The 125,195-nt window shown below is 42.3% G+C and overlaps 3 protein-coding genes across 3 annotated transcripts; 1 reads left to right on the top strand and 2 right to left on the bottom strand.

Annotated features, from left to right (window-relative positions):
* Positions 1 to 13,187: 13,187 nt before the first annotated feature.
* On the bottom strand, positions 13,188 to 18,449 carry mchr2b (melanin concentrating hormone receptor 2b; the record flags this gene model as incomplete). The annotated part of the gene is made up of 2 exons (XM_084469377.1): positions 13,188 to 13,827; positions 18,046 to 18,449. The coding sequence occupies 2 exons, from the start codon at positions 18,447 to 18,449 to the stop codon at positions 13,188 to 13,190; spliced, it is 1,044 nt and encodes a 347-aa protein (XP_084325503.1).
* Positions 18,450 to 37,000: 18,551 nt separating this feature from the next.
* ctnna1 (catenin (cadherin-associated protein), alpha 1) lies at positions 37,001 to 118,403 on the top strand. The gene is made up of 18 exons (XM_084469892.1): positions 37,001 to 37,283; positions 38,772 to 38,889; positions 39,634 to 39,829; positions 46,401 to 46,567; positions 47,890 to 48,009; positions 51,990 to 52,256; positions 57,061 to 57,264; positions 80,235 to 80,315; positions 80,603 to 80,755; positions 87,737 to 87,829; positions 88,371 to 88,527; positions 89,242 to 89,442; positions 91,811 to 91,962; positions 95,285 to 95,395; positions 97,714 to 97,895; positions 103,382 to 103,487; positions 115,232 to 115,366; positions 116,294 to 118,403. The coding sequence occupies exons 2-18, from the start codon at positions 38,785 to 38,787 to the stop codon at positions 116,600 to 116,602; spliced, it is 2,739 nt and encodes a 912-aa protein (XP_084326018.1). The 5' UTR covers positions 37,001 to 37,283; positions 38,772 to 38,784; the 3' UTR covers positions 116,603 to 118,403.
* On the bottom strand, positions 73,804 to 76,087 carry lrrtm2 (leucine rich repeat transmembrane neuronal 2; the record flags this gene model as incomplete). The annotated part of the gene is made up of 2 exons (XM_084469055.1): positions 73,804 to 75,449; positions 76,084 to 76,087. 2 exons carry the CDS (start codon positions 76,085 to 76,087, stop codon positions 73,804 to 73,806), a joined length of 1,650 nt encoding a protein of 549 aa, XP_084325181.1.
* Positions 118,404 to 125,195: the final 6,792 nt, after the last annotated feature.

Here is a 125,195-nt window from a genome sequence, read left to right as displayed (position 1 = left end):
TGTCTGGTGTGTGTGTGTGTGTGTGTGTGTGTGTGTGTGTGTGTGTGTGTGTGTGTGTGTGTGTGTGTGTGTGTGTGTGTGTGTGTGTGTGTGTGTGTGTGTGTGTGTGTGTGTGTGTGTGTGTGTGTGTGTGTGTGTGTAAGAGTGTGTGTGTGTGTGTGTGTAAGAGTGTGTACAGGCTATATGTTAGGCTATATCGTGTACAAGCAGCAACACTGAAGCTTGGAAGCTTTTGGCTGGAGATGAAACTACACTATTTATCCCCCCATTCCTGCCATCATTTTTAAAAACGCGCCCTTAATGTAATTCGAAGGGTGCGGCTCTGATGTCACTGCTGGGTACTATTCCACTTAATGATATTGTTCAACAGATTGATCCGCAAACCGAAACCAACCACGGCAGTGTAAAGTTCAGGGCCAGGTATAGTGCTATAAGCCTCCTATCTCTTTAAGCCGGTGTTTCATTTCCCAGCAGAAAGAGCATTTTTCTATTGACTCGGCAGAAAGGTGATTTATGATCCTCCGCCCTCGGGAAATAAGTCTTCATTCTGTCAATTTTTATTCCTTTTTGAGTTTGCTGCGAGAACAGACCATTACATCCACCCACATCCACCGTCCCCTCCCCCCATACCTGGGTGGTGGGTGTAATGGGGGGGGGGGGGGTATGGGAGGATGTGAGATGGTGGGTGGGGGGATGTGCGAGGATGTGATGGTGGCTGGGGGACGTGGATGAAATTATGTGTCTGGGGGGCGGGGGGGGAGGGATGCGGGGATAATGAGCGCTTGATTTACACTCGGTCTGGTCTGAGAGAGAGAGGGCTTGTTTTGGTTCTCAAGGATCCGTTGGCTGCTGCTCCTCCATGCAGTCATGAACTCAACCCTGGCACAGTGATGCCCTCCTGCAACCCCATCTGAGATTCTCATTGGATGAAGTTTAACAGGTCGCAAACTCACCCACCCGCTCACGATGCGATATGAGGAGTGGGATCACTGGTGCACATGTTCCCTACTCCCCCATGAAGACCTAGTGAACATTAGACGGTACACTAGTTAGAGAGCAGCAGCCCAGGGGCGGTTCTAGGTACTGACTTTTGGGGGGGAATATCATAGATGTGACTTCCGGCATTCCGGGGGGGGGGGGGGGGGGGGGGGGTCTCGTCTCCCGTCTCTATTTATCCAACACATTGTATATTTTTAACAGTCTGCTGGTTTATTGTCAGAAAATAACATAACTTTTGTAACAGTTTAACCTCAGTTAAACTCATAACACCAATATGAGTATTTCATCCCAGAGGAAAGGAATAATAAACAAATGTTGGCTAGTTATTATGAATGTAACAGAAGAAAGCAAGTCAGGTGTGCTTGTGCTGCATTTTTGGTTTGTCAAACAGGAGCGAACGATATCACTCTCCTTCAACCAATCAGATCGCTTGAAAAAAAGCTTTCTTTCGGCCAATCAGATCGGTAATTTTTCAGATCAGCTCGCCCAAAGAAAATATTTTTTTTGACCAATCACATCACCCCCAGGTTCAATATATATATATACATATATATATCTGATTGAAGAGATCTGATTGGACGATTTCTTTTTAATTCAATCAATCAGAATTTCTTTTGACCAATCAGATCACTTGAAAAATTAAATAAATATACACATATATGGAACCTTGGGGTGTTAGGTTCCATATACAGTATATGTATATATAGAGATGGATATGGAACCTACCTCTCCAGGTTCCATATATCTGTATAGGTTTCTATATATAGATGTATGAAACCTGGGGCCTTTAGGGGGGATTTGCACACTAATTACGTGACAGAATTCTGTCTGCATGACATGTGGGCCTATCGATCAGACACAACCGTCACACTGGCACGGGTCATCATCCTGGGATATAGTGCGAAAATGTTATTTTTTGTATTATTATTATTTTGTATATATTTGTATATAAGTATTAGTATATATTAGTGTAGTAATAGGATTTGTGCACTAGCATAAGTCAAGCTTTGCTTGACTTATGGGGCCTTTAGGTCAAGCTTTGCTTGACTTATGATCTACACTTGTGATCACTAATGTCTTTTTTTAAATCTGCTTTGCTGCGGTCACGTTTCCTGTTTGCAGTTTGTTTCAAGACAATTATTTATTTGTATGTTCCTGTATTGGGCTTTGTTGTGAATGAACGGTGTTGTTAATCAACAAAGCCTCCTATTGTTTCAAGAAGATGCACATTTTTCTAATAACAGTACTGCCAAGTGTAAAATTAGCACAGTATAGTGGAGTCACAGTGTAGCCCCCCACCCACCCCCCCTTGGGGTCACACTTTACAGTTTGTATGCCTGCACTTCAAGTGTACAATCAAACCTAAGTGATGTAACATGTAGATGTTGTCTATTAAACACCACAATAGAAGCTTAAAAGACAAAGAATTTACACATCCACAGGAGCGATTAACTAGTAGAGGAGTGTATATATATATATATATATATATATATATATATATATATATATATATGACTCTGTCTGGGGTGTCTTTCTCTATATATATATATATATATATATATACACCCCAGACAGAGTCATATATATATATATATATATGACTCTGCCTGGGGTGTCTTTCTCTGTCAATGAAAGGATCCTCTTTTTGTTTGGTCTTTCTCATTTATTTATTTATTCATTCTCATTTTAGGGTGGAAACCATCTATCGCTAAACGGTTTGAAAAGCATCCATTCAGTGATCTCTGCCGTCATGTCTGCGTCAACTCTCCATCACATGACTCAGCTTCTCGCCTTTTCATGTGGTGTGTTAAATACAGCGCTGTTTTGACACAGCAGGCCGTGTGTGTGTGTGTGTGTGTGTGTGTGTGACACTGTGTGTGTCTGTGTGTGTCTGTGTGCCGTGCACAAGAGTCTGTTTGCTAATGTAAATATAGTAGAGGGTAAAAAAAAAGTGCTGTATCAGATTGCTAATTGCAATTAAAGCTAGCAAGAGCACCGTGAAGGGACACAAATTATAGACAGCAGCGCAGTGAATGCAATCAAACTGGCTTTCATTAGACACCCGCATTGAAATCAGCTAATGATGTCTGAGATTAATAGATAATGTAATATGATATAATAAGATCATAAAAAGAACACAAACAAACAGAAAACCAGACAAAATGTCGTAGTAGGGGCCTTGTGAGGCACGAGGGTTTGAGTCCAAGCTCCTGTCATGTGTGTGTGTGTATGTGTGTGTGTGTGTGTGTGTGTGTGTGTGTGTGTGTGTGTGTGTGTTCCAGGGTGAGTGTGTGTGTGAAGGATTCTGTTTTCACTCTCCGCTCGCATGACTGTCTTCTGATTGACTGTCCTCCAAACTCCCAAGGATATGCAGATAAACAAATATCTGTGTAGCGTCTCTGTGTGTGTATGAGTGTGTGGTGGTAACACAAAGTTTACCAGAGGAGCATTATATACTTCCCTGCACACTTCCTGTGTGTGTGTGTGTGTGTGTGTGTGTGTGTGTGTGTGTGTGTGTGTGTGTGTGTGTGTGTGTGTGTGTGTGTGTGTGTGTGTGTGTGTGTGTGTGAATGATGTGTGGATGAATGCAAATGTGCATGTGCCCGGGCTGAGCTCTTTATGCAATAGTCATCCATTAGTGTGTGTGTGTGTATGTGTGTGTGTGTGTGTGTGTGTGTGTGTGTGTGTGATATCCAGTGGACTGCTGTGCCATCGTCCTGGCTCCCTGCCCATTGCGAGCCTTGGTAGCTCGTATTTCTGCACGGCACCAAAGGGCTTGTCACAGATGAACACCAAACACTATGTGGTTGTCAAAAAGAGCTGTGTGGAGACCAGTCAGAATATAAACAACATAACATTGAATAATAATAATGATGACAAAATCATCTGAATAACAACAAAAATAAGCAGATGATAACCAGGGTATCGCATAGCGCCTTGCTGTGGCTCCAAGAATGTTGGAGGGAGTATAGATTTATGAACACAATTAAGATCAACGAAGAAGGTAAAATATTATAGCCTACTCTGTGTCTTAAAAAAGACAATACAGACACACTGGGACAGATATGTATAAAGTATTGAATGGATATAATATACACATTAAATGCGATGAAATATGATGCACTTGAAACATGGAGGTGTTCAGATGCCCACACTGCAATCTGATTCTCCGTCGGCAGCTCCATGTTAAAGTAGTAGTAGTAGTAGTAGTAGTAGCCAGCAGTGCCTCTACTTCCTCCGCAAGCTCAAGAGAGCAAAAGCCCCCATACCCATCCTGAACACATTCTACCAGGGCACCATTGAAAGCATCCTGTCCAGCTGCATCAGTCAGTGCGTTTACATGACACTCAAGAAAGTCGATTTATTGGCTTAGTCCAACTATGATTGGATTACCAAGATGCATGTATACACCTTAGTCGAGCTATACTCGAATCGAATTGGCTTACTCATAGTCGAGTTAAGACCTTGCGATTCATAGTCGAGCTAAGCGTGCATGTAGCCAATCGAATTGGCTTATGCGTTGATTTGCGTTCTGCGCATGCTCGAGACCTTTTCCCGGGGCCGTGAGCCGTAAGTAGAAGGAGACGATAGTCTTGTTGTTGTTGTTGTTGTTGTTGTTGTTGTTGTTGTCGCCGCCGTCGGATAAGGGATAACGAGAAACGGCGATTTATTTAAAAAGGTGGAGCAGAAGATGAAGGAAGCCGGTGAATGTAGTTACCCCTAAGAATTGTGTCCCGGCCGCGGGAGCGCGCATGGCATGCATTCATTAAAGGTGGAAGCACACGGACGCTACGCTTCCATTTCACCCAAGGCTGAATTAAAAGTAGGCCTACATGTTTTCTAAATGTGGGTCATCAACGAGGTTGTGAAGTAGTAACTTCGGGCACATCTGTCAAAATATATTTTTTTTTCTCCCGACGTGTTTACGATTTTTATTCATTCCTTGCGATGCGGCGGGGAATGCCGTATACGGACGGGCGGCGGAGGGGCTGCTCCGGTGGGAGAAAGATGTTTTCAGTTTTCAGCAGACAGCTGTCAACTAACTTTGGGTCGGCGATTTATTTAAAAAGCTGGCGCAGAAGATGGAGGAAGCCGGTGTCGTGCCAATGTAGTTACCCCCTATAAGGAGTGTATCATCATCAACGTGCATTCAGTACACACTACACTTCGATTTAACCCAAGGCTGAATTAAAAGTCCATGTTTTTCTAAATGTTGCTCATCAACGAGGTTGTAAAATAACTACGATCTTTATTCATTCATTGCGCCGCGGCCGAACTGATGGGGGTATTCTCTGATATTATGAATCTTACAGACTGCGTCGGGTTCTCCGACTCTCTGGTACTTCCACAACAAGTAAAGACTCCTAGTCGGGTTTATCTCGCCCATGGGCAAAAGGAATTGGGGGAAATTAACTTTGGCTTTGACTCTCTGAAGTCCAGATTGAAACGCGACATGGAGGAGAAAGCGATGTTTCAGCAGACAGCTGTCAGGTCACTTCGGGTCCATATCATTTCTATGTCGGCATACGACCGAGAGGTCAGAACAATGGAGCGTCGGAGAAGTGATATAGACCCGAAGTGAACTGACAGCTGTCTGCTGAAACATCGCTTTCTCGAATGAGTTTGTTGTTGCTGGTGACGTAAAGAGGTCAAGCGAGGGCACAGCGCCACCTATCGTACCGGGGCATGACACGCTTCGGCCAATGAATCAATTTACTCACCGCCATGTATACGCGGACAATTGCAGTTGTCCAATTGAAGAGCATAATCGAGCTATGGCTTTAATCGAATTAAGCTGTGCATGTAAACGTACTGACTGTGTGGGGTGGTAGCTGCACTGTATACAGCAGGAAAGCACTGCAACGCATAGTAAACACAGCTGGTAAGATCATTGGTGCCCCACTCCCTTCCTTGCAGGACACATACACCACCCGCCTCACCCGGAAAGCCACCTCGATTGTGAGCGACACCAGCCATCCCGCACACAGTCTGTTCAGCCTCCTACCCTCTGGAAGAAGGTATAGGAGCCTCCGCTGTCGTACCACCAGACTCAGTAATAGCTTCATACACCAAGCTGTCAGGACGCTAAATTCTCTCCCCTCACTCTCCCCAGCCATATCCTCCAGACTGATAGGAAGCTGAAACCACCCCCCCCCCCCCTAAAAAAAAAACACTCAGGACGCAACAAACTGTCTCTTGCACTTTTATTACTTTTAGTATCACCACTTACCAAACAGATTGAAATTGGCTGCTATGTACTATCTTTACTGAATTGGCTGCTATCCACTGTCTTATTGTTCTACTTGCACTGTTAATGTCACAAATACATCTTAGAGAATGTTTTTGCTGCCATTACCAAATTGACTATAACCTAGCTGATACAGAAACTGCTACTGCTACTCCTAGTCATACATAGTAGATTACAGAGTACACTAGAGTACACTGCATATTAAATTTTTTATATCTTATTTTATTGGCTATCTTTTAGCATTTGTAAATGTCCTATATATGTGGAATTGAATGTTTACTTAGTATTAGGATATGTCTTGTTTTATCTGTTGACATTTTGCTTATTTAGACTGATTCCAAATCGTGGATTCCGCCAGTTATGTTTGATGCAAGGACGCTGTGATTTCAGGCAAGCTCCAAAGTTCATGGCTGTTCCCTGTCTAATGACTCTGATTGGATGATAGAGTAATTGAATGAGTTCCTGAGGTTCTCAGGAAGGAATGATTGAATCAGAGCCCTATCCAATTAATGGCAAAGGGGGAATATTGCTCACAGCTGAAAAACCCAGACACGTCGTGATGCTCTCTCTCTTGGGCTGCACTTCGTTCTAAAGAACAGTTTCCTGGATAAAGATAATTATTCTTAATGTTAATGGAGTGTAGAATTTGCACCACGTTTATCACAGACACAAACGCCACAGCCTTGACTGAATACCTAGAAAGATTCGGCCTTGGTAAGCTGTAATTCAGCATGAATGTGAGCCACAGACTTTCAGGCCCCGGAATGTACACACATGTCTACATTTACCAAGGCGTGCATCTAAAAAGAAGGGCCATTTTAACGCGTGTTAAAATGGCCTTGTTAGCCTTGTGGATACGATCTGTCTCTGTGAATTGAACATTCATCCGCATTGAAGCCAATCAGATGATCGCGGTGTTTCTGGTTTTGCGGCGAATCACAAATACTGTAGATAAGAGATAAGGGGAGACGTCCATCGTATGACATATGATAACATAACGACGCTGCTTGGTTAGAGAGGGAAGTTTGTCCTTGTTCAGCTCTTGTGTTAAGGGTGCACTGAAAGGGATGGTCTGCAGCAAAAAGACCGCCCCCATACTGTGTTTGTGAGCCTTGAGTTTCCAGAGAAACGTTATATAAAGTTCCCTGATGGGGAGGCAGTTGGTGGTGCTAATGGGTGGGGGATCCTGTCTCTGCAAGACAAACCCCCCACACCTGCCGTGCGGGTTCTGGCCGCTAACCGAAGTCAAAATTGATGTTCTGATTGGGTTCTGAAATGGCCCAGGGGTTGTCATATGAAATCAGGATGATGCATTCTGGGAGATGCAGCTGAGATCCATGATGAGAATGACCCTTCCCCTCCTGTAGAAACTATCTGTATATCTCTCCTTCTCTCTCCGTCTCCACCTGACTCTCTCCCTTCTCTCCCTCTGTGTCTCCCACCTCTTTCCCTTTCTCAAGTTATTTCTCTCTGAACACTCTCCCGCTCTCTCCTTCTGTCTCCGTCCCCAGCTCTCCCTTCTGTCCTGTCCTCTCTTTCTCTCCCCAGCTCTCCCTTCTGTCCTGTCCTCTCTTTCTCTCCCCAGCTCTCCCTTCTGTCCTGTCCTCTCTTTCTCTCCCCAGCTCTCCCTTCTGTCCTGTCCTCTCTTTCTCTCCCCAGCTCTCCCTTCTGTCCTGTCCTCTCTTTCTCTCCCCAGCTCTCTCTTCCCCACACTGCCCTGCTCCTAGTTTTCTAGCTCTCTCCCCTATGTCCCTCTCAAACACAAGTGCTGCCACTTCTGCTGTGCTTCAATTAAAGGTGTGTAGGAAGACAAACCCCCCCCCCCCCCCCCTAATTGTATATTGCAGTCAAAACCCAATTTCGATTTCAATACATGGGGGGTGTGTGCCTGTGTGTGGGCATGTGGGCGTGTGTGTGTGTGTGTGTGTGCGCATATGTTTGTGTTAGCATGCGTTTGTCTGTGTGTGCCTGTGCGCGTGCGAGTGTGTGCATATGTGTGTGTGCGTGCATGTGTTTGTGTGTGCATGCGTTTGTCTGTGTGTGCCTGTGCGTGTGCGTGTGTGTGTGTGTGTGTAAACATGCAAGCGTGGGTCTGTGTGAATGTGCACATGCTTGTGTGTGTGTGTGTGTGTGTGTGCGTTTGTCTGTGTATGCCTGCGCGTGCGAGTGTGTGCATGTGCACATGCTTGTGTGTGTGTGTGTGTGTGTGTGTGTGTGTGTGTGTGTGTGTGTGCCTGTGTGTGTGTGTGTGTGCGTGCGTGCGTGTGCGCGTGCCCGTGCATTTGTTATGAAAGATCCCAGCGACGGACTTGCATCGCTATCCATCACTCACTTCATTAGCAGTGCTCCGAGGCAGACGGGACAAGTGGGGAAGCGATGATACCAAAGTGCCCCGCAGGCTGTATGTTAGGCCTTCTGATCAATATTCAATCTTAGTTATTTCACCTCGCATTACACTGGGCTGGTCAATGACTGGAAACCATCGCTCTGCTCATTGAGACCCGGGATCGCTTAATCAGTGTGAGTAACTTCAGCGCGGTCGATAGCCGCATGTTAGCTAATGTGCTCGGAGGATACATACAGTGAGTCCTCTGCGATGTATAACACATTAAGAGTGCTTCTTGGGAACACGCCACCCTATCAATGGGGAGGGGGCGGGGCTTCTGAATGCGGTTGTCTTTAATGTGTTTGTTGGATGGATGGATGGGTGGGTGGGTGGGTGGGTGGGTGGGCTGGGCCGTTAGCAGGCAGGCTCTGACATATGCATGGATGGATGGAAGGATGGACAGAGGGAAGGCTGGATAATTGCCCGAAGATCACCCTTGATTACAACACTTATTGGATTATATCCAATGTGACACGTTAATACGTCTATTACGATTAATCTACACCTGCACCTAACTTGACACGCTACATTAATAAATTATTATTTTATTACGTGATTAATAAATATTCCTTTCTCTGTTGGATACAAAAACAGTGTCAATTGTTGAATCAAACTTGTTTGAGCTAAAGGTAAACGTATAATTATGTCTCATCCCAGTTCCTGAGAGAGAACGAGAGTGTGTGTCCTATAGGAACGTAGAGATGGGTATGTGGGAGTGTGTGTGGACGATGGCTGGTTTAAGCAGCCTCACCTGGCCGCGGCTGATTGGACTCTGGGGATGGGTGAGGCTGCACACCTGTTGCAGTAATTGAGTAATCAACAAAGAGCACCATTGTAATGTGCGGCCCCTACCGAGGTGCCGTCTAGCACTGGCCTTGCTGGCAAGGTAAATACACGCCCTAAACACTGACATAATAGTCATTAAAGTAATTTACCTGTATTTTTTATGACTTATTATTCATGAAAAAGCATAAAAGCATGACCAATTTGTGTTTACGATTTTTAAATATAGATATTTTTATAAATTAATCTAAATACAATCCACACTGAACAGACGCTATCGGCCCGCGAGCGATGGAAGGAACTCCACAAAACAACCATGTTTATCATTGCCTCCCTGGTTTCCTGGTCTGGGTGCATGGGCCGGCATGAGATCTGGATTTACAAGCCTGCTTTGTAAAGGCGCTTTGATTCATCTCCTATGGGCCTGGGGGAAGGTGTTTGTATGCACAAGGACGGTCATTATGTCTCACTGGTGAAACGGCCTCACCTTGCCGTCAATATTACGTACTTCGATGCCTGAGTATCTTTCCCCACCCCCTTTGTTTTCAACTCCGTAGAGCCTATTTAACAAAGTATCCTTATTTAGCCTTCTATCTGTATGTTAGCATGATATGAATGGGTTTATTATTCTAGTTGTTACACAATGATTCCTCTCACTTTCAAATAGTTTTTTGGGAATGCTCAGTGTTCATAGTGTGCCCGATGCAATGCTCCAAAACAACTTTACTTGAAATGTTTGAACTCAACAAAGAATCTTTACGTCTGTTTTCGAATGATTACCATAAATAAAAATGAAGTGTTGCATTCTTCTCTTGCATGGCTCCAACATCATACTTTAAAGTGGGACTTTGGTTGAGAGTAATTGGCCCAAAATGGGTATGAGATTACATTTTAGACACAAAGAATGATGATATTATGACGTTTCACGGCGTCAAGATAATAAGTTGTGAAGCCTGTGCTTGTTATGGAATTCAACATGATGGAAACTAAAGTATAACTAATGGGCGTCACTGAACCAGGATCTGCTTCCAGTTCACCTGATAAAACAGAATGCATCACCGGCATTATCATATACGTCCAAAGAGATGAACTGCATCAACAGAATTCGAACACCGTGAAGCTCAAATGGCTTCCTCACCTACATCATCAACATTCTCTATACTGACCCTAGAGCTGTGTTTGTTTGGACAGAAAAGTGATTTGAAGACATATATGCAGCTTGTATGGAGAAGCCTTTATTTATTTAGATTTATGGATATGGAAACTGCTGTAGACTGGAGCCTAACCAAACAGTCTGTGCATGTGAAGCTTAGCTCCCTATCCTTATTACTTTGGAAATGGAGAACATATGATGTAATATGCATACGTCATACACTTACAGTTATTTTATATTCCAACACTATGCAAATGGAAACTAAGATGTTTAAGTAACGCAACTCTAATATTTATAATATCTATTTTATGATTTGGCCATCACATTTAAACTTTACTTTGGAGTATCTTTCTATGAAAATGACCCCAATCCTCAGAACTAGTTCATTTGGAAATAAGTTGTTTTTCCAACTAGACTCGTGCCTTCATTGTAGATATTATTGGAAGTGTGTTTTTAAAAGTTTGCTTAAGTGATCCGCCACCATGATTCATTTGATTTAACTATTTCCACAAGCCCAAAATTGAGTTATACTAAGAATCTTTTCATCTCTAAAACACAGGGCCTTACCAGAACACATTTGGCTTTCATTAAATGTATCTCTTATGCTTGGCTTCAGGAGGAATGGAAGGTCATCATTCACTTTAACTTTCATTTAAGCCAACTCCAAAAGTGGTGATGTTCTTTAGAACCAGAAATTGACCAGGGATCAGGTGGTGGAAAGGGGTCTATAGCTTTAACTTTTCATCATGTTGATATTTCAAGTGCAATTAGCCTTGTTATGTACAAACCCACTTTGATTACAGAAGAGACATTTCAGAAGTCCATCATCAACCATTTATTGCATGAATTGATAATACACTTTAGTTTGGTACAGATCCACTCTTTTAGAGGCCTCCCTGCCGCAGGGTCGAAAGCATAGCAAGGTCAGATACAGAATACCAAAATGTGATAACAGGCAGCACTATACATCAACAGCAGATGTCTCTTGTGTAGGAGGTAACATTGAATACAGAGCTGAACCAAAGCAGGTGGTGTGTGTGTGTGTGTGTGTGTGTGTGTGTGTGTGTGTGTGTGTGTGTGTGTGTGTGTGTGTGTGTGTGTGTGTGTGTGTGTGTGTGTGTGTGTGTGTGTGTGTGTGTGTGTGTGTGTGTATTGCGTTAGCAGTCAGCTGATAGGCAGCACATGACTAGAGTGTCCTACCAGAGATAGCTACGCAAAATGCTTTACTGATAGACAAATATGGGTTTTGTTGCTGGATTAAGAGTGTGGTTTCAGGTTTTCCAACATTGAGAGTGCTTCATTAAATTTGATGTTGTTTTTCCTTACTCTACAGTCCATCTGGGGTTAGGCCCTTCTCACAAAGTTATGTCTTCAGACTTTCAAACAAAACCTTTCACTATATCCACAAGATACACATTCCATTCATGCAGACATAAGGACCACTGCTACATGCACCTTTCAAATGAATTGTCTGAATATCAAGGAACATCACTACACAGAGGTATATAATTTGGGGTAGGACATTTGCGTAATACTATTAATCAAAAACAAAAAAATTAATTTAAGAGACTAAACCAACGACCCACAGGTGTGCATTAGCGGATGAAAGCGATAAGCAGCATCTCCAGGTGATTTCAGATGTTTATTTTCTGTGTCTGCATGTACTTTCTGATATACATCCTCATATATTGTTGTCCATGTTGTTCTAACCTGTAGTGGTATATCACTGATCGGGTGGCAATGGTAGATTACCGATTAGGTTACTGAGCATTTCACCAAAATCATTCAATAACCTTTCTGATATTGGAAATAAACACATATGCAGTTGTTTTTTTTCTTGGTCGTTGATCATATACATACATTGTTTACAAAAACGTTAAACCCTGCAAGGTAAGTGCTACTTTTAACAAACTATGTGGCAGCGTATGGCTTCAATGCAGCAGATTGAGTGTAATATGATAAAGATACATGCACAGGAAACATCCAGTGGATATCAACACAAAACCTTTTTCTGTAAGAAGATTTACATTTAAGAGTGAAGCCTCTGAAGTTATAAAGGTTTTTGTGAATCGTTGATACAGATCAATGGTACAGAAAATGTCTGTGTCTCCCGTGTTGTCATAAAACAGCTCAGTCATAGAACCAACGCATGACACACAATTAAAAAAGAAAAGAAAATCCCATCGGTTCAGACACACATTATGTACAACATAAACAAACACCAAATCAAGGCGTGATCCCATATAACATATTCCACTCCATTACTAGTTTAATTAAAATGAATAGTCGTATCAGTTTGACAACATGTTGATCCTCTCAGTGATACAACAATAAACAGCTTTTGCTTTGTTCCTGAACTGGCAGTGTATTTTCCGGGACCAAAACACCATTGGGTCAACGGCGGAGCTGTGAAACCTCACCCGGTCCCACCCAGACAAAACAAGGCTAAAGAACCGAACCGTATAAAAAACGAGAACAAGGCAGGAAGGCGGAAGAGTGTGAAGAGAGGAAGAGAAAAGAGCCCGAGAGTGATCGACAAAGCCCTCTTAGTGAAGCACCCCCTCACACACAGCAGCATCATCGTCCCTGCCAGGCCCCCCCCCCCCCCAGAGTCACGCTCAGATGGGGGAGCAGCGGTAGCTGGGCTCAGTGGCCAGGCTGGACCCGTCGGGCCGAACCGACGTGGTCTTGGATGAGTGCAGGGAGCTGAGCAGCGGGTTGCGGCGGCACAAGCGCTCGCGGTAGTTCTGCGCGAAGATGAGCAGCATGAGCGGGTTGATGCAGCTGTGCGAGTAGCTGAGGCAGATGCTGATGTTGTAGGCGTAGACGAAGGCGGTGGTGGGCGTGTTGTTGCTCAGGTTCACCACCTGGATGACGTGGTAGGGCGACCAGCACACCAGGAAGAGGGCGATGACCATCAGCACCGTCTTGGTGGCCCGCTTGGCCCACACCGACTGCTTGCGCTTGACCCGTCGGATGGAGCTGAACACGTGGTACAGCGTGAGGGAGTAGAAGGTGCTGATGATGACCAGTGGGATGATGAAGCCCAGGATGGACTGGTACAGGGTGTACCAGTACATGTCCTGCGGGCCGTCCAGGTACATCATGCACATCTCCAGGTCCCGCTTGCCCACCACCTTGGCGTACATCATGACGGGCACGGTGAGCAGGAAGCTGCCCAGCCACACCAGCAGGTTGATGATGATGGTCCACTGGATGGTGCGCTTGTCCGAAGTGGGGTGCACGATGGCGATGTACCTGGGGAGGAGGACAGCAGGGAAGGCGTCATGACAAGAGCGTTCCTCGCGTGGCACTTTGAAGACAGATCAGCCGCGGGGGAAAAGCAATCGTGGTCCCAAGGGTGAAGAATGGGGGGGAAAACAGTTTAGGGGGTTTTCTTTGACGTGAAGGTGTGAGAACACAATGAAAGCTTTGAGTGCAGATTGAATGAACATCGGGTTGGCCAAGATGAAGGGTAAGAGGGCGAAGGCTCATGCAAAAAACACCATGCTGGCCAGTCATCTCTTGTTCTCTATCGCTCTCTCTCTCGCTCTAACACTCTAGTCTATGACATGTCGGCTTGACATGTTTGCTTTGTGCCAGCTCAAAGGGTACACTCTGTTTGAAGCCTTAGTGGTAACTATGGCGATGCAGTCATATTCTACGGACACACATCATACGAAGCAAAACGCGTAGAAACATACCAATCAAGCCATGCAGTATACAGTTATCTGGTTGAAATGGCTGCAAGTTATGACAAAGAAACCTCTATCTACTATTGCCAGGCCTTATGGCGTCTGGATTAAAAGGCCTTTTGTGGGTAATTAACCCCTATGACCTGCATTTGAGCCGTCTAATTTGATTGATGTGAAAAACAACTTAGCAAGAGCTCAAATGTCCGGCCACATGTTTGTGTTTGTCAAAATGTAAAGATCAAATTTGGTCTCTGTGGGCTGTTGCCTTTGTGTTATTCCCATCTGTAATTGACAGAGAAACTGAAAACCAAGCTCTCAAGAGAGTGTGATGGAAAAATCCACATGCTGTTGCCTTTTTAGGAACTAGAACTTTTATGAACTTTTTTATAGGCTTTGTTTCACCCTGCTTTTCCTCAGTGTCGTCTAAAATGTTAACCTTTGTGCTTGGTGTAATGGGAAAAATCTGTTTTCACATTATGTGTCACTAGCTGCTTTCACATATGGACGTACAACCGTCTATTCTCCCGACGGGCCGTATATGTGAATGACATATCCTGACGTTGGACCTCCTGAAAAAAGACTGTCGGCATTTCACACCAGTTGAGTGGGCGTGTTGATGACGCTTCGGTCTACGTTTGCATGTCATTGAGTGGCACCCGCACCCTAATCGATAATCAGCCTGTTGCCTTTTGTTCGCTGAATGGTTTAAAAAATATTTTAATGTGGCACTGCTTTTCAGAGTCATTCGAGGTGAGCGTTAAATTATAGGTCTTATCATAATCCTCAAAGTACACATCATACAATAAATTACAATACATGAGTTCACAGCTGCACATGTATATAGAAAATGTTTATTTTATTATTGTTACACCTTTCCTGCTGTCGGCTCCCAGACCGTAGTCGAGGAGCACAGGGGAGACGTTCCCTCCAGGGCCGATGTTCTCTCGGGGGTAACACCCTTCACTTTGACAGCAGTGGGTCTGCTTATAGGTTTGAATATGGTCGGAATGAAGCGGCCACCGATTCTTAACAGGCTGGGTACTTTATTCTTAGTTTCACTAACTTTACAGTACATGTTTGCAGACACAACCGGACTCGTTCATTACTTTACATGAACAAGTTTAAACTTTAAACTGACACACGCTACCGCTTGCTCTGCTCGCTTGTCCACTCACACACACTGCCATTCTCGTGCACACACATGCGCTAACTCTCGTAACAATTCTTATTGACAGTTAGCTGAACATTATAGGGTCCCGTCCTTCCACTCCCTGTTTTCTCAGTTAAACACAGAAATCAACTACATTTGTCCCAGTGTTTGTTAGATGTGAAGCCAAAAAAGACGCTCTCTTCCTCCGGTAACGCAGTCGTTCGCAAAGCCTTTCTTGTTTGTTTCTTCTATTTGTCTCTAACTCATGCTCCAATATTTCATTGATCGATGCGGATGTTGTGCAACAGAAGATATGATTCATCACTGCAGCAACATTTAAGATGATCGCAATGAGTTCTGCCCGTTCTGCCTCCGTGCTGTCTGCGGTCAAACCAAAACAAACCGAGACCCGTCATATCCCGCCCCTTGCAAGCCTGCCCCCCTAAACCAGCCAGAGATTCTACTGATGACTGAGCGATGTCCACATATCGGGCATCAAGTGTGAATAAGTGTGAATGATCCTCACGGTCGAACCTCCTGATCCACAAATGTGGAGAAAAGACGGAGGACATTTGTGAAAACGGCTTCTGTCTGTTGGGATGTGCCTGTTTTTCGTGACACCTTCGGTAATGTGTTAGAAGCTGCCTTTTGTTGGTATGGGCCTGTTCTATGACATCCTGAGGAGGTTCATCGATAGATTACCATCTGGTTAACAAAGGGTTTAGGTTTATTGGGGGGCACAGCTGCCCTCAGAATCCCAACAGAAACCGTATAAGAAGTCGTCGCATTTGTCAATGTGTTGGTCTTTAGCCTGGCGGAGCTCTTTGAGCGACAGGCTGATTTCCCATCCAGCGGTCTCCCTGTGTGCCTCTTGGAATGGCACATCTCTCTGGGAGACTCATGCGGAGTCTCCCAGAGAGATGCAGGGAGGTCTCCCATCTAGGCCTCGGATGATTGTATGATAGGCCTCGGATCATTGTTTGTTTGTTTTATGGATTTTATGTTATTGTACCATTATTATCCAAATATAACCATCATTCTCTACAAGTATTGTGTGCTTTTTGCATTTAGAAATATCATCTGTCCTAGACGCAATATCTGTTAAAGGAAATTGCCACAACAAGTGTGAGTCTCTTCTTCTGCCTCAACCTACCGCGTCATACAGAAATGCCCCGGACAGATAGACATCAGTTGATACAGTGTGACTGTTCTTTGCAGCAATGGCAGGATGTTGAGCCATATCACAACATGCTAATCGGTTATTTAGCGTCCCCCCCCCCGGGGTTCACCTGAAGAGCCGGAAACTAGGGCAGCCATTCGATTGGTTCAAGACTTATCATGGACCTGATCAGGACGACCTATGGTGTATGGTGTGTGTGTGTGTGTGTGTGTGTGTGTGTGTGTGTGTGTGTGTGTGTGTGTGTGTGTGTGTGTGTGTGTGTGTGTGTGTGTGTGTGTGTGTGTGTGTGTGTCCGGCAGGCACTCGTGTGTGTGAGACACACACGAGTGCCTGCCGGAAGCTAGACACAAACATAAACACTAGTGTACACTTCACTTTTTTGATTTATACACTTGGTGAAATTATGTGATAAAACTAATAACACAATAAGCAGACATGGCTTTACAGTAGATGGCCCTGCCATTAAAATGGTTACATACCGCGACTTCCTGACTTATGGCTGCACAGCTATTGCAAATTAACTCAAATTCATTTTGACTTCCAACAGAGCATCAACTTGTCCATCCCAGTTACACAAACACACTGAGAGGTTACCAGGGACATGGAGCATCTGTGTCTGATCTCTGGAATCTGCAGCACGAGACCCAGAGTCACGGATAAATACCATCCCAAACATTGGCAATCGCTTTTGAGTGTATCATTAGAGTGGATCGTCGCTCTTCCCATGCATGACTAACACTTCCCTCGTTAGTATTGTGTATGCTCATATCGAGGATGACCACCGCTAGCAAAAACAAATCAGCCCTCAAAGGATATCTTTGTTGAACCCAACATATTTGTCTGTGTGTAGGCGTTCTCTTTCTAATAATACTGTTGAATTAATCGATTGCATAGCTGAGATAATGAAGGCATTCATATTTGTCTTATCTTTGCCATCACACATGAAATTCCTGTGTATTTAATCATCAAATTTATCAAAATGAGCACCACACACCAACATTCCGTTTTCCAAGGTAGCAGTGGAGGCAACATTAATTAACCTGATTGAGTTGTTTCCCAACACATCTTCCTAGAAAACTGTAGTTTTCACAAGTAGTCTATTGTAACATAACATGGCGGTTATACACAATGGACATGTCCCGTGATTTCTTGTGATTCCTTTTTTTCTTTGCACTCTCTGTGGATGTTTCACAGTTAATCGTTGTTTGTTTAGCCTACAGTGTATCCCTTGCGTTCTTCTTTGCCCAGATCTGATAAGGGGGCATCCTATTAGGCCCAGCATCCTCTGCCAAGGTGTTATTTTTATTTATTTATATATATATATATGCTATTATTCAAAATACCAATAAGAGCAGCGTGTTGTAAAACATTCAACCAGGCTTACACTGAACTTCCATTATAATTGTTATTGCGTTGAAGTTAAAGACATGGGAGTCTGGGAAGGAACCTACCTGTCAATACACAGGACTGTCACCACTCCAACTGTGGTGAACTGATTGCTGACATCCACCACCACCACTGCTTTGCACATGAAGTTTCCAAAAACCCACTGTCTGTCCCGGACCAGCTGGTGGATATTGAAGGGCATCACAAGCAAGAAAAGCAAATCAGCAATTGCTAAATTCAACACGTAGATGTCTGACACCATTTTCTTTTTACACGTGGCCACGGCATAGATCACCAGTCCGTTTGCTATCACTCCAACTGTACAGAGGATCCCATAAATGGTTGGAAAAATGTGCATAAAAGTAGTGATGTCGGTGTAGCTGTCGGGGGTAGTGGAGGCGTCCGCACAGGAAATGTTCGTAAACTTGCCCGTTTCATTATTATTACAAAATATGTCCGTTGCATTCATCTTTGGGTTGTTGTTGTTTTTTCCTCCCAAAGTTGTCCTGCGTAGTTAAAGGGTAAGTAAAAGTGCAGAGGGGGGAAATGTTCACCAAAAAAAGTATGGACACTTCCAATGCTTAAAATGAGCAAAAGAGCAGTAGGCCTACAGCTGCAGGTTTCCACTTCAAACACAGGCCAGGTAAACTTTGTTACCTAGTTGAAGAATTTCTCCCGGGAAAATCACCAAATGAAAGGAGCGCAGGAGGTAACATGCGGCGCATATCAGACTACTTGCACGCACCCAGTGACGGCTCTGGACTGAAGATCCGCGCGTAATCATGCGCTCCTGCTGCTGCTCCAATAACAAGAGCCAGTCCCGAGCAGTGTCGGCAGTACAATAGTTTCCTCCCTGGTAGGAATGGGCATGTCGGTCACTTGATTTCCCTTTTTTTCCCCCACTGAACTTCGATGACTTTCACTGCGAATGGGTGCTATATATATGAGAAGATGTACGTGACGTGCGTGACGTGCGAGTTCAATAGAGGTTATGTTTATTTTATTTTATGCATGATTGCTTCCGTTTTGCGCTGACCTTTATTCCTCGAGGCATAATGAAAATCCCACTCTTAATTAACGGATATCCCAGATTATTAGCTTTTATTATACGACCCGAGACCGACTTAGAGTGGTATTTCTTTATTTTATAGTTATTTTTACTTTTAATTTCAAATAGCAGCTTTTATTATGGTCTTCCCTTTCTTTATCGGTTGCTTTCTTTCTTTCTTAATTTCCATTTCAATAAGCAGCCTTATTCTAAGACGACACACGGTATTTGCTTTCTTTTTTTTTTTTTTCTCATTACTTTACTTTATTTCCAATGAGAATCCTTATTTATCAATATGTGAGGGAACTGTGAAAACCACAGATATATCTTACACAGCACATGGGCTGCCTATATGCCCCATATTAGGCTACGAATCAGTTTATAACCATTTTATCAATGGAAATGTTGACAGTCATCCATGTTGGATATGAACTGTCTCATGTCCTCATAACACGTGTGTTATAATGAACGAGGCTGCACACACACACACACACACACACACACACACACACTCACTCACTCACTCACTCACTCACTCACTCACTCACTCACTCACTCACTCACTCACTCACTCACTCACTCACTCACTCACTCACTCACTCACTCACACGCACGCAGCACGCAAGGCTCACAATGGCGGCAAACAAAATGCTTACTTTGAGCCACACAACTAAATGATCCAAATCAGAGTGGGAGAGAACAAACAGACCAACAATGGCTCGCTCTATCTGCCTCAGAGTTAATAATATCACATGTCTCTGATCTCATATGAATGTTTCTGTTCATGAAAGATATAAATCTGTGCTCGGGGGCCCATGCCAATGTCAATCGCTCTTGGTCTGCTCAGTGTACAGTTCCTACCCGTCAGGGAGTCCGGACACTAACTGAGATTGTTAAAAGTCCATTTTGAAAAACAAAGCCTGTTATTGTATGAGCGATTGTGTACATAATGATGGTATTAATAATGATGAATATTATTTTAATTATTGGCAACGCTTTAGATTCAATGTACAGTGTAGGCCAAAGTGCAATCTTACAGCAGGTACTACATAGCAATACTACTGGGAACTAGATGCAAAGTTATGGAACAAGGGGTAACTATTCAGAATCCCAATAAGAGAATTGTGTTGTCAAACATTCAACCACGCTTACACTGAACTTCCTTTGTTTCAGATGAATTCAGAATAACTGTCATTGCATTGAAGTTAGGACATTGATAATTAATTAGTAGTTTGTTACTGTGAACTACTGGGTGCCTATTCTACTACTTTAGGATAAGTATAACCATAAGAGCAAAAATCTGGATTTTTTTTTAGCGAAGATGAAGTGCTCATGCGATTTTGGAAAAAGGTCCATTCAAAGGTCCAGGGAAAACTGCCTCAGCTGCTGGTCACCTCACCAGCAAACTTCCCCCTTTGTTACATTTAGCTACAGGGTAGGTAGCCTACAATATATATACAAACGATCTAATACGGTTAGGGTTAGACTGGAACCTTTATTTAAAGAAACTTTGGAAGGTTTATTTATTTCTCACTATGCAAAAAAGTGGAGTGTAGGCCTATAACATGAATGTAACTAGGATGGGCTCCTGGAACGAGACTGTAACGAAAGTGTAACGAGTCAGGAACAAGGGTGTAACGAGACTGTAACGAGAGTGTAACAAGACTGTAACGAGAATGTAACGAGACTGTACGAGACTGTAACGAGAGTGTACGAGAGTGTAATGAGACTGTACGAGACTAACGAGAGTGTAACGAGACTGTAACAAAAGTGTAACGAGACAGGAACGAGGGTGTAACGAGACAGGAACGAGAGAGTAACGAGACAAGAACAAGAGTGCAACGAGAGAGTAACAAGAGTGTAACGAGAGTGTAATGAGACAGGAACGAGAGTGTAACGAGACAGGAACGAGAGTGTAACAAGCCAGGAACAAGAGTGTAACAAGAGTGTAACGAGACTAACGAGAGTGTAACGAGAGTGTAACGAGACTGTAACTAGACTATAATGAGACTGTGACGAGAGTGTAACGAGACAGGAACGAGAGTGTAACACAGTGTGCTTTCTGAAAATCGGTGGTGTCAGGGTTGTCTTGCTCGGACAGGTGAAAAGGGAATTACAGTAATCAACGCAGGAAGAAAAAACTCATCAATATTTTGATTGTGACAATGAAATATATCCCACAAGATAAACCATTGATCTTTTGATACATCTCAAACCATATTTTCTCTAACATTATGTTGGAAAGAATTTTGATCAAAATCACAAATGTTTTGCGTCATCACAGAGGATTATGAAAAGATAGGATTCTTGAGGGAAACAATTACCATAAGTAAATTAAGATACAACCAGACATAGGTTCACACGATTAGATAGATATCAATGATCGTTCAACACATGGATGAATAGCCCTGTGTCATGCAATGTCATGCAATTGCACTGAAACATGACTTTGTTATCTATTTCTTCAATCTTCAGTTATTTATTTCAATAATGTCCTTCTGTGGCATGAAAAGAAACCTAGATGCCCAGATGTCTTTGATGTTTAATAGGCCTCGTCAAACACATTATTTTGGTTTACGGAATTACCTGAATCAAAACAGTTGTTCTATCGCCTTGGTGGAAAATGTACGTCATCAATCTTGAATGTGATAATTTTCGGGAAATAATCCATGATCGAAACCGCCGTTGAGTCTCTTTGGGTTGTCGCGAGTAACGTGATGATACAGATCTTGTGCTAGTCATTTGATTTCACAGTATCCTTAGTTCCAGGAACCCAAAGCAGACAGCAGAAGAAGTCCTTCATCAAACTTCATAGTACTAAGCCTCCAGCCCACCCAGTTTGTAAATTAAACTAAAATTCATGGACTGTCAAAAGAGGGGCTTCTCAATACATTCTAAGAAGCAACCATGACCTGAAATAATTTTTGAGGGCCATTATTATTTTAAACCCTCCAGAAGTGCAAAATATATGAATGTAGGCCTACGAAGAATATTGGATTTGTGTCACCCTCTATTCCATTGAAACATTACCTTGGCTCTATCTGATCTCCTTTCCAAATCATTTTTTTTTCAGTGTTAATGTTGTCTTTGTGATTTCTTCCTTTGTAAAGCACTATGAATCACTTTGTGATTCATACCCTAACCCTAACCCTGTGCTATACGAATACATTGGCTTTGCCTTGCCTTGTCTTGCATTGTCTTTGTTTTTTGGTGGTGAATTTTGCTGTATTTATTTGGACACACATTTGAACAAGTTCACTGAATAAAATCTAACAATTCTTATTTCTTGGCGACTAGACTTGCCTAAAAGCTTCAGTAATACAATTTTATATTATTACTACTGGTACAATAAAATGGCCTGCATGATAAGAAAAGTTTTGTCTATAACATTTGCGTATAATTCAGGCAGCAACTTCTCTGATTGTAATTCATCTTTTCATTTATCCACGTATTCATAATGTTACCATGATGACACTTAAATGCCAGGTTAGATTCAGATTCAGATTCAACTTTATTGTCATTGTGCAGAGAACAAGTACAGAGACGGAAATGAAATGTGGTAGGAGATCTAAACAGGTTACTATTTAACTATAGAAACAGTTTTTGTTTTTGGGGTTGTATTTAACATACTTTCGAGATGAACTTGTTTGAATGGAATATTTAGGATTTATGATTGTAAAAAACATACACGGTTAGATACTTTATCGTTCAATGTGCTTTGTAGACCACACAAGGATACGCTGCTCAAATCTCCTGTCTTGTCCCGTCCGCTTACTGTTGTTCTTCTCCCCAAGCGTGTCTAGATTTGCTCCATATGTCTCTCTCTCTCTCTCTCTCTCTCTCTCTCTCTCTCTCTCTCTCTCTCTCTCTCTCTCTCTCTCTCTCTACCACCCGGTAGGAGAAGCCTGAGTCTTCGGAGGCATGCGTCAACAAACCGTTAACCCCCCAAAAACAAACGTTGACAGCATCATATTTCGTCCCGGTGTGTGTGGGGGGGAGGGGGGGGGGGGTATGATGGACGAGTGGCCACCGTGCCTCTCCGTGGGATTCCTCAGCTCTCAGTGGCAGATGATGGTTCACGCCGAGTGTACAGCGGTGCACTTTCACCGCCTGCTGGCATCCTAACACCCCCCCCCCCCCCCACCCACCCCAACCACTTATGAAAACCCTTCACCCCCTGGGCTCATTTATACTAACCTCCTAAAAATGACTTTGAAAAAAAGTTTCTGCTATTCAGGAAAAGGCAACATGGTCGTGGACACTGTTTAATCTTTTATAGCAGACGTGTCTCTCTTGTTGTCCGATTTTTAATACGTGACCTTATATAGTTATATTACTTGTTTGCGTCATGAATTATAGGGGAAATATTCGACATGAGAGGTGAGCTTCACCCTGACCTAATGGGCAGGATGATCTGCAGTCTCGCAAAGCATTAATCTGCTGTGGATTTGAAGAACAGCAACTGATTCAACACTCAAGTCTTGCAATTGAACTCACCATATGTCTCTGTCTATGTGTACATATACATACACACACAGATATATATTTATATGTATATGTCGACCAATGTGTGTATGTTGTTGTTTTTGCTGTTGCTAATCATTTGTATGATTTATATTTGTTGTAGTCTGATGATGCTGAGGGCATCAACACACCATCTCTGAACTATCAATATCCAAAAGTCCTGTACGGCGTCAATGTTGGTGTTGTTGTTGATCCCCATTCCCTCTTGTCCTGGGGTATTATGGTCTCCCTGCTGAACCCCAAGCTAAGCCACGGTTGATTGGACCCCAGGTCCCTCCAAGTCCATTATTTTTCCGTTGTTGAGCCAGAATTGGATAGAGCAATAAAGCCCTGTTCCTTTTTAAATGCATTCCACAAATCTTTCAACTTCGTGTTACAACAAAATGGAGGGCAGATTCATGTATGCTTTCACAAACATGCTTGTATGACATATGATTTAGAGACAACAAATATGGCTACAGTCTTATAACAGTGAGTGTTACACGGTTCAAGACTTGATAATGAGTGTGGATGTCTAGTTGGCACTGACCCAACATCTGAATATGCATGTGTTTCCACCTACTGGTGAAATGTCATTACTACACTGTACATACTCATCTCACGCCTTCATCCGGCTTTACTGCTCTGATGACTGCAGCAAAATGTACCCTAAGCCAGATAGAACGCAAGACTGTATACATTTTTGATGTTTATAATCTCTTCCCATATTTGTATAATAGATTGCGGCGAAACATTTCTTTGCCTGCCTCAGGCTGCACTGATTTATTCCTGTGGTGCACTCCCGCGCGCGCGCGTGCGCGCGTGTGTGTGTGTGTGTGTGTAGTCTATTTTCAGTGCAAAATTCGCATAATGCAAAAAAAGTGTTCCAGATATAATCAACTTCAAATTCAACCTCTCTGCCCAACCTTTGATATTTCAGTAGCAGGGTCAAAAAAGGTTATGTTTCCCCCTCTTGTGGTTTAATGGAATATTACATTGGAATGTTCCGTGCAGCTTTGCCACGGTGTTCGTGATGCTGTACGAAGACGTGTAGAGCAGTCGCCCTCGCACTTAAGTTCACCTCCATCCGTGCAACAATCTTTTTGTGTTTAAGGAGACAATACGAGAATAGAGAGATAAATCGATCCTTGCATTCACGGGGCTGCCTTATTACTCTGGGATTGCAGTGTATTGCTGATTGAGCGTTCAGGTCCAGGCACAACCGAGATTGCCTCAGCCCGGGCCACTGATTGACTACCAGTCTCGTGATGCAGGTAAAAATAGCTGCGTTCTCAACAGAGTAGATCTAATTTAGCAGGCCAGAATCTCCCCAAAGATGTTTGATGAGTGAAAGTGAGTCCTTGATTGAGGACTCAGCTGTCCTCTGGAATCATTAATCCAGTTTTTTAAATATAGAAAAGTGGTAGTGGTAGTTGGTACATGCTGACTAGATATATATTATAATTTGGTTTGTTTGTCTTTCCATCACTCAATCAATAAATCAAGCAAATGATCTATCTATCTATCTATCTATCTATCTATCTATCTATCTATCTATCTATCTATCTATCTATCTAGATAGATAGATAGATAGATAGATAGATAGATAGATAGATAGATAGGTAAACTCTATCTGTCTGTCTGTCTGTCTATCTGTCTGTCTGTCTGTCTGTGGTGGGATATACAGTGTGCATGTGTTGTATTGTGTGGTACTAGCTGGGTTCTGGATTTCGCATGTGGTACAGTGTGTACCCTAGCCACTAGTCCTAGCCACTAGTTCTCACCCCTAGCACCAAGCTGCCAGCAACCAGCCACTAGCCACTTGCCATTAGCTAATAGCCCCTAGCCACAATGCGACATGGCTGACTATGAGTAATGGCTCCCGGTCTCATGGAGAGGCATGTGAAGAAATAGAAAAATAGAAGAATTTAGAATTTCAAGAATAGAATTTCATTTAATTTACAACTAGTGGCAGTGCTTCCAGAGAAACACTCCTCTCAGATACTGATCACACACTATAAAATGATAGCATACAGTAGCAGTGAGTCAAGCACAGGGGAGTGCTGAGGCTTGGCTGGCTGTAATGCGAACAGGGACGTGCCAGGCTGGGGGCGGGGGGGTAGGGGGGTTAGAGGTGCTCAAGGATCTTTGCCAAACACTGAATGCAGCTGTATTTCATTGTGCTAATTGCTAAGCTGATATATTGGAGAAGGACGAGGAGGGGGGCCAACTGCGAAGGTTTTGTTACCTGGACCTAAGGTTAGAGTTGAATAGATTTGAATTATGGGGAGCCAGAGCAGGGTGTGTGTATGTGTGGTCATCATAGGCTAGGTCACTTGACTGGTCTTGGGCAGACAGTGCGGTCCAAGTGCAAGCCTATCTGTGGAACCTTGGAATTTAATTTCCATTGCTATGATGTGCTGGGCGGTGCTGTTGAATGCAATGATTTAATGCCTCTATCACTTTTTCCTTCCCACCCATACTCTATTTCAACATAGCAGTGTGTGTGTGTGTGTGTGTGTGTGTGTGTGTGTGTGTGTGTGTGTGTGTGTGTGTGTGTGTGTGTGTGTGTGTGTGTGTGTGTAGCAGGGTTATCTTGTGTGGCATCGCATGGGTCGTTTCATACGATATGATATTTATCAAAGTCAGTGAAGCATTATGATGAAAAGCTTAGCTTAGCACCAGAACAGTGTCTATGCAAACCATATTTTAATAAAATAAGAAAGAGGAATATGTTTGAATTTTTTTTTATTGTTTTATTGTCGGTTACTTGTTTCTCTGAAAAACAGAAACCAGCCGGAATCGTTTAGCATGCTGAGCGGTTGACCAGAGACCCTCTAAGAACCCACTGTCCTGTTTTTCATCTCGCTTTGACGTTTTTGAAACAACCATTTTCGTTTATTTTTCATTTATCCAATGAGGAAACCGATCGAGCCAGCGCTTCCCACAAACAAACGCCAGATAATTCACCCCGTTGCCATCAACAGCTAATGAAGGAGAAAATGAGCCAAAGTTGCATCTACAGCACATCCTAATCGGACTCAACTGCTCTAGATGGAAAAATATAATACATAACAGAGCAGGGAATATACAAAATAAAGGAGAAGCAGGATTTTATTTCTGCGTTTAGGAAGATTTTGGATTTTCTTTGACACAGTGGTTTTGAAATGTATTTTTTCGATGCACGCTTCATACATTTATTAACCACAGAAAAATATGCTATCCCAGACAGCATGTCTGACACTATAGCTATGTCCTGTGTTACCTCGGCCTGACCTGCAGAATGCATGCAGCTCATTGCCTATGCATTACCACCTGCAGGTTCGAGCACACACAGTAGAATTTGCAGCCACCTTGCAAATGGACCACTGGGCACACATTCATTACTGCGGCAGCACAATAGTCAGTGCTTCAGAATAGCAGCAATGTTCCTTTTGATGTGTAAGAATTGCTTTCTTAGGCTCTGAAATTTGTTGTAATTGTTGAGAGGTTGGACTTATGTTAATTTCAAATTACCCATTTGCAGGCAAAAAACTAAAAGCAAAGGCACACACACACAGACACCCACACCAACACGTGCACACGCATATGCATACGCACACGCACACACGCACACATGCACACACACACACACACACACTCTCTCTCTCCCTCTGTTTCTTTTAAACCATGCCAGGTTTTTCGGTACTTGTAATTGTCCTAAATATAAGCATGCAGAGAGACAGAGAGAGAGGGCTGATTTTGTTGTTTAGTCAGTGAGCATTGCTTTATATTTATTACTTCAATCTTTTATGCTGTTATACTAGTCCACGTCCCAAGAATTTCCCATAAAAGTAGCCTATAGCAACACAGCTCAGCTACTGCTGTCATTACTCCCATGAGCAAGGCGACTAATTAAATCCCTTATACCATGCACCATAAGATTTGCTGCACAATAGCAACCAGCTAAAAGCCCTAAGTGTAAAATGTCCGACAACGTAAATGAATAATCAATTGAAGCTTACCTCATGGCTCCGTCTGACTGCATTGCAGTGCGTCTAATGACAGCTCCATTCGGTGCTTTGGTTTCCATCTATTACAGCCTAACAAAAACGGTTCTGTGGTGCAACAGATCACAAAGTGCTCTAAGCCCCAATTTGAATCCTGCCTAGCCTCTTATGTATCACACCAAGTATGGCCACGTGAGATGTATTACATTTTAAGTGACTAAACATGCTGCATTAATAGTCATCAGCACCACACTGTAACAAACCAAGTGCTGTTAGTCAAAATAATACCTTGTTTTTTAAAATTTTTATTCAATATATTGCCCTAAGGATTTTCCCCCGATGGATTTTCTGTGATATTTATGGTGTTATGAATTACATACACAAGACAGAAACTCTATTCAACCAGTCCCTGCCATGCCTCGTGAGGGTTCCTGATCTGGTAAATACACAACACAATCAGAGAGAGACGAGGCATCGCAATCAAAGGACCGGGGTTCAAGACACTCCCTGTCTCCGCTTCAGGGTGAACATGAACTGCGGCCAAAGCCGTGGTTCAACGTGTGTCCCATCCGGAGGTCCTGTGCTGAGTTCACAGATGAGAGATTGAACGGCGGATTGGGGTCGGGGGTTGGGTTTGCTTATGTCAAAGCATTTTCTCTCTGCAGTCAAAGTTCTTGCATTGTTTGGACTCGGGCAACCTCACCATCACCGCCTCCAACCGTCCTCCGCTCTGACTCCTTCTCACTCTCTAGCCATGCAATACTCCTGTTAATACTGCACACAGCCGACCCCTGTGGATTTGTGTTACAACACCAGCGAAAGTAACTTGCCTCTCAGCCAATGGATAAATTGAACGTGTCTTAAAGCATGAAACAAGGAGTTATTACATCGATTGCCCGCGAAGATCATTTTAATCAGACGTGACTTGTTTTTTTTTTTTACATTGATTTTAAGGGAAATTATGGTTTGTCAGAGGGAACACACAGGTCTTTCATGGATGGAATTGTGCTGTCTGACATCATTGTAGAGGCATTGTTCGCTCTTTTGTCGGTTTCATAAGGAAATGTCAACGGTTCAGCCAGCTCAGCCCTGTGATTATTTTCCCGCCACCATGTAGTGTCGTGTACTCTGAACATAGGCACATAGTGAATGCACCCCGACAGGGTTGAATCCATTCTTCCCGGACAGGCAGCTCTGTCTTTCATTGGAGGCAATTTGAGCAATTCTTAATGTTATTAAATGACTTTCAAATCGAAAAGGACTAAATGAAAGAATGTCATTTGCATCACACCTCATTATTGAACTGATTATGCCACCGTGCAGCTGTCGACGACGTTGTTTGGCATTCCTGCTGAAATACTCACCTCAATTATATGTGAGCTTCGAATTTGCAAACTTTCCAAAGTAATGTTGCCGCAATGCCATACCAATATCTAGTGCACTTGTCTCGTGGAGGACTGTGGTTTGTTTTTTGGATTTCTTCTTATTCCTTAAACAAGTAATCATTTCAAACCGAGCCGATGTGATGAATATTTTTGTTTTGCTCATCTTCCCCTGTGTTCCTTGGTAATGTCCATCTGCGTCAGAGCCACTTACTCATCCCCCCACAACCAGGGACAGGCCTACATACGCCTCCTCATATCAGGACTGTCAACATGCTTAAACATTGTGACATTTCGACGTTTCTTATGTAAAATGTCATCAAACTAAATGTCATGAGATGTGAAAAGAACCGAACAGACACTTGTGGTTGATTTGATCAGTATATAGGTTAAATATTTTCTCATGGGATTCATTCAGCCATTGGCCGAGGGAGTTGGCTGGTTTATGTAAACAAGTGTTGGTGCTATAAGCAGGAGAACCATGACTGCAGCGCTGCGCTATATTTGTCCAATCACATTCACAGTCTTCAGATTCCCCTGTCAGAGGAGAGCCAACAGTGTTCTGAGATGTCTAAGATTGGTTTACATCCAGCATTCTCCTTCATCCTGCTCTGCCTAGAATGTGGAAATTTAGATTTTCTTCCCCTAGGATTCTTGGATGGTTCCCAAGACTGGGGAGCCAGGGAAGAAGATAGAAGGTAAAAAATGCATGGGATTGAAACACATGACCACGTAATCTCGATGATAGACATTAGTGAATCCCAGGTGATTCGCACTTTGACAGTTTTATATCAAATCCATAAATCTCTATTGACAGCACTTTTTAAGTGGATTCATCCCGATGATTGAGGAGAGGTTCTTTTGGCAGATGCCGCACGGCTCTCTACACCCGTAGACTAAGGCGATGGAGGGCACTTAATGCGGTCTAATCTCACAATATTCACCATTTCATGTCACTCCTGGAAGCTGTTACCAAACTGATCTTCCAACAGCCAGCCCCACCGCAGCCATAGGCTCAGTTGTTTTGCAGGCTATATTTTAGCACTGCTGCTAAAATCACCCCTTCAAATATGATGTTTTGTTATTTACGCTAATAGACATTTACAGAAGACTTCACATTGCGTTTGCTGTATTTAATAGATAATTTCACTTTGACTGGGATTTCCGTTATATACTCACATCCTCTGTGGTATGGAAAATGATGCTGTGCATTTCTGCCTGCATGAAACTGCAAAAAAGACACAATCAACCCATAACCACAGATGTGGATAGTCTATTTTGTGTGTCTGTCAACTGCCACGAATGACGGCTCAATGTTTTCATGCAATCCTCCAAGAGCAGAGATGCTTTTACCACTATCGGGTGATGCTGGACATCTACACGGTGCCTCAATCTCTTTTCCGATTATTTTCTGAAAGCGGATCAGGTGAAAGAGCTGACAAGCTCTCAAGATGGAAACCAATATTAAACCATGAGCACGATACTGGTGACTTTCCTTTTTACCAGGAGTTCCTACTTCGGAAAGAATCAATGTCAGCCCAATGGAGCATTGCTTCTCCTCACTGCGCTCTCTTTGATGTGTTGAGTTTTATGCTCTCAATGACCTGTGCGTTGCACTGTATCAAAGATACAGAAATGGTTGGCTTCACTGAGGAAAAACTTTACCTTCTCCTTTACAGCTTCTATTTGGGGGTGTTTTTTTTTTTATTCCTCGTCCCAAAAACCCTTCTGGCGATGGAACTTCTTTTTTTAAATTTAATACATGCAAATAATTTAGTGTGTGGATTATTCAGGAAACTAGTAGACAGACAGACAAATGTATAAAAGGAGGAAGGGGTTTGGGTGTGTTACTTGTGCTCGGGAGGAGAATCAGTGAAAAGCCCTTGTCCTGCATAACAAGACATCATTTGCCTTACTGTTAGCAGTGTGTGTGGGAGGATGAATTGCCATACTTCTGCTGTTGTATGCAATAGAAAGTGACTCAAGCACACGTTGCTGAAGTTGGTCTGACGAATTCTATAACATTTTCTAACAGTGTATTATTTTTTTATTTGTGGGGGTTGGTATGTGGGGGTGGTATATTGTATGACCTTCATATCATTTAAAGAAGATGGCACTGGCATTTCATTAGAAATAAAAGCCAAATAACATTGTCCTGTCTTTTTTATTTGTAAACTGTTATTGGGTTTTACAATCAAATTAACAGGTACACTCAAAGGCGAAATAAGTATACATTAAGCAAACAATGTTTACAAATGGCATTGCGATTATTGAAAGCATAGCATACAAACATAGTTGAAGGCACACATTGTCCAGTCTTGATCAAATGGTAGAGCCTGACATTAACACCGAGCTTAGGCTCAGACTCCCACTGGGCCCTCTCCTGCTAACAATGCATTCAATGGCATTTCCGCTCAGCATGAATAAATGCCACTGGCTTTTATTTAGATACAGTTTTCTGTATCTGTATATGAAAGGTAGAAACAAAATGAGGTACAAAATAGAGTAGTGCAGAGAGGAATTGGTGAAACATCAATAAAGAATATCGGCCACATTTTAGTAATAACCTTTGTTGTTTCAAAGTCACTTTAAGAAATGTCAGGGCTCTGACCATAATACTCACAGATGTTGTGTTGTGTTTGCCAAAATTCCCAGAGACCAGAGACCATTTTCAGTTCCTTTCAGTTAATGAAACTAACAGAAGATTTCAACATTTGTTGAAAAAAGTAATGGGAGGAGCTTACCACAATTGTACGCATCTCTCCCATGGATTACACAGACCTAATCACTGACTGATGACATCACAGCGTCATTAATATTGAAAGGTCATTTCCGTGTCTTGTCTATCACATGCAGTTTTCAATTTCCAATTTCCCACAAGAATGGTCAGATCATTCTCACTATTTATCCAGGCTGCCTATCAGTGGTTGAAAATTGTTCTGGAAATTAGCCCACTCCTTTTCTTCACATCCTCCTCTATTATCTTTGGTTCTAGAGAAGCAGTCCACACTGCACATGTTGGAAACTGTGGCTATTTTCCAAAACGGTCACAGTAAGCCACATCAAGAAAGCTTTTGACTGTGGTAAACTGTTATAGCAGCACAGTTTGGACATTACTTATTTAGGTGTAATGGAGGTTCAGAGAGCTTTCAACCTCAATTACACAAAAAAAAAGAAAATATACAGCATAATAATATTTTGCCGCACTTCAACTTCTGGACACCTGGGTGTCAGCATTACTTAGTCACAATACTGATTTCCCCTCTCATAATATACAGTTTGATAACATGCTTTTACTAAATGGTTTAGCCACAACATGTTATCCTGACTGATTTAATCTTTTTGAAGGGCTTGGCATCCAACACACAAACTGTATGCATAAAATCACCCATTCCCTTATTTTTGTCAAGGCTTTCTTGGTGAATTGTAAATGTGAACCCTTTACTAGGGGTGCTATCAATGGCCTTAATTAGTAAAAGTAACCTTCAGAATGTTTTTCAGCATTTATTTCCACACTAATTGTCCTTGCAATATCATTAATGCTCACTGAAATATGCTCAATTCTGAGCTTTCTTATGATAGCATTTCTGAAAACACTGAAAGTGAAATGCAACCATATGTAAAGAGGGATTTAAGAACTTGCTAAAGATTGTGGTCTCTTAGATATTGGGTGATTACAACAATGGTGGGGCGTACATGCATTACAAGTTTAAAATACATTAAGTTATATATTTTTATTCTCACAAACGAATAACAATAAAGGTCTAAAAATTAGATAATGAAATGCCCAAAGAAATATGGAAGGCACTAAAACCACACATGACTAAATCATATTGAAGGGTTTCTACGCAATCGTCAACATTTTCATAGCGAGGAAGAAATTGGGGCATCAGTTCCCTGGAGAAGATTGAGGAAAGAGGAATAGGGAGTGAGCGCACACTTTGAATGTTTAGTTGCTTGGAAATGACAGCCAGTCAGTCAGTCCTTGCTCTTAACAATTACTATTATTGTGTGCAATGCATGCTTATGTATGTCCGTCTTAAAACATGTAGAGCAGATATTGTCTGAAATTAGATAAATGCATTGCTGGCTAATAGAAATAGTCTGTATTTAGTAAAAAAAAATGTCATCCAGTCATCCATCCTATTCAGCAGAGACTCAAGTGAAATTCTGCTGAAATACTGACTCAAAGATGACTCACAGGGTCTGTGTGTAACTGTTCTCTCTACTTCTCTACTTCTTCTCTACTTCTCTCTCACAGATACTCACAAAGCCCCCCTTCTTGTGTTCATTCCTGCATGTGTAACACAGATAAGGGCTGCACAACATGAGATCGTGTAAATGCACTCACATCCTGCCCTTCAAGCCAGTAGGTGGAGCTCAGCAGACTTGTTAACAAGTGGTGTCCAGCCGCAGTCCTGGAGTCTAGAGAGAAACTAGATGGGCTAGTCGGTGGTCCAATCATAAAGCATACTAAGGCCATGACGGTGATGGTTAAGAAAAGTGACATCAGCCTGTGTCAACTCTCCTCCCTGCGTCTTACAATTTGTACATTAGATCAGTGGTAGCTTCTGTTCCTTCTGTTAAGAATGACGTTAAGCCACCAACACCTTTGTTACCCTTCCACATGTGATTCAACCGCTGTTTATAAATAAATAGATATTATGAATTTGAGTTGAAATGTGTTGAGCCCTATACATGTGTGATGTTTCTAAATAGCTGAGAACAAAGAAGGATTCTGAACACAAAGGGAAAAACAGGAACTGTCACTGTTTCCTAGTTCCTTACTTTAACAAACCCCATTTAACTCTTACATTATGTAGTATTATTATAATATGTTATATTGTATTGGATTGTATTCTGCTCTCTCTATTGTGCTCCATTATTTTCTATTCTATCCTATCATAATCTATCCTTCTGCTCTATTATATTCTCTCCTATGCCATTGTTTTTCATGTTGAACCATAATGAGGAGAGAACGGTTGCACTTGAGGTTAATAACCAGGGTCGGCATTCAGATTTCTGTTATGTACACCGCTGTGGAATGGTGGCATGGTGGGCTAACAGGTAAAAGAAAAATAGCCAATAGAATGTAGATGAAGCCCTATTAGATGTGGTATAACACAGCACTGTAGACATGGGTGGTTGTGTGTGTGTGGTTGTGTGTGTGTGTGTGTGTGTGTGTGTGTGTGTGTGTGTGTGTGTGTGTGTGTGTGTGTGTGTGTGTGTGTGTGTTTGTTTTCATTGGGACTGCAGTGTCTCTTATTGCCCTGGAGAAAGAATGGTGAGACTGCAGTATTCTGTTTTTACTGTTACTTTACTATTGAGTCATTTCACCATAAAGTCCCTGATTGTATTCCTATAAAGTCACTGTCACTCCATATTCAGCACCGCATTGTATATAAGAGTGTATAGTGAACATATGAACACCTCAGTTCTAAAAAAAACTATACATGTTATAAACCGCAAATGTGTATTGCCCTTTGTTTCAATTTCTAATAATAGCTTTCAAAATTAAAAAACTAAAAGATTTGTGTACTCTGAATAAATTGTTTATTGAATTTAAAGGTCAATGTTTTTGTGTTTCTTTTTTATAAAAGAAGCTTTGATTAATGTAACCTTGTGATTACAAAGAGGAAGCTGGAACACCGCCAATGGCTTTTCATTGACGTGATTCGCTGCGATTCCCCAACCACAGCCAATTTACATGTGCTCAATTATACATTCAGTGTGTGATAAACATGTGCATTTCCTCATTATGAAAAGGAATTATTTATGGCACGCTGTCCTCCTATCATTTGCAGGTCCAACAGGTACAAGTGATGGCGCTCAAGGACACCTGAACATGTCCTCTCCACAAGCTGTCTTTCGGAAGAGTCACTCTACGACAAAGCATTGATAACACACAACCCATTTTGACTCTAAAATTAACATCACAAACAAGGTTGAGGACTAATATAGCCGATAGGCTATGCAAAATATATTTTTAAACTTGCATAATCCTTTCCTTATTTTCCTTTACTTATTTCCCTTCTGGGATTAAGAAGCACATCTTATCTTATCTTAAGTAGGCATTAAGCTGATTTGAGTAACTATTTGCCCAAATGACTAAGGAGCAAGAATAGTGGCCAGGCAGGAATCTCAGAGCCAAGTTCTTATGCAATTATTCCCTTTCAGAATTAAATTTGAGACTGAATACGTTTCGATTTATTGTTACATGTTTGTGTTCCATTGCCTCCAGAACTATGCCTTCACTTATACCATTTGGTGGACCCTTTTATCACCAGCATCCACAAATACCACCAGCGCATACATTCCTATCATTGTTGGCCCCATCGGGACCGCTGATGTGATATTGCCTTGCTATACCAGATGCCCCAGACAGGGATACAAACCCCTAACCTTGGCAGTATTATTGCCTTGCTCTACCAGTTGAGCTAGACAGGGATTCAAACCCCTAACCCTGTCAGTGTTATTGCCTAGCTCTACCAGTTGAGCTAGACAGGGATTCAAACCCCTAACCTTGGCAGTGATAATGCCTTGCTATGCGAGTTGAGCAAAACAGGGATTCAAACCCCTAACCTTGGCAGTGTTATTGCATTGCTCTACCAATTGAGCTAAACAGGATGAGTCAATGTGTTTACTGTTCTCTTATAGAATGTATGGGGTCACAACCCAGCTAGGCCGATGGCCAACATTAGCCTATTTGCGGGTCTATGCATCTTTAGAACCTGGCTGGTGATTAGAAAATGGTTTTGTTCGAAAGGTTCTGGAGTTTCAGTCACACCCACGTCCACCCTGTGCGCTACATCCACCATCATTGTATTAAAACGAATCATCTCCGCTGTCCACACATCTCTGCTTTCTGATGTGTGCCACAGCTCTCTCTGTGATTCCCATTGTGTATGCAATGTAATTGGTATTACAACTGCTCTGCCTGTAATGCTTTGTCACATTTCACTATTTATTAGAGCTGTGAATAGACTGATCATTTGCCAACGGACAGGTTTATTGAGCAAACATAATGATGGGAATATGCAAAAGGTTCTGCCTCTGAAAAATCACGCAACCACCAGTAACTGTTCAAATCACGTTGCATGGAGATGAAGGAAAAGTGTCTGAATGTCCATGCTGTAGAAAAAAAGATGATGTATTTGCAACTAAACAAAAAGATAATCAAAGCAATTTTTTTGTCTCATGAATATTAGGCCTATGTATGTATGTAGATACATGTGAGTGTGTGTATGTCTGTCTGTGTGTTTACATCTGTATTCAAACTTTTGCATGACTGCCCTCGTTTAAACGTTTATGACTCTCCCATCGTTAGCCTCACACAAAAACCATTTGCTCTAGGGCATGTTCATCACATTTCCCATTTATATTCATTGCTCACACAGCTGCAACAAATTATTGAACAAAAGTGTGATTACAGCATATTGATTAAGTGGTTCATATTGCCTGCCCTGACCTTTTAAACAGGTGACCCATGTACTGATGGCAGCAACAAATGTGGTTCCATTATTATAGCCAACATGACATACAGAACACACTCCTGACTACTGGAGGAACCTACACAAGGAAACCTGTCGTTTTTATGGCCTGTTTATTGTTTAACACGTTTCTTCATTTTGAGCTATTTTATCAATTAAACCAGAAGATAAATCTAAACGGTGGTTTAAGTTAACATTGCCTTCAGTGGTAGAGAAGCATTTTCCATCAAAGCTGAATAAATGAGATTCCCTTTTAGATTAATAGCTCACAATTACCTAATTTATATTTTGACAAAGGGACGAATGTAAATATCAGTGAAGGAACACTTTGGGTAAGTGTGCTATAGCCTAGGTTTATGGCCTAATCTGGTAATGTAACCTTGTAGGCCTATCTCTTCCACAGATCATACAGCCATTTGTATCTTTCAACGGTAATTGAATCACACAGTCTACAAATCGGCTTAAACCCCCTACCAATGAGGAATAAACAAATAGCCCTTATTTGGGCACGACTTGTTGTATCGCACTGTGGGAGCACCACGCCCAAAACACCTACAATTTCCCATGTTACTGGCTTGGCTCTCAATCCAGGAAACTGCTCATCGCCCCCACCCACTCCACCTCTTCTCGTCCATTGTTGAGTTGGGACATCGAAACTGAATTGACCGAAACTCTTTAGAGGATTTGACTCGACCGAAAAAAGTGTGTGCTGTTTGTTTTTTGGCTACTTTTAAACTCGGTTACTTCTTGTAAAAACGAGAAGCGGGGACGCGGAGTGAAGCAGCAGGGGAATAAAGAAGGGAGGAAAAGTTTTGAGGCCAGGGAGGAATTCTCGCATTCCCACTCCACCATTTTGAACTTTTAAACTCGTCCTCCAGTGGGTTGTTTGGGGTGAGTTTTTCCCAAGTTGTCTCTGCTGTGGTAAACTACGCAGTTTGTATTTCGTCTAGTTGCTCTAATCACCATTGTGTGTGGCGAACGGTGTCCGTTGTAGACTTAATCCCGTTACATAAAAGAGGAAGCTGTCCCGTTGTCCGGCGCTGTCGTTAGCCGTGTTAGCACCTGGATGCTACAACAGCTAGCCGTGAAGCGACTCCTAACCAATATGGATCAACCCCACGTTTCTCTTTTAACATGATTACCGTTTATGGTGTACATTAGCCCTCATGGAGCTGGTTATGTCGCCGTGGGAACTGTCGGTTGTCTCCTGTTTGACTTGGGTCAAGTTGGTAAAAGTTGGGATGGTTTAGGCTTCAGCCACCCACTGCTCGCCCAGTAACGTTTCTCTAGCTCAGGTGTTGTGGAAGAGCCCCAGCCCCTCTGGGTCTGGATTATGTCTCTAGATTAACACATACAGCTCATCTGATGATGATAATAATAGTAATCTGCACTATCAGGTCAAACTTGAATTGATGCACCGCGACATTTAATTATACATGTAATGTGGAAAAAAAAAACGAGGGGATTATGAACGTCTGTCCGTTTACGTTGCACATTCAGCTTTAATAGACCCAGTTAAAAGCTTCCAGTTAGTTTGAGCTGGACTATATTAAGACGTGGTTGGAAGTCCTAAATGTTAGGTTATGGCTGTGTAAGTATAAAGCTCGGGGCTGGTGGTTTCTGCCCGACGCAACAGTTGGCACACCCTCTTTACCCATTTTTAAACTGGGCTGTGTGTTTCTGCTCTCATGTTTTCCTTTTGAGAATGACAATTGTAAATTCCATCTCGATATCTTCCAATCAAACTTTAGTTGAAGAAATGTATTTCTTCAACATATCGAAAAACGGAATAAGTTTGTATATAGGCAGTGTACGGAAAGTTGAGGGCAGCATTCAGATATTATTCTTGCATTAAACTTGAATGTGTATTGACTAGACGGAATGGGTATGGTATTCACTAGCAACACCGTTGTTTACAACTCAGCCGACAGCTAAATATGCCCGAACCTCAAGGACTGCTGATCATCCTGTCTTATCAATCTTTATCGCTAATCGATAGCTGCAGTCATTGCGTGAAATGGACAATCGAGCATGGGCCGTGGTCAAGCACGGTCCACTTTTAGCAGTCATTCAATCAATCAGATACTAGGAACGATTATAATCTCTGACCCTTCACAGAGTAGGTTAATGCTTAAAATACCCCGATTTGGAAGTGGTGAGTTTTTTTCTTTCTTCTGTCAACCGGCTAGTTGGGAAGGAACATTTTTGACCCCAGCGCAGCAATCCTGTTTATTGTGACAGTTATGCTTCTTTGTTGTTTGGAACCAATACATTTGTGTTGGCTTCTGTCCGATCCATGCTCTTGTTTCTGAACATAAGGCAACAATCACCTGTTGTATCATGTCTTAACGGCTTGCATTTGTTTTCTATCAATTCCAGCATCTGTGAGAAAATGTCTACCATCGACACTGCCAACATCAAATTTAAATGGGACCCAAAGAGCCTAGAGATCCGTACTCTGGCCGTGGAGAGGCTGTTGGAGCCGCTTGTGACCCAGGTAAACATAATTGTCCAGCAGCATGATTCTGTTTTACATCACGTATAATGCTTTTTTTTATCATCTTTAACTGCTAACTCATATCATATTCATATCATACTCATATCAATACCATGAGATGAGTAAGCAAACCTATATTGAGATACACTGATTTTCTTTCTCATATAATATATATGATGATATATATGTTGGCCCAAATATATCAATATTTGGGCCAACATCTTGATCTTGATCTTGACAAATTCCACTTTCCTGCTTGGCATCAATAAACAACACTACTCACCACATAAAACAAACGCCATGGACAACACTGTTATTATCACAACAATGTATAAATGGGACCGCTGGCCTGTGAACTAGCAGTAAATCCCAACTGGCAAACAAATTGCTGTGTTAAACAGTGCATTTGAACTTGGTCACAATAAACCCCCCCCACAAATTGAAAAAGTAATTAAATCATCAATGAGGGTTAACAAATCAAGACAATTGTCTTGGTACAGCCCATTATCACATTAATAAAGGCTCTGCTCCTTTGTGTTTCACCCAATAAGTCTGTATACATGCGGAGGCAGGGTTATATAAAAATAGGATGGCCTGTAAGTCACGCAACTTGATGTTTGCACAGAACTTGCTTCAGCTGCAGGTAATACTGAACGAACCAACAGGTTTCCCACTAGTCAATATTCATTTGACATTAGTCCGTTTTCCTCAAGTGTTTGTATCTGCTTTTCTCGCCGGCCGCAGGTGACCACTCTGGTCAACTCCAGCAACAAAGGTCCCTCCAACAAGAAGAAGGGACGCTCCAAGAAGGCCCATGTGCTGGCAGCCTCGGTGGAGACGGCTACCCTCAATTTCCTGGAGAAGGGAGAGAAAATCGCTAAGGAAAGCCAGTTCCTAAAGGAGGAGCTGACGGCGGCTGTAGAGGATGTCCGCAAGCAAGGCAAGTAGAAGAGAAGAGCGATTGGTTGGTTTCCCGGCCCATGCAGAACGTCTGCTGTGATATGGAGGTGTTAAATAATGCACTATGTACATGCTGTTCGCCCCGGTAGGAACTGTCTTAAATAAGAACACTTCAAAGGTCTGTAAATTAACTCTAGATGTCATGTGCTTTGCTGTGAAGGGACAGGGGGAAGTGTTTAATACGAAGCTTTGCACTAAGACTACCCTACACGTCAGCAGGAGCCCATCTTAACTAGGTTCCCCTCTAGGATGCGTGTGCCCCCTCTCTTAGCTCGATGCGTGTTCGCCCACAGGCATCTTGCTCTTGTGCATCAGTAATAATATTATTTAAGTCCTGGTTAATCCCACAACCCCTCTACAGTCTTGGAATTTTATGTTTCTCCCTATATGTAGAAAGAAAAGAAAGACGCAGGTTAATTGAAGGGGGTAACCCTTTCAAGTGGTTGAGAACTTCATTTTGCTTCTGCTTTTTGTCTTGATGAATCTTTAAGAGCCTGTATATAGATGCGTGCTGAATGAGCCCTTCTTCCTGGGATACTTATTGTGTGTGTGTGCCTTTCAACATCTTGGTTTTTAGTTGCGCATAGTGATGGGTGGTTTACTTGTTTGTCGTACATTGCTGGATTAGTAAATCCCTTTTGAAATGCTAATTCTTTTTTTAAACGGTGAAATGCTTATTGCCAGACATATTGAAGTGCAATTTTATAGTGGTTGCATTTTTCCACGTCTATATTTGTGACCATTACTGCATTAAGGGAGGCGTAAAGACATTGTGCAGATTTCCGATTATTTCCGGTGTAGTTGAATGGGTACACCCACCCGTCTAGTGCGACTCAATAGGCGTGTATTCCATGCTACATTTAATTGTATACCTTCCACTAGTTGGGAATCAGGAATCTGCCATTAAATCACGTCCAGTGAATTCCCCATTGCCCTTGCATCAGCAGCTCTTTTTGTCGAATTCCCCCAACTTTTGCCCGGTTGTTCATTGTCGGACCGGGTTCTCATGTTGTCTTCTGACATGCCTGTAGTGCACTGTGTATCGGGAACAAGGCTTTTGGCGGGCCATGATGCGAGCATCTGAACATGGTCTCCAGACCCAGAAGCGACATCTGGGTCTAGGGTGATGTGTTGGGGAGAAGAAGTGTCAGGAAAGCACTAGACGTGCACTCAATGCCAGTTATCGAACTGTACTTTCAGTATGTCATCTGTGGGCACCTATTCAGCCCCTACTGGAAGCCAGTGCCTTGGACTGGCTGTCCGTTATGCCATGCTGCTCAGTGGAGCGTGCTCGGACTGATAATTTGGCCATTGAGCTGGGCAAAACCCTCTCCTGAAATCTGAAAACATTTTTCTACCCAGCTGTGGCATACCAGCTGTTTTAGATGGCAGATAAACTGCCTGAAACAATCATTTGTGGAAGCCTGTGTATGCAATGCATTCTAATATGGAATACAGACCGTAATTCATGTTGTGATTGGTAAGAAGGTATAGTTGGAATGGACGAGACCCAATTCAAAAACCGAATACCACTTTGTGTTTAACAATGTGAAGTTATATATATTTCCTTGCATAAATGTTTTGTTTGGGCCATAAAAGAAAATAGCCTGTTGGAAAGGCTTTTGGCAGGTCTAAAAATAATGCATGCGTCTCCTAAATGATTTTGATGGAGATTAATTTGTTACATGCACTGGCTAACACCACTGTGTTTGGGGATTTTAGCACAGCTTAAATATTTTTGAAGCCCAGACACTTCAGTGCTACTGGGTCATACCGTGCCATGCATTCTTTTGTCACTTGAGATGGTGGTGTAAGTATTGCTGATCTGGCCACTGAAGAAAATCCACCAAAGAGCAGCTGCTGTAAGAAAGCATAGGGCCCATTAAGGCAAGAAGATGATGCTCCCATGTGAAAAAGCATATAGACATAGATATGGATGGATGGATGGACGGACGGATAGATATAGGTCTATTTGAATATGCTGTCTGCTTACTTGCCCATGTCGTTGCCCCTTTTTCGTCTCCTTCCCTGGCAGTGACATTGTCCTATGTGCTATACATTTTTATATTTTCATCCTTCACTCAATGGTATTCAGGTAAGCGCTAGAATGAGGGGGGTTTATTAAAGGAGCACTGATCGCTATCTGCCCCCTGGAAATAGCCTTATTGATCTGGCTCACTGGGGGGAATAACACCCTGAAGAAGAGAACGGCGTCAGATCCATGTGTGATCATTTGCACCAGCTGTATTTGTTCTCCGTCAGGGAGCCAAGTGGTGGTCAAACTCTCTTAAGATCTATAGTCGTCCGATTTAAATATATATTTATTTTCTCTTTTTATAGTTATTGCTTGCTTCCACAAGCGTTCAGTGTGAACTTTCTTTTCATTTTATGGTGACATCGCTTGGTTCCCTGAGTGCTTTTCAAAGATTCAGTACTATGCACTTATTGCTATTCTTAGAAGGCTTGTATTGCTAAAGAACGGACTGGAAGAAGATCATCAGTACCAGTCAAAAGTTGCACCTTAAAATTGTGAAACAAATTGTGTTTTTGTCAAATTTTAACAGACCAAACCTAGGATACTATACTAAACATTGTAATGACCTGGTTTCAAAGAAACGTTCTGTATTTCACTTCTTTAGTTGCAATTTAGAACATAAGCATATGATCTACAGGGAACTTAATGGTGACCTTGTAGGAGCACAATGGTGTTTTTCTCAACTCTGATCTGTGTATGTGCTCTTGAAATCTGTAGAGCTAGAATCGTTAATATGAAGAATGAATATATCCAAGCAACATGATTCAGATGTCACTTGTTGCTTATCGCTTTATTAGCGTTGGTCACCATTTATTTTCCTCTTTTGGTTCTCTGCAGTAGTGACCGTCTATAGGGGACCGAGCTGTCGAAGGACACAAATGGATTGATGTATGTTGGGTGGGGGGGGGGGGGGGGGGGGTCACTGTTGAGTTCATAATGGCAGGATATAAACTCAATTTGTGGGCCCAGTCAACTGTGAAAGCCCATCCAAAGTAGGACAAAGTGTAGACTGGACGAACCAGACAGCCTTTGTCATCGGGTCGACCCCCTTTCCCCCCTCTCAACCACACAACATGGCTGTGTGTCAATATTTGTGACCACACTGGGCATCTGTGAGCTTTGTGCTGGTGTCCTCTCTGCATGCGAGACCCACAGTGAACCCATCAGGCCAGCATGAATGAGTCAGCCTGCCTTTTCCTCCTCCACATCCTTCACTCCATACCGGAGACTTTCTAATGCAATTAACTTGGAAGCCACCGTCGAGGCTCTTGGGCATTTGGCTATTAGTTCCTGTGGCGCTTTCAGAGTTACAAGAGTCGAGGAGAGGAATCCGGAGATAAAGGGGGACATTGCATTTTCTCCCTCGCTCTCTCAATGTAGTTGAGATGCACTCCTGGGTCTGGCTTATAAGCCCACAACGTGGCTAAATGTTTCGTGTTGCTTCTCGCCTTGGAGTGGCGTGTCATGGGAAATTATTTGTCATTTGCAGATGGCTGAATGAGTGGAAGGACACTTGGTGGGTGTTCAGACAACACTAGGGAAAAGTCACTGCAAGCCAAGTCGGGTTCACATCCATTTAAACTTGTGCACTGATGTAAATCTTGCAAGGTGTGGGGTCACGAGTGGTGATGATGGGTAACGGTATTACGGTGAGCACGTTTAGTGTGCTGCTGTCGGTAAAATAAGAAAGTTGACACATGCCGCTTATGAAAATCCAGTTTTTCCCTTCAATGTTTTAATTTAGCTTGTAAAAAGATGGCGGTTGCTACAATGCACTTTAGGAAACGACCAGGTAAACGTCACCTGTTTGTGATGTATTGGCTCACGGCCATGATGGCTCTTGAGGTAAATGCCTCTTTACTTGGTACAACGTCAGGTTTGTTTAATTATGCTCTGTGGCAGATGGAGGAGGCTTGGAGGTTTGGATGATGAAGCAAATTAACAATGACTATCAAATATAACGGGGACTATATCTGTATTGACTGCTGCGGAAAAAAAGGGGCTACAAACGCATTGATTTCAGTTAAACGCTGCTATTGAGCCACACAATGCACAGTTTTGAGCCAATGCATGCAAATCAGCAAGTAATCTGCATGCATGAACGCTGTGCACCGTGAGCTTGCCATAATATTGTGGCAATATCACCCCACCCCCCCCATATAAGTGAATCACTTTGTGACCCATTGCAACAATATTTTGGTTTTGAGCATTAGATATCTCTAGGAAAAAATAAAACCTCATTAGTAATGCATATACTGTTATGGTCACCCAGGAGGCATTCATTATTCATTTCTTCCAGCTTGAACTGTTTCAATTTATTACGATTTAGAGAATTGGATCACTTTAATGTAATGCAGTTTTATACGATTAGAATATTCACTCACTTTAATGCTCCCTTTAAGTCTAAGAAGACACCAAATAAGTTATTCTTTAATCAATATCAGTACTACTTAGTAAAACATTGTTATGTGAACATGTGACATAGCTGTCTGATCACTTTTAAAAGGGGAAAAGGAAGTAGAAAGAAAATTATTTCCGCAGCTTGTAATTGACCCATGTCTAAATAATTTGTTTTAGCGAATAGATTATGTATTTCAATAATGTACAGGAACTCTTATAGACAATTAACATAAATTGGCATTTAATCCTGGTGTATTCAAACTCATTTGTAAATAAACTGGATATGGTGTGGGGCAGCATGTAAGCGGTCGTTATTCAATATGGTTATGGTCGTTATGCTTTCTAGATGTGGGTCTGGATTTCCAGGCTGTGAGAATGTGTCAGTGTGCTAGGGCTTTGACTTTTCCCCAAAAATCATATTCAAAGTTTGTTTGTTTATTAATATTATTATTCAAATATGTATTATTATAAAACAGGTGGTTTAAATCAAGCGATCTGATTGGTTCTAATTGTTGTATAATGGGCATATACATAACTGCTATGACGTCCAATCAGTTTGGAGAGTTCCATATCACGCCGTGCCTAACTTTAACTGTTTATTTATTTATAAAAGCAATAGCATAATTCACTAGAGCCTAAAAATATGTTGATTGATGGAGAGGGTGGAAATGTTGTAAAGCATTATGCACACAGTGAGTGAACTCGATAATAGGCTAAATTGCTGGCGAAGGGTTCGAATTATCTTTTCATCTTTAAGGGGGTCTCTCTATCTCATAAAAAGTTTGCGCACATAGCCTTGCATGCGCAAAAGCGCCTGTATTCGTAACCTCTTTAAGTTCTACCTTAACATTTTGCATGTTTTAAAATGTTCTTTGCTACGAATGATTTTATTTATTTTACAATTCAAAATTTAACAAAACCAGTATCATTAAGGAAATGATACTGGGAAACGAATAAACCATTATAAGCAACAAGTGAACTTAATAAGCGATCGCAATACTTTTTGCAACCACCGCCTCTTTCCGTTGACATTTAGTTTTCACCTTAAATATGCGACAGATGTAATTAAGGCAACCTGGTCTCACAGGAATCCGTGAAATGAGTCGGTCTACATCCCATTTACAAAAAATAATGCCCATAAAAGGTTCGAATATTAAGGGCTGCCTAATATTAGTTTGAATATTATTTAAAAAAAATAATATTCAAATTATATTTGAATAACAAAGTTCGGAGTCAAAGCCCTACTGTGTGTGGCAAAGGCTTTGTACGAGGCAGAGTTAAAACGTGTTACAAGTTGAAATGTTGAACCTTCCACAGCTGACAAGTGGTGGAAGTCAACATTTCCTCATTTGGAGTGTCATAACTTAGTCATAACTTGGCATGTAAAAGCACACGTAATGAACACCGACGAAAACATCAAGACATATTTCATTCTTCCTGCGTTTTATTTGAAGTGTTTTTGGGTTAAAATAGATTGCCGTATTTTTGAGTAGAACAATGTCCGCTCAATGATATTGTGACCGCTTTTTAATGGATATGTTCTCTCCCCTAGATAGCCATTTCCTTCCCGCACGGCACAGTGGGCTAAATGGAGACTTTCACACACAGCACACAGCACACTAGCACACACAGAATTGTTATGGCTGAGACTGCAGGGCACCTGCGGATATTTGACTGGATGCAGGCGTCTTTGATGGGTATTGGGTAATTTTTCCTCGGGCGAGACAAACCTGTGGAGGGCACTATGCAAGGAGAATGAGTAATTTGTAACAAGCTCCAGCATCCTCTTCTGAATGATTCCTTTTCTTTATTTTGCCAACACAGCCGTTCGACAGAGCTCTGCGTGCCCCTCGAGACTCTCGCAGGGTTCCGGGTCATAATAGTGATCCTAGTCTGGGCACCTCTTACATAATGTTTTGTTTGAAGCAGCGGGAAACACCTTTTCTGTTTTTTTACCGGCGCAATGAATTTCGCAGTTATAATACAATCAGTTCTGAATCGCAAAATTCTGTGCCAATATTTGATGCAAATTCCAGCTCCTAACCGTTGACCTGGGAACGTCATTTCTACTGAACAAACCAAATCTTAGATGCGTTTTCCTGTTTGTCATCCCCAGGGGAGTCGATGAAGTTGGCCTCTGGAGAGTTTGCAGAGGACCCCTGTTCTTCAATGAAGAGGGGCAACATGGTCCGTGCCGCACGGGCCCTCCTTTCAGCTGTCACTCACCTGCTGGTGCTGGCCGACATGTCTGATGTCTACAAACTGCTTCTGCAACTCAAACTGGTAAACCATCCATACTTCCGGTAGCACAGGCTTCCACTTTGCTGCAAGTCTCGGCCATGGTTCTCTCCATGGCCGTGGTCTGTCCTTGTCGAAATGGCAAAATATACAACAATGATTTTTTTTTGAGCATTGACGTTTTAAAATAATGAGCTACTTTGATCACTGGGTTTTGAGAGGGCACCAATACATCCGGTCCATTTAGATCCTCAGCATGAGTGGTAGATGTTTGAAAAGGAATGTGTAGGTGTTTGAAAGAACCAGCATGATAAACTGCTATACTCTAATGGGAGGAATGCAGGCTGACGCAATTTAAAGCTATAAATGCGGTGTTTCTTCTGCTTACTGAAACAAATTTTGATGACCACCACTACTCTAAATCATGCTATGCATTTATTTAGAAGATAATACATGACGAGAGATCAGATTTCTTTGGAATTTAAAAGGACATTTGTAAACTGACATCCGAATACAATGTTCATCTTAGTGCAATTTTCATTTCATTGAGTGTTGATTATTGTAAAAAAGGGATTTTTAATTTAAGTGTTATTTTGGCTCATTGCTAAAAACTAGCACACAAAGCTGTTATTAATTGTTAAATTGTCTAATTAGAACCATACAAAAATGTTCTATCTAAGAACAGAACGGCATAATTTGTTTATTTTGTCATGCATTAAGAACGACATGGAACACTATCCATGTTAATTACCTTTATCCTAAATGTTTTATATATAACTTATCATATCATTCAGTCATTACTGGCTTCAGATCAGTTGCTAGGGTTAGGGTTGCAAATCAATGACTCACACAGATGACTAATTTATTTGATTAATAAATGCAAAGGAAAACCTATCCCCAAAATGTATACAGTTGATTGATTGTGTACATGCTATATACTATATATTTGGTGAAAACAACATTACTGTGTTTGTTGTTTGTGTGGTTCTCCAATTGCTCACGTAGCTGAATTGAAGCACTTCCTTCTATGCCCAAGTCATAGCACGGAGCCCAGTCCTTTATCTTATCATAATTCTTTTTATAAAGCAGCCTACTTCATTATCTTCCATCTGTCAGCAAGTGGAACAAGAACACATGCCACTGGTCCTGATCTGGCTAATGTCCAGATGACTTTCACATGCTCAAAATGAAGTGGCATGTAGACTGGCACTATCACCGTGTGGAGTGTTGGAATATTTTATGAAAACATATTTTAAATGCAAAAAAACTTTGATTCTTAATTTTGTGTGAAAGCACAATGTGAAAGAGGATGAATTTTCTGGTGGACAAAGAAGACTTGTTCAATAACCTTGTGGTTCTTGTTTTAGGTTGAGGAGAACCTGATGAAGGTACGTAATGCCGGAACTGAGCAGGACCTGGGCATCCAGTACAAGGCCCTGAAACCAGAGGTGGACAAGCTCAACATCATGGCCGCCAAGAGACAGCAGGTAAAGTTAGGAAGAATGGAATCAAAAATGCTTGTTATATTTCATAATTTATGCTCTGAAGCGCGCACGAGGACGCCTTTGCATGGCTAGGACTCATCAGGTAGCCTCCTCGCGTTATCACCTGCAGTTTGTATTGCACACACCCAGTCAGAGCCCTGGGGGAAACGGCAAGCAATGGATAGTGTGCCCATGCTTTGGTTAAAAGATTAGATGTTGTAAGCATGAACAATCTCCTTATTACCTCAAGGTAGGGAGGAGGGGCAAGGGAAATGGTGCAGGGACAGGATACACAGGCTGAATGAGCATGGCTGACAAAACCCATTGTCGTGGAGATCAAAACCCATTGCAGTTTTCTTTTTTTGTGAGCGTTAGTCATGAGTGAAGTATATTTCATGATTATATTTCCAAATGAAGCAACTGCATAATGGGATAAGCATCGCCTCCCTGTACAGATGCAGATTTTTATGCCTCGGTTTTTGTAACTGTCTAATATAAAAGAGGGGGTAATTAGTGCTGAGACTTGAATTAGATTTACTGTTTACCTTTCTCATTATTGTGAAGATTGTAACAGAATCAAGGTGTCTAAGAATATACAATCTTTTGAGTCTTACTCACTGATTCAATATAAGAGCTTCGTATAAGTGGTTGTTGCTCAAGTCTCCTTGCTTGGGTACTAGCAACTAAGTGAAAAATATATACGTCTAATTAATGATGACTTTTTTTTTTTTTTTTTAAAGGAATTGTTCAAAAGCTTTGTTGTCTGCCAGATCATAATAGTTTCAGAGTTTACAAAAATAATGCATTCAACCCTACTCTTATGCATTGTATTTCCCCTACTAATTGCCATTCTTGCTGCTTATCAGCAATATGGTGTTCGGTTAGAAATAAAGACCTTTTTATTCTCAACAGTGAGAATAGAAATACCATGTTCCAGTGGGGACTGCACCCATTTATGGAGACTGCATTAGAGCTATTATATAGTTGGGCCTCTAAGGGCCTTGCATAAAATATTCAACAGAAGTTTAATATTAAATATTGGATAAAGGGAATGTATATCACATTTTGTCTGGGCTTTGGAAATGCTTTCACTTAGTAAATGATGTACACAAAGTAGTGCCAGAGACGGGAGGGTAGCGTGTACACGGACATTGTGCATAGTAAGGTTTATGAAATGAACGTGGTTTAACATTTTAAAAGTTTTAGTTAGCTGTTGAAATACTATGGTCCTTTCCAAAGCTAAGCCGTTATTGTCAAAAGCCGCTCTAGAATATATGGCCCACTCGGCTGTTTGAATAAAATGCATATACAAATGAATAAATTGTGACTGCTATGTTTAAGACTTGGTTGCTAATGGGATTGTTAATGTGTGGTGTTTGGTATAAATATTTATATTGGGTTACTTTTAATCTTATTTTCTCAGCACAAAGTGGATAATGGGAAATTGTGAACTCATCTGGTTTTAAAAACATTCACTAAGGCACTGTTGACACTGGAAAAAAAGAGCTGTTCAGCTTCTTGAAATTGAATAGCTAAACTGTGCCATGTTTTCTTGTTCCACTGAACTGTAGCCTGCAATATCCATTCTTCTCCTTTTTATATCATGTCCTAGTTTCAATATTGTGTTCCAACAGAATGTTTGTTCACACTAAAATCAACATTGTTTAATTTGATTTCTTGCCCATATATTTAGTCTACTTTGGATAACGCTTTGGTTGTAGCTTGTCTGATTACATGAGGATTTAAGAGTGGGGAAGTTTACTCACAACAAGGTGTCAATGACTGCGGTTACATGGTCGGACCAGATAGACTAATCATGGATTAAGCCATATAACGATGTTGCCACTCGACGGGGGGGCTGTCACTTGTCTGAGTATACATACATCGGATCAGATTGAAATAATGGTCGGAGACCTGGCTGACTCCGCTTACGCTAGGTTTCAACAAGTGGTACTAGAGCCACTTCCGGTTCACGGCAACTTAAAAGCAACAACAAACTATCTGGCGGCCCGTCACTCAGGTGTGTTTTGGTCTGACCGCAGACGGCAACCGAGGCAGAATGGGCAGAACTCATCATGATCATCTTAAATGTTGCTGCGGCGATGCATCATATATTCCGTTGCATCCACAACATCTGCATCAATCGATGAAAGATTGGAGCATGAGTTTAGTAGCGTATGTGTGTGCGTGAGAATGGCTGAGTGAGTGGACGAGCGAGCGAGTGGTAGCGTGTGTCAGTTTAGTGAAGTAATGAACGAGTCCGGTTGTGTCTGTGCAAACGTGTATTGTAATGTTAGTGAAACTAAGAATAAAATACCCAGCCTGTCAATCATCGGCGGCCGCTTCATTCCGACCATATTCCGACCTATAAGCAGTCCCACTCCTGGTCAAAGTGAAGGGTGGTACCCCCAAGAGAACATTGACGCTGTGCTCCTCGACTACGGTCTGGGAGCTGACAGCAGGAAAGGTATAATAATAATAATAATAATAAAAAAAACATTTTCTATATCCGCGTGCAGTTATGAACTCATGTATTGTAATTGATTGTATGATGTGTACTTTTAGGGTTACGATAAGACCTTTAATTTAGCGTTAGTGGGAGACACCACCGTGCTTGTTTAACTCATAGTGTGGCGAAACAGTATAAACTTTGCGTTATTGCATGTAAACACTCACCGCAGATTACCCTGTGGACATATCCAGAAAGCCTTTACTAGCCGATGGCACAGATAGAAGCGCGAGGATGCACTGCCACTGTAGCTAGTGGCTGTGAGTGTATCCGTTCTGCTATAATCCGTAATCTGCGGTGAGTGTTTACATGCAATAACGCAAAGTTTATGCTGTTTCGCCACACTATTTGAGTTAAACGAGCACAGTGGTGTCTCGTAAGGAACCAACTCGTGTTACATGTCTTGGAATGCTTTTCAGAATGTGTTTAGAAGCCCCAAAAGCGGATAAAGAGCTTGCCCCCATAGGTTAGCGTTATAGCTATTCCATAGCGCCGGCAGCCAGTGCAGATCTCGGGCTTGGTCGAATCAATTTTCGGTTTTTAGCTTCCCTCAACATGGGGTGACCCTCAGGAAAACAATAATGGGGTTAAAAATCGCCAGAGTTCTCATTTAATACATTGCTGATAGTGGATAAAAACGTGCAGCGAATAACCAACTGCAACTGTCAAGATGTACATTTGCATTTTAGGTAATGGCTATGATGGAGAGGATATGTGGGGCCCCAGTAACCTCGGGCCCCATTCAGATTATGATGGGTTCATCCCTATTCAGATTTATTTGAATTAGTTATCTAGAAAGGTCATGTTTTCCCAACACAAATGCATTCAGTATAGTTTCAATGTGTAAAAGTGCATTTTCATGTCCATATAATCTTACAAAATAATTGACTGTTTACAAATTGAATTTCCTTTTAATTGCAATTATGGTTAAACATTTTTATGACTGAAATGTTGCACAGTAGAGTAATGCGAAGTGAAGGGTTTCAAATATATTTTTCAGTAGATGCTCTTTGCAGGAGAAAGAATAGAAAGGGTGTTTCCAAAGTGGCAACTCTTTAATTTTGTCTGTGCAGGTTTTCTGGTGATAACATTGCTTGTGCTCGTGTATAAAAAAAAGTGTACAATACAAAAAATGTGTCCTGAATAGCAATCCATTAAATCGCAAAGGCACAATGTAATGACCTGATTATGACTGTGTTGCGTTACCGCAGGGGACAGAAACAAATCTGGGTCACCCAGAGCAAGCTTTGTCACACTTAAGTGTCTCCACGAGGGCGTAACAGGCCTATTTACAATCCAAAGAATTATATTCCTCACTGTACACACATTGGGGAACTCGACGCACCGGGCCTTACTTCCATTTGCCCTCTTCCCTTCAAAAGCTTCAAATCGTTTTAGCGTCTTCTCCTGACCCCGGTGACCCCGTCTGTCCCCGGCCGCCCCTCACACCTTCTATTTTTTCCCTCGCCGACAGGAGCTAAAGGACGTTCATCACAAGGACCAAATGGCAGCGGCCCGCGGCGTCCTGCAGAGGAACATCCCCATGCTGTACACGGCGTCCCGTGCCTGCCTGCAGCACCCTGACGTGGCGGCCTACAAGGCCAACCGTGACCTAATCTACAAGCAGCTGCAGTCGGCGGTGTCCGGCATCTCCAACGCCGCCCAGGCCACCGCCACCGAGGACTCTGCCCTCCACCCAGTAGGGGGAGGAGAGCTTGCCTACGCCCTCAACAACTTTGATGTAAGTCCACGCGTGGTTTATGCTTTATGTTTTTGTTTGGCCTTATCTGAAAAGACTTTCCTTCAGACTGCATGTCCACCTTGATAATTAAATGATTCACCTAAAACTTGACTAGCGGAAGCACCTTTTGGGAGAAGGCCCTTGAAATATATGGTTTATTTTTTTTTCCAGGGTATCAAAACCACACAATACGTACTTCTTATTGTTAAGGCACCTCTTGTGAACTTGAAGTACAAGAGATTCACCATAACCTTTTGGTCCCTTCTCAAGCTTTCTTATTAAAAATGTATGTTTCATTAAATATGTTGCATGTTTGAGTTGGCTTTTTAAGTTTTCATTGCATTGTTTAAAGATCATAAATATTTGACCTGGCAAGCAGCATCTTTTTTTTGAGAGTAGATTTTCTTTGAACTGAAATGCTAAGGGCATAGTATGATTGTAGGCAGCAGCCCAGACATGACCTATACTAGGGAGGGTTGTTCCTGAACTTCTCCTGCTTCTTCTGAGAACTCTAGTTAGATCATATGATATCAAGTTTGTATTATTAGCATTTAAATTGTTATAATAATTCTCATAAGAAAAAGACAAAGTTCTACTTTTGACCGTATAGGACATTCTGTGGGATTCATTGGTCACTGGATTCAGTTGATGAATAGGAAATTGTTCATGTAACCATATAGAAAACTAACTTAATTTAACTTAATCCTAAAATATATATTTAAGAAATTGTATGTGTACTAGTCTCACAATTCAGGATGTAGCTAATATTGAATGTCTGAGGACAGACATGCTCAAATCTAGGTGAATGCAATGTTTCACTTTCTTTTGCTTCTCAACCAATCATTTTTCTGGAGGCAGGGATCTGTAAGCGCCTAATTGGTGAATACAAACTCGACCACCAGCAGAAAACTGTAAGAAAGCGTCTGTAAAGGTTACAAATCAACATTGTGCAGACTGTCCACCAGGTAGTCCACCAAGATTTATTAACATGAATCTATGTACAAGTCAAAGATGCTGACATATCTCAATGTTTGGGGTTTATTTTGTCATTTGATGTAAATACTAAAGAAATTAATCAAAAATATTTATTTAGTGAAACATATTTATGCTTATTACACGGCTATTCTCAATGCTGTGGAATGCTCCGTTCACTTGCATGGGCCTTCCCGACTTCCGTTGGTGAATTATTTTTCAATAATAACCGTTGCTAAGCATATTATGACCTTTCCTTGACGCTGTCAAGGAAAGTGGATTTTTTCACGTCTTTCATATCACTCCTCAAGAATTCCGGTAACTTATCAACTCCAGCAGATTTGGTTGCTAAGCAACGTCAACTTGAATATTTCTCTGCTGATCAACACTACGTATGGTATTTGTAAATAGTTTTTTTTCGTTTTGGCAAGTAGCAGTGTAATAAGCAGGATAATGTATAGAACGTCGCCAGTCATTATCTAAAATAAGCCCCTCAGGGGGAAGCAAGATGCCTCCGCTTCGCGCCGGTGTCCGGTTCGCCCTGTCAGGGCTTATTTTCTGATAATGACCGGTGTTCTATACATTATCCTTTATATATAATTTATCTATCTTTAAAATTACAAGTCATATAACAAGTAAGTATGCTAAGGTTAAAAGTATGTTTGGTGAACACTCTGGGCCACTCGAGTAGTTGACTTTTAAGTCAACTACTACTACAGCAGGTTATGTTTGACCTGCTGGCCTTAAACTCAATAAAAGTATGCAAGGAAATGCAATGTCATTGACCTTTGGGAAATGTAAAAGACCATTATCATTTTTAAATTATATTGCATACATGTGATATTTATAAGTTAGGGAAATTTCTTCAGCTGCCTTTTTTATATCAGTCATTAAAACTTGGATCATAATTTCCAAAAATTGTTTTGGCTATGCTCCTAATATAATATCTTGAAGGATAAACCCAAGTGCATGTTTGGCAGTTTGTTTTGTCAATGATTGCGCCAAACATGTCACATCCGACGTGTCAAATTCACCCTTTTTTCTTTTGACAACTAGCATTGGGAATGACCATACATTACCATGTAATGGAACGGCCCCCTTCCCTGTAATGGAAAGATCCCCATCTCTGTAATGGAAAGGTCCTCTTCCTATGGTCATTCCCAACCAAAAGAATGGCCATTCCCAACTAGCTTTAGAAATGACCATGGGAAGAGGACCGTTCCAAGGTCCAAGAGGTCCGAGAGAATATGTGGGGCCTGAGTAACTTAATGAGTAATGATGAGATTAAGGGCTTGAGATTAAGCAGCTCTCTATTTAATCCTTAACATACTTGATTTGCTCTTGACTATTGTCTTCCGTAGTTATAGCAGCTTTCTCTGATGTTGTGAGACGTAAGGGGACTCCTTCATCACAGGCAAGTGCTGGTTCTAATTGTGAAAATAAAGCCTGGTCTTGCTGTTTCTTTTTTTTTTTTTTTACAAGATAAATGTATGGTTTCACTAAGAAAAAATTAATCAACGGAGACCTTCGTGGTCTGAATGAGTTCAAGTTTGCAATTGAGTAGGTTTAACACGTTCACAATTACCCTATTCATTTGAGATCTCTAAAAGTAACTTTACATGTAGTCTCAAATCCTCATAACATTTACATTTGCATGCTGAACTATACGAGGGGGTGGGTGGGGTTTGTACCATGTCCTGTTAATCATTAACAAAGGGACCATGTAGTGAATCTGCTTGTGCCTTTAAAGATTTATAAATTCAACTGCTCTAAAAATATTTAATCAAGCACATTACCAATGCTTCACATGTGCCCAAGTCACTTGGAAAGCTTTACAAAGACATGACCCATGAATCTGAAAACAAATGTACCCCCCGGCCTATGGTTCCCAGGACTTGAATAAGTGATTCTTGTCTATAATTCCGTTTTTTTTATGAAAACAAGATATGTGCGATAAAACCCAGATATTTGCTTTACCAGCCTTCGTTTAAATTTGCATAAATGGGCCTTACCTAAAAGTGCCCACTTTGTGTATTTGCTCTTTAGAAAGCCAACAGAAAATGTACTTGTGAGTTTAGGGATAAGGCTCAATGAGTAAATGTCAGGTAAGCAAGGCATTCCTGAGTATCTGAGCATCAAGGTGTGTTGAAAAGGTTTTTGAGGTCCCGAGGTGCCTAAGATAATGTGTACCTTGACAAAAGATTTCTTCAACATTAGCATTAAATGTTTCTAAAGTCGAGGGGGGGGGGGGCTTGGAAGAGTGATGGCTGTGCATTGTGCACGCCTGGAAGACAACAGTCAATAACTATAGCCGTCACTGTGACACAGGTCTGCAAAGGCACAAATAATAAAAATAAAAATAAATTAGAATCTGAATTTATTACACAAGGTAAGAGCGCATCTCCATCTTTATTAGAGGCCATAGTTTGTCATACGGCAAGTTTTTAATTCATTAGCAGGCAATTTAAATAAAAGCACTTTTCAGTTGCCCAAATTCAAGTGTAAGGCAAAAATTAACCAATGAGTCACACACGCGCGCGCACACACACACACACATTCCTTTTTTCTTTCCCTCTCCTCTCCCTAGTGCCTGTTGCCATGGCAATATGACACGCAAGCAGAGGAGGTCAGATTAGATAAAATAGAGGGGGCTGGTAGTGGGTTGCGATAGAAGGTGGGCCGCCTAATAAACCGGATTTCTAAAAACTGAATTGTTGATTATCTTGGCGGCAGAAATGTTTTTTTAAGCGTGGAGTTTTTTTTGGTGTCCTAGGGGGAGATTGCTCTCCTCCTCTTCACACCGCCAGCGTTGTTTTGATACTGTACCCCTCACAATTCTTCTGCGGCACGTCATTCATGGCCCACGAAATTGGACATGAACAAGTGTTCTCTCTGCTCGTCATCTAGAAAAGTAGCCTACTCTTTAAGTTTCAGCACGTCTCTGAGGCTCCAAAGTAGCTGTATTATCTAGCCATGTATTCATGGGCTCATCTCTTGAGGGACACCATCTCTTGCTCCCTCACCATACGACACTTCATTATTTATCTGCTCTGGCACTTGAACATATATTTCAGTGGTGTTCACCATTAGGAAAGCTTCACATACATTTCAAATAATAACTACTAAATAAACTACTTATGTAGACCAGTGCTTGCATCTTTTCTAGGCCAATTATTCTTCAACAAAAGTTCTTTATTCCTCACAAAGCTCATTATATGATATTTTCTTTAGCCCACGGTTCTTTAAGAGACTGCTGGTGATTGTGCAGGATATATAGTTCTCTCTCAGGTTTGGATATACATTTTATTAAAATGATTTGCTATTACTTTTAGACTGCAGAATACAGTTAGTGATGGCATGTTGTCATCAACTGCACTTAATATTTTGTATAATATTTTGGAATCGCCATGCTTTACTTTGATAGTGCGAGTATACATTAAGAGGTTGATTTACTTAAAACAAAGAACCTTGTGAAACATTTCCTTCAAATTATCAGATTTGGTAACACGGTCCCTGGAAAGCAAGGACATGCCTCAACCATTTGTTCCCATGTATTTAAATGTATTCAATTGGCTGACAGTGTCCTCATTTGACAGATCCAGGAGCCCTCTGATCAAACTATAAACCAAGGTATCGTGTTTGGGGCTTGAGGCTCATAAAGTGAAGGCAGTAAAGCTGTCAAAACTTCTCCCCTTAGGCTTTACAGCTGTCCCGTCATATTCGGTCAGATGAACTCATGCTCCCTGTGCTTGGAGAGAGGAAAGATGTGTGGTGTCTCAAGCGTCCCCCCGCCTACCCCATGAGTAATTCACCTCCTCTTGTATCTTTATAGAAACAAATCATCGTGGACCCCCTGGCCTTCAGCGAGGAACGCTTCCGCCCCTCCCTGGAGGAACGTCTGGAGAGCATCATCAGCGGGGCCGCTCTCATGGCCGACTCCTCATGCACGCGTGATGACCGCCGGGAGCGTATCGTAGCAGAGTGCAACTCTGTCCGCCAAGCTCTCCAGGACCTTCTGTCCGAATATATGGGCAATGTAAGTACCCTATTTTCTTTACCCTTCAAACACACCAAGGCTGAGAGAAACGCCGTGCCTCCAGCACTCGCCCCTCTTAACAGGATTTTAAATTGATTGTTGGATGCTGTTGTTAAAATTGCCAGATTTTTTATTCCTTTGAGTTGAGTCACATGGATCTTTGGCTGAGGTATATATGTATACATATACATCTTATGAATGTACGATTGTTTCTATCAGTCGTAAATCACACAGACATACCCGCTTCAATTATACGATCACTCATTGATAGTGGGCTCTTTTTTTCAATGGACGTCTTGGCAGTTGGTGTCTAGTATGAGATCAATCCCAATTGTATTTACTAACATGTTTCAAGATAAGTTGGCTTGCTGTCCTCGGGTAATCTGCCTTTTCTCAATCGATCGACATTGGGAAAGTGCCAACACCTCACTATGCTTGTAAGGGGGAACACTTTCCCTAAAGGAATCATGGTGTCTGGGTGTGCATGTCACACATTAAAATTGCATTAATTCCATTTCATCCCATGTCAGCACCATAAACTAAAAAGCCATTAAGGGTTTCATATAGGTTCCAGATTAAATATTTGGTACACAGCAAGTTTACTTTGCTGAGTTTGTTGTGCTTGATCTGGAATTGATTTGTGGCCCCACAGGCACAAGTGTACATGTAAACTCTGTGACAAAATGAAGATTAATGACTTAAAATGAGCAGCTGGTATCATTGAGGCTGTCAAAGGACAAGTAGTCCCACAAATCAGACTTCAGATTCATATCTAAAGTCTGATGGCTACAAGCTCAAATCTTGTTGAACGGGGTGTTTCTCAAACTCGGCAGGCAGTACTAATATGAAAAAAAGAATAATAATGAAAAAGTGTCTGGAAAGGTTTACACCATGTAGAAGGGAAACCTACATTATAAGAATCCTGTCCTCAAAGTTTCATCCACTCGGGCGAATAAGTTGTCTTCAGGAGAATATCTCCATAACGAGGAATTCTGGGTCTGAGATTAGAGGGCAGGAAATGTAATGCATCCTACATTAGAAGGCATTTCTAACATTAGAAACATGGTGACGGATGCCCTTGTGAAATCTGTTTTTCATATTAAAAAATTGTGATGACGTTGGCTCCGGATCCTATCTAAGACGGTATAATTCTTGATTACTGCTTGTTAATACCATGGAAGGGAATTACAGTTATAAAATAAAGTACGCTACACTAATCTTTAGCACCATTTTTGGGGACTAGGCTGCTAGTGATCTGAATCAAACTGGCGGATGTTTATGGTCGTTTTCCATCACATCACATCAACAGTTTTGCCCTCTTAATCTCGCTATTTGTAACAGTTACTTCATGTTTTTCACTTTGTATTTCATGGTTTCCCTCACGTTTCTTTCTCCTCCTCTCTGACAAAATCTGTTTTAACCACCATCTGATCCCCTCCTGGTAATTTAACACAGGAATGTTTTTCCTTTTTGATATTGACAATGAGGGCCTCTCAGGCAGAGAATGTATTAGTTAGTCTTTCACAAATCAATGTATTTGTAATGTTTTATTTTGCTTATGCAAGGTAGTAGCTTAAACATCTGCACCAGCAAACCCGCCCGTGTTAGTAATCTTCACGTGCCGTACAGTTTGTCACGCCTTAGAAACGTGTCTGCTGCATGGCTTTGTGTCTTGCCAGCAGATGCATGTTGCAAGTGGATCCCAATGCAACTATTTCCTTGTCATATGTTTTAGACATTACAAGTAGAATGTAATTGAAAAATGTCACTTCTGGTTACAATTAACCATAAAATGGCCTTAAATTTAGGCGGGTGCAGTGCCAACCGTGATAACGGATTGTATGTTCATGTAGTCATTGATTGACTTGCCCATTTAACATATTACCCCCTGGAAGAGCCTCTGGGGTAAAAGGCTGTCAGGTAGAGAGTGGGTGGTTGCTCCGGCCTGCCACAGAAAGTGGCAAGTGAGCTTTAGATGCCTGTTCACTGCTATGACCCTCAATGTTTGCCGATACATGTCCCCTTTTAAGGTGCATTTAAATGGTAGACTGTAACAAGACCTCTTATCCAGAGATGACGGAGAGTCGAGAGTGCATGGTGTGCTTCCATATGGCCACAGAGTGACCTTAATTATTCCATATTGCCGTGACAGCCTAACACGGCACATCCAGAGCCTTACCATTTCTGCCACGATTAATAATGCATATCCGGTTTCCAGCATCTGTCAAGATTTTGTACAGAATAGACTGATGCTAGGGCGCTTTGACATTAATATGATGCCATTCAAAAAGCCCTCAGCAGGAGTCCTGCATTATCTGTTGGATCAGAAATGAAAGGTCTTGCTAGATCAGTAAGACATCTTTAATGAAATACTATTATAGTCGCTGCGTTTCCCCACATTTCAGATGTATTTGCACACTGCCCGCCCCCACACAACCACACTTCCCATTTCAAACTTTTATTTCTCTTACCTTAGTCTTCATTTTTCCATTATGATTCTCTCTACACAACTCACTCCTCCGCTCGGCCTTCTTGCCTCAGGCACCTGTACTGAGTGGAAGTGTTCTGTTTTATACCAATTGCACTATGCTCCCACTGTTTGCGCTCATTGGGAGAATGTCTGAGTGGCTCACCTAACTTGCCATCCTCATAGTAATCAGATTTATCTCTAAATGGAAGACAATTGAATAATGGCCTTTAAGTGTAGGTAACCATGGCTAGGAACGGGACATGGGTTGGAATGGTTTGCGTTTATCCTTTATCCTTTTTAAGACTACATTTCAAAAGGGATGTTGCAGAAAATAAGATGTAATTTCACCTTGAAACTTAAGTGCAAATGCATCATTGGATCAAATAACCAGCAACAAAGTTTTGTCAAAGAAACATTATTCTCCATGAAGCCTTTTACCGTATTCAAAATCATTATCGCTCTGCTGTTCTAAAGGGTTTCAGAAATATTGTCTTTGTAGACCCGAGCAGTGATTCATTGCTTGTTGTCTGGGCTGCTCACTTTCTAGTAGCTGTGGTCTATTTTCTTTGCTGCAACATATCATATCTGATCATAAAGGGCTTCACACAAATATCAATAACATGAATCAATGTCTTGTAATTTAGTTCCCTCTTATTGTGTGCTCTACAGGCACAATGTGTCACTGGGGGTCAGCCACAATAATTATTAGACACACATGAAATTTGCCTCAAAACCATACAGCCTTTTGTTTTTGCCCTGGCTTTTCTTGAGAACACTGTAGGGGTTTGTTGCTTCTAAAGAGTTCAGATGGATATTGCCAAGATTTTCCTTTGTCACAAAGAAATACAATAATTTATTAAACAGCTCATTACTATGCACTCTTGATAGGTGCATATTGTGTGAAAAAGTACTCAATCTAGCACTGGTAACTAAACCAAACCAAAATAATAATATAAACAATAATACATATAGTCATTTGTTGCCATCTTTGTTTACAGAATGATAAGAATGTAATAAATGTCAAACTTGAATTTATGCCTGAACATTATTCAGGTACTTCACTATCAAAATGACATGGTTAACATCAATTGTTCATCAAATTATCTATATTATGGTTTAAATACAAGTTTTCAAAGTTGCCCCTTTCGTGATAACTCACCATGATTCACCTATAGACTACCTTGTCAGGCACCTGAAATCACAGTTGATTTCAAGATGCATAGCAACATCTAGGATCTTTTCCACTGCAGCCAACAGAAGCTATTTATAACTACAGGATAATCTGTACAAGTAATTGTTCACTACTGCTGATTAATGCATGATTCAAATCATGTGATGCGAGTGCAGTGGTTAAGTACAATCAATTAATTGTGATTGGAAAAATACATATTTAATGTAGCTTCATCTACACTATCAATAAATCAAAAGCAAAGCATGTAGAAATGAAGTGGTGCTCTATTTGCTTTCCTTCTGTGGCCATTATGTTCTCCTGATGAGGACAATAGCATTATTTAACTTCTGGCATAAAGATGTTGCGTGGGATGTTTTGTTCAGCCTCTGAACCCTTTCCCGGTCCATTTCCTGTGTCTGGAAAGAAAATACTGACATTTCACCAAGCCCAGTTTAGTAAAGAAATTGGACATTAATTTGAAATATTGAAAGACTGGAAAGTGACAAACTGAGACATGGCTGTCATGAAAGCAACTGTCATGAATAAATTCACTCATTCAAAGAGAGTGGATTGGTGAACTCCATAATGGTTCCAGACAATTGCCTTTTATTGTCTTGGAAAACACGTATATTGCTGTACAAATGGCCTAAAGAATAGCATTGCAAAAAAAATCTGTATACTCTGTAGAATACAATTGATTTGGCAGGAATAAAGCTATGTTAGCCATAGATGTAGACTTTGTCACTACTGAATCTTCAACTGCATTAAAATACTACTATAATAACCGTTTCAGTAGACAGACATGGCATAGAGATATCTAGTTACAACTTGCAATATTCTATCATTTTTATTTGTACAACTGAACAATCCTTCCCCAGTTTTGTTCTGGTCTGGACAATGGGTGTCGGATATTGTGTTCCTAATCCCCTTAGCAGGGCTGGTCAGGGAGACTTGTAACAAATTTGAAGGTCAATGATCGCTGCACATTCGGGACACTAGGCCGTGCCCGGTTTATATATGAAGCACACCAACAAAGGTTATATGAAGAGAAATGGCAGTGTTCACTATTGATCGAAGGGAAAAATGAAAGTAATTTTATATTCATTTATGTGGTAATTCTCTTTTTCCAGAGCTTGGCAGATCCCTTGTTGCTAGTGCTCAGTACAAATGTCACCTCAGGTCTCTTGATGTGAACTAATAGGATTTTAGCTTTGTTTTCTGCTTGGCTCATTGCTTCCAGAATTGATGTCTGCAATACTGGCTGGTTTGGCGTCAAAACACCTACTCGGTAGCTGGTTTCATTGTAGTTTTGTTCTTCAGCACATGTTTATATTTAACCATATCTTACTTGGAAAGAAAGAAGAAGTTGCTAGTACACCCCGTTCTAGTTTGTATGTGTATGTGTCTTGCAGGTGAGGTAGACATTTTATAAATAAAAACATGTCTTTGAGTACATTGTTTTTAATCAATTTTTCAAAGTGTCACTATTTGACTACGAGACCAGCAGATGTCCCTAAATGTTTTGTTTTTCTGATATAGAATTCATGTCTAAGATCTGACCTTTGTTCTTTGTTAGGGTGTATAATGACACAAGTAGGCAATTTATTTGGGAGCCTCGTAAACGGCATAACAGTTTGCGACTATTCACATATACTGTGTTTCAGAATGACTTACTTTGTAGGTTAAATGGATTTTGTGAATTTGTTTTTGATGAATAGTCGCTTACTGCCTCGGACATGACGTCTTAATATGACATGCTGGGCACCGACATGCTTGCACATCTAAAGCATCATATATGGCCAATGTGGGGGTCTAAACATGCTGACCTTGAGAAGCAGGGGTTAAATGATGGAAAGGACAACACGCATTAGGTGACCTTCATTATCATGCAAACCCGGCCGTCACACTGATAAATCATATTAATGTCTGCCCTCTTTCAAATAATGCACAGTTTCTCCTCTGAAGGACAGTGGCCAATTGTTTTTTTCTTAATATTGCTTTTTTGTCTCGGCACTATAAGGTTATGGGAGATTAACTGTGCGAATATGCATTAACACATTTACCTTATGTGCCTTCTCTTTTGCTCCAAAATGAACACTGTTCCATAGACAATGGTGGTAAAGCTATGACCCTGACATTTTTCGGTGACTTTTTGGTGAGATGTTGCTCATTCTCAGCACTATGTTAACAAACAGCCTTACAAAGTTACTATTTTGACTTATTAGGCTACTATGCTGGCAGGGCAGGCAAATGAGAAATTAATGCCAATTTTACATTTTGCTTACTCACTTGTTTAAATGGCTAGAGGCACCACATTAGATATTCCTATGCAGTGTTTCTTAAACAAGAAAAGGTTGTTTTGGGGAATGTTCAAATGTGCAGCCTTTTGAGGACTGACTGAGTTTTGGGTCAGGTTTGAAGGCAACTATGAAGGGAACAAAATGTACCCCCAGCATTGGTATTTTTGATGCAAATTTTTAACTTCCTGTGAAATGTCTGGAAAAGTTGTCCATGGAAAAGCATTTATTTGGAGCCCTGGTGAGGCAACCAGGGCTCTCAGGGTTGCTAGAGAAAAAATATCAACAATGCATGCATTGCTTAAATATGAAAACCTCTGGTTCAGGGATGGCAGTTATGTTGTGCTATATGTGCACTCCTCATTCTCACACACTTGGACACAGTTATTTCAGCATTTGGTGATCCCACCTTTTCCTTTAAAAAACACTCCCTACACCCCATTCCACTTTTGTTCCTTCATTTATTTTTTATGCTTACTGCTGATGCTTCATGCTCACGTCTTCTGTAACAGCCAATATTTTGTCTCTGTAAACTGAGCAGGGCATTTAGTCTGAACAGATTGTCTTTTAACACAAATTATTTCAAATGGTATTTAGACCATTTCTGCCTTTTACCCTATTGTACACATATTTTCTTGGCTATTAAAGGTCCCATGACATGCCACCTGGTGTTGGATGTTGTTACATTTATATACAAACTGTTCAACTTTAATTTACAAGACGCTTTTCATTCGTGAACTTGTTTGCATTTGTGCGTGAACTGGTATGTATTTATATGTGGATTTTTGAGACTCTCCTGATGTGGCTGGATTCACAAATGCATTTTTTTCAACAAGGAACTATCGGTAGCCAATCACATAACTGCAGTCCCACAGTTTTTGGATTGTCGTGCCATTAAAGTAGTAAACGATTATTAAAAACCAGTCGAAACTAGATGGAAAAAGTGTGTTGTTCAAAAGTGACGCAGCTTTTACTGCTTCGCCACCTACAGTTTGTTATGTACGATCATTCAAAAACTCCATGTTATTTCTCAGACATTTGACCGAGGGACTGCAGTCATGTGATTGGCTGAAAACGAGGGAGGCATCTGATTGGCTACAGAGAGTTCCTTGTTGAAAAAAATGCATTTGTGAATCCAGCCACGTCAGGAGAGTCTCAAAAATCCACATATAAATACAGACCAGTTCACACACAAATGCAAACAAGTTCACAAATAAAGCGTCTTGTAAATTCATGTTTAACAGTTTGTATTACTTTTTTTTGTACATTTTTACATACAGATATGCATTTGTGTGTATGGAAATTTATTTGTGATAAGTCATTGAGTCATTTATATATAAATCACAAAATACATTTGTGAATTGTTCTCTGTGCATTCATTATTAATGAGACTGAACTGACCCCATACACATCTCACTATAGATGAAGATATATGTTTGCTCGTTAAATGTGTGGTCAGTATCGCTTTTGCCAACACCGCACACCACACTTTAACCAATTCTGTCCTTATTCTCATAACTAAAATCCTTACAATCACGCAATCAAACACATGTCATTTGCTTAAACAAACATGGGCGAAATCCTAATAGATCAAAGAACAAAAGATAAAGCCTTGGAGGCGGCCTGAAAATTACACTTTTGCTACTTCCCCGACCAGGTTTGGGGAAGTAAATCCAATGTTACCATACCCCACATAGCACTGTATAATCTTGCCCAAAAAAGTCCTCAGCAAAGTCTGTCTAAATTGGAACCTACAAAATAGGAACTACTTTGTTTCCATTGGCGTCTTTCTTTCAGAATCAACGTGACATGTGGAGTCCCACAAGGTTCGATCTTAGGACCCTCTCTATTCAACATCTACATGCTCCCACTAGGGCAAATCATGCAAAATAACAATATTCACCATCATTGCTATGCTGATGACACGCAAATCTATGTATCGCTATCACCAAATGACTATCAGCCCATAGATCTGTTGTGCCAGTGCATTGAGCAAGTCAAAGACTGGATGTGCCAAAATTTCCTTCAACTAAATGAAGACAAAACCAAGATAATTCCATTTGGTGCTAAAACCGAAAGGCTTAAAGTAACCCAACACCTTCACTCTGTCCCTGAAAACCTCAATCAAAGCCAGAAATCTAGCGGTTATCATGGATTCAGATTTACATTTCGACAGTCACATCAAATCAGTTACAAAATCTGCATATTATCACCTTAATAACATAGCAAGACTTAGAGGGCTCATGTCTACCGAAGATTTACAAAAACTTGTACATGCCTTCATCACTAGCAAGCTTGATTACTGCAATGGTCTCCTTACAGGTCTCCCCAAAAAAAACTCTTAAGGCAACTACAGCTTGTTCAGAATGCTGCTGCTAGAGTTCTAACAAAGTTTTAAAATGTCAACATATTACACCAATTCTTAAATCGTTACATTGGCTCCCTGTATGTCAGAGAATTGATTTTAAAATCATGTTGCTAACCTATAAATCCCAACATGGTTTAGGACCTAAATATTTAACTGATATGCTTCCACTACATAAGCCTTCTAGGCCACTAAGATCTTCTGAGACCAATCTGTTAATTATCCCCAGAGTCAACACGAAACATGGGGAAGCAGGATTTAGTTACTATGCAACAAATAGCTTGAATAAACTCCCTGAGGATTTAAGACTTGCCCCAACTCTGACAGCTTTTAAAACAAGACTCAAGACTTTTATGTTTGCTTTAGCTTTCTGCTAAATCTACAATACTTTTTTAACTTTGACTTCATTAGGGACCGAGCCAAACTTGGCAAGGACCCTATTGAAATCCTCATGTTTATTCTTCTTCTTCTTCTTATTTTTCCTCATCTTCGACTGCATTTTTCCCCCCCTGCACATATTCGAAAACTCATTTTTATTTGGCACATTTTGTGGGACTGGTGAAAAATTTGATATTCTAGCCCTCAAATTCACATTCGCCCCTAGGTGGCGCTATACCAACTATGCCAAAATTTCAACGTTTGCACAAGCATAACTCATCACCGGTTGGACCTAAACTCATGAAACTTTGCACACATATGCAAATCCTCATAATGAAGAAATTTGCAGATACTAACTTAGCACTTCCGGTAGCCAGATTTCCCGCCATTTTGAATTTAGTTAAAAACAGTAAATTCCCCAAGGATCCCAGGTTTTTCGACTTTGACATAAATCCTTTGGCACATATCATCTATGGCCCATTATCTTCAATCTGACATAAGGATTAGTCTGTAGGATAAATTTCAAAGTACCCATGAGCCATTGAGTTCAAAAAGGGGTGTGTTTTTCACCCCAAAATTAGTAAATTGCACATATCTACATTAATTGGACTCCTATGGTGTTGAACCTCTCTACTAAAGTTGTTCATAATCAAATTCTGAACAAGATTAAGTCAACACTTTTTCAAATGGGGCGTGGCATCGAAGTGGGCGTGGCCCGTTACTAAAATAGCCACAGTTCATAGACGCAATGTTTGATTTGAGCGGGACCAATTCAATGGCCGTTAGGTACCAAAGTTCTAACTGCTCAATTAAAATTAAGTCGATTGAAAAAACAACATGGCCGCCAGAGGAGGGTCGATCACTCTGCGGAGATCATAATAGTTATGAATATGAAATTCACAGGACACGTGTATACTGGTGCCGGTAGCTCACATACCAAAAATCGTGTTTCTCATGTGTGTAGCGCCCCCTACAGGAACTTTAAAATGCAGCCCCTACGTCACGTTTCACCAATATGTATGAAACTCGGTAAGCACATACAAGGTCACAATATCTACAGAAAAGCCTCTTGGACCCATGCCCCAAAACCCACCGGAAGTCGGACATTTTAATTTTTTCATTTTCACTCTCGGCGGCCATTTTGAATTTTTTTCACTTTTTGGCCTTGTATTTGAATGAACTCCTCCTAGGGAATTTATCGGATCTGCTTCAAAATTGGTCAGTACAGTCAATAAATGGTGCCGAACCAACGCCGTGCTATTTGTGACTGTACGTTGAAGGGCGTGTCCGTGGCGTGCCGTCAAAGTTGGCCATTTTTGAATTCCGTCGCCTTGTATTTGAACTAACTCCTCCTAGGGAATTTATCGAATCTGCTTCCAAATTGGTCAGTACAGTCATGAAATGGTGCTGAATAAACGCCGTGCTATTTGGGACTGTACGTTGAAGGGCGTGTCCGTGGCGTGATGTCAAAGTTGGCCATTTTGAATGGAATTTCACTTTTTCGCATTGTATTTGAACAAACTCCTCCTAGGGAATTTATCGCATCTGCTTCACAATTGGTTAGTACAGTCAAAAAATGGTGCTGAACCAACACCGTGCTATTTGTGACTGTACATTGAAGGGCGTGGCCGTGGCGTGCCGTCAAAGTTGGCCATTTTTGAATTCCGTCGCCTTGTATTTGAACTAACTCCTCCTAGGGAATTTATCGGATCATTGATGTAGGGTTAATAATGTTAGTTAAAGTTGTTACAACATGTAATTCAGTTAAATGTGCTCTTACATGTTAATGTCAAAACAATCAGTAGGACACCACAGGGCACCTCTGCTTCTACAGATTACATAAATTCGCGAATTTTTTTTTAAACTGCGCTTTTTTAAAACTGCGCGCAGTGATGAACGGGACCTCGTGCCGGCTTGCGGCTGCGTCACGTGCGGTCCTAACATGTGCACATCTTGCCAGCACACATGTTACGACGGCACGTGACGCGGCCGCAAGCCGGCGCGATTTTTTTTTTAAACTGCGCGCAGTGATGAACGGGACCTCGTAGTGGCGGCTGCAAGCCGGCGCGAGGTCCCGTTCATCACTGCGCGCAGTTTTAATTTTCTATTTTTTATTTTATTACTAACTTTGCCTATTTTTTACCAGAGAGATACATGATCTGATACCAGAGAGTCCCAAAGTGGGTAAGGACCAAGTTCCTTTAGGTCGGGTCGGGGTCCCGGCGTGGGTAAGGACCAAGTTCCTTTAGGTCGGGTCGGGGTCCCGACGTGGGTAAGGACCAAGTTCCTTTAGGTCGGGTCGGAGTCCCAACGTGGGTAAGGACCAAGTTCCCTTAGGTCGGGTCGGAGTCCCGACATGGGTATCAGAGACTGTTGATCTTAAATACATTGCACTTTCTAAAATGCTTTTTTTTTTAACTTTGCCTTTATTTTCTATCTATTTTACTTGTCTATTATTTTATTTTATTGTATGACAATGTTTATATGTGAAACACTTTGAGTCTGCCTTGTGTATGAAAAGTGCTATATAAATAAAGTTGCCTTGCCTTGCTGACCAGTCAGAAGGGGCAAATCGGGCTCAAAACCTTGCTGCCTATCCTGTAGTTTGCACCCAGCATTAGGTTCAAATGAATTACACAGCTGTGCCTTGGCGTTATTAGCACTAATTGTTTAATTTAACTTTTCCTAAAATGGATTTCCGAGACTACTCTCCAGAGTTTAATTTGTATTTCCAGTTTGTAATTGTAAATTTCAATTGCAAATGATTATGAGAATCATTCTTTTGGGGGGGGTTTCTTCATATGCAGATTATTCTTGGATTTGAAGGAAATGATAGATGGGTGTCTGTCACTCACTCACTACTATAGTTCACTTAGGCCACAATGTATTCAATGACGGGTATTTCCAGTCTACTTAATTTACATAAATAGCTCTATTTATATCTAAAATGTTATGGTGAGATTAAAAAGACAAATTACCATTTATATACTAAATTATTCAAAATAAAGTGTCATTGATTTCCATTAATAACAAGAAATCAAAAAATGAATAACAATCTATTGAAATGTGTATGTCCCCCACTATATGGGTCATGTACATGTTATAGTTTGGCTGTGGTGTCAGTACCATTCTAACAATATAGAGCAAACTCTTCGTAGAAGAAAATGATCTAACAAAACAATGTAAGCAACGAGCTTAATCTTGAGGCTAATTAGCTGTTGGGGAAACACTTTAGTAACCCGTGTCATGATACCCTTTGTCACAAAGGCAATAATGCCAACAGCTATAGATTGTTTTCTGTGGCCAGGAGGGGTGTTACAGAAAATAATGTGGTGGTTCTTCTTGTGTCAAGTGTTATTATATGGCCTAAAAGTCCCAAGTTAAATCACGACAATTTATGCTAATTTCTTGCCGTAAGGGAAAAATGACAAATGCACAAAATGCATTGCCAGCCTGAAATATCAAAATGACCTTTGCATGATTCTTTGATTTTCATACTTGACAAATCAACCTTTTCCATCTGCAATGTGTGGCCTTCCCAATGATGCAGTCTTTTGTTTGGTTTTAAATTCTAAATGTATGGAGACTTCCATGTCCAAAGCCACTAGGGAAAATGGCAATCCACCCCTAAGTTGTACTAGCCTATTCAACAGTTAATCGTTTTGAATACTAAAGCACAATTAGGCAAACCAAGCATTTATTGGTTCAACCAAAATGGTAAAGGGCATCATACTGTCTTTTTTTTCTATTGTAATTCAATTCTCCTGCATTTATATTGTGTACTCGACCATGTTTGTCCTGGCTATGCTTACCTTTTTAGGCAGGACCAAAACATAGCTGTGAAGTTATTTGTAGGGTATATGTTTGATTCTGACCAGGAAATCTTGAAGAGATTGTTCAAATTTAATTTGTTGCTATATACTCAATGGCAACTGATCCATTACTAATTATGCCTGCACAGGCTGGATTTTGTGTGTCTTGGATATCAGAAATAGATTTTACCCTTGAATGTATCGCAATCTTATTTAAATTTACACTTGCTAGGGTCTGCTCACCCGGTTAACAACTCGTTGCTAGATCATTTAATACAATTCTTTGAAAACAAAAACTGAAAAGGAATATTTAACACAGTCAAATGTGTTATTGCCCTATCTTGTTTGTCATTAGCCAATTTTTCTGTGTTAAGTGCTTTTCAACACTAAAAGCATTCGCTTTAATTTCAAATTGTCTGTGGGGTTAGTCCTTGCTGACACGTTGAGATGTTATGCTATTTTTGAGAAACAAATCAACTGGCCCACAGTATATTTATTGCTATTAGGATGCAAGTTTAGAACTTCAACAATTGTATCAACAATTGAGCTCTCACACAGCTGTAGAGGGGCTATCATTTTAATGACATTGATTACACTGCCACCACAACCCTGTGCTGCACACGTTTTCCCTGATTTTGATCATCAGAGAGACCTTACATTTCAAGGTACTTTCACAAGCCTCATAACTTTTCAAAATAATAAAAACTGCCTTCAAAATGGAGTTTTAATGGGCTACAATTTCAAATCTATAACACTCCAGTGGTTTTTTACAGTAACAGTTGAGCCATCTGGAGCACTTGGGAGAAACCGCTGTATTTGAATTGGGCCAACCTTGTATGCACATTCTGAAAGGTCTTCAGTCCCAGCATCAAGAAAAGTACACTTTAATAGGATGAGTTTGCCTCCAGCAAAACTCTGAGGTAATTCCTCTCATTGCTATTTTGTTTATATCATGAGTCAGTGGTTTAGATAATCATTTTCAACCACTGTCAATCATTTCTCATGGTTCCTGCAGCACCATTAAAGCCTTGGGGCTTGGGATGGCTCGTGCAAATGTCCCTCCATTTGATGAGAATAATTCAGGCAGCATGCTATTTTAGTTTGTCAGTGCAGGACAGGGCTTGAACTGTATGGGTATTTCATGTTGGCTTCTCAGTATTGAAGTAGAACAAAGCCTACTTCCCAATTGTTTCCTGCATGGTCTATTGTTTAAATCTATTAACGAAAGATTAGGATGTTTCTGCATGTAATGGTTATTTCTACAGTTTTAGAAACTATAAGTGATACACATTTGGATAAATGGGACATGTATGAAATATAAATTAAAACTTCAAAGTCCTTTTAATCGTTGCTCTGATTCGAAAGTAATCATTTGTTTAACCCTAAACCCCTACTTGTACGCATCCATCAGGAAGCAAACACTCAGTAAGTTGTAGTCATTTTATTTAAAAAATATATGTTTTGAAGGGATGGGGGAGGGGTAAGACTTTTTTTTTTGTTTGCCACATCTTATCCACTTTACAGATATGAAATTTTACATGTTACAATACAAAAGGAACAGGGAGGAGAAAAGCATTCATTTTGCACAAAGAGGTTGGGGAAGAGAAAGGGGGTGTTTTTTTTCTTTTCTATTTAGGCAGGAAAGGGAACAGGGCAAGAGTATGACAAGAACCGAAAACAGTTGACAAAGAGCCAGAGTGCAAAGGGATGCATATTTCTACAAATTGTGTGGATGTTTTCTTTAGTCACTTGGTACAAGCTTCATTTTAAACAGTGAAATGTCAAGTGATTTGACAGAACATTAAAAAATCCACACATCCCCATTCCTCCCCACTATCAAAAACAAGGCTTCTCAACAGTGTTTGCTGAATTACATTAAGATAAAAATAACTCTGTGCTGACTTTGAACATGCAAGACTGATTTGAAGGGCAATTGTGATCAACTGCGATAGAGAAGGAAGTAGAAACAAATGGGATCATAGCATTTGGTGAATGATGTAGTCAGTGTCCCTTGGGTTTTAAGAAAGTAATACAATTGATTTTGGTATACACTGACAGTTGGCCTTTTACAGTATGGTGTTATTGTCAGGATCTAAATTGCTACAGTTATTAAAGATGTATGTGTATAAGCTTTCAGTACCCCCTCTGATTCATTTGCTAGGTACTTGCTAGCCTTCTAGATAACATGATGAAATGAATTGATAATATTGTTTTGAAAAGGCAAGTCTAAATAATGAAAATTCTGTAGAAAGTCATGCTTCCTACAGATGACATCTTGCAGAGCCATCAAAGGAGCACCTGCCAATGTTTGCTATGATTGCTTACAGACGGAAATGTTGCACCAACTAGTTTCTTTTATTTAATATGATATAAATTGGTTGTAGAAATGAATCCAAAAGCTAAACTTGGTGTTGGAACGATATCATACTCTTAATATAGGACATCACAACAATGCTACCGGCACCTCTTTCTTTTTTACATGAACTGGTAGCAAAACGAAAGACCCATGTTGGACTCTCAATCTTATTTTTGAATGATCTTTGCCGTACTGTCAGGGAAATGTTTTTCATTTGATCGACCCTTTTCAAACTACAGCCTGTTTGGAATACCATCACTTGACAGGAAGGGCATTCATTGGCTCAGATAAACCTTAGATACTAGCCTGTAGTCGGCCCTTTTTGCCGTCCCATCACCTCTGCTCACTTCCTCTGGTCCACCCTGCCCCCACAGCCCAGCCGAACACAAAGAGCTGCGGAGCTGCTGCAGCGGCTTTAGTCTGATGCTAATGCACGCCCTCGCCCTGCTGCATACAAATGTCTCCTGACCCAGGCTCCCTGTTTGCGTATCACAAGAGCTAATTTTGCTCCATCAACCCAAGTTTCAACTGCACTGTCGACTGGCTCTTTCTCTGCTGGGTTTTTATTTTAGAGCCAAAACCCTCTTTGATGAATTGGTTAGGTTTTTGAAGCAAATGTTTTTAAGCGATGTTCTTGACTGATGAAGCGTGTCTGTCTACAACAACTTTGGAGTGATCCAATAACATAACTCATCACTGGGGTGGGTGACATGTTGGGACACATCTTTTTTTCTTTCTTGGCTTTAATTGATTAAATCTTGAGCTTGTCAGGCCCGATTAATGAAGAGGATGTTCCACTGGGCCCCAGGGAAAACAATCTTAAGTTTGAAACCGTTTAACCTCTTCTCCTTAGTAATTGAATAGTCAAATATATATATATATATTGGATTGCAAGTAAACAATGGTTTGTGGGTTAATTTGTTTGCAATCATAGTCACAGTGTGAGTGTCTAGAGCCAGTGAAACATTAAACAGTAATTTAGATCAATTATCTATCAACCTTTGTACAAATGGTACATGGAAATGTTTTGTACTTAAACATATAAAAACAAATTAATTAGAAATAAAACTGAACATGGCTTTCATTTTAACACAATTTCTCAGAATACAATTTGAAGGAATCCAAATTGAGAGGGAACCTGACAGTGACTTACCATTTTCATTCTTAATTATTTTCAAACCACATTGGTTTATAACGAAGGAAACGTATACTAATTTGATTTATCCATCAAATTATTGTGTCTGGTGCATTATATAAACTTCATCAAAGAGTCTATTTGGTAACTTTGTATATGAAAAACAAGTTTGTTTGTATATTAATCTTTCCCCACTAAATCTTCATTTAGCAGAGGGCCTTCTGGCTAATTATCCACTCTGTGCTGCAAGATATATATTGACAATGAGGAGACAAATCTCACAGTTTAGTTTCCCATTCAAAGTGATTGCCCCTGCCTGATATGAACAACTCTGCATTCATAGAAAAATAAATTTGTGAACATTTCTACATCGTCCTATAACTGTCAAAGCCAACCCTTCTCATTTCCCCATTCAACAGCTCTCATAATCTCAAAACGTAGAAATTATGTTTGTATATATATATATTTATAGAAACTGGAAATAAAAACAAACAAACCCTGTATCATCTGAAATGGTCAAATGGCAAACCATATGCTCTAGGAATAAATAAGAGTTCATACTTCACACTCTTTATAAGGCAGTTGCTGACACTTGCACTGCCCATATCCGTTGATGATGACGAGGGCTCCTTCTTCATGGCTGGGCTCATATTCATTATAGGGTACCTGTGTGGCAAGGTCTGCCATAGGCTGGCGCTGCTGCGTTCTCATCTGTCTGCGGTTCTGAATAGCCGAGCAGTGGCGTATCCGGCGCAGGGTGGGAGGGCAGCACTTGCGTGAGATGTACACAATGAAAATAATGAGGAAGAATGAAAATAGGAGGGCCATAGTTCCAATGATAACCCGATGGGTGAGGACAGTATTGTCTGTTTCAAAGTCATCTGTGACTGCTGCCTCCTCCATCGTGGTGGTGGTGGCCGGAGCAGTGCGTGGTATTTTAGTAGTGGTTGTCGTCGTCGTCGTGGTAAACGTGGTAAAGCTCCCAAAATCCTCTGCATAGTCCTGTGTGGCTGTCTGCTGCATTATTCCGAAAAGTGAGCTTGTGACCTCTGGGGTTGTAGTGGCCTCTGTGGTGGTGCTAATGGTCTGTACAACTGGTGCTGAAAAGTTATGGCAGAGCTGGAATCCATACACTGCATCTAGTATCTCCTCACCCTGGGCATATTCTGGACTATGGCAAAGGATTGAATGTTCCCACCTCCCCTTGAAGGTACTCAGCCATGTGGCCAGAGAGCAGATCCTTTTGGTACATTCCCAAAGGTTACTAGACAAGCCAATGGTGCCCAGTGACTGCCACATATCCATGACCAGTGGATCAAGACTGCTCAGTTTGTTGTTATCCAGAAGCAAAATCTTTAAGTTTGGCAATGTTTCAAACACATCAGGTGTCAGGACCCGAATCTCATTCCCGGTTAAGTCCAGCTTTTCTAAGGTGGTCCAGGTCCACTCCATGCCACAGGTCAGGTTGTTGATCTTATTCCACTGTATATGGAGAGATTGAAGGGCTACCAGGCGTGGAAAGTGAGCTAGGTTGATCTTGGTTAGCTGATTGTGTTCCAAATGCAGCTCTCTGAGCTTAATGAGCCCAGCAAAGCCGTTCCTGGCCAAGCTCCGCAGACGGTTGTTGCTTAGGCCCAGATACTCCAGGCTGCGGCAGTCCCAGAAGGCCCGTACAGGTGTGGTACGGAGGGAGTTGGAGCGCAGATGGAGAATCTGGAGCTTTCTCAGTCCATGAAATAGTTCTGGTTCCAATGCAGTCATCTGATTAAAGGATAGGTCCAATATTTGTAGGTTGATGAGGTGAATGAAGGTTGTGTTGGGCAACTTGGTGATGCGATTGGAACTCAGGTTGAGGTCCTTGAGTTTGTAGAGGCCCTGAAAGGCATCCTCTTGAACGGTGGTGATCTGATTGTGGTCTAGATGGAGCCAGGTGAGCTGGCTGAAGCCATAGAATTGGTCGGGGCTGAGCTCAGTGATGCTGTTGTGGCGTAGGGACAGCCCCAAGGCCCCCTTGTCCACGCCATCTGGGGGCGCTTGGAGCCCCTGCGTGTCGCAGTAGAACTGCAGGTCCTCACAGCGGCATTTCTGAGGGCAGGTTGTGCACGACGCAGGAGGCAGCAGACACAGTAGCAGCATGCTGATCAGACATAGACAGAGTGCCGTTGGTGCGGGTCCCACCAATGGCCACCTTGAATGGAAACCTGGGTGGGTTCAAAGATAAAAATGAACTGAGGTGGGAAAGCAAATCTCTGCAGAGCTCTTATTGCTGATGCATGGCAACATGCTCTTGTCTCCCTGCGTTTTTTTCTCTTCAATGCGTTGTGAACTACAGACTTTCTTAATCAAATCAAATGAGGATTTTCAGTCGCTATACATGTTATTTCTTTCTGGCACAAACATTTATGTATCTTAATTAGCCGAAAGAAAACCACTTAACATGACCCTTTTAGTTTGTTCATCCTCAATGACGTCTTAGTTGGAATTATGACATATTCTAGGCTTTTTTTTTCTTTTCTTGCTCAATAATTCATTTTTGCTTGAATATAACTATTACATTTTTTTAAGTTCCACGTTTTAAAAATCATTTACTAAAAGTATGAATCCTCATCATAGATGAGGATTCATACTTACTAGATGAGGATAACCATCCGTAATTAAACGCATATCGCTCATTAGAAATCTATACATTTAAAATGAAGGCTAATGAATAGGGAAGATGAAGGACAAATGCCGTACACGGGCAGGGCTCAATAGCCTTTTAGTCTTCAGCCTCGCTCTCTTTTACTCTTGCTCCCTATTCAGCTCCAGATTTGCTAGATAAAGGGACTAACTTACCCATTCTTTTGTGCACATTGGAGGCTGCATTCAACTGTCTTTATCCGCAGACTCTTGGAGCAGCCAGATGGAACACAATTCCATAGGGAGAAAACCCTTTTGAGTAAACACAAAATAATTCAGCCTCTTTAATAAAGCAGTAGAGAGCCCGTCCAGTAAGAACAAAATCGGAAATTCCATTTCCTCAAAATGTTTTTATTCCAATGGATTTAGTTTTTCCTGTATTTTAGTTTAGATCCGGTCTCTGCTTCATCTTTTCCATTTCTACAAGGAATCCTTTTTTTTTTCCGTCTTCAAGTTGGTCGTTTGCGTCCAAAAATACCCCGGGTGAAAAGAACGACCTCTTCCTTTCTTCTTTTTAAATCCTTCCACTCAATTCCACGGCAACAATGTCAAATCAGTTGCCTAATTGGCGATCAAGTGTTCCCCTTTCATGGCTTCTGGTCCCTTAAACCCTAACTTGTTGATGCCAGAGACCCCCGTTTCTCTCGCCAGCTCAGTCTCGGCACCGCCTCTGCAGCGCAATGTGCGGAGTGTTCGTCTGCAAGCAGAGACGCAGGAGAAGAGGGGGAAAAAAGCAGAGCACAGTCGTGGATGTTATTCTGTGCTTTTTGTTGCAGCCACTCAATGCTACAGAGTGGTGGCAGCCTGGCGTCGATCATCAGTGCCGTTTCTCTCTCTCCCTCTCTCTCTCTCCCCTCCTCTCTCATACACACAGACACACTCCCCTGCTCAGTAACTTGCTCTCTACCTCGTACGCGCTGCATGTGCGCACCTCGATCTGCCCCCTCCCCCTCGCGTCCATTCCCTCCTCCCACTGGCTCGTCACAGTCAGAATATTGATATCTCAACGTGTTGCGGCAGCTCACTGTTGAATTTAACCATGGCTGTAAAGCTGAGCCTTGCCCCGCCGTTAGCCGTATACATTTGAGGACTATAAGCAAAATGGATTTATTAAAGAAAACTGATTTTCATAGTAAAACATCAGATTGCAAAGGGTGACCAAGAGGGTTCTCACCCCCATATGTCTACAACAGAAAGTGTGTCTAGTTGTCATCTATAATTTAGACCTCCAGAGTGTGGTTCTTTAATTTTTGAGCATGGCCATATGAAGTGCTGCCAGCTTATCTGAAGTTTAATCAAAGTAGCAGTAACATAACAATGCTTGGACGAAATGCCCATTGGGCTAAAACACAAGGCCATCAGTTATTATAAAGCTGACACATTTTCATTATTAGCTGAAAGAATCTTTTTTTTTTGTTGGTAATCTTTTTATTTTTTGCACAGGTTTTTAATAAAGCATTTTCCACCCCCAACAATTAACCAAACCAAACCAAACAATTCCCCTAGAGACACAGCAAAGTAAAATGATAACAATTTAAAGATGCATGTATAAATGTAGCATTTTGTTGTTTTAATCCCTAAACATTATTTCAACATGTACGCATTTCATATTTAATTTAGTTTCTAGACTCAGAATATGCACTTTAATTGATGTAATGCTTTTTAGAAGGGAAACCAGGCTCTGTAGAATAGTTCATGCTCAAATTCATTGGTCATTCAATTTGGCATTTCAAGGAGTACATTTAAGTAACTCATATTCACAAAGGGCATTGGTTTTAAATAATTTACAAAAACAGATTCTGAAAAGACAGGAACGTCAGACAGGAATCAAGAATATGTAACTTGATGGATGCACGGTAGTTAAAAGTGTCTTGTAAATGATGCATTTCCAATACTAAATCCAGCATCAAGATATTTGGGTAATGGATATTAATTTATAATTTATTCATGTGGCAAATAGCATAGCATCTGAATGGTACAAAATCATCTGTCCCATTCCAACTCCAAAGTAAGTCAATGCTGTTGGGTTGATACAACAGGATTGGGATATCCTATCCTATTTATCAGTAGGTACCTTAAGTTCAGTGATCAGCAGTGAGTGACCTTGGTGCTCCCTAATTGTTAAACCGAAAAAATGTCTATAAAGGCTAATGTAAATGTTATGCAGGAAATTCAATGAGGCTACAACATGCCACACACATTAGGCAGAGTTTATACATGGAAATGTATACCATCCAATGTGGCTGACTAAATAATTGTTCTGAATATATGACAATTCAGGCAATTTTTAAAATATATATAATGGTTATAACCCATCATACAAGTTTTGCATATTCTGACTGGCAACCTTTACAAAATGCAACCGTCCTTGCTCTGACATTTCTTATTATAATTTATAGTTTTCTATAGTGCGCTTACTCTCCTATCCCCTTATTATTCTGTACTACACTTGCGACTGGCAACTGCTAGTAAAATAATCCCAAGATAACATTCTGAAACTGGACTGTGCACATCCCTGGAGTGAGCAGTGACACGAAGCCATGTGCGGCTAATGCAGCGGTGAATACCGCGTGCTTACACCTTTGTTATGCCAGGAGTTGAAGCTTATGGTGTTGGGGCTCATCCACAAACAAAGCACAAACTCCAGGGACTTTGTTTCCCCTGGAGAGAGACTAAATTAATGATAACACTGCGCTTCTTGGCAGCTGGTGAGAAACCATATATCTAAGCAGTGATTTTTGCCACTAGTAATATTGTGATTATTCCCCCTTTTGATGTACCTGTATTGTCCAAAACATAGATTCAGATTTTAAGCAGGAATGTCAGGACCTGATGTAAAGCTTACAACGTGTTTACACCTGAACATTAGCAGCAGCGGCAATAGGACACACGTTTCCCTCTGTCTGTTTGTGTTAAGCCTAAGAATGCACACATAATCGCATTAAGAATTCAAGCTTTGTTGGGAAATTGATATCCAGGAAACGGTCCAGGCATCTACAGAAAAGAAAAAACTACAAAAGCTCCCGGTCCAAAGAAATGTTTGTGATCTGCGGTTCTGTGTTATGATGAGCACTGGTACAGCACTCTGCTTTGTTATTGTCCATCTATTGTTCAATTATCACTTAAATAGAAATGGCAGTAGCCAAATATAACCTTTTTCTTTATTGTCTTTTTTCTTTTTTTGTCTTTTTTGACTCTTTTTTGAAGTCAGTGTATAGAGCACTGAATCTGTCTGCTATTTTCTTTCCTCTTTTTTGTTAAATTCTTTTTTGGGTCACTTGGCATACTCGCTGCCATCCTTGTCCACTAAAGTATGATCGCCTCGATCCCCTATTGGGACTCTGTTGAACGTGTGAGGGAGGGAGTGGGAAAAATGGAACCGTTTATGTCTCGCAGTTGAAATGATCTATACTCCCTGGATATGGCTGGCTCCAGCCTCAAATCTTGATCTCAGAATGCTGTTTAAATTGAGTGCAATGCAGTGTTCTTATTGGAGGCCCAATTAAGGGGACTTGCTGGTGTGGGATCAATATCACAGACTCTGTGATCATTATGCCCACAAAGAACCCTTTATTTTCATTTAAACGATTTCTGCACAACCCCAGTGACTGCTGATGTGGCCGACAAAGAATGTCCCTAAATCTGTCCTACGGGAGAGAAAATGGAGGTAGCCTCGACTTTAGTATTGTGAATTATGCTGCAATCTCTAACTGCCCTTGCATCAGCTACTGGGGGAAGAACCGCATAACCTCTAATGTCGGGGAATACGATACATAGACAAGGTATGACTAAAGTGGGATTGATATAGTCTAGGCAGAGCAGACCTCTGCCATAACACTACGTTTTGTCTGCACAAAACCACGGTGGATTAACACAGATGCGGCTCTCTGGCTGGTAACCATGTACATGACCCCCTGATGGGGAAAAGGGCAGTGCGTGTGTGGGGTGGTGGTGTATAGATCAGTGCTACAACCATTCATGCTGTTGTGGTATGCTTTGGCAGCATGTGTGTAATGCTGCGATGGCAAGGCTGTGCATCAAAAACATTTTTATGTTTTGAATGTTTTATTTTAATAGGGTAAATTGAAAAAAAACATTGCTTTTGAGTTTATTGGACACAACATGTAAAAGCAGAATATATACCACGCCAATTGTATATATTATGTGTATTTATTGCCCTGTGGATGCCCAATAGTCAATTCTTATACTGTTCAAAACCCACTACTTTGACTCTTTCGACCCTTTGGGTGGAAAAAAAGGTGTCAATCAGTAACTCACCCCTTGCGTCCCTCTCATGTGTGTTTCAGGCGGGTAGGAAGGACAGGAGTGATGCCCTGAACACCGCCATCGACAGGATGACCAAGAAGACCAGGGACCTGCGTCGCCAGGTCTGTAATATTCCCTTCCCCTCTTAGTCCTGAATTTATCCATTTAACTTCATTGATTTGTGCAAAGTGAGCATAAAATATATGCATTTCCCTCTTACTTAAACGTTTTATTTTACAGATAGTGCATGTTATATGGTTATCTTTTCTGTTCTCGTATTATAATTATTTGCTATGCACAGTATATCGATGGTGACTTTCATGTATATCTAAGGAATGGGCACCTTACCGATTTATACAGAAATATAAATGCAAGATTCTGATTTCTTACTGTTTTTGATTTCCCTCAGCTGCGTAAAGCAGTCATGGACCACGTCTCTGACTCCTTCCTGGAGACCAATGTTCCTCTGCTGGTCCTGATCGAAGCAGCTAAGAATGGCAATGAGAAGGAGGTCAAGGAGTACGCACAGGTCTTCCGCGAACATGCCAACAAGCTGATTGAGGTACTTACTTGGAATTAAAAATGCTATTATTTTACTGATTGATGGTTTAATTAAGTTATATTTTAGATTGCAATTTGTCAAATGGAATAGTCTTTTTTGATGTCTGCGAACTGTGGTGACTTGGATGAAAATTCTTTTCTGCCTTTGCAATTATACTTTTCTCATAGTTGCACCAAATCCTTAACTTGTAGCTCTAACACACACACAATCGCGAACACTCGCAAGCACACACACTCACAATATTGGTCTATATCTTAAAGGCTGTGTAAACCTCACAGATATAACAGTGGCAGGGTTCTTCCCAACCCTGGAATCCAGAATAAGATAGCCAGGGTCAACTTGCTCCATAAAGGAATGATATCTGTGTTTCATAGTTGCTAATTGAGTCTGCTGCTCTCTTGTACATGTTGATGGGTTATGTAAAGTGCTAAGATTGTTTCTCTTCTCCTTCCCCAATGCGATCACCCTTGTAGGCACTCGGTTTTACCACCAAGTGGGTGGAGAATTTAGATGGCAACGGTTGTAATGTTTTGTGTAATCAATGAATCTGTCGTTTCCATGGCTAGTTCAGAACTTTCACCAGCTCTTCTATAAAATCCCAGAAGAGACAAAGACAAGACAAAGGCTATTTGTTACAGTCGCATTAACGTGCACTTTGGTCAACCTCTTAATTCCTTGTACGAGCAGAGTATAAGTCACAGAAATAAAACCTATGCACACAAAAATAGTGGTGCTGAGGTCTTGAAATACTTTTGCTAAGATTGTAAAATATGGTCCCTTTTTTAGATGTTAGCATCCCTACATCTCTAACCGATAAATTCAGAAAAAAGAGATCTAAATATAGACTTGGCCTTGGAATCCGTAGTGCCGCAGCTCCAGAGCCGAATGCAGAAAGTGGAAAGACGTTGAGGCAAAAGTCAGAAGTGAAAGGAGCTGACGGAAACATTAACTGTCCTCATTAGTGGTCTTTCAATCCCCACCGCCGGTGTCGTGTCATAGGCTGGCATTTGGAAGTGACCGCTTCCCATGGGCCACTGCCCGGGCCCTTGTTGTCGCTGGGTGGCCTGCCGGGTAGGAGAGGAACTTGATGTGGGAATTCCAGGAGAAGGCACTGAGGCGTCCTTGATAGGTAGCCCCTAGAGTGGCTCCTTGGGGTGGCCCAAATGTCAGCCATGGCAATATAGGCTGACATGATTTGACTCCCCTTACGCTCCGGTACTTAATATGATTGGCATTGATGTGACTTGATGAGGACTGAAGAAACATGCAATAACTGTTAATTTAAAAACGACACAATAAGAATGCTTTCAACTCGTTTCTTATTTATTTAGGATTGTTTTATTACATTTCTTTCCCCTTCAGTCCCTGTATACAAGTAGCCTACTTTTACAATTACTTAAATATCAATGTTGATGTTAGGGCTGCTCGATTTTGGAAAAAATGAGAATCACGATTTTTTTGGTCAAGATTGAAATCACGATTCTTCAAACAATTATTTTTGAATTTGAAAATAAAATGCATTTAACTTATCTTGAACTTCAGAATCCAAAAAAATATCTTTTTTTTCTTTTTTTTTTTTCTTCAAAAGAATCGTTCCAACTCGATTTTATTAATTTGGAGATCGTTTGACCCAAGAATCGAAATCGTGATCAAAATTCGATTAATTGCACAGCCCTAGTTGATTAAACCTTGTTTTTGCTCAACAAACTTTTGGTAGTTTTATGATATGTACATATCATATCATATAAAGCCATAAGGTTTTGCCATAATGACCAAGCAAAAAGTATCAATACTGGTCAAAAACCTAAATGGAACAGTACATTTAGAAGACGTTCCATCAATTCATGTAATTCTCATGATTTTTCGAATGAGTCTTCTACATATTCTTGCAATACATCCAGAAACAAGGGACTTTATGTGCTATCTAAACATTCGACCAATGGGGTTGAATTCCAATATATTTTTGAAATACAATTTGATGTTTTATTGTCGATAGTGTTTCTAAATAACAAAACGAGGACACAATAATTGTTATAGAAATGATTTAAGTAAAAAAATTCTCCCCTCCATACTGTGAGGTCCTTCAGCAGTAGAAATGTGCTTTTAATGTGTCAAACTGCTGTGTAATAGTATTTGTCACAATTATCAATTGGGCATGTTGGATTTGCTGCTTGCCACTTTGTTCTTCAAATGAATATAGTCTTTCCTGCATAAAATTGCAGTTGAAATTGGACCACTTAATCTGGTAATTTCAAATGAAATTGTAGACGATGCTTGTAGATGATTCTTTTAAAATATAGAATTACTACATAGCCCTCAAACACTAATCCTGTTTGACCAGGTTTTATAAATAGTTTATTCTGCACCATACACATCTGTGTTGCGTTGCAGCACAGTGTACTTCATGTTTCAATTTGCTTTGACTAGGAAATGTTTTACAAAGGACTAATGGTGCGTTCACACCAAACAACACATCGGTCGCCTGGTCGCAGTGTCGCCTGGGTTTTGTCGCGCGACAAGTCACAAATCTTTCGCTGTATATGATTTGTGCAAGTTTATCAGGCGAATTTAGTCGCGTGTGTATGAGGAAGTTGAGTCGTTGTGGAAGTACCAGAGATGTCGGCGAAGCTAACGCCGTCTATTCATAATATCATCCAGAGGCTCACACAGCTTTTGTCCATGATATTATATATTATATTCTAAAGATATTTATATATTATATAATATCATGTAATATTATATATAGAGCTCCGGGGGTCGCAAATGGCATCAATCACTTTCTCATCCAAGCTGCGGTTCACTCCGGACTGCAGGGAACGGTTGGCCTGGCCGGTTGAACGCTGACTGGCTGTTGCGTTACGTCACTCAGGGAGTGCACACTGATTGGCTGTCATCACGCGACTGCCGCAGCAAAATGCAAATATTTCACCTTGAGCAAAAGTGTTGCGTCGTGTCGTGCTACTAAATCCTCGTCAACGCGCTCGCCTGTGCCAGGGCGTTCATACCGCGCCACATGTTAAATCTCGCCGCAGGTTTTTCTAGCGACAAAAGTTGCCTGATTTGGTCTCTACGTTGACTTTGTATGGAGACGCGTCACCCCGTCGCTTTTGGTGTGAACGTACAGTTACCCTGACATTTATAATTGTTGCTTCGTTTGAGTGGAACATTTGGATTGAAATATGCCATGCTTTTTAATTGTATTTTAAAAGTTATCCTTATTCAATTGGTTATTTTAATATATATATATATATATATAAATGTTTTTATACTTAAAATAAAAAAGTAAAATGTGTCCTTTTTTAAAAGCAGAGGAAAAAATAGACAAAACATTAGTGTTGTTGCCTCAAGGCCATGTTCTCGGTGGTTCAAAGCTGTTATCAAAGAGATGGAGATTTCAGCAGTAGAATATCCCCTTGGCCTATGAAGGGTATCAAAAAATGTGGCCGGCTTGATTTACATCAATTGTTTCTTTGTACATAAGAAAAACAGTGTTTGGTTTTAGCAAGGCTGTTAGTTGCTACAGAGCTTCACTGAGATTTTCCTGCAGTGCTCTAGATGTTTCAGTCAACATGTTTATCATGCTAAATAATAAGATCTGTCCGACTGTTGGAGCAGAGATCCATGCCTCGGCGACATTGTGTTTCCATCCTGGCTTTAGACGATTGCCTGTATCTTGTAGAGCTTTGGTTGACAAGTAAAGATGAAGAAATCCCTCAACATGTCGGTACAGCCACAAGAGGTGTACAGGGGGTAGATGACACAGTGGGCCGTCTCTACACTACAGCGGAGTGCACAGTCAGCTGGACGCTACCATAGAAAATGACAGAGTTGCAGAAGGGCCGCTCTTTCCCTGTTTCCTTGAGGAATATGCTCAAGAGTAAATGGCCACAGACCACTCACAGCATCGCCAATACAGTGTCTTCTCAATATAAGGAAGGGAACATCTTGGCCATACTTGCCATTTCACTCAGTCTGTACACTTTAAACGGCAACTGATGGCCTATAAAAGTGTCCACATGTCATGGTGAAGTGATGAAAATGGCAGATTTTTTTTTTTGTTAGGTTGGATATATATGTAATATTGATTATATGGCCTCCTAATTATGGCTTTTTGCTTTTATAGGCCTATCATTTTCTTATTTTACACTACAGATTGACTCAGCAATTGAAAACATTGATGTATGTTTGGGCTTTGACCATTTCTTTAACACTTCCCATAAACCTATGGTTTATTACTAAAATGAGTTTCCCATCCTAACATTCAATGAACACAATCAATTGTTACAAAATACATTGCCAATTTACTTAATGGTGTGTAATCTATTAAATGGCTTTAATGTTACTTTGAATTAAAATTATGCTTTTTGTAATTATAAGTGACTGTTGGGAACAAATTTGTGGAACAAATTGATTTCCATTACAATAAATCTGCTAATTTAAACGGATGGTTTGATAGATTTTGTACTGAACACTTGTCCAGCCCCTACACCCGTCTGACAGTTGACTGAACGGTAGGATCTTCAGCGTGAGAAATGGGTTGCATGAATGTTTTTAATGATATAACTATCAGGTAGCAAAGAGCTGAGCAATAATGTATGATCTGTGCCTTGAAGGCGAGCAAATTCGGCCATCACTTTGGTGGTGTGAAGCACCAGTGTGTTATAGCCTAGAAATAGCCTATAACACTTCAGAGTGAATTATGGTAAGAAGACAAAAAGCTGTGTCCCTGGTGAATGCATGTTTTTATAGTGCTGTGATTTTATTTTCTGCGTGGTCATGTGTCTCCATCTATTCACTGCTAGAACGCTAGCATAGATGTCATCAGAGGCAGAAAAATTGTTTTTAGTTTAAGTACTGGCAGGAATTCTCCAGAGTGAGAGAAGGGAAGGCTTGTTGAAGAATAGAGGCGAGGGGGGAAAAAAAGAGGATTCTACAGAGACTCTCATCCACTCTGGCACTCGTGTGACCAGTGGTGCGTTCAGTAACAGTGCTCCAATCAACGCTCTGTTTAGTTCAATTCTCTAGTCCTACTGGCTGCATTTTAGTTTTGGTTCAGAAATTCTTTCAAACTTTGCAGAGACTGAGTGCCTAGTGAAAATTAAGTCCAGGGGTGGGGTGGGGGGTGGGGGGGGCGGTGGCACATTTTTACCTTTGGCATAATGTGAAGATGTTTTGGCTGTTCTTTCTATTGTATAATCCCATTAGGTAGTGACACTCCAGTTCCTAAATGTTCTGCTACTGCAGTTACCAATAGATTGTCTGATTGACCTGAATCTGGCCTTCAATTGGCATACATTGTCACTCTGGGGGAAGAAAATACAACAATGTTTAGAAATTGCAGTGTTGGTGTGTGATTTGTTGGTCAATGTAACAAAATGTGCTCTCAAATTATACATGTGGGCAGCCTCTGTTGATCTTGCTTTGGTCAGCTCTTTTGCTTGCACTGGGCTGCTGGGGTTTTGGGGAATATTTGCCTCTGATTGTAGGCGGGTAGAGGCACCTGGTTGATTTAATCTTTGAGAAGTTCTCCCCAGAACTGTCAGCCAAACCAGCAAAAATGAAGTCTGACAAATTAACTATTAGATTTTTGAGACTTTATTTCTTTTTTTAGCTTTGGGATAAAAAATAAATAAAAAAAATCTCTTGTTATGAACCTCACTCTTCAATTCACTATATTAAGTCCCAAAGTGCTGCAGTCCTTTACCGCACATGTATTCCTGATCACATTTGACAAAGTATACAATCCCTCTCCTCCTCTAAAACCCACCTCTGCAACCTCCAGCCTGTCAGTCTGTCAGTGTAGAGTGAGAAAGCTGTCGTGTGTCTCGGAGTTAGCCCATGTGATATCCTCCCTGAAAGGTAGGAGTCGTGGCAGCGAGGGACTCCGGTCGGGTGACGACTCCTTCTGCGCCTGGGTGGAGGGTGTAACCTCAGGGGCTGTCACTGTGACACAAGGGCAGGTTGGCAGTGTGACTGGTCGACCTGTCAATGAAAGCAAGAGTGTAAACGACACAACTCGGGAGCTGAAAACTGATGATAACAATAGTCATCTATTTTCTTTTAATTAAAAAAATGTATCACACCTAGCGAATTGAAAACGTATGCTACTTTAGAGTGTGTTTAGGTCTTTCACTTTGCCATACTGTAATATTTTCCCCTGAATAGTATGCAATAGTATCCATTTACTATTGGTTTCACACTAAGGTTTCGGACTCACCATAAAATGCTAAGCTCACGTCATCAAAGACACTGAAAAACAGCCAAGTTCAGCTCATTCATTACCTGTAGATTAAGTTTCGATGCCTCAATTTCTTGGGCCACGGTGGGTTTACCTCTTTGGAACTGGCTGCATTCGTGCTTACATTAGCTGCAGTTTTTTCAAATCTAAGGCTATGGAACCCGTAACAATTCCTCGGTTTTAGATACATGTTGTATTTGACCAGGTGTTTCCGCAGGTAACATGTGTTTCCCTGGCTAGCTTTGCATTTCACATTACAGCTATTGCAGAGAGCATTCTGTCCAGTGTAAACAACTACACTACCACTTTGGTCTCTTGATTGCCCCGATTGTGTTGGAACACACCCCTTGAACCAGCTGCAATGTAGTCACACTCTTTCTCCAACTCTGGCACCTGACAATTGCAGAGATAACGTATCAATTCTTCTCTATTTCGATGTAATGGAATGTAAGGAGTTTCAATTTCATGGTGTTCCTTGTTTAGCGTCTTCATAAAACCATCTCCAGCCGATTTGTTTCCCACATGAAACTGTTATTGTATTTCTGATAACTGGATGTAATGGGACTCAGCTGTAGAGCTTAGCAGCTTCCCTGATTTCCCTGTTTGTTCTCATTTTTTCACATGTGTCTTTAACTCGATTATCACTCTTACTAAACCCCTTATTCAACGCATCTATTCCCTCAGTAAACCGAAACGGCTCAGTGTCACTGTTAATGTGTCTGAAGAGTGTGTCTTGTTTTCAGGTTGCCAACCTGGCGTGTTCCATCTCCAACAACGAGGAAGGAGTGAAGCTGGTCCGTATGGCCGCTTCCCAGCTGGAGGTTCTGTGCCCCCAGGTACCTGACTGTTCACTTCCAGACCACACTGTCATACCCTTCTGCTGCCCCCATGCACTCCCAAGTCTCTATATTTTTTATAAGCAAGTCCACACCTTGTGTGGACTTGATAAAATTTATAATTTAATAAATTAAAAAATTAAAAATTAAAATCTGATGTGTTCCCAATTTGGAGATTATCGCCTCATACCTATTTACAGCTGGTTAACTCTAGATCCTGTTTGGAAAATCTGTCTGTTCAGAACTCACCAATACACTACCTTCTCTCCTTTCAATTTCGTCCAATGACTCCAATTCATTATTTGCTCTATTATCCACAAAAATGTGTGTCTTTAACAAAAACAAGTACAAGCCACTCTTATTTTAATCATGTTCTTCAAATGTCTTTAATCACTCAAAAGAATGACGACAATGTTCCAGTCCAACCCAGCACTTGTGTCCGTTTGTGTTTGATGGAGGTTGTGCAATCAACCTATTCTAATGTTGTAGCTGAAGGCTTTGCTCTAATGGAGCTTTAATGGTTGTAATTGGCTGATTGCAGGTGATTAATGCAGCCTTGGCTCTGGCTGCCAAGCCCAACAGTAAAGTTGCCCAGGACAACATGGACTTGTTCAAGGAGCAGTGGGAGAAGCAGGTCCGTGTCCTCACCGATGCCGTGGACGACATCACGTCCATTGATGACTTCCTCTGTGTGTCTGGTGGGTGTCCGATCCATGCGTGTTAGACATTATTTATTTTCTCCCGATAGGTAAGCTTAAATCATTTTGTAGAGTAGAAAGGAGGATGCATGTGCCTTAATGGAAGAATGCCTCAACTGACAGTATTCTGAGAAAAACGTGCCGTGCGTTTAGAGGTAAGAACAAAAGGCCCTGATACATCAGCAGCACTAGCTCTTCTATTGACATCCTGTCCCGTGTGCAAGATCCAAACTGTTTGTGCAAAACTGTCAGGCATAGTCTTATCAGTTCTCTTTAAGCGTCAGAGTAGAGCAGAGTCGTTTCACCTCAAACCAAGGACAGATTGCAGTAGCACAGACAATATTCCCATTTAATAGGCTTGCTATTAATAAGCCTTCTGAGCATTTGGCTGCAGTCTGCTCCCTGCTGCCATTCCATCAACCATCAGCCCTCTTGAGCCAGGGACAATTCAAACTGAGAATAAGATGGCTGAGGGACATCAACTTAGCATTTCATCCATTACCGGCACATACCCAACCCATGCTTTGTTTCTAAAGGGGCTAGATTACAAAACGGTCTCAGTCTTCAAGCTATGGGACAGCCATTATTGCATATAGACCGTAGTAGTTCATGTTTAATGTTGGTACTCTTTCTCCATGAAAGTAAGGTTGCTGCCATATTTGTGTAAAACAAAAAATGTTAACGCAGGCTGCGTTGTGATCGTTTTTTCAACAGAGAACCACATCCTGGAGGACGTGAATAAGTGTGTCATCGCTCTGCAAGAGAAGGATGTGGACGGTTTGGATCGTACCGCAGGCGCCATCCGTGGTCGCGCCGCCAGGGTGGTCCACGTGGTCACCTCAGAGATGGACAACTATGAGCCCGGGGTCTACACCGAGAAGGTCCTGGAAGCCACCAAGCTCCTGACCAACACAGGTACCTCATGGGAGAAGGACGCTTCCGCCACGCTTCATTTTGGCAGTTTGGTTTACTAGTCATTATTTATAAGGGTGTACCGAAATGGATTTGATTGGAATGATGCTTATCATCTGTTTCTCATTATTTAGTGGTTTTTGAGTGGAGCTCTTTTACTAATCATGCTAAATTGAGGTTCAAATAATGCTAGTGGTTGAATGGCTTTATGTGTGAAAACAAAAAGAAGGTAAAAAAAAAAACAGACAGGATAGGCTTTATTTTTTAGGTTTATTTTCAAAAATTATTATTATTTTTTTAAAATTTTAAAAATTTGCTTTGCATACCAACAGCAATCTATAAATTGATATATCTGGTCCCCAATTACTTGATTGGATGGCCTACCTTTCTTTTCCACCTAACTACCTGGCTACATGCGTGCACTCTGGGCGTGCACTCAGGGCGCATGACCGGAGTATTAGTATAGTACGAAAAGTCTAAGGAGACTGATTAAAGTTGCTAAAGCGAGCAGCTAGTCACCCGTTTTGGTGGAGTTGCTTGGAAGGGAGGGCTGGGATTTATTCAGTTGGATACTCTCCAAACTTAGCTTAGTCTCTAAATGTATTATTCTAAATTGCCTAACTCCCTTTTAATTGTTTTTATTTAATACCAATTTGTGACTCGGGTGAACTCGGGTGAACTCTGGTAAACCCCCAACCCCCCCCGTTTGCAAGTCCACAAGCATCGGAGTTCAGTGAATTTAATGGTCTGTCAATTGTGATGGTGAAGTCAAATGGATTACACCAGATGGAGACAATGGGCTCTCAAGGGATACCAAGTATCAGCCTGGATTGATGAATGGTGAAAAGCATGAAAAGCAGGTTTAGGTTCCCCACCCTCCTTCTCGGTTAGCTTACCATGGGAGGGTCTCTGTCAGCGGGACCAGAGCAGGGTGCATCTAGTGGCAAAATAAATAACTAATAATAAATGACAAAATAAATAACTCATAGAAATAGACTGAAATACAAGACCCAAGACGTCATTGGCAAGAATATCAGTGGCAAGAAGCACTTTTTAAATTATTTTGTTCAAAACATTTTAAGAGTAGATCCAAGCGCTTACTATATAGATAGATAGATAGATAGATAGATACTTTTTTTAATCTATTGATGAAAATCTTTAATAGTTTGCTAATTTAAGTCAGTTTAGAGTACTTTATTTTTGTGTAAGGAGAGTTTACTTGTCAGGACCACACAATTGGGCATGGCATGAGAACCATGAATTCCACATTTAGTTTTATATACTACAGCCCCTCCACATTTGAATGCACAAGATCCAATCCGCCAGGTTTTGTACCACTGATCCTGCTCACAAACACTGCAATCTCTCACATCCCTGTATACTCTAACACAAAGACCAAGCTGAATCCTAAATACTGAGGGGCATTAATGCAAATAGGACTGAGAACCCCCATGCCTATTAAATCATTACTGGGGCAAAATACTTGCCGCTGTAGGACAGATTTGTGAGGCATTGCATTGAAAAGCTGCAATGTCAGATGCTAAATCAAGTACCCCCCCTACCACCACACCCTCTGTGGCCAACCCACAGGTTAGATGGTGTGCTTGTTTTCAAAAGCCTAACCACACAACACTGATTGCCCTTGGTATTTCTCAAGTGACCATTTGGTTCAATATTATAACAATGTGGTCAAATCACTAAGTAGTCAAAACGGAACATAAACATATTCAAACTCAAGTTTTTTGCAATCATGACTCTTTTCCCAATTTAAATTGTAAGGTCAATAGTTTTTTTTTTTTGTTTGTTGCAGTTGCACAGTGCGCAAATCTTCAACAGGGCATAATCGGTGCCTTTGCTACTTCTCCAGGGCTGTATTGTTATTAATTGCAAATGTGCTTCCTCTTGAGAGATTCTGTTTATGGTTGATGTCAAGAAGCCTTTGATAGCCTGTAACCTTGGGGGAATGTGGCGAATATGGATTAGAGAGGAACTAGAGCAAAGCCATCCCTGCTTCAGTAAGCTCTCAACATTGAGCTGCAGTGCGTTGAGCACCATAGGATGTTTGTGAGAGTATCTGCGCATCTATGGCTTTGTAACGGCTCACTTGGTAGTTGCTGCTTTGTTTTCCGCATGTTTGTTGACTTGTCAGATGGTAATGAAACCCGGCGCTTCTTATGACCGTCTTCAATGAGAAATGGTAATTTGTTCCATTACGTTTCACTACGTCTTCAGGTGTTCTGTAATGGCGGCTGTGTTGTGTGCTGTAGTTTATTTCACAGTTTTGGGCCCACTTAGACTTGACAACAGAGTGAAACATTACTTTTTGTATTTATTTGTCCTCCCCCCCCCCCCCCCCCTCTGTCTCCTGCAGTTATGCCCCGGTTCACTGAGCAGGTTGAGGCTGCGGTGGAGGCCCTGAGTGCCAACCCCACCATGCCTGTGGACGAGAACGAGTTCATTGATGCCTCTCGCCTGGTGTACGATGGTGTCCGGGATATCCGCAAGGCTGTCCTCATGATCAGGGTAAGAAAGATTTAATGGGAGGGATTTTTTCCCCTTGAAGGCTGTTGTATGACCTTTTTCATATCCCCTAGCAGTTGGCTGATTTTGTTTACGCGACCATGGGATTGTTGACCAGCCCAGTGTTTTCATACCTAAATCATCGCACCAATAATGTAATCGGTTGCGCTGAAATCACGTCTTCGCTGTCTGTAAATAAGGCTCACTTGTACTCATGATGCAATTATCTCTCGACTCATTGTTTACCGTTGATTCTTCTATGAAAGACTATCTACTTTGGGAATACCAGAGCCAATTATAGATGTTAAGATTAAGCAACTTGGGACTTTCCTTTTACTCTGGGCTTAAACACTGACGGCATTCTCCTCTTTAAGAAATTGCTTCTCCTTGTCTATTCTGGTGTAGTGTATGCGTGGCTGGTTTGCTTGCACCAGATGTGTTTTTTATGTAATGTGTGTGACTATGCATCTATGGCCAATGATAAAAATGCCCAGGCTAGTGTCGACCTAATTGGCCAGAGCTGCAATGTAGTCCAACAGCCGCCCTAGCTTCTTTGCGGGTTAATGATCTTTCCTGGCTAAAAGTAGGACTAAAACAGATGGTAGTTTAGTACCGTTGACGCGTTGTCTAATGGGCCGATGTTAGACTGACAACCATACCTCTGTAACAGAAAAACGGAAGGCTCTTAAACGCTAACCATATAACCAGTGCTTAAATTTTTTTAAAATTTGATTTCCAATTTATTACCAGATTACCCGGTAATGTGGTTAAAAGCTGAAGCTCTTTTGCAAGCAAAGCCTAATTATATATTTACCACTTACTATATTATGCCATCGTCTTTTATTATTTGTTCGTCTTTAAACTATTCAACCGACACTATTAGCCCTGACAAGGCTTTGTGCATACTGCCCTAGTGCTTTTAAAAATCTACTTGGGATCCCATTAATAATGCCGTTCGGGCTTAAGACAAACACCTAATGTGGGAAATCATTGTGCAGTATTTGCATTATAATAAGTAATTGATTTAAGACAGTGGGTTTTAATTAGCATTTTCTACTAGGAGTGAGAGCGAAGGAACTACATTCAATTTCTCCTCTCCCTCTGCTCCACTCTTGTTATCCAGATTGATTAAGTCGTTAACACAGGGCCCCTGGGGCTGGCTGAAGCCTACCTGATGTGTGTGTGTGTGTGCGCAAGGGTGGATATGGGTGGGTGTCTTGAAGGGTGCATGTCGGTATCCTAGCACAGTATTTGTGAAAAACCCCTTATGAATCTATCAGCGCCTTGGCCTGCAATCAACAAAGAGCAGATCAATGCTGATCTCTGCTCACTACTGAATAGGCAAAAAAAATGCCTTCCCAGGTGTTTGCCAGGACTTAAGTAACAGGTGTTGGGAGGCAGGCATTGCAGGTTTCATAGTGATTAATCAGCAAGAAACAGCTTCGCTATTAGTCAGGTCGTTCATGGTGGTTCCAACAGTTGCTATGCAGGACCTTGCCAAGGCTGGCGTTTGAGTGTAATGGCTTTTCATTGGGCTTTATAAGACTGTAATAAGTTTCTTTGATGTTCCACGTGTTGAGAATGAGGCGGTCAGTGCATTGTGTTATTTAAATTACAGTGCCGTTCCCAACACTGCTGCTGTTCTATGCCACATTAATATGGTATAAGTGCAACAAGGTCCAATTTAAAGTATTCTACAAGAACGGGTTTTATATCGTAAATGACAGCGTTATAATTTCAAACATGACAGACTATGAAAGCCTACAAGTCATTGAAGGGGAAACAAAAACATTGGTAAATATATCCAGACACCGTGTCCACCAGCTCAAAAACACATGCTTGCGGCGACTGACACATGTGCCCTTGCCATGTGGTTGGTCAACCCTCTATTGAAACAGACAAGTGTGTGGCTTTGGCTACCTAAGACAGACAGAGTCTTTAACCTCTGTAAGTGGAGCGCTGGCAGGCCTTGTCGGACGTCCCTTGGGTATGTGTCAGGCGGGCACAATTCTCTCCCACTTACACTGACATCAGAGGATCTGCCTCCAAGACATCAAACAAACTGTCTCAAAGTCAGCTGAGCCGCCGACATTGAGATGCAGAGGTCGGACCACTCTTTTTTTTTTTTTTCCCTCTCGTACTTTCGCAGTGAGTCACAGCCCAAGGTGGCTCCGTGGGCTCTGGGCCCGGTGGAGAAACAAAACAAGCCCACCGCTCCCCCATCTCACAGCAGGGGTTTTGCCTAAGCATTGCGGGGAACCGCACCCAACAAAAACAATGCATACCAACTCGTGACTGCTGTCTTCCACGACGAGAGCAGACAGAAAAACACTGCATAACCCCAAAGCTCATATTTCCAATCTCATTTCCCACCCCGCGCCAGCCTTGTCACGTCTCTGGCTCCCCTGTTCGGCACACACTGCAGGGTATCAACTCGGAGTCTCCCACGTCTGCAGGCTATCAGCGCACAGGCCACAGCAGGTGTTGTCTCTGCACCGCTGCACACCGTAGCCGGGGTTGAAAGGGTTTGCCCGTGAGTCAGTGTTGCTCTGTAACTCAAACTATAGCCCCCTCTCCCTCTGGCAACCGGCACGTCTCTCTGTATTCCATAAAGGAGGCGGTGGGGTGGTGCGGAGAGAGAGGTGGCTATTTTTAGCTTCCAAAAGGTTCAGAATCCATTAAAGATGGGTTGGCGCGGCAGGGCTTCGAGACGACAGGATAAGCGCGTGTCATGGCACAGGAATGGTAGATGTGTCTTCATCTCTTCAAATATCAGCCTCCGCTGGCCCATGTTGCCCCGAAATGTATGTTCATGTCAGCACGGTGGTGACTACATTTGGTTTGGGTGTTCGACTCCACGGAGCTCCTAGTGATTGAGTATTGTTTGCTTTCTGCCGTTTACCGTAAAATAAGGTTGGTCACGGTTTGAGGCAGGGCATGGGAAACAGATCATGATCAGGTGCTTCAGCATAAAGAGTGCAATTGAATTTATGCTGCAGTAGTCTCTGCCCACATAGTGGAGACAGATTGGATGCTGATTGAGGTTTACCCCCAATATGCTCCCGACCAGTTTGTACCTTAATTTCCCCCCTCAAAATGCACAGGCAGCACATTACACATGCATTCCAAATGGATCAAGGCGTTTGTCTCGCAGTAGAAAATGGTATGCCGGGCCCTTGTCTGGAGGACATTCATCTGACGCCAAATTTTGGAGGTACCAAAATATACATATCATGCTTGTTTAACACATCATTCCTCCCTTTTCTTCTCTCTGCTTTCTTCTTCCTTGCTCCACTCCCTTCTCTTCCTCGCTGTCTCCTGGCAGACCCCTGAGGAGTTGGACGACTCAGACTTTGAAACAGAGGACTTTGATGTGCGTAGCAGGACCAGCGTGCAAACTGAGGATGACCAGCTTATTGCTGGTCAAAGTGCCAGGGTGAGTGCTTGTATTTTTTTGAATATATATATCTATATATACATCCATATCATGTTGCCGGGCGACACGCCCTGTGCTGAAATTGTATCTCCTGGGCTCCCCACATTTTTAGCAGAACATACAATGTTTCTCTGTGGCAGCCTCTGCCATAACATGCCATAGCTCTTGAGTCTTTGAACATTTATTCATTTATTCTGTTGGCAAGGCTACTTGCCAACAGAATAACAGCTACTACTACTGGAATCTTTGGTCTGTGGCTCACTACCAATTCAATGTTCAAGGTCTTGAACTAAGAATCTCTGATTGAAATTCTGAGAAACCAGTGGGTTGTTGGCCCTTCGTAATTGTGTTTGGATAAACTTCCATCATAAGATGGTATTCATTCATGACTAATGCACTGGAATATTATGTGCCCAACTATAATCTTTGGTTTTTCATTTAGGAAATGCAATCTCCTTTTTTATATACAATACATGGTTGTTGTGCCTTGTGTAACTTAAATACTACACTCCATTAACCATCCATCATCTTCCTGTACACATGCGTTCATGACTTCATTCAACTTAATAACTGCATTAGATGAAACCAAGTTAGGCTCACTCACCTGAAAAATACATTACTCCTGTGCTTTCAATGGATCTCCTAATACTGCCAGAAGGGTTTTATCTAGGTGTGCGTATATTGACTTTTCATTCACTGTAGACACTATAACCAAGGCCCTGGATTAGCTAAGGGCCAGTCTCCACTGTATTGGGCCATGTTGACCATCAGTGACTGTGTTTGACCGCAGGACTTATGTCACACCATCTATCTTTGTTCAACATGTAATGATTCAGGAGCCATTATAGCTCTGGAATCTATATGTTTTGCTTTGTTTAGTATAGGATAAAATCACAATGTCCTTCTGGAAATATTCATTCACATAGATGGCATAAAAGTGTTGAGCCTCCTTTCATATAAATATAAAAACCTCAAATCTGTCAGTTGTCTGTAGAGACCAAATTAAAATCCTCTCATCGAACAATAGGACTCCTGCTGCTCGCTCTTTTGAAGAGGTGTAGTCAAGTGTGACTTGAAGCCTTTCCCGCTATTATCACCAGTTTTGTCTTCAGTGATAATGCCAAGTACAGAAAAAATGCTACATACTTAGCGACACTAATGAGCAACTTGATAAAATGGCTTTTCATTTGTATTTATATTTAAATTGCTTCTCTACACCATTTTCCCCATATAGCTCAGTTTTTCTGCTTTTCACAAATTTCAAATTTTCCGAAATGATTTGAATTTCCTCATTGGAAGAGCAATTTTGTTTATGGTTATCTTGATACATTTACACTCTTCAATCATTGTACAAAAATCCAGAGGGAATCGTTAATTAAATATAACGGCCTGGAAGTGTGTGATGCTATATTTGACCTTCTTCCATTAAGTAGGTGGCCACTGCCCTGAAATGCACATTAATTACAGGTCCACACACCACTTGGGTTGCTGCCCTTAAACTACCCAGTCTAACCAGTCTAGAACAAGAGCCAAATGATAAACACCCTTGCACAGGATATTAAGTACTGCTTTATCAATGCCCTGCTATTGATCTCTTCTAATGACCAGAGTGAAATAAATGTATATTTTCCTTCACATGTCTGACCGGAGTCGTCAGTCTCGCTCTCGCTCCATAGTGTAATGTGGGAGTCGCATAGCTTTGTAGAGAAGGGTTTTGAACCCAGTCCTCACAGCAGGAAATGAAACCTCTAATGATTTCACAGCCCCCACTTAGTCAGGGGCCAGGCAGTGAAATGCTAAGCCCAGTGAGGTGGCTGTTGATGACTGTTATCTATGGAGAGGACAGCTCTTTCATCTCTTTCTGTACACTTTGAAAAGAGTTGAATGGGAAAATACTATCTTCTTTGGAAAGTAGTTAATTTTCTACCCCAAAATGTGAAATTCTAAATGTATGTCCTACTTTCAAAGGCACATTATTCACCTACAGCATATCTGAAGTTTAGTTCTTAAGAAAAAATCTAAAACAAAGTAGTTTTGTTTTTATCAAGGGATACTTGAACATTTTTATTTTACTTATTATTCAAAAAAATCTCACTGAAGGAAACAGTGGTGTGTTGGATGGGGGGTGCAAAAGTAATGCACTTCTCTAATCTCTGACACCATGTTCCATCCCGCTAGTAACAAACAACCCTTCATCCTTGGTAGCTGGAGGCTATTATTAAAAAATAAGCAGGAGTTGCAAAGATCGCCCTGACGTTGCTTTGTTCCATTGGGCTCCACTGAACTCACTTCTCCTGTCCCTCTGTCCACCCCTCCAGGCTATCATGGCCCAGCTTCCCATGGAGCAGAAGGCGAAGATCGCCGAACAGGTGGCCAGCTTCCAGGAGGAGAAGAGCAAGCTGGATGCTGAGGTGTCCAAGTGGGACGACAGTGGCAATGACATCATTGTGTTGGCCAAGCAGATGTGCATGATCATGATGGAGATGACAGACTTCACCAGGTAAGCCTGTTCCACTGTGTGTGGGTGGGTGGGCGTCCACATGAGCCACTGGTACACAAATTGGTATCCATAGTGTATGTTGATAACCTGTTCTAATTTTAGTAGACGGAAGCGTTTTAGTCTCTCTTTGACATCACCATGGTGATTTGTTCACCCCACTGATCTGCATGTGTTGTGTTAGTCCTCCCTCGCATTGATATTCACACGATTGTGCAACAGCAGCAGAATGCCTCCAGACGGAACACATTCACAAGTTCAGACTTTGTCAAACACAATCAGCCAGATACGGAACCGTTTGTTTCCCATCAACAAAATAGTGCATACATAGGCCCTCGCTTGAACAGTATATATTTCCCGGATCAAATTCTGAAATGAATTTGATCTTATTTTTTTTTCTCTTCTACTAGTAATATGTAGCAGGTCGTACCTCTCCATCACCAGTATCTGTAGCGTGTAGAAATGTTCAATGGGGAGCTTTTCTGATTAGATCTGACCAGTGACTGGTTCACTGCTTTCTATCTCCTGGACACAATCCAGTGTCCTGTCTATATTCATTTTCCCCTCTGCAACCCTGCTTTCACTCTTTGACTGATGCAGTAAATGCCCCCCACTTACCCTGGGTTACGTTTCCAATTTGATTTGCAGAAATCTGATAAGTGCATGTCAGACATGAGTACAAACTTCCAATACATTATTTCACTTCAAGGCCATTTGTTTTGATGCCAGTGGAGTGGTTGGGTGTGGAGCATTGTATGCATGGATCCACCCTATTCATGTCAGATAGATATGTTTACGTCATTTAGTCCCAGCAGTGCAGACAATTCTTGAGCTATTCTTGAGATCTGTTAATTTATAGATATGTCATACATTGACATACATTTCAAATACTCGAGTATCTGGACTCAAAGAAATTATCCTCGATTGGCCCAGTGTTGCACTCACTAATACTGCCAGCAGTGGGGGTAAAAAATCGACACATTGACAATTATGGATACAAGGAGAGAAATCATAAGTACAGGGAATGAAACAAAACGGAAATACCAAACTGGTATCATACTGATTCCCCTGCAGTGTCTCTGGTGTCTAGCGTGACGAGAAAGAAATCTGGCTTTTTGATGTAGCCATATTTTTGCAGGATATATTTTGGGTGAAATACGGAGAGTAAAGGGCAGATTATAACGGAGGGAAAGGTTAGATCATTTTTGTGACGGTCAGAAGATTCTGGAATACTGTTTTAATGCAAGAAGCTAGTCTCTTTTCCATGGGGCTTTGGGGCTCAAGCTCAAATGTACCTATTGCATGCATGTATGCATGAACATATTTTTGCTCCTACCTTTTTACAAAATGTCGTCCAAAAAGTTGACTGAGAGGACATCTTGTGCACACAACTGAGTCACAGTAGTAATAATGGTGAAAGTCAGCCATTCAATCTTCATTGTCAGAAGTGTCAAAGTTCATCTGTCTCCCTTATGGCTCAGGTATAATATTGGAGCGCTTTGGTAAACATTTAAAGGTGAGCCCTGCCAGTGAAAGGCAACCATTGCAACCATTGTCTTTTTTATTCAATCCATGCCCTAGTGGATTAACAGGACATAATTACAAATGCGTCCAACTTCCAATAAGCCTTATGTGTAGGGCTGGGCGATTTGGCCCAGAATAAGACCTTGATTTAAAAAATGATTTAAATCGAAACAAACTAAAAAGACAAATGTATGGTCCATGCTCTGGCAGCATCTTAATGAAGCTCTTTTTTGTACTGTATGAATGGAGACCATATTTTTTAGATGTTATATGTGTTCCTGCCATCGGGGTCCTTTCTTGTCATGTGGAATGACATATGGAATTGAAAATGCAGCTTCCAAGGTTACCTGCCTTTTTTTTCCAGGCGCTTTCAGGGCTGTAGCTGGCATCTGCATCTCTCGGTGCTACACACACTAGGGATGTTAAAAATGTGTCGACTCAACGATCGATTCTCGACTCGTGCTCCGGTCGACTCTAAAAATATAATCTTTTTTTAATATATATATATATTTTTTTTTATATGTAGAAAGTTCTTAAATGTCCTGTTCAAACTGTTGCAACAACTTTCTGTTTTCAAAATAACCATTTAAAAATTATAGCCGGAGATATGCTACCCATAAGCGTAGTCGAGGCGAAGGGGTTCCACGATCTGATCGCATTTCTCGAGCCAGATTACACCGTGCCATGTCGCCAAGCTGCTTTCACATATGGACGTACAACCGTCTATGACTGCGGTTGGAGAAAATGTACAGCGAAGGAGCAGGCTCTCTCCGTGAGATCCTGTCCTTAGCGGCATTAGGCTATGTAGCTTAAATAATGACATAATCAGGCCGTATAGAATGCAACATGTTTAATAGTCTAACTTTCAAATCGATGGGAATAAACATGACCGTCTGACTCGCAATATCGAGGCAGAGTGTTAAGAGTAGCATATGTGTGTGCGTGAGAATGGCAGTGTGTGTGTCAGCGAGTGAGCGGACGAGCGAGGAGAGCGAGCGGTAGCGTATGTCAGTCTAGTGAAGAAACGAATAAGTCTGGTTGTGTGAATAAAGTACCATCCTGTCAAGAATCGGTGGCCGCTTCATTCCGACCTATAAGCAGACCCACTGCCGGTCAAAGCACACAAAACACTACAGACAGGGAACACGAGCTTAGCCCACTCTGCATTCTGAGTCGTTAACATCCCTAACACACACCTGCCATTCCACCGCATGTCTCTGTCCTAGAGGCTGGAAAAAGTTTGGTCGGGTTCCCCATAAACGTTTGATTATTCATTCGAAGCCCCACTGGTTATTCAACCATGAAAAATTGGAGAATTTACATTATGGGACTGTGATGTAAACACATTACTTGTATCTAAGACATGTCTCATCTTTACCAAAGTTAGACACGTTTTCCTCGAACAATGTTAAGGCTAGTTGTGGTGTTGACCATAAGCGGCCTCACTTGCAGAAACACTGTCTTCATTTGCAAAACAAGAAACCTTTATCGATATTACAATGGATTTGATTTGTCATGCTTTGTTTATGCTCAATGCATACTTAAAATGGCCTTAAGTAATGTAGTCAGAACAAAACAATGCATTTCCTATTCATGATGGTTGCCCTCGCTGAGAATGCATGTTGCATTTACAGTGGGTGTTTGCAATTTTACTAGCCCCTACTCATATGAGCTATCAAATCACATTCACAACACGCTGTATATTAAAAAAAGGGTCCCCTTCTGTTCATCACATTCTCTCAAAAATATAAGCTTGTTGGCCGTTCCTAACTTAGAAAACAGATTATGAAGCAATAATGATGTTCTAATGACCCTGAGCTAATAGTCCACACCATTCAGTAACTGTAATCAATCAGATTTTTCCTCATTATCTGCTGATGCTTATTATCGGCAGTGGGAGAAACATTATTTGTACATATTTATTGCCAGGACTCCAATAACCCTGTAGAAAAACACAAAATCAATAATAAGCCTTTTTGTCCCTTATTACAAACACAAAGATGGATGTCTTTGGGTGGTGGATGTTTTGTTTCTGATGTTTTCGTCTGTCCAAATAGCAGAAAGTGGCTGTTAATCTTGTCAATGCCCGTGTTCCTCTAACCATATATCTTCACAGCATGTCTGTGCTCTCAGATTTAGCATTAGCATGGAAGGTCACTAGATATGTATTTCGGCCCACACCAAAATTATTGCCCCTTCAACCTTGAGCTGGCACATAGCTTCGCCAAGGTTAATGCTATGTGGGGTAATTGATCTAGGCCCTTGTCCCGACCTATCTGCCGAGAGGTGGGATTCTAGCTCCTACTTAGATTATGGCTACATATTGGTGGTCATGAATAAGGAATGTGCTTTTGGAAGCATGCAGCGTGTTCGGGAGCCACTTGTCTAAAGGCGCTGTGTGCTTACGGTCTAGTGTGGATGCGGCCCATCTGGACTCCCGAGGCTGTCAGGCTCTCACCAGTACCTTTTTTATTAAGGCTGGAACAAAAATGTGTTATAATTAAAAAGGTAAATCTGGAGCACCCCATGCACTCTGCCTTCCCGGTTACTGGCCAGTATTTGAAATCAATTTGCATAGGAAAAGCCAGATATGTAGAGGCTTTTTAGCTGGTACTGCATACTTAAATCTAGCCCTGGCGCATACAACAACAACAAATACATTTTTGACTATTTATGAGATGATTCCACCGCAGAAGTTTAATCACTGTTAAAGCGACTGATGTGTCAAGCCCTGATCCAAATCCTAGTTTTCTAACTTGTTTTTGTCCTGTCCCGACCCCACTCCCTAAACTCATTACAATAGGCGTAGCGCTGTCTCCAGGGTCAGTCCCTTTCCCTGGGGAGTTCCCAGTCTGTGCTGTGACGCATGACCCCTCGCGGCTCCTGACGGGCTCTGTGGCAGAGGGGAGGGCAGAAGAGGGGATGGCTGGGAGATTGGATGGAAGGGGCAGCGAAGAGAACACAAAATTCCATCTGTTCTGGGTTGGATGGCTCATTTTTTTTAGCCTGGAGAGAGGAGTTTTGAATCCAATTTATGCCTCTTGCCAACTGTGTCCCAGAGTCCCTTGTGGGGACGCGACACTGGCAAATAACACAGTAGGTTGGGTCAGGAGTGGGTGTGCTCGAGGTAGGACTACCGCAAGGTCCTGAAGAAGAATGGATACGTTTGTAATGGAAGCGGGAGAGTGGGTGCATTGATTTATTATGTTTTAAGACATCATCATCATCTACCTACATCTATCATCTATCTCGCTCTGCCGCTCGCTCCTTCCTTTCCTTTTGCCACTTCATCAACGGCAAAGAAATAGGCAGACAAATGCAGAGTGGGTGTTTTCTGTTTTCCCCATACCATCTGGATGTGCTCGGCTCAGACTACATGGAACAAGTCATCTCATTTTTGTTACCCATCAGATAAAGCCTGGGAAGACACTTGTGGTGGGTGGGGGAGAGACCAAACAAGCCAACACAGCAGGATTTGACAGCACCGTATCTGATAGGCGAACAAGCGCCCGGCAGTGTCCACAGCCAGTGCTGATGTGATGGCCTTCAAACTGAAGGCTGTGCCCCTGAGTTTAAATGCGTTGTAAACCGTTCACAGCCCCGGCCGATGGAAATGGTGCCAGAGGAGGGCGGGGGGGGGTGGTGGTGGTGGTGGTGGTGTGTGTGTGTGTGTGTGTGTGTGTGTGTGTGTGTGTGTGTGTGTGTGTGTGTGTGTGTGTGTGTGTGTGTGTGTGTGTGTGTGTGTGTGTGTGTGTGTGTGTGTGTGTGTGTGTGTGTGTGTGGAGATTTCACTCACGTGGCTTTGTGATTTCGCTGTGACCAATACCTATATATCAGACTGCTCTGTTAATCTCTGCTGGCTGTCCCAAAAAAAAAAAACTTCACGTTTTTTCTTTGCGTTGAAATCACAGGAGCTCCTTCACCAATTACCTTTTTCATCTGTTTTCTATTTTATTTTTCTACAGGGGGAAGGGGCCACTGAAGAACACATCTGATGTCATCAGTGCTGCGAAGAAAATTGCAGAGGCCGGATCAAGAATGGACAAGCTGGGTCGCACCATTGCCGATAATGTAAGGCTAAAACCAAACCCAAACATCAGCATGGATGGAGCCATGCTGAATGACACTCTTCACCTTGAAACATGTAAACCAGTTAAGCAGCAATGTAGTAGACATGCCAACACAGGTGGAAGTGTGGCAGGGTGTCATCCAGGCCAAAACAACTGTAAATTTAGTTTTGGAAATTTGCCACACAAAGGTTAATTACTTGCTTCAGCTGAAGCCAGCAATTCACTTGGGCACCCAAGACTTCTGCTGGGTTTGGACTAGTTCCACAGTTCAAACTCTTCAAACTCTTCCCATATGTTGATATGAACATTTATTGGTCTATATTTCGAATGCATTTCATTCTTCCTCCATCTCTTCTTTACATGCTTCCAAGGCCTGACATGTTAATGAAGTTGGTCTTCGTCTGTAGTGTAGTGCAGACTCACTCTGCAGTGGGTTACATTAACAACTCTGTGTACGGTACATTTCAACATGCAGCTCTCAGAACGGAGTGTAAATAATTGTCTATGAACACGCCGCTCGGGGGCCAGCAATGCGCTCTAAAAGAGGGATAACCACCCAGATGTAATATGTGACGATAATGCCAGTGGATTTGTGATGCTAAGCTACTTTGTTGGCTGAAAATGAGACATCTGTCTATGTTGGCTATAGTAACGTTCTATCACGCTCTCAATTGCATAGCTAAATTCGCCAAAGCTAGGCTCAGTTATGTTTATAACCGTGAGAATAGACGCAGTTGACTTGGCAAGTGGATTTCTTTTTTTCTTTTTCTTCTGGCTGATGCAGGAAACACTAGTGTGCCAGGTGCAATAACTTCATTGCATTCAGAGCCCTTTGTGAATATTCTCACAAAAGGTCATTCCAGTTGCATTTTACTTTGTCCGTGTCCTTTTGTCTAGGACGATAACCAAATGAATTTCAATATATCTGCCACAGCCGTACCCCCTCATTCACCTTGATATTTAATTTACCATTAAGCTTCATACTGACCATGTATAACAGTACACCCATTATCGCTTTTCTCTCTCAATAATGACCTTGTTGGAACTCAACCAACGGTTCGGGAGCACTTTGATGCAGAGTTGACTCGTTGGAGACCACAGACTGCTCTCCCTTTCATCTCCCATTCCCCAATTCCCTACTCCATCATCTTTCCACCTTCAATCCCTTACCCCGAGGACTCTGCTCCCTGACACAGGAATACACATATTCAATTATCTATGGCTTCATATTTCACTTAAATACCAGGACTGCACCACTCCTCTGGGTACATGAGGTCGGCCATGATTTACTCCTCCCCCTCCCACCCCCCCCCCGTCTACTCATGTGCCACCTCCCGCACAAAGTGGGGCTCCGTGGCATTGTCGTCGTTGCAATATGTATACCATGTGTTGTTCATGGAGAGATTTTACAGCGATGCTGGCAGTGAGACGTGCTTGTCAGATTGAGGTTGACATGGTCCTCCCCTGTGAAGATGCCTCTCTTTACCACAACACAGGTCTACCAGATGAGTGTTTTTCCCCCTTTCTGCAAGCATGTATGTGTGAAAGGATAACCGTTTCACAAGCAGAATTTTATTTAAACACACATTGAGTTGTCAGTTCTTCTCCCAGTTTAGCGAGGGTTCAGTCAAGCACAATAAACTAACCGCTACTCTATAACCGCATGTCATGCTTTTAGCTGCTTGCCCTGTTTAGCCATTCGCTTTGAATCACAAATCTTGTGCCATTATTTAATCTGATTTAGCAGTGGGGATGTACATACAACAGGATTCTATTGCATAATTAATGTAGATTCGTTTGCGATTGCTTTCCTCATGCCAATTGTTTTGGCATGTAACTGTGGGTTAGGAATAAAACGTATTGTGCCAGGGCATTTGTCAAATATTTACTACTCTGAAAGGTTCATGAGGAAACGTGTGAAGGAGTAAAACATAAAGTTTACCCGCAGGCAATATTTATTGGAATGAATATGGAAGGTAAGGTAATGACATTGGGTTAGTTGTAAATATCCTGATTTATCCATGTTGCTAAATACGCATGCATTTTAAGTACAGCCTAACATTCTGGAGTAGACAGACCGTGAGCTTACAGTAGAGATTGCGCTTTCATAATTTGACATAATGAGCGGTGGGCTTTACAGGTTTAATATTTTATATAAGGTGAGCTCTGATTCTCTATTTTCGAGCCCATGTCTATTGGCAAATCAAAAGTCTTACCTGCTCTGACCTAATTGAAACAGAATATAAAAGTGGAAAGGGCCTTTTTCCTTCATGCCTCAATGCAGCTCTTGCCGCGGTTTATTTCCCTCTAATGAAAACAATATAATCCCCCATAGATAGCAGATGGGAGTGTGTGTGTGTGTGTGTGTGTGTGTGTGTGTGTGTGTGTGTGTGTGTGTGTGTGTGTGTGTGTGTGTGTGTGTGTGTGTGTGTGTGTGTGTGTGTGTGTGTGTGTGTGTGGTTTCCTTCCCTTATCTGCTTCTGTGCTGCTTCTTAGTTTCCTTTACCCCTCTTTCTGGGACTTCATGCGGTCAGTTGTTACTGTATAATGTTGTGTACATGTGAACACTATTGGGGTATTTGGGGGGGGGCAGGGGTGCGGGGGAGTTGGAGCACTCTAGTTATGAATAAATGAAGAGCACTGGCTGTTGGAGGTAATGTCTTAGCCAAGAGTGAGGACCCCTCCAGCCCTTCGGAGCCCATGCAGCTGTCTCTGTCCCTGCGTGGACCAAAACACCAGACCAGGCGACACGCAGCTTCCCCGCCTCCACATGTCAGCCAAGACTCTCAGGACTCTTATCAGGGAGAAGTGGAGAAGGAGACCGCGGCATGAGACGGAGGACGAAATAAAAAGCTGGGGTTTTATGTGCAGCCATCGGGGGGGGGGGGGGGGAAGATGTTCCCCCTGAGAGCAAAATCCATTAAAGGAGGTTTGCCTTTAATTAGCAGTGTAATTAGCAGGTGTGTTTTCATTTTTTTTTTGTATTTACATGCGGGCAGTATATTTTTAGAATCTGCGCTAAACAAAACAGGAGACGCCGTGGGCTCTCCCACTCAGGCGCACATGGCGAGCTGTGGAGGGTACGCATGCACACACGCAGTGGTGTTGGCACTGAGTGAATCACATTCCAGAAGCACCTTCCAGAAGCACATTGAGTCCGTCAGGGGAGGCAAGGCGGCGGTGGAGCTGCTCATTAACCTAGGCATATTAATCACCCTACCCTCTACGCGCCGTGCCTGAAGGGCCCATGACGGTTCACTCTTCATAGAAGCACATCAGCAGATGGCCCCTGACTGATAGTACAGCATCTCCATTTTCAGATTAGTCCTTTTTATATATATATATATATATATATATGGGAAAAAATATATATTGTTGGCATGTCAGAGACACACACGGTGAAGTGTTTCACTGTTGGTTACTGGGGAAATGTTAGCGTGAGTAATGGACACCTATCCATGTTTAAAGATATTAATGTAGTGCTGAGATGAGCTGCAGGATTTAGGTCAGAGTTGTACAAAGGTCTGCAGTGCAGTTTATTAAGAATTTATGATTCTCCACTGCAGGATACCTTGGGAGATTTGCGTCTGGGCCGGCTGGTAAACAAATAATCCTATGTAATTGAGATTTATAATGTAAATGTGTGAGCTCTCGTGTGGCCCATAAATTCCCTTGTTAGCTTGCGTACTCGCATCTGTGCATGTCAGAAACGTGCACACATGCACATAAAATATTTGCGCATTTAGGAAGTGCGCGTGTTCTTTCTGTGTGTGCATTCAGTGCACAAGCTTTATTCTGGTGATCTATACTGGACGCAAGTAGTATACATTTCCAATTTGCATTCAATCAGGGTGGATTTATGGTGATCCATGGCTGATCCGGTGCTGGTGGCAGTGTAATCCCAGCCCTGGCCTCGACGCTTTATGGGGACCTGGGCTGTAAATTTCTTACCGCAGTGGGGAAGCAAAATCACAGGGCGCCCGCAAATTCTCAACTCAGCAGTTCAAGGGTCAGCCCCCAGCCGACTGCAGCTCAGCATCCTGTGTTAGGAACGTTGTTTTTGGTGTTCGTTCTGGGTAATTTACACACCGCTGCTGTTTTTGTTTGTTAAACACAGCGTTATGGTAATGGCCAAGACATTTTAGTATTTATTTATTTTTATCTTTGAAGAGGGGTCATCGCAATTGATCTGATTTTGGCAGTATCCTCAGAACAGCTCTGGCGTCCAGCCCAGAGGTCGAGCAACGTAAGCAATGCGCCACACTTTTCTCTTTATCATTGGGGGGTAGGAGAGACGGTAAATATTGCTTGAAGGATGGCCATACAGGTCACGCAATTTCGGTCTGGGTTAAAAAACCACCATAGCGTCTCCTGGTGTCACTAAAACATCTGTTGCTAATTTAATTTGGCAAGATTACCTCCTTGTAGCGATGCTGCCGAGCAGAGCATTTTGCCCGTGCACGGCCCCTTATAAGTGGCATTATAGCACCTTTTGTCTTTTGGAATCACTGTGCGTGGGCCAGTAAGTTAGTCGTTTGTCGACAACATAACGCTGAATCACTATACTTCAAAGTACTTAAAAAAAATTCTTGGCAGGAAGACGAAAGTTGCGGCATTTCCGTTTACATTTGTCAAATGCAGTCAAAATCTCTTGGGCAGAATCGGTTCATGGAAATATTTCTTCCCCATTATATAGCCAACAGATGTTTGAGTGAAGCCAGGAGTGACGGAACGACTGTTAGATCGCCCAGACCGGTATTGTCATTCAAGTCAAATGAGTTTAGGAACAGCTTGTACGTGGACTACCGGTCTTTATAACTTTCTTGTAAAGTTGTCACTTTTGCTTACAAGAACCGAACAAGCAGTTTGACTGACAGCCACAGCATGAACATTAATCATGGAGGAAGGCCATTTAATTGGTCCCCTTGGTGACCTCCAAAGGCTAGTGCTCTTGGCTTGCCCCCAGCACGATTTTCCCCCGTCATAGCCAGCCTGTGTGTCTGTTTCACTGTCACATTAACATCCCCCATGTGTCAGTGTGATTGAACAGGCCCCCACAAAACCCACGGCGTCATTTGAGCAGATGTGGTCGGACAAAAGGCCTCTCGCTATCTGCCTCAAACAGGACTTAATTGATATCTATAGACTATGATGGCTTTATACGCTCAGCCAACCACAGTCAGAGGCGTGGCAGTAAGCGATTGAATCTAAAGATAGGCACGTGAGCGATAAATCACGTTAACTGGCATGTACATGGAGCATGCCAACATTCATGCAAAGTTCATTAGCGCTGTGATCCAGCTTTTAAACCGCATTAACCCTCTTTTGTGCATAGGGGCTGACCCCATCCCCTACCCACCTCTCGGGAGCTTACAACTAGTCACCTCATGAACCAGTGTTCCTTATACACAACCTAGTTATAGCATCTGCTTGCAGAACAGCACATATTGTGGTTCGTTTTTTGCATTTCATCCTATTTAATTTGTATAGCCCTTAATCGCCAGTACAGTCCCAAAGGGCTTAACAGGCCATATATTTATGACACCCCCCTGACCCAAGACGGCAAGAAAGAACTCCCTTGATTTGCAAGGATGAAATCTTGAGGAGGAACGCAGAGTGGGGGATCCCTCCTTCTAGGGATGGTCAGGAGTGCAATGGGTGTCATAATTGACATACATACAGGCAAAAGATTTTAAGTCGGTGCTGGCCGGTTAACCATAAGGAGAGTCGCAGGCATCCAGTCGCAGTGACCGCGACATTCATAGTGGGCAGAGTCTATCCACTTATGTGGATTTAAGACCATTTGGGCCACAGTTATGTAATACAAATATGCAATATTGGCAACACAAAATGTGACGTCACCCTGGCCAGAGGCAAGCACCACCCCCAGCGCTTCCCTGTCGGTAAATGGTGAAAATTTGTATTTTTTCTCTGGGTGACTCATTGCGAAAGGTCAGTCACTGGGTAAGAACAGCACAGTTGGCTCTCCTACCTTCTCTGCAATATGTAATGGAATTCATCATAACTGGCATTTCAGGCTGATGGGACCTGACCGTCCTTATGATTTATATTGTGAATATTATGCTAACACATTCCATAGTTCCATAGAATATTTCTGTTCGACGGCTCATGTGTTGGTGTCCACCTTCTGGTGGGGGGTGGGGGGGGATGTTTGTGTGTTCAAATTATTTTCGTCAAGGACAAACATACGTTCTCCATTAGGGAGCGGACCGGCACTCGAGTTAATGAGTACTCGTCAAGCAAATCATAAATGATTACAAAAATATTGTAATCTGAAATCATTTTATAGTCGTTCTGTTAAATATATCATGCATTGTGTTATGTATTTTGCACACGTTTTTGGAGCAGGATATATATCAGTAAATAGTCAAAAGCCTTCACCGTTTGCTTTGTGGATGCATTGCAGTTGAGACACTGTAAAAAAGGTTTGTTTGCAAGCGTTCAGTCACTGGGCCGTGTAGGCGTTTGTTCCCTGAGCGTTTGAGAGGTTTTTCAATGACAGCCCGCCAGCAACGTCCTGACATCAAAAATGAAAGTGAAATGTATACAGCAGAGCCCTGCTGTGGCATTTTGTAAAGAGAAGCAGCTAATGCTGTTTGAACAGTGTTTTATTTTTTGTAAGTTGGAAATAGATATGCTCTGAAATGGCAATGTGACACTGTGAACTAAGGATGCGATAACCGGAGTCCCAGTTTGTCTAGCGGTCAATTCAATTATACATTTTTGGGGTATTTATTGCATCCCTAATCTCCATAGAAACAGCTGTAGCATACAGATGCAGGGGGAATAAGAAACCACACCCGCCTACACTTACAAAAGTTGAACCTAAATAATGCAGGAAATTCTAAATAAAAAGGACATAAATATCATCCATGGTGGTGCTAGATCTAATTAGCAGATAGAAGGACCCACTAATAGGCCTTTCACACGTGAACTCAGCCTGAACTCCGGAGAATCACATCTGTAGCTGATCACGAGTTGACCTTTCACACATGCGACGCACAACGGGAGATAAGCCGTATCAGACTTTTTCACACCTATTGGAGATTCTCTGAATACTTGAGGCGAGGGGTGTTGCCTGGGGCCTAGGAGGCCAGGCATAATGCTAGAAGTATGCAGTGGAAGTTGCAGTATTTTGTTTACAACACATGGCGGTTGGGGCTAGCAACGCTGACACAAAGCAGCTACACTCTTTGCTCCCGGTTTGGCACCAGTCTCCTGATGGAAACGCCCTCAACGCGTCAGAAACACACCCACGCGCTCATTGTGGATTCTCAGATTCTCCGAACGTTAGAGTAGGGGCATGGGACAGTAGATGAACTCTAGAAGGGCGGATTCACACGTTTTTGTTCACACATACAGCCCCTCCGGGGATTATACGGTCCCCGGTGTTCAGACTTTCGTTGCATGTGTGAAAGGCCTGTGAGATAATATCTTTCAAGTCCACATGTCGGGAGAACCATGAGACATCAATGACAGACACCGCCTCTCTAATGCCCACTGCCTTTTTCACCTTTGCCCCACTGGCTCTTAAATAAAGATCTGTCCGCGCTTTCATCTCCAGTTTGAATCCTATCAAGAGTCGTGCAGTGACACCTCTCATCTTGGCGTCTGGTGACTGCTTAGCTGACCAGGCCTAGTTGTCTCACTCCTACATGAGAAGCAGCCTATGCAGGCCTTGTCTCCAGGTGTGAGGGCTACTCCAATTTGACAGAAGGTGCCGGAGAAGTCGGCCGGTGTGCTTTTGATGACGATGATTGACGATGAGGCGAGTTTCGAGCTTGACATGGACTGGAGGAAAAGTTTAAGCCGTTATTTTATTTCATCATTGCTGCTTGGATTACGTTGGTGTGCTTGACCTACTTTCAACTAAAGAAAAAGCTCTCCGTGTCACGTATTGATTGTTTTCCTACAAATCTCATCTCTGTACTCGCGCTGAGGCGGTTTATCTTTTTGTTGTTCTCGTAACAATATCAAGGACAAAATCCCTTTCACTGGGACAAAAGGACAAATCGGTCCGCTGAACCGCAGGCGTGCCTAACCTACTGTCCAGGTGAGCCGTACCTGGTGGGCCTCCCTCCTCTCGCTGTCCAAGGCAAGCCGTGTCATGACAAGTGGTGTTCTTGTCTCTCCCCCCCCCCCCCCTGCAACCGATGTATTCACATGTCGGGCAGTGTCAAGAGCAGCCTTGCAGAATTTCCTGGGAGTACTGAGCGGAGCCAGCAGCTGAGCCTAGCATGAGCACAAGTGATGCTTTCACAGTGCATTGCTCCTAACCGTCTCACCACTTCCCCGAGCCCTCATTAGCATGCCTGCTGCATTTAGCCTTAACCCAGCTATGTGCTGCTTTGTTATCCTCTACTGTTCACCCCTCCCTCCCTTGGATTTCTCGCCTTTTATTTACTCCTCCATGCTGTTCCCCCTCTGGCTCACTCCTCGGCCTCGTCTCTGCGCCAACTATTTATTCCTCTTCGCCTACTTTTAAAAAAAAGAAATGTAACTCCTTCTAGACTCCCAAGTCTTATGTATTCTAGAAGGCTCTGATACTATTCCAGTCCTGTATGACTGTCCTCCCCTCCAGACCCCCTGCTATTTACCCCCTTGCCTGCCCAGCTGTCATCTCTTCTCCCACCTCGGCCAGAGCATCACTCACGTTTTAATACATGTGTCTGGATTATATGCAAAGCATTGCAACAATATAAATGGCGTCTTCCTTATCGAAAAGCACAAATCACTGCTCTGTTTGCCAGTATAGCACGTGGACGGTTAACATGTTTTGCCGTGTTATTTTGACATTTGTTCACGTCAAACGGCTGCTACGGGTGTGATAATCTGCATTGTCTGATGGGATGCGCGTGAGCGTTTGTGTTCAGTGTTTTCTTTCCAGCGCCAGGGCCAGCTTCGTAGTCGCTGGTGTATGATGGAGCGCAGTCCACGGGCTGAGGGGAGGGAGCTCGTGTCGGGCTCCCTGCGTGTCCATGCATGTGTGCAGGCTCTGTGCTCAGTGGAGCGCTGCACACGCCGCACCGGGGGACCCCTGTGCTCTAAGTAGGATCATCAGCACCATACCTTTTACCGTCTGTTTCCCCCTCGAAAGGAAGAAATGAGCTGAATCGACCCACTTTTTCCGTAGCTGCAAAAGCATATGGGGTACGTTAAAGAAGTGTGTGGGAGCTAGTTCCTAATGGTAGTCGGGCTAATTACGGTAAACAAGATGAACGTATACGTGTGTGTTGCCCGGTTAATTTGCAATTGCCAAGCAAAACATCCCCCTCCCTTCATCTGGGCGCACCCACCTACCCGGGGCCGGGGATGTGTTCGGAGTCAGCAGACAGCCCAGATATTTCATCAATTACAAGATTGGCTGCCATTAGCACAGTCTCACCTTTTGCCCACACTTAGAATTAATGGCTACCACAGGATTCTGCTCCCATACAGCCAAGCAATTAAAAAGCCAGAGTGTTTTCAACTTGTTATAGTCTTATCTGCGCTTTTTCCAGAAAGAACAAAGTTGGGGCTTCAGGGGCCCACCTACCTGACTGGAATGATTAACCCAAGTGAGATCCAACGTCAGATATGGAGTTTTGTCCAAATATGCTGACTGTGCTTTTAGTTTTTAGTGTTGAGATCTGTGTGTCGAGTTGGTGCTAGCCTCACTTCTGTCTGTGTTTCAGCAGTTCCAGCCCATGATGTTGTTCATGTGATACATGTGTCAGCACGTCTAAAACAGAATCGCCTGTTGGCATCAGGTCCCCGTAAACTTGACACAGACTGAAATGACGCCACTGATATTGTCACAACTGATTCCCAATAATGGCCAAACGTCTATACTCCTTGTCTATACTCCTTTGTACCAGCTGTCTTCTTTCTCCCTCCTCTTAATCGCCTCTGTTTTTGAAATTAAGTGGATTATGGTGATGAAGATGATTCATTCTATTTTCGGTTTGTCACCGTGGCCACTGCAGAACTACTGCTGAGATAGTGGGAGTGTTGCTGTTTATCTCACCCTGTTGGTGTGCACAGTCGGTACTGCTGTGATGGTTTGCATTCGGACAAAAGAGCGTGCCAGTGTTTGCATCTGTATTGTTTGGGGATGAGCATGCATCCAGGCTGACGTTGCTATACACAGAGTGCCACCAGCAGCTTTACTGCTTCAACCATGAGCAGCCCCTACTCATGCTGTTGTTCTACCACGGAGAAATGATCTGTGAGGCCTTGCAATAAAGTTCATATCATTCTAGTCTTAACTTGCCAAAAAGGTTTTTGTTGGGATTAAGTTACAGGTTGTGCAAGTTGACCCATTTACCAACATTGCAATACAGTTCAATGCATCATCATCAGTGTTGATGAAAAAGAGCATGGAATGTTTGCCGGCTAGCCAGGAGCCACAGCAGGTGTAGCTTAAAATGCACAGCTGCATCTCAGGAATGTCTTTGTTGCGGGAAGAAGAGAAGGGAGAGGGGTTGGGGGGGGGGGGGGGGGGGGGGGAGAGATGAGAGTTCCACTTTGCTCTGATAGGACTGCCCTCAATTATGTGTCATTGTAACTGCAAATTCTACCAAATTAAATCTTCAGTTGTATCCTTTGTGAGTGAACAAACGGCTGCCAATGCTCAGAGTGGCTTTATTATAAAGAACAAATTATAATCCTTTACATCAAAATGCATGTCACTGTTCTTTTCACGAAGAAATCTATAAAAGGCTGAGCTCCTTGCTGACTCGGCTCGCAGGTTGCACACCGTTTCTTATTTTATTACGATCTAAATGTCAAATTTCAGATTCCCCACGGGCATGTTTACACATGCACTTATTCACTGGATGAGCAGCGAGTAAGGGCCTCTAAAGCCCATTATCAGGCTGGCAGGGGGCTTGTTTAGCAGGGCCAGGAAGACGTTGGGAAGTGGTCTTCCAGCACACAGCCAAGGCCTAATTATTAGATCGAGCCGCTGCAGCAAGATACTGTTGTACTGAACGCACACTTGTGTGCTTATTTACATAACGCTTCTTTCAATTGTGCTTTGATAATTTAGTTTTTTTGATTCCTTTAAGTTGAAGTGTGTGTTGTTAAAAGCCCATTGGGTCTTATGTTAGGGCTTGTTATTAATGTATTTATTTGTCCAATATTATGTTTATTTAACTAATTGTGTCTTCTCCGAGTGCGCTTAATTTGTTAATGAGGTATACACAGGGAAACAGACGGTGCGCTTTAGTGCACATTTTATACCGTACATTGTTTTTATCGGAAAGAACTGTTGCCAGTGCATCACTAGGTTGTTTGAATGTGTCAGATTTTTTTTCGATTTATGTAAATCAGATACTTCACACTGCTCTGCTAACGTCAACTTAAAATAATTGCAGACATCATTAGTTGGCTTTTTACCCTGTGCCAACGTCGACCTGGTGGCCGCTGGCCATTGAATTAACTAAAATAATTAAAATAAAGATGTCTGAGCTTGTACCACGTGGGACCATGTTTCGATGGCCCTACCTTCTCCGATGCGCCGCGCTCCACTTGAAAAGGTCATGGATGACTACTGTAGAACCACATGAGCACGAGGACGCCTGATGCATATTCATCAAGATGCATGACATATTCCAGCCGAGTTTGCCTGAAAGCTTTCCCTGTTTCGCCGCTGGCCTGCAAAGTAATGCAAATAGAAAAATGTATTTTTGTTTACGTCATTCACTCCCACTCACTCTTCCCTTTTCATGCTCTTCCTCCCAGTGCCCGGACTCCACTTGCAAGCAGGATCTGCTGGCCTACCTGCAGCGCATCGCCCTCTACTGCCACCAGCTCAACATCTGCAGCAAGGTCAAGGCGGAGGTGCAGAACCTGGGCGGCGAGCTGGTCGTGTCCGGGGTGAGTTCAACAATCTAATCACACGCCCGCCAGACCGTCTCTGACATCTCTGGCCAGGCTGCCAGCCGTCCAGCGGCCCGACCGCAGCTCTGTGGTAGCGGCAAAAGTGGTTTGAAGGATGGGTGTTGAATTGCAAATGGATTTTGGGCTGGAGTGTCAAAAAGAATGGGCACTGGCTTCATAGTGAAGTTTTTAACATAAAACTCCTGCTAAGTAATAGCACTTTCCTCTGCCTTTCTATCCTACCTCTGTATGACGGTCTCTCCATATATTTCATTGACTGATGCACTGGCAACTAATATGCAATTAGTGTACTTTTTTTAACGGTTGCCCGTGTCCGACAGTTTGTTCTTAATGCATTGCAATGCATGCCCAAACTAATTAGCCCACTGATGTTTTAACAGCCCACGTTTCAAACCCCAAAGATAAGGGCGTTGACGTTAGGGGGTTTACTCCCATTGTTTAAATGCTAGCTAAGCTTCCAGAGCAGATGATAGATGATGACTAACCTATAGCAGCACCTCCCAAACCTTCAGGAGCAGGGCCAGCTAATTACTTGTGCCGGTGTAATTGTTCAAAGTCCATCCATTTCCTGGGCAGAAGATTAGTTCCTGTGTTCTCCAGGCCTGAAACGAGACGTAGTTTCCCAGCACTACCCATCAAGTGTCTTTACAGCCTTTGAGGCTATTACTTTGAGGAGATTAAATTAGGGTGACCTTTTTTCATATTCTGAAATATTTCACACCTGTTAGGATGTCGAATAAATTTCGGTAAAGGTCGTTATTTTGTTTCATTATTTTGTGTTGTCTCCGATGTCGGACCGTCCCTTCCCCGAGCAAAGTGGGGCGAACCGGAACAGATTAACGTGCAAACAGTCACCTCAACGCGCCGCCGCCGCCGCCGCCGTGTGTTTTCTCTCCACCCCAGGAGTTCCTGTACGTGCAGGTGGACAGCGCCATGTCCCTGATCCAAGCGGCCAAGAACCTGATGAACACGGTGGTGTCCACCGTCAAGGCCTCCTACGTGGCCTCCACCAAGTACCAGAAGAGCCAGGCCATGCAGTCTCTCAACATGCCCGCCATCTCCTGGAGGATGAAGGCGCCCGAGAAGAAGCCGCTGGTCAAGCGGGAGAAGCAGGACGACCCCCACACCAACAAGGTCAAGCGGTCCTCCCAGAAGAAGCACATCAACCCGGTGCAGGCCCTCAGCGAGTTCAAGGCCATGGACAGCATCTAGGGGGGGGGGGGAGTGTGTATCCCCAGAGAAGGGCGAGAGATTGGTATTTTATTAATTCCTTTGTTGTGTTTTTAGCCCGCAGAATCAAGAATCATTCTATACTGTAGGTTTCCTGCAGCATATTCATGTGTATCGCAAGCTTGAGGGTGAGTGGCTCGCCGTTTATCTTTGCAGACCCTCACGGAGGCACGCGATTGCTCCTTGCTCGTTCTCACCACGTCAAATGATTCCAATGTTTCCAATGTGTTTTTCGTTTTTTGTTTTTTTTGTTGTGTATTTCATGTTTGTTTTTGTCATTTGTTAATTTTGTTCTGGGGAAACACAATTAGTGGAAAGCAAACTGGACGAAGGTGACCCCACCCCCCACCCCCATTCCTCTTGTGTGACCCCATCACATTGTTAATGTGGAATATAGGGAACCATAGATATGAGCTTAATTCCAATACCTGTTTATTTAGAGCTTGTGTATTTTGTATTCTAACCTATTTTACAATTATATGGAGGGGCCACTTTGGTGTTTATTATTTTTTCTCTTGCATAGGGGCATAACATTGATTTAAATGTGTAGTGCGAATATGAACTATGCAAATGATCGGCCGCCTAACAGCAGCATTAAATGTAGGCAATTAAGGTGTGCTAAAACTAGTCTGTTCGATGCTTTGTCATAGCTCAGAGAAACCAAAGTGACCATAATTCTATTCTATCTTTTATACAATATTTGTCATATCCCTACATGATTGGTCGGACACTAAATGTTTCCTCCGATGCGTGACCTGTGATCTGCCTTCCTACAAGATAAATTTATTTTTCCTTTCCTTTAAGAACCCCACCCTGGGTTTCACCAGTTCCATAATATATTTTTTACGTCAACGTGCTTAGGTTAACCAAAGGTTATGGAGAGCACTCTCTCCAGCCTTCTGTGTTGGTAGATAAGCCTGCAACACACACAGACCCGCAGACACACTCACACACACACACTCCCCCGCAACAATTGGTAGAGCTCAAGTGCACACACGGAGACAAGGTCTCGTTTCCATCCCCAGCTACCTGGGTCCACCAGTGCCCAGCGGGCATAACAAGTATGAACCATATATCAACCTTCTCCACAGCCACATGCTTTTATTTTTACCTGTCAACGAGTGTAAATGCGTCCACATTTTAGGATCAATATTTTGTTTTTGATCAAACAGGTGGGTGAGTGTTCCTTACTGACTTTACCCTCCGCTCGTTCTCGCTCTGTCAGTTAAAGCGCACCCTGAGCCTTAATCGCTTAAACGCTAATAAAGATGTTTTTCAGGCTTGAAAGTTTTTGAAAACGTTTTTAAAAGGACTCACACTATTTTGGCTTGTTTTAATCAATCAAGTCTTTGAAGACACCTCCTGGGTCTCCGGGCTTTTAAAACGCTAAAGAGGTAAACATGTTTGGTGTTTTCTCTTTCGGTAGAATCCCCGAACTCAGTGGTCCTTTTTTCACACCACTTCTTTGCGATCCTCGGAAACATTACACCTCAGCCTTCGAGCTGATTAAAGTTATATTTCCCACCTTTAACCTCTTCCTATAGCTGGGGCCGACTGGACGCATATTATGTGGTGGACTGTGCGGAGCTATCTTTCATAGCGTGGGCATCAGGCATTAGAGAAGCTGATGTTTATTTTTCTCCCAAGACGGACTTTTGCTGTGAGGTGAAGAGTGTTCATACTACTTTGCTGTAGAAATCGTCTGCGCGGCGGCCTTCCCTGCCGCAGACTGTTTTGCATATCTATGTACTGGCTTTATTTCTAAATAAACAAATGAGATGGATGCGCTGTCTTTGATGTCGTTCTGTCAGATCTGCACTGCGGATCAAAAATAATTAAGTCCTCTTGAATCAGTCCTTTCATGATGGAAGTTTTGAGGCAGTGGTGCAGTCGCTACTTCAGCCGGATTGGTAGTAAAGCGAGTTGTCTGCGTAGTGGGAGGGCCAGTGCTCCTCAGAGTAATTCACTTTCTCAAAGGTAATAAGAGGGACTGCTGAAGCCTCAACTCCGGGCTGTGCATAATGAAGTAGCTATCCGCGTACACTGCTTTATTGACTTGGCTGTATATGCCCCAACAACACATTGGTAATGCTGTGCTGTTCACACAATGCTGCAATTAAATAACCCATATCACTCTCAATAGGATGCAATGTGTTGGTGAGTCATTTCCCAGTGCTTCAAAACCCTGTACTGTACTCTTTTTTTTTTTTTACAGGTGTACTTTTATGGATCCACACAGTCAGGTTGGTTTAACCCTAGACTGTCTTCCCCAGAAGAGGGAAGAAACCCAGCATGTCTGGTTAGAAGCCCACCTGGTAGGGGATTATAATTTAAATCCCATGGAGTGGTGACACCACAGCACTTCACGCCAGACCACCCACTGAAGATCCTGTTCCCTTTCCCCCTTCTGTTTTTCTGTCACTCAAGCTTGCGACATGATTGAATGAGGAGTGATCAATCACACTAGTGCAGTATGACAGTTTAATCAATAGGGGGAAGGTTTTCTCAAAGATTCCCATTATTTCATAAAGACAGGGAGAGGGACAGAGAGAGGATTGTGGGGGTTGGACTTCTGGCTGTCCAGCTAAACAAAAAGCATTGACAGAATAAGGCCTATGAAGTATTAGTTCTCAACCAGGTGTGAAGGGATTGGCAATGTCCAGGAAGCCAGACTGACAAGCTGCCGACTGTACTGGTGGACACTTCAGACGTATAGGCTTGGCTCACTGCAGAGCATAAATATGTTAAATATGACAGGCTGGATGGAACTCTGAACGCACCAATTTATTCCCACTATAAAAGTGACTTAGTGGGGGGCGCAGCTATGCCCAGACACACAGCAGCCCTGCACACAAAATGATGAAAGAATCATTTCAGATCTATTGCACCAAAAAGTGCCAGGAAAATCGTTGCCAAGTTTAATGTAGGGAAATTGTCATTATGTTTAGTTTGCTAATGACCTTTGTAATAGCCTGGAAATGGAGTTGCTGGGTTTGTGTTTGCTGTCTGCAAAGCCTGTTAGACAATTAATTATTTTTCAAAAGTAACTTATTTGAAGGGTGTCATAACGCCTAAATATCAAACCACAAGCTTGCTCTGTTTGATTCTGGAGTCTGTGTGTTGCTCTCTTCTTCACATGTGTTATTCAACAGCAAACAGAAACAATGAAATGCCAACCCGCCTCTATCAATATTAATACAGCATAAACACTGCTACTCGACACATGAGAGACCTCAAAGTAGTAAAGGGAACACATTTTATGAGGCTTGAAGGTCTTCCAGCGGTTCGGGTGACCTCGCAAGCTTAACCTTGTCAGGATATCATTAATACTGACATTTTCTCATTAATACATTTTTCGCCAGCATTTGTCTTGAGGTTTCGGGTTGAACACGCATCTAAAAGTCAAAGCTACTGCTGGATGGCAAGGGGAAACAGGCAAGTGTGCACTACGTGCCGTCTGTCAAAACAAAAATGTATTGAGTGTGCTATGTGAACGTACATTGTGCACAAGGCGGGCACTCCTACAGAGACAAGGTAAATCTTTTTTTTAATGAAACAGCACTTTGATCTTTTTTGAACAAATGCAATTAGTAATGTGGTATTGTGCTTCTAAGTGTTTATAAACCTAATCATTGTAGACATGGTGCTTTGTTCCATAGGGGTTCACCGCTAAAAGGCCTCTTGGACAAAACAACATAATGCTTTCCATTGGGCTTCTCTGCTTGAACCGACTGACCACACTAACCAAAGACTCCATTAGGAACCATGGGCAGCTAAAGGTTGCAGGAGCACAGTGCGTCAACATCAACATCCAATTGTCCTCCTCTTGTTAGACACAGTTAAAAATACACAGTGCTACACCAGTGTGTCCATGCTAGGTTAACAACATAGAGAGCAAGACAGCCTCAGGAGAAAAGACAGAACAAAAAGGGGTGAAACCTTTATGCAGTCGATGGTTGAAACCAGGGTCTCTGGGTGATGCTAATTAAAAATGTGTTGAACCTCCATCTCATATGAGCCTTTGTTGTTTGTATTTAACATACGATAATGCTGTTAAATTAATGATCCATCCTGGGTTCTGGGTAGAGGTTTGGGGAGAGTATCATTGACCTACTTGTGCTTAGGCCTAATAAATAAATAAATACATGAAAAAATTCGGACCACAAAGAAAAATGTAGAATGACTTGCATCTTTCACCCTCAATTCACTTTTGAGTGGGAAGCTTCCAGTTACATAACGTCTTTCCAAGCCTCCCCTCTCTCTCTAATGCGAGCGAACTCAAGCAACACACTTTCCCCTCGGATTGTGTGGCTTTGGAGACATTTAAGAGTGTGTGTGTGTGTGTGTGTCAGAGCGTGTGTGTGTGAGCGTGTGCGCGCCAAATCCATTGAAATGGTGCCAACATTAAAAGGAGCCCCCCTATCCCTCCATTTAAAGTCACTTTTATAATAAGCCTCACAAGATTCGAGGGAGAAAGGGGGCAGTAAAAAGTAATAGAATCAGCAGAGTGGCACAGACACAGGTAATTATGCTAAAAACTCGGTTCACAATGGAAGCCTAGAAAAAACTCCAGAACGTCGGCCCGAGCTCTGCAGTGGTGGGGCGCCGTCTTTGTATTGCAAATCCGTGGCCCGGCGCGACCACGCGTGCGCGCTTGTCCGGGATGATTTGTGTGATGTAATTAGATGTAAAATGCTTTTTAGCGGCCTCTTTAATTGACTTTTTGGCCAGAGTGATTTGCGACCATCGAGCCCGACGCAGCCGCATGCCGTCGTCGTCCACACAGTCAGGGCTGACGAGTTATTTGTGAGCGGCTCGGCTCCCAGTCCAACATCCGGTGGGATCAGTTTCTTTCTTTCTCTTTTCCTTTTCTTTTCAGATCCATCATGGGTCTGTGTGAGCGCGTGGGAGGAGTGTGTTACGCGCATGGGTGGGTGGGTGGGTGGTCCCTGGTGTCCTCAGCCTGCCTTAATGAGGAGCCATACATTAACGCGCGTGTGCTTTACGCACTTCGGCGGCGAGGCCGCTCAACAGCCTGGTCTCTCGGGGTGTTCCACTTGACGGACGCGCTGACGGTTCCCCTCCTCCCCCCTCCCACATATTAGACATTCTGTCAACCACCTTAGCATAAGGTAATCCTCATGTGTCATGGGCGCGTCTCCCGGCTACCAATCATCTCAGCCGTGTTCAGGGTGTATCGACGCTAGCCGTTAGCTCGGTGCTGTTGTACCGGCTGACTTGTCAGAGGCCCTCAACTGCAGGGAAAGTGATTTATATCGCCTTTAGTCATCAGTTCAAGATCCCGGTTCCAAGGATGTGGTGCTGCTCGCCGCTCCCGGGGGACTGGCGCGGTGAACGCAGGTGGAGGACGCGGAGGAGATGCGCGCCACATTGCTAATTTTTGAGGCGTGCATTGGTATGAATGAGTGTGTTGAGGATCCGAGAGAGGGGAAGGAGACAGGTGCGCGTGCGTGCGTGCGCGCGTGCGTGTGAAGAAGGGCAAAGCTGTCCAATGTCCAGCACACCTCACAGACACACACGTTGTGTGCGTCTTTGCGTGTGTCCCTCATCTTTAAACCCATTCCCCTCCGCGTCTGCGTCGGATTCCTTTCCCACCATTCACATTTCGCCAAATATTTATCCTCTTCACACAATGAGGTTTTCAAGCTCCCCCCGCTAAAGATGTAATTAAATGGCCCGGGAAGATTCCCCGCATTTGGAGGTTGAAGGGATAGATCAGTTATAGATGTCTCACATCTACCGCCTTCTGTGCTGGCAGCCTGGGCCGTGGCACAATTATGAGGCCAACCGGAGATTTGACAAGTCAGTCATTTTACACAGCTTTGAAGTTACGTGTGTGAAATGTACGTGGGTGTTTGTGCATGCGTGCATGGTGGTGGTAGGGGGGGGCAGGGGGGTATTTATGTGTGTGACCCAGAGAGCTTACTCATGCTATTATAAAGCTTAGCATTGTGTACCTTGGTGTATTTCTCCGTCACCGGATACCAGTAACACAAAACTAGCAGATCATGCTATGTATGCTACCACGCTAGAACAGAGCATCCCTGTACACAGCAGAGTAGTGTTACCGAGACAAAACGACCCTCATGGTTCATGGCTTCCACAATGTGTGGGTGTGTTCCTCTCTCCCCGCTGCTCTCTCGGTCTCTCTCTCTCTCTCTCTGGAGGAGAAAACAACTGCTCCACTACAATCACTTAATGTACTCCACTGCCTGCCACTTTACATATAGGCTTTAAACGCTTCAATCGAAAAGGCTTGCTTTTTTTATTGGTGTTCTTTATAGGTAACGGCCGGTGATGATGTTCAAATGCACTCAGTGATTTGTGTCCAATTGGGGTTGGCTGGAGCTATCGAGACTATGGGTATGTGTGTGTGCGTGCGTGCGTGTGTATGTGCGCGTGTGTATGCATACAAACATCACATGTGTGTTTAGCAATGACTGTACGCTAGAAGGGAAGGCATAGCAATCACTATAGCATCTGCGAGAGAGAAAGAGAGAGTGCTAGAGCAAAGAGAGAGAGAACAGGAGGGAGAGCGAAAGAGAGGGATAGAGAAACAAATATACAGAGAGAGGGATGAAACAGACGGGGAAAAGGAGAGAGGCTGCAGCGGCTGCGACTCTGTTGAATGCTAATAAGGGTGTCTCTCTCTCTCTCTCTCTTTCTTTCTCTCTCTCTCTCTCTCTCTCTCTCTCTCTCTCTCCGCCATGAATACCTGTAAAGACGAAATGTATTGACGAAAGTAATGGAATGCAGTGGAAGTAGTGTGTTTTCCTGTTAAATGTATTATTTATAAGCAACATGCCACAAATGGGCATTTGCACTGCCTATCAAAATAAGTATTAAAATATCAATGGAGATGGATTTATAACACATATGTCCCAATGGGTACACAGAGTAATTGGGGAATAAACAGATATTTTAACAGCCTGCCAACTGCTCCACCACACACTTAAACCTTAAACCTTTCCATCCCCATGTTACTGCTTACAAAATCACTACCTTGCTTCCTAACTCCCTCATCCCCACCTTCACTCTCTACTTATCTCTCGGCATCTCTCCCTTCTCACCTGTTACTACACTTATAATCTCTCCCACCTCCCTATCTCCCTCCCTCTCCCCAGCTCTCTCCCCGTTCACCGGTTACATAAACATTTCTCTCTCTGCCCCCGCCCCCTCCCTTTCTCACTCCCTCTCTCCATCTCCCTCCTTACCTGTTATATTAAAAATATCTCTCCCACCGCACCGTTCTCTCCCCCTCTCCGTCTCTCTCCCGTCTTCCTCCTCACCTGTTACCATGCAAACAATCAATATCACCCATGAACCTCTCTTTCCCACTGCCTCGCCCCCTGCCCGTCCCTCCCCTTAAAAAAAAAGAAGCATATAATGAAGGACAGGAAGGAGCCGGCGTCATTGCCCGTTGCGTGCCTATTAGTAGCTGTCTGTCCATCACGGGTGTCCTCCCAGTTGCATTACCATGACAGCGGTGGGCAGGCCATTGTTATTCTGATGTCAGCATTCACATTACTGCCGCCACTTGGCTTTTAATGAACATAGGAATGAGATGGCACCAGGCGGAGACTGTGTCTGTGCCCCTGTGTCTGTGCACACGTGTGCGCGTGTGTGCGCATCTGCATGCGTGTGTGTGTGTGTTCCAGTGCATGTGTGTGTGTGCACGCGTGTGTGTGTGCATGTGAGTGTGCGTGTTTACATGTGCGTATGTATGTGTGCATGCATGCATGTGTTCCAGTGCATGTGTGTGTGTGTGTGTGTGCACGCGTGTGTGTGCGTGCGTGTGTGCGTGTTTACATGTGTGTATGTATGTGTGCATGCATGCATGCGTGTGTGTGCGTGCGTGCGTGTGTGCTTGGTGGCTGGTGGTGGCGGAGGACGTGACAGTGTTGGGCGGGTGACACACGTCCACAGAGCTAAATGTGGATGCACTTTGCAGAGCAGGGAACACTGCTGCTGGGTTAATCAGCCCTTCCTCATGTAATGAGTTGTTGTGGGGGAGCCGACCTAATGAGATTTGATGTTCAATCATTTCCCCGCCGTGATGAGGTTGTCCGCCTTGACTCCGCCCCTCCTGCCCACCGCCAAGACACCCCCGGTGGCACCTCTCCGCGCCTGCAGCCACCACGCTTCCCCCCCCCCCCCCCCCCCCTGACCACTGTGGAGGCATTCCTTCTCAAGAGTTACTGTGTCGCGTATTGATCCGAACTGATTGGTTATTTAATATTTATCTGCCTTGTGGGATCATGTGGATAAGGGTGAGCGTATTTTACAAGGAAGGGGCCACACGTTTTTAAAATGAGGCTCTGCGCTTTGGAACAGTGCCCCAGGAGTGTCTCACTTTCTCTCTCTCTCTCTCTCTCCACTTCCCCCTCTCTTTATCTCGCTCCTCCCCCCCTCTCTCTCTCTCCCCCTTTCTATCTCTCTTCACCCCCTCACTCTTTCTCCCTTCCCCTCTCTATCTCTCCTCCCCCCTCTCTCCTCCCCCCCTCTCTCTCTCCCCCCCATCTCTCGCTCTCTCCCTTCCCCTCTCTATCTCTCT

This window comes from Micromesistius poutassou, assembly GCF_964030765.1.
Source record: "Micromesistius poutassou genome assembly, chromosome: 6".
Classification (NCBI taxonomy): Eukaryota; Metazoa; Chordata; class Actinopteri; order Gadiformes; family Gadidae; genus Micromesistius; species Micromesistius poutassou.
The sequence above is the reverse complement of the archived record's forward strand: the minus strand, read 5'-3'. Positions and strand labels throughout refer to the sequence as shown.

Excerpts from the sequence above, each read along its gene's own strand:
- ctnna1 (XM_084469892.1), top strand. The coding sequence starts at position 38,785 with ATGTCTACCATCGACACTGCCAACATCAAATTTAAATGGGACCCAAAG. Across the intron at positions 48,010-51,989 it reads TGGCCGCCAAGAGACAGCAG|GAGCTAAAGGACGTTCATCA; the intron begins GTAAAGTTAGGA and ends CCTCGCCGACAG. Across the intron at positions 97,896-103,381 it reads GAGATGACAGACTTCACCAG|GGGGAAGGGGCCACTGAAGA; the intron begins GTAAGCCTGTTC and ends ATTTTTCTACAG.